Here is a 122,499-nt window from a genome sequence, read left to right as displayed (position 1 = left end):
AAAATTGGGTGTCAACAACTGTCCCTCATTTTACTTGGGTTGATGCAAGCAACTCGAGGAAAATGAAGTTGACCGAACCAATTTTGACCAACTCCATTCGTTTTTAAACAGAAGGATTTGACAAAGAGTTTAGGAATTATGGCCGAACCCTTGCAAACGGGTCTCCTACATATCTCAGGCTATATGGGAATTCAGGCCACTCGTAGTTCGATAAGCTTGATTTACCGCACGATTTCAAAGAATCAAAAGCCACCTCGACACCGAATTATGAAGGTATCGAAATGCTCGAGAATAGAATTCGAGAGCGAATGTTGGAATACAGCCGAGTTTTCAACATTGAATCCGCCTACATACCCTTAAACCTTCGGAATCAGGCTGTGTGTAGTTCGACTAGATCGTTGGAAAAGGAAAACTATTATGCTAGCTAACCTTCGGTTTTGGACGAGTGACACATTAAACGAGTATGAAAAAGAGGCTTGTAACCTCTTAGCCATGAATGTGGAGCTCTTCACATCCATAGGTAAGAACTTACACGGACATAATTTCCAAAGCTCCTGGCGCATTGTCACTCAGATTGGAAACTCGCCCCCGATAAAACAAAACTTCCGGACGCAAGACGGAAACTGACAGAACTAGAGAAAACCCGTATGCCTCGAGAGGGGTGGTTCGATCGTGGTGGAAGTCGCTCCTCTGCTCGCGTCCTAAGAGTTTGACATTCCTCTTTGGACTATGTCCCAGTTCGCAAGACTTATAAAACTAATTAACTTAAATAATTTGAAAACTCATGAAGCTCGATAATTAATTTATACCAACGCAGGTCAAAAATTGGGTGTCAACGTCTATGAAAAATTTTGGTCATTTTGTTTTGAGAATTCTAGATCACAAAAAATCCATAAACTATAGCACATGAAAATGATAAAATCTGTGTTAACTAGCTTTGGAGCTCGTTTGAAATTGAAAATGCGCCTATTTTTTCTGTAGAACGAATTAGGTCCATTGCTAAGGTATTAAAGGACGTCCATGAAATGTTTTGGCTATTTTGTTTTGGAAATTTCAAATCACAAAAAATCCAAGGATTATAGCACACTAAAATTGGCAAAATCTATGTTTACCAGCTATGGAGCTCGTTTGAACTTGAAAATGCATTTGTTTTCCCCGCAGGACGAATTGGGTCCATTGCTAGGGTCTTAACGGACGTCCATGAAAAAATTCAATCATTTTGTTTCAGAAATTCCCAATCACAAAGAAATCCATGTAACTATAGCACACGTAAATCGACAAAATTTGTGTTTACCTGCTTTGGGGCTTGTTTGAACTTGAAAATGCGCACGTTTTCCACGCGGAATGAACTAGGTCCATTTCTAGTGTCTTAACGAACGTCAATGAAAAATTTTGTTCATTTTTTTCGAGAATACCAGATCACAACAAAATCCATTGACTATAGCACATGAAAATTGACAAAATCTTTGTATACGTACTTTGGCGCTTGTTTGAACTTTAAATTATTTCCGTTTTTTCCGTAGGACGAACTGGGTCCATTGCTAAAGTCTTAACAGACATCCTTAAAAAATTTTGGTCACTTTTTTTGGGAATTCCAAATCACAAAAAATCCATGGACTATAGCACATTAAAATCGATAAAATTAGCGTTTACCTGCTTAGTGACTTGTTTGAACTTGAAAATGCCGTCGTTTTTCCTGCGAAATGAACTGAGTCAATTGTTGAGGTCTTAACGGATGTCTATGAAAATTTTTGACCATTTTGTTTTGGAAATTCTACATCACAAAAAATTCATGGCATATAGCACACGAAAATTGGTAAGATATGCGGTTACCTTTTTTGGGGGTTGTTTGAAATTGAAAATGTGTATATTCTCACCGAAGGATGAACTAGGTGCATTTATAATGTCTTAACGAATGTCCATAATTTTTTTTTGATCATTTTGTTTAAGGAATTACATATCACAAAATTTTCATGAACTATAGCACACGAAAATTGATAAAATCGTCATTACCTACTTTGGGCTTGTTTGAACTTGAAAATGCATCCAGTTTCCCTGTGGGACGAATTGATTCATTGCTAAAGTTTAATGGACGTCCATGAAATATTTAAGTCATTTTTGTTTTGAAAATGCCAGATAACAAAAAATTCATGGACTAAAGTGCACGAAAAATCGGCAAAATTTTTTGTTTACCTGATTTGGGCTTGTTTGAACTTGATAATGCACCCGTTTTCCCCGCGGGACGAATAGGGTCCATTGCTAAGGTCTTAAGGGACATCCATGAGAAATTTTGGTCATTTTATTTTGAAAATTTCTGATCACAAAAGTCCATGGACTATAGCATATGAAAATCGATAAAATTTGTGTTTTCCTATTTTAGGGTTTGTTTAAACTTTAAAAAGTGCTCGTTTTCCCTGCGGAACGAACTGGGTCTATTTCTTAGGTCTTAACAGATGTCCTTGAAAAATTTCTGTCATTTTATTTCAGTAGTTCCATATCAAGAAAAATACATGGACTATAGCACACGAAGATCGGCAACATGTGTATTTATCTACTTTAGAGCTCGTTTGAACAGTAAAATTGCTCGTTTTCCGTGCAAGACAAACTGGATCCGTTTGTAAGGTTTTAACGTACGTCTATGAAAAAATTTCAGTTATTTTGTTATGAAAATCAAGATCACAAAAAATCCATAAACTATAACACACAAAAATGGTAAAAATCTGTCTTTACCTACTTTGGGCTTGTTTGAAGTTTAAAACGTACCTGTTTTTTTCATGGGATAAACTGGATCCATTGCAAAGGTCTTAACGGAAGTCTATGAAGAATTTTGACAATTTTTTTCCAGATATTTTAAATCACAAAAATTCATGGACTATAGAACACAAAAATCGATAAAATCTGCATTTACCTTTTTTAAGGCTCGTTTGAACTTGAAAAAACACTCATTTTCCCCATTGGACGAACTGAGTCTATAGCAAAGGTCTTAACAGACGTCTTTGAGAAATTTTGGTCATTTTGTTTTTGCAATTCCTGATTAAAAAAAATCATGGACTATAACACATGAAAATTTGTAAAATTTTTGTTTACCTATTTTGGAGCTCGTTTGAACTTCAAAATGCGTCTATTTTCCATGCGGGATGAATTAGGTCCAGTGCTAAGGTCTTAAAAGACGTTTTGAAAAGTTTCGAAAATCGGCGAAATCTGCGTTTACCTGCTTTAATGCTCGTTTGAACTTGAAAATGCGCTCGTTTTCCATGCAGGATGAACTAGGTCCATTTCTAATGTCTTAACGAACGTCTATGAAAAATTTTCATTATTTTGTTTTGAGAATTCCCATATCACAAAAAATACATGGACTATAGCACAAGAAAATTGACAAAATCTTCGTTTTCCTGCTTTGGGGCTTGTATGAATTTAAAAATGCGTTCGTTTTCCCCGCAGGACGAACTGAGTCCATTGCTAAGGTCTTAACGTACATCCATAAAAAATTTGGCCATTTTATTTCCGAAATTCCATATCACAAAAAATTCATGGACTATCAACAAAATTAGCGTTAACCTGCTTTGGAACTTGTTTGAACTTGAAAATGCCGTTGTTTTTCCTGTGGGATAAAATGAGTCCATTATTGAGGTCCTAACGGATGTTTATGAAAAATTTTGGCCTTTTTGTTTTGAAAATTCTAGATCACAAAAAATCCATGGACTATAGCACATGAAAATCACTAAAATTTGTGGGTACTTGCTTTGGGGCTCGTTTAAACTTGAAAATGCGTCTGTTTTTATGAAGGATGAACTAGGTGTATTTATAATGTCTTAATAAACGTCTATGAATATTTTGATCATTTTGTTTAAGTAACTACAAATCAAAAAAAATTCATGGACTATAGCACATGAAAATTGGTAAAATCGTCATGTATTTACTTAAGGGCTCGTTCGAACTTGAATATGCGCTCTTTTTCCTCGTGGGACAAACTGGATACATTTCAACGTCTTAACGGACGTACATGAAAATTTTTAGCTTTTTCATTTCAGGAATTTCGATTCACATAAATTCCATGGACTATAGCACATGAAAATTTGCAAATCTATGTTTACCTACTTTGGGGTTTGTTTGAACTTGAAATAAGCCTATTTTCCCCGCGGTACGAACTAGGTATATTGACAACGTCTTTTCATGATAAATTTCAGCCATTCCATTTTGAAAATTCCAGATCACAAAAATTCCATGGACTCTAGCATACAAAAATCGATAAAATTTGATTTACCTGCTTTGATGCTCGTTTAAACTTAAAAAATGCGTCTGTTTTCCCCATGGAACGAACTGGATACATTGCCAACGTCTTTACAAATATTCATGAAAATTTTTTACCATTTCGTTTTGAAAATTCCGGGTCACAAAAATACTATGAACTATAGCATAGAAAAATTGATAAAACATGTGTTACCTCCTCGGGGATCATTTTAACTTTAAAACGCGTTTTCCCGCGGAACGAACTGGATACATTGTCAACGTCTTAACAAACATCTATAAAAAAAATTGTCCATTTCATTTCAAAAATTCTGGATCACAAAATTACATAGACTATAGCAGACGAAAATCGATAAAATTTGTGTTTACCTACTTTGGGACTTGTTTGTACTTGAAAAGGCACTCACTTTCTCCGCCAGATGAACTCGATACATTGTGAACGTCTTAATGGACGTCAATGAAAAATTCGGTCATTTCATTTCAGAAATTTTGTATCACAAAAATTTCATGGATTATAGCACAAAAAATTGGCAAATTACGCATTTACCTGCTTTGAGGCTTATTTGAATTTGAAAATGGTTCCATTTTTCATGCAGGACGAATTAGATACATTGCTAATGTTTTAACGGACGTCCTTAAAAAAATTCTTCCATCTCATTTTGAAAATTCTACATCACAAAAATTTCATGGAATATAGCACACGAAAATTGATAAAATCTGTGTTTACCTGCTTTGGGCTCGTTTGAACTAGAAAATGCGCTCATTTTCCCCGCGGGACGAACTAGATACATTGCCAATGTATTAACGGACGTACATGAAAATTTTAATCCATTTCGTTTAAGAAATTCTGGATCACAAAAATTTCATGTAATATAACACACGAAAATAAAAAAAATATGTGTTTACCTACTTTGGGACTCGTTTGAACTTGAAAAAGAAATCATTTTCGCGAGACGAACTGGTTACATTGCTTACGTCTTAAGAGACATCCATAAAAAAATTTGGCCATTTCGTTTCAGAAATTCTGAATTGCGAAAATTCCTTGCACTATAGCATATGAAAATTGGAAAAATTAGCATTTACCTACTTTGGAGCTTGTTTGAGTTTGAAAATGTGCTTGTCTTCCCCGCGAGATGAACTTGATACATTGCCAAAGTGTTAAAAGATGTTCATTAAAATTTCGTCCATTTCGATTCAAAAATTTCATATCACAAAAATTTCATGGACTATAACACACGAAAATCTGAAAAATTTGCATTTACCTACTTAAAGACTCGTTTGAACTTGAAAATGTGTGTTTTCCTCACTGAATGAATTGATACATTGTCAATGTCTTAACGGACGTCCATGAAAAATTCAACCATTTCATTTCGGGAATTTTGAATTTCAAGAATTACATGGACTATACTGTGTTTACTTGCTTTGGGACTTGTTTGAATTTGATTTTGCATCTGTTTTCCCCGTGGGACAAACTAGATACATTGTTAACGTCTTAACGAACATCTAATTTTGGTCATTTCATATCATGAATTCCGAATCACAAAATTTTTTTGGACAATAGCACATGAAAATCGACAAAATCTGCGTTTACCTGCTTTTGGGATCGATTAAACTTAAAAATGCGCTCTTTTTCCCGCGGGACGAACTGGATACATATGCCAACGTCTTCATGGACATCCATGAAAAACTTTAGTCATTTCATTTCGGGAATTTTGGATTACAAAAATTCTATGGAGTATAACACAAAAATTGACATAAATAGTGTTTACCTACTTTGGACTCGTTTAAACTTGAAAATGCACACATTTTTCCCGCGGGACGAACTGGATACATAACCAACGTCTTAACAGACATCCATGAAAAATTTTGATCATTTCGTTTCGAGATTTCAAAGCACAAAAATTTCATGGTTTATAGTAAACAAAAATCAGAAAAATATACGTTACCTTCTTTGAGGCTCGTTTTAACTACATCCGATTTTCCCGCCGAACGACCTGTATATATTGTCAACGACTTAATGGACGTCCATGAAATTTTTTATCTATTTGATTTCAAAAAATTGAATCACAAAAATTTCATGTACTATAGCACATTCAAATCGATAAAATTAGCGTTTACCTACTTTGGGACTCGTTTGAACTTAAAATTGCGCCTGTTTTCTCCACAAGACGATTTAGATACATTGTCAATGTCTTAAAAGACGTTCATTAAGAATTTCAGCTAATTTGTTTCAAAATTTCTAGATCACAAAACTTTCATGAATTATAGCACACGAAAATTGGTGAAATCTGCGTTTACCTTCTTTAGGACTCGTTCAAACTGGAAAAACGTTTGTTTTCCCCGCGGGACGAACTTGATACATTAATAACGACTTAATGAACGTCTATGAAAAGTTTTGACCATTTTGTTTCGTGAATTCTGGATCACAGAAATTTCATGGACTATATTACACGAAAATCAGCAAAATATATGTTTACCTACTTTTGCGCTCATTTAAATTGGAAAATGCATTTTCTTTTCCCGCTGGACGAAATAGATACATTGACAACGTTTTAACGGACGTCTATGAAAAATTTTGGTCATTTCATTTTGTGAATTGCGAATCACATAAAAATCCAAAATCAGCATAATTTTTGTTTACCCTTTTAGGGCCCGTTTGAACTTTAAAATGCGCATGGTTTCTCCTGCGGGATGAAATGAATATATTGTCAATGTCTTAACGAACGTTTGTCTAAAATAAATTTCATTTCGTTTCAAAATTCATATCATAAAAGTTCCAAGGACTATAGCATACGAATATCGGTAAAATCAACATTAACCTGCTTCGAGGCTCGTTTGAATTTGAAAATATGCCTGTTTTCTATGGGGGGGGGACTTATTGGTTAGATTGTCAACGTCTTAACGGACGTCCATGAAGAAGATTGACCACTTCTTTTTGGAAATTTTGAATCACAAAAATTTCATCAAAGTATCTTTTTTGGAGCTTGTTTGAACAAGAAAATGCGCTCGTTTCCCCGCGGGACGAATTAGATACATTGTCAACGTCTTAACAGACGTCCATGAAGAATTTTGGTAATTTTCTTTTTAGAATTCCGGATCACAAAATTTTCATGGACTATATAGCACATGAAAATTGAAAAAAAATTGTGTTTACCTGCTATAAGACTCGTTTGAATTTGAAAACGCGCTCGTTTTCCTTGCGGGAGGGACTGAATATATTGCCAACGTATTAAAGGACATGCATGAAAAATTTTAGTCATTTCCTTCAGGAATCTAGATCACATAATTTTCATGGACTATATCACATAAAAATTAGAAAATTTTATTTTTACCTAGCTTTGGGGCTCGTTTGAACTTGAAAATTCATCTGTTTTCCTGCAGGATGAACTAGATACATTGTCAACGTCATAAAAGATGTCTATGAAAAAAAATGGTCATTTTGTTTTGAGAATTCTGAATCACAAAAATTTCATGGACTTACTTCAGGGATTGTTTGAACTTGAAAATGCGCATGCTTTCCTCCACCGAATGAGATAGATACATTGGCAACATCTTAACGGATGCCCATGATAAATTTTGGTCATTTTATTTCAAAAATATGGATAACAAAAGTTGCATGCATTATAACATACGAAAATCTGCATTTACTTGTTTTGGTGCTCGTTTGAGCTTGAAAACGCACCAGTTTTCTCTGCGGGACGAACTAGATATATTGCCAACGTCTTAACGTATGTCCATGAAAAAATTTGATCATTTCACTTCAGTTATTCATAATCACAAAAATTTCATTGGATATAGCACATGGAAATCGACACAATCTGCGTCTACTAGCTTTTGAGCCCGTTTGATCTTGAAAATGTGTTCGTTTTCTCCGCGGGTTGAACTGGATACATTTTCAACGTATTAATGGACGTCCATGAAAATTTTCAGCCATTTCACTATGGAAATCTAGATTACAAAAATTCTATGGACTATAATACACAAAAATCGATAAAATATGTATTTACTTACTTTGGGCTTGTTTGAACTTGAAAATGCACTTGTTTTCCTTGCGGAAGGAACTAGATACATTACCAACATTTTAACGAACGTCCGTGAAAAAAATTTGACCATTTCATTTTAGGAATTCTAGATTACAAAAATTCCATGAATTATAGCACATGAAAATCAACAAAATTTATGTTTACCTGCTTTCGGGCTTGTTTGAACGTTAAAATGCGTTTGCTTTTCCTGTTGGACGAACTGGATATATTGCCAACGTCTTAACTAATGTTCATGAAAATTTTTTATCTATTTGATTTCGGGATTCCAGATCACAAAAAATTCATGGACTATAGCTCATGAAAATTGACAAAATATGCATTTACGTTGGAACTCGTTTGAACTTGAAATTACATATATTTTTCCCGCAAAATGAACTGGATACATTGCCAATGTCTTAACGGATATCCATGAAAAATTTTAACCATTTCATTTCGGGTATTCCGAATCACAAAATTTCCACGAATTATAACACGCGAAAATTAACAAAATCCGCCTATACCTATTTTGAGCCTCATTTGAACTTAAAAATGCGCTTGTTTTCCCCGAGAGACAAACTGGATATAATGCTAATGTCTTAATGGATGTCCATTAAAAAATTTGGTCATTACGTTTCAGAAATTATGAATCAAAAAAATTTCAGGGACAATAGCAAACGAAAAATTAGAAAAATTTGCATTTACGTGCTTTGAGACTCGTTAGAACTTTAAAATGGGACTGTTTTCCCCATGAGATAAACAGGGTAGATCGTTAAAGTCTTCACGGACGTCAATGAAAAATTTAGGCCATTCCGTTTTGGCAATTTCATATCACAAAAATTCAATGGACTATAGCACACAAAAGTCAATAAAATTTGTGTTTACTTCCTCAGGGATCATTTGAACTTGAAAATGCGTCTGTTTTTCCTGCAGGACGAATTGGATACATCGTCAACGTCTTAACGGGTATTCATAAAAAATTTGACCATTTTATTTCAAAAATTCCGGATCACCAAAAATCTGTAAATTATAGTAAATGAAAATCGATAAAATCTATGTTTACCTACTTTGGGGCTCGTTTTTAACTTGAAAATGCGTCTGTTTTCCTTGTAGAAAAACTGGATACATTGCCAACGTTTTAACAGACGTCCATGAAAAATTTCAGTATTTTCATTTTGAAAATTTTGAATCACAAAATATTTATGGATAATAGCGCATGAAAATTGGCAAAAATTGTGATTGCATATTTTGAGCTTCTTTGAACTTGAAAATGCGCACGTTTTTCCCTCAGAACGAACTAGACACATTGTTAACGTCTTAATGAACGTCTATGAAAAAACTTTGCCATTTCATTTCAGGAATTTCAGATTACAAAATTCTATGGACTGTAGCCCATGAAAATCGGCAAAGTCAGCGTTTACCTACTTTGGGGCTCCTTTAAACTACAAAATGCATTCGTTTTTTTCCCGAGATGAATTGAATACAATTCCAACGTCATAAAGACGTCCATAAATAATTTTGGTCATTTATTTTCAGGAATTCTAGATTACAAAAATTCTATAGATTATAATGCACAAAAATCGATAAAATCTGCGTTTTTGCTTGCTTTGGGGCTCGTTTGAACTTGAAAATACACTCGTTTTTCCTGCGGAACAAACTACATACAATGTTTGTCTTAACGGACATCCATGGAAAAATTTCAGTCATTTCATTTCAGAACTCTGGATAACAAATATTTCATTGATTATAGTACATGAAAATTGAAAAAAAATTGTGTTTACCTACTTTGGGGCTCGTTTAGAATTGAAACCGTGTTCGTTTTCCCTACCAATCAAACTAGATACATTGTCAATAGAATTTTTGTGTGCTATAGCACACCATTTTTTGGGTGATCCGGATTCCGACGTCAAAAATGACAAATTTTTTCGTGGACGTTCGTCAAGACCTTGTCTATGCATACGGTTGGCCATCACGGCTTGTCCGACCGATTTGGAAAGTCAAACGAGCCCCGAAGCGAGCATACCCCTCATTTCGACGATTTTCGTGTGCTATAGCACACCATTTTTTGGATGGTCCGGATTCCGACGTCAAAAATGCTAAATTTTTTCGTGGACGTCTGTCAAGACCTTGCCTATGTATACGGTTGGCCATCACGGCTTGTCCGACCCATTTGGAAGGTCAAACAAGCCCCGAAGCGAGCATACCCCTCATTTCGACGATTTTCGTGTGCTATAGCACACCATTTTTTGGGTGATCCGGATTCCGACGTCAAAAATACAAATTTTTTTTGTGGACCTCCATCAAGACCTTGTCCATGCATACGGTTGGCCATCACGGCTTGTCCGATCCATTTGGAAGGTCAAATGAGCCCCGAAGCGAGCATACCCCTCATTTCGACGATTTTCGTGTGCTATAGCACACCATTTTTTGGGTGATCCGGATTCCGACGTCAAAAATACAAATTTTTTTTGTGGACCTCCATCAAGACCTTGTCCATGCATACGGTTGGCCATCACGGCTTGTCCGATCCATTTGGAAGGTCAAATGAGCCCCGAAGCGAGCATACCCCTCATTTCGACGATTTTCGTGTGCTATAGCACACCATTTTTTGGGTGATCCAGATTCCGACGTCAAAAATGTCAAATTTTTTCGTGGACGTCCGTCAAGACCTTTTCTATGCATACGGTTGGCCATCACGGCTTGTTCGACCCATTTGGAAGGTCAAACGAGCCCCGAAGCGAGCATACCCCTCATTTCGACGATTTTAACGTGCTATAGCACACCATTTTTTGGTGATCCGAATTCCGAAGTAAGAAATGCCAAATTTTTCGTGGACGTCCGTCAAGACCTTGTCTATGCATACGGTTGGTCATCAAGGCTTGTCCGACTTATTTGGAAGGTCAAACGAGCCCTGAAGTGAGCATACCTCTAATTTCAATGATTTTCGTGTGCTATAGCACACGATTTTTTGGGTGATCCGGATTCCGACGTCAAAAATGCCAAATTTTTTCGTGGACGTCCGACAAGACCATGTCTATGCATACGGTTGGCCATCACGGCTTTTCCGACCCATTTGGAAGGTCAAACGAGCCCCGAAGCGAGCATACCCCTTATTTCGACGATTTTCGTTTGCTATAGCACACCATTTTTTGGATGATCCAGATTCCGACGTCAAAAATGCAAAAAAATTTGGTGGACGTGTGTAAAGACCTTTTCTACGCATACAGTTGGCCATCACGGCTTGTCCGACCCATTTGGAAGTTCAAATGAGCCCCGAAGCGAGCATACCCCTTATTTCGACGTTGGGTGATCCGGATTCCGACGTCAAAAATGCTAAATTTTTCGTGGACGTCCATAAAGACCTTGTCTATGCATACGGTTTGCAATCACAGCTTGTTCGACCCATTTGGAAGATCAAACGAGCTCCGAAGCGAGCATACCCCTCATTTCGACGATTTTCGTGTGCTATAGCACACCATTTTTTGGGTGATCCGGATTCCGACGTCAAAAATACCAAATTTTTGCGTGGACGTCCGTCAAGACCTTGTCTATGCATACGGTTGGCCATCACGGCTTGTCCGACCCATTTGGAAGGTCAAACGAGCCCCGAAGCGAGCATACCCCTTATTTCGATGATTTTCGTGCGCTATAGCACATCATTTTTTGGGTGATCCGGATTCCGACGTCAAAAATTTCAAATTTTTTCGTGGACGTCTTTCAAGACCTTGTCTATGCATACGGTTGGCTATCACGGCTTGTCTGACCCATTTGGAAGGTCAAACGAGCCCCGAAGTGAGCATACCCCTCATTTCGACGATTTTCGTGTGCTATAGCACACCATTTTTTGGGTGATCCGGATTCCGACGTCAAAAATTTCAAATTTTTTCGTGGACGTCTGTCAAGACCTTGTCTATGCATACGGTTGGCTATCACGGCTTATCCGACCCATTTGGAAGGTCAAACGATCCCCGAAGCGAGCATACCCCTCATTTCGACGATTTTCGTGTGCTATAACGCACCTTTTTTGGGTGATCAGGATTCCGACGTCAAAAATGTCAAATTTTTTTGTGGACGTCCATCAAGACCTAGTCTATGTATACGGTTGGCCATCACAGCTTGTCCGACCCATTTAGAAGGTCAAACGAGCCCCGAAGCGAGCATACCCCTCATTTCGACGATTTTCGTGTGCTATAGCACACAAATTTTTGGGTGATCCGAATTCTGACGTCAAAAAGCCAAATTTTTTCTTGGACGTCCGTCAAGACCTTGTCTATGCATACGATTGGCCATCACGGCCTCTCCGACCCATTTGGAAGGTCAAACGAGCCCCGAAGTGAGCATACCCCTCTTTTCGATGATTTTCGTGTGCTATAGCACACCATTTTTTGGGTGATCTGGATGCCAAATTTTTTCGTGGACGTCCATCAAGACCTTTTCTATGCATACGGTTGGCCATCACGGCTTGTCCTACCCATTTGGAGGGTCAAACGATCCCCGAAGCGAGCATACCCCTCATTTCAATGATTTTCGTTAGCTATAGAACACCATTTTTGTGTGATCCGGATTTCGACGTCAAAAATGTCAAATTTTTTTGTGAACGTCCGTCAAGACCTTGTTTATACATACGGTTGGCCATCACGGCTTTTCCGACCCATTTTGAAGGTCAAACGAGCCCTGCAGAGAGCATACCCCTCATTTCGATAATTTTCGTGTGCTATAGCACACCATTATTTGGATGATCCGGATTCCGACGTCAAAAATGTCAAATTTTTTCGTGGACGTCCGTCAAGACCTTGTCTATGCATACGGTTGGCCATAACAGCTTGTCCGACCCAGTGGGAAGGTCAAACGAGCCCCGAAGCGAGCATACCCCTCATTTCGACGATTTTCGTGTTCTATAGCACACCATTTTTTGGGTGATCCGGATTTCGACGTCAAAAATGCCAAATTTTTTAGTGGACGTCCTTCAAGACCTTGTCTATGCATAAGGTTGGCCATCACGGCTTGTCCGACCCATTTGGAAGGTAAAACGAGCCCCGAAGCGAGCATACCCCTCATTTCGACGATTTTCGTGTGCTATAGCACACCATTTTTTGGGTGATCCGAATTCCGAAGTCAAAAAAGCCAAATTTTTTTGTGGACGTCCGTCAAGACTTTGTCTACGCATACGGTTGGACATCACGGCTTGTCCGACCCATTTGGAAGGTCAAACGAGCCCCGAAGCGAGCATACCCCTCATTTCGATGATTTTCGTGTGCCACCTCTTTTTGGGTGATCCGAATTCCGACTTCAAAAATGCCAAATTTTTTCGTAGACGTCCGTCAAGACCTTGTCTATGCATACGGTTGGCCATCACGGCTTGTCCGACCCATTTGGAAGGTCAAACGATCCCCGAAGCTAGCATACCCCTCATTTTGACGATTTTCGTGTGCTATAGCACACCATTTTTTGGGTTATCCGGATTCCGACGTCAAAAAAGCTAAATTTTTTCGTAGACGTCCGTCAAGACCTAATCTATGCATACGAGCCCCGAAGTGTGCATACCCCTCAATTCGACGATTTTCGTGTGCTATAGCACACCATTTTTTGGGTGATCCAGATTCCGACGTCAAAATGCCAAATTTTTTCGTGGACGTCCGTCAAGACCTTGTCTATGCATACGGTTGGCCATCACGGCTTGTCCGACCCATTTGGAAGGTAAAACGAGCCCCGATGCGAGCATACCCCTCATTTCGACGATTTTCATGTGCTATAGCACACCATTTTTTGGGTGATCCAGATTCTGACGTCAAAAATGCGAAATTTTTTCGTGGACGTCCGTCAAGTCCTTGTCTATGCATACGATTGACCATCACGGCATGTCCGACCCATTTGGAAGGTCAAACGAGTCTCAAAGCGAGCATACCCCTCATTTTTACGGATTTTCTTGTGCTATAACACACCATTTTTTAGGTAATCCGGATTTCGACATCAAAAATGCCAAATTTTTTTGTGGACGTCCGTCAAGACCTTTTCTATGCATACGGTTGGCCATCACGGCTTTTCCGACCCATTTGGAAGGTCAAACGAGCCCCGAAGCGAGCATGCCCCTCATTTCGACGATTTTCGTGTGCTATAGCACACCATTTTTTATGTGACCCGAATTTCGACGTCAAAAATGCCAAATTTTTTCGTGGACTCCGTCAAGACCTTTTCTATGCATACGGTTGGCCATCACGGCTTTTTTGACCCATTTGGATGATCAAACGAGCCCCGAAGCGAGCATACCCTTCATTTCGACGATTTTCGTGTGCTATAGCACACCATATTTTGGGTGATCCGGATTCCGACGTCAAAAATGCCAAATTTTTTCGTGGACGTCCGTCAAGACCTTTTCTATGCATACGGTTGGCCATCACGGCTTGTTCGACCCATTTGGAAGGTCAAACAAGCCCCAAAGCGAGCATACCCCTCATTTCGACGATTTTCGTGTGCTATAGCACACCATTTTTTGGGTGATCCGGATGCCAAATTTTTTCGTGGACGTCTGTCAAGACCTTGTCTATGCATACGGTTGGCCATCACGGCTTGTCCGACCCATTTGGTAGGTCAAACGAGCCCCGAAGCGAGCATACCCCTCATTTCGACGATTTTCGTGTGCTATAGCAAAACATTTTTGGGTGATCTGGAAATCCGACGTAAAAAATGTCAAATTTTTTCGTGGACGTCCGTCAAGACCTTGTCTATGTATACGGTTGGCCATCACGTCTTGTCTGACCCATTTGGAAGGTCAAACAAGCCCCGAAGCGAGCATAACCCTTATTTCGACGATTTTCGTGTGCTATAGCACACCATTTTTTGAGTGATCCGGATTTCGACGTTAAAAATGCTAATTTTTTTGTGGACGTCCGTCTAGACATTGTCTATGCATACGGTTGGCCATCACGGCTTGTCCGACCCATTTGGAAGGTAAAACGATCCCCGAAGTGAGCATACCCCTCATTTCGACGATTTTCGTGTGTTAAGCACACCATTTTTTGGGAGATCCAGATTTCGACGTCAAAATGCCAAGTTTTTTCGTGGACGTACATCAAGACCTTGTCTATGCATACGGTTGGCCATCACGTCTTTTCCGATCCATTTGGAAGGTCAAACGAGCCTCAAAGCGAGCATGTCCCTCATTTCGACGATTTTCATGTGCTATAGCACACCATTTTTTGGGTGATCCGGATTCCGACGTCAAAAATGCCAAATTTTTTCGTGGACGTCTGTAAAGACCTTGTCTATGCATACGGTTGGCCATCACGGCTTGTCCGACCCATTTCGAAGGTCAAACGAGCTCCGAAGCGAGCATGCCCCTCATTTCGACGATTTTCGTGTGCTATAGCACACCATTTTTTGGGTTACCCGAATTTCGACGTCAAAAATGCCAAATTTTTTCGTGGACTCCGTCAAGACCTTTTATATGCATACGGTTGGCCATCACGGCTTTTTCAACCCATTTGGATGATCAAACGAGCCCCGAAGCGAGCATACCCCTCATTTCGACGATTTTCGTGTGCTATAGCACACCATATTTTGGGTGATCCAGATTCCGACGTCAAAAATGCCAAATTTTTTCGTGGACGTCCGTCAAGACCTTTTCTATGCATACGGTTGGCCATCACGGCTTGTCCGACCCATTTGGAAGGTCAAACAAACCCCAAAGCGAGCATACCCCTCATTTCGACGATTTTCGTGTGCTATAGCACACCATTTTTTGGGTGATTCGGATGCCAAATTTTTTTGTGGACGTCCGTCAAGACCTTGTCTATGCATACGGTTGGCCATCACGGCTTTTCCGACCCATTTGGTAGGTCAAACGAGCCCCGAAGCGAGCATACCCCTCATTTCGACGATTTTCGTGTGTTATAGCACACCATTTTTTGGTGATCCGAATTCCGACGTCAAAAATGCCAAATTTTTTTTGGACGTCCGTCAAGACCTTGTCTACGCATACGGTTGGCCATCACGGCCTATCCGATCCATTTGGAAGGTCAAACGAGCCCCGAAGCGAGCATACCCCTCATTTCGACGATTTTCGTGTGCTATAGCACACCATTTTTTGGGTGATCTGGATTGTGACGTCAAAAATGCCAAATTTTTCATGGACTTCCGTCAACACCTTGTCTATGTATACGGTTGGACATCACAGCTTGTACGACCCATTTGGAAGGTCAAACGAGCCCCAAAGCGAGCATACCCCTCATTTCGACGATTTTCGTGTACTATAGCACACCATTTTTTGGGTGATCCGGATTCCGACGTCAAAAATGCCAAATGTTTTCGTGGACGTCCGTCAAGACCTTGTCTATGCATACGGTTGGCCATCACGACCTATCCGACCCATTTGGAAGGTCAAACGAGCCCCGAAGCGAGCATACCCCTCATTTCGACGATTTCCGTGTGCTATAGCACACCATTTTTGGGTGATCTGGATGCCAAATTTTTTCGTGGACGTCCTTCAAGACCATTTCTATGCATACGGTTGGCCATCACGGCTTCTCTGACCCATTTGGAAGGTCAAACGAGCCTCAAAGCGAGCATACCCCTTATTTCGACGATTTTCGTGTGCTATATCACATCATTTTTTCGTGATCCGGATTCCGACGTCAAAAATGCCAAATTTTTTCGTGGGCGTCCTTCAAGGCCTTGTCTATGCATACGGTTGGCCATCACGGCTTGTCCGACCCATTTGGAAGGTCAAACGAGCCCCGAAGCGAGCATACCCCTCATTTCGACGATTTTCGTGTGCTATAGCACATCATTTTTTGGGTGATCTGGATTCCGACGTCAAAATGCCAAATTTTTTTGTGGACGTCCTTTAACACCTTGTCTATGCATACGGTTGGCCATCACGGCTTGTCCGACCCATTTGGAAGGTCAAACGAGCCCCGAAGCGAGCATACACTTTATTTCAACGATTTTCGTGTGCTATAGCACATCATTTTTTGGGTGATCCAGATTCCGACGTCAAAAATGCCAAAATTTTTCGTGGACATCCGTCAAGACCTTGTCTATGCATACGGTTGGCCATCACGGCTTGTCCGACCCATTTGGAAGGTCAAATGAGCCCCGAAGCGAGCATACCCCTCATTTCGACGATTTTCGTGGACGTCCGTCAAGACCATTCCATGAAATTTTTTGACCATTTCATTCTTGAATTTCGGATCACAAAAATTCTATTGACTATAGCACAGGAAAATCAGCGAATTCTGCATTTACAAGCTTTGGGCTCGTTTAAACAGGAAAATGCGCCCTTTTTTCCTGCGGCATGAACAAAATACATTGTCAATGTCTTAACAAACATCCATGAAAATTCTTGGCCATTTTGTTTTGAAAATTATGTATCACAAAAATAATATAGATTTATAGCACATAAAAATTGATAAAATTTGTGTTTTCCTCTTCTGGGACTCATTTGAACTTGAAATGAGCTTGTTATTCTTGCGGGACGAACTGGATACATTGTCAACGTCTTAATGGACGTCCATGAATTTTTTTGTATATTTTAATTCAGGATATTCTAGATTAAAAAAAATCAATGTACTCAAAATATGGATTTATCTTCTTTAGAGTTTGTTTGAACTTGAAAATGCATTTGTTTCCCAGCGGGATGAACTGGATACATAGCCAACAACTTAACGGAACACCATGAAAACTTTTCGGCCATTGTGTTTTGAGAATTTCAGATCACAAAAAATTCATAGACTATAGCATAGGAAAATTGGTAATTTTTTCGTTTACCTGCTTGGGGCTCGTTTAAACTTGAAAATGTGCTCGTTTTTCTCGCATGATGAACTGAATAAATTGCCAACGTGTTAAAGGACATCCATTAAAAATTTCAGTCATTTCATTTTGTGAATTTCGAATAATAAAAATTTCATCGACAATAACAAACGAAAATTGAAAAAAAATATTTTTACCTACTTTGGGGCTCGTTTAAACTTGAAAACGCGCATTTTACACTGCGGAACAATTGGATACATTGACAACGCCTTAAAGAACATCCATGAAAAATTCTATCCATATCTTTTTTAGAATTCTGAATCACAAAAATTTCATGGACAATAGCACACAAAAATCAGCAAAATCTATGTTGACTTGTTTTAGGGATTGCTTGAAGTTGACAATGCACCTGTTATCTCTGAGAAACGAACTGGATACATTGCAAAAATCTTAACAGACGTCCATAAAAAATTTCAACCATTTCATTTCAAAAATTTTGGATAACAAAAATTTCATGGATTATAACACACAGAAATCTGCATAATCTGCGTTTATCTGTTTTGGGGCTCGTTTGAACTTGAAAATGTGCTCGTTCTTCCCGCATGACGAACTAGATATATTTCCAAAGCCTTAATGAACGTCCATGAAAAATTTCAACCATTTTATTTTGATTATTTCGGATCACAAAAATTCCATGAATTATAGCACATGAAAATCGACAAAACGTGCGTTTACCAGCTTTGGGCCTATTTGAAATTGAAAATGCGTGTGTTTTCCCCGCGGAACGAACTGGAAACATTACCAACGTTTTAACGGGCATGCATGAAAAAATTTGTCCATTTCTTTCGGGAATTCTAAATTACAAAAATTTCATGGACTATAACACACAAAATCGATAAAATCTTGAAAAAATTTCGGGACTCGTTTAAACTTGAAAATGTGCTTGTTATCCTCGCGGGACAAACTGGATACATTGTCAATGTCTTAACAGATTTCCATAAAAAAACTTAGACATTTTATTTCAAAAGTTCTTGAATACAAAAATGTGATGGATTATAACACACAAAAATCTGAAAAATCTGCATTTACCTTCTTTTGGGCTCATTTGAACTTGAAAATGAGCTCGCTTTCCCACAACATAAGCAAAATACATTACCAATCTCTTTACGAACGTCAATGAAAAATTTTGGTCATTTCATTTCAGAAATTCTGAATGACAAAAAATCAATGGACAAGTAAGACACGAAAATCGGATTAATATCCGTTTACCTGCTTTGGAGATTGTTCGAACTCTAAAATGTGTCCATTTTCCCCAAGAGACAAATTGGATACATTGCTAGCGTCTTAACGAACATTTTGAAAAATTTTGATCATTTCATTTCGGAAATTTGGATCACAAAAAAATCATGGACTATAACACATGAAAATTAGAAAAATATGTGTTTACCTCCTTTAGGGCTCGTTGTAACTTGGAAATACGTTAATTTTCTTCGCGGAATGAACTAGATACATTGCCAACGTCTAAAAGTATGTCTATGAAAAATTTTGGTCATTTTATTTTAGAAATTTCAAATTATAAATATTTCATGGACTATAGTAGCACATGAAAATCGATAAAATATGTGTTTACTTGCTTTGGGGCTCGTTTGAACTTGAAATGTGTCTGTTTTTCACTGGGGGACGAACTAGATACATTTTCAACATCTTAATAGACCTCCATGAAAAATTTCGGTCACTTTATTTTGGGAATTTTGGATTACAAAAGTTCCATGGAAAATAACACACAAAAATTGGTAAAATCTGTGTTTACCTACTTTTGGGCTCCTTTCAACATGAAAATGCAGTCATTTTTCCTGCGGGACGAACTGGATACATTACCAACGTCTTAACAAACTTTCATGAAATAATTTTGGCCAATTCGTTTTGGGAATTTTGGATCACAAAAATTTCATATACTATAGCACAAGAAAATAGGCAAAATATGTGTTTACTTGCTTAGGGGCTCGTTTGAACTTTAAAATGCACCTATTTTCCCTGCGGAACGAACAGGTCCATATCTAAGGTCATGACGAATGTCCATGAAAAATCTTGTCCATTTCGTTTCGAAAGTTCTTGATCACAAAAAATTCATGGATTATAGCACAAGAAAATTGACAAAATCAACATTTACCTGCTTCGGAGCTCGTTTGAACTTGAAAATGTTTTCGTTATTTCCATGGGACAAATTGAATCCATTTCTAAGGTCTTAACGGACGTCTATGAAAATATTGGTCATTTCGTTTGGGAATTCCCGATCACAAAAAGTCCATGGAATATAGAACACGAAAGTCGATAAAATTCATATTTACCTACTTTGGGACTCGTTTGAACTTGAAAATGCCCTCTTTTTTCTCGCAGGACGAACTGGGTCCATTGATAAGGTCTTATTGGACGTCCATGAAAATTTTAGTCCTTTTGTTTCGGTAATTTCATATCACAAAAAATCCATGGACTATAATAAATGTAAATCGGTAAAATCCGTGTTTACCACTTTACCTAATTTGGGGCTCGTTTGAACTTGAAAATGTGTCAGTTTTCCCACAGGACGAACTAGTCCATTGCTAAGGTCTTAATGAACGTTCATGAAAAATTTTGGTCATTTTGTTTAGGGACTATAACACACGAAAATCAGAAAAATTTATGTTTTTATGTGCTTTGGGGTTTGTTTGAACCTGAAAATGTGTCTGCTTTCTCCGCGGGACGAATTGGATCCATTGCTAATGTCTTAATGGACGCCCATGAAAAATTTTGATCATTTTATTTTGGGAATTCAAGATCACAAAAATTCATGGAGTGTATAGCACACGAAAATTGACGAAATCTGCGTTATCTGTTTTAGTGCTCGTTTGAACTTGAAAAATCGCATGTTTCCCCCACGAGATGAATTGAGTCCATTGTTAAGGTATTAACGGACGTCCATGAAAATTTTGGCCATTTTATTTTAAAATTTTCATATCACAAAAAATTCACGGATCATAACACACGAAATTAGAGTAATTTAGGTAATTCTTAAAAAATGGTCTGTAAATGTGAGAATGGACGTGAAAAAATGGTGTGAGTATATATGGTGGTTCCCAACTCATTGTGGAGGTTCGTATAAAATTTTTTGAGAAAACAATGTGGGTGCTCTAGAGCTTCAAATATATGGGCTATGACATAAGAGAAATCAAGGAATTTTGGTATATCCTAAAAAGGGGCCTGTAAATGCAAAAATTGGCGTAAAAAATGTGTAAGTATACGTGGTGGTAACCTAACACATTACGTAAGTCCTCATAAAATTTTTTGAGAAAGAATTAAGGTGCTCCGAGGCGCTAGATCCATTGACTAATGCACACAAAAAATAAAAAACTTATGTAATTCTTAAAGATTAGCTTGTAAATGTGAAAATATGACTTATCATACGGTGGTAATATGCATATATTTCCCAATTCATTTATGGAGGTCATCATAAAGATTTTTCCAAAATAAAATTGAATGCTCATAGTTACCAGATCCATGGGCTAATATACACAAAAAAACAAGAAAGCTTCTAAATTCCTAAAAATTGGCTTATAAACGTGAAAATATGCCTAAAACAGTGGGACTGTACATAGTGCTTGCTTCCTTGATTCATTACGGAGGTCCTCATAAAATTTTTTTAAAAAAAAATTAAGGTGCTCCGAAGTTTCATATCCATGAGCTAATACACAAAAAAAACCAATAAAGTCTCGTAATTCCTAAAAGTTAGCTTGTAAATGTTAAAATATGCTTAAAACGGTAAGACTGTATGTAACGTTTCCCCAGCTCATGATGGAGGTTGTAATAAAGTTTTTTCAAAAGAAAAATTGGATGCTCCGAGGCTTCAGATCCATGGGCTAATACACAAAATAAAAACAAGAAAGCCACATAATTCCTAAAAGTTTTTTTGTAAATTCCAAAATATGCCTGAAATTAATGGTGGGACTATACGCAATATTTCTCAACTCATTATGGAGGTCCTAATAAATATCTTTAAGAAATAAATTGTGAGTGCTTAATGCGCTAGATCCATGGGCTAATAATACACACGAAAAACTAAAAATATCGCATAATTTCTAAAAGTGACTTGTAAATGTGAAAATATATCGAAAAAATAGTGGGACTGTACGTACCGCTTCCCCAACTCACTACAGAGGTTATAATAAAGTTTTTCCTAAAAAAAATTGATTCTCCGAAGCGCCAGATTCATGGTTCAAAAAGGAAAACGTCGATATTTTGAAGTTCAAAACGAAGTCTGAAACACTAATAGGGATCTTTGAATTTTTTGTGTGTTATAGTCTACAAATTTTGGGTGACATGTGCGCCAACTATTTTTGTTTAAAATTTTTTGTGGACATCTGTGACTATCTATTTAATGGTGTGCATTGGTTCACAGGGCAAACATCGGCATTTTCAAGTTCAAACAAGGAATGAAATGAGAAATAAAGTTTTTTCCATTCTTCATGTGTAATGGTTTATGAATTTTGGGTGATATGTGAGCCCACCGATTTTTTGGCTGAAATGTTTTGTAGATATCATGATGAGCTTTTTAATGGCGTGCATTGGTTCGAAGGGGCAAACGTCGACATTTTCTAGTTCAAACGAGGCATGGCACTGGAAATAATTTTTTTTCATTTTCATGTGTTATAATCCATGGAGTTTAGGTGACATGTGCGCCTGGTGCTTTTTTTAATCAAAATCCACAAACGAATAAGAAAATCATTTGATTTTTGTTATGTAGTCCCTAAATGCTAAAAATAAGGGGTAGATCATGATGAAGCTATAGGTATAATTCTCCTAGGTAGTTATGAAGGATCATGTAAAAAAAATTCCAAAAATAAGATCTGAAATTTATATCACCAAAAATTTCATATACTAACACAAAAGAAAAATTAGAAAATCGTCTAATTCCTGTTGAGTGCCCTAAATGCTAAGGTAAGGAATACAACAAAATATCATATACATACACTTAAAAGTGCACAAATTTTAACCAACTTACCTCCTCTTTTAACTCAACATATATAAAATGTTTCTCTATAAGTCTTATGCATTGCAAATCTAAATTAAACACAGAGTAAATCATTTCGCACCAATTTACTATTCTCTCTGTTCATTTTTATTTGTCATGTTGTGTTTTTCGAAAGTCAATTTGACTAATTTTTAAAGTTAAATTAAATTACATTAATTCGATATTTTCTACAAGAAATTTCGATATTAAAAAGTTGTATGAAAAGTACCATAAATTGCAACTTTTTCCATATAAATATGATGAAAAAATACATCTTAAAATATTAGCCAAAGTTTTTACAGTTTGACTTTAAGAATAGAAACCATCACAATTAAACATGGATGGAGGTAGTAGAACATTATCACAACTTTACTACTCCCTCCTTTTCAAAAAAGAGTGACATCCTTTCCTTTTTGGTATGTTCCAAAAAAGAATGATCTCTTTCTCTTTTTGGTAAAATTTTAATTTCAGCTTTCCACGTAGCATATTTAAGGCCACAAGATCAAAAGACAATTTTGTACATTTGATCTAACTTTAATTTAGGACCACAAGATTCAAAAGTCTTCTTTATACTCTTAAACTCCGTGCCAAGTCAAACCAGGTAATTCTTTGTGAAACGGAGGGAGTATTTCAAATATCAAATGAATAAACATAAAAGTAAGTTAAAAAGGAATTAATTGCCATGTAAACATACACAAATCATATTAGATACAATTAAAGGAAGTCACAAATTTAACCTCTCTTAACAGGATCAAAGTTGGAGACACCAATAATAACACCAATAATAGCACCAAGCACAACTCCACCAGACACAATGCTAAGCAAGAAGTTCTTAAGTGATGGTGACAAACCCTCAGCAGCTTGTGCTACATCAGGTACAACCATTGATGCTGTGAGTACACCTGTTGTCAACCCTACCATTGCTTTTTCCTTAATTGAAGATGCCTTGATGACTGCAAACTTTTTTGTAGTTGTAATTTGTTTTGAAGGCTTAATTGGCAATGGCTTGAAAAAAGCTTCAACAATTGGTTGTTTGTTTTGAGTTGTGTAAGTTAGTGGCATTGCCATTGAAACTATTGAAGAAGTGGTCATTTCTTTTGCCTTTTTGCTATCAAGAATTATAAAAAACAAAGGTTGAAGAAGTGTGGTATTGTTATTATGATGTGATTTTGTTTTGAGAGGATAAAAAGAGAGTTTTTAATGAGAGGTGGAAAATTGAAATGTGGAGTTGGCATATTTTTTGTTTTGTTCTATGTGGCTGATTTTTATTGGTTATATTGGATATGGTTATCTTATTAGAAGGTTGTCACAACTTTATATGTGTCCACATAGGCTGACAAAAGATGCATGGTGTAGTCCAAGTGTTCATTTGGTCATTAATATTTTTTTAAGTTTAAGTAAATATGACCCCCCCCCCCCCTCCACCTCCTTCCTCCCCTCTTTTTTTTTTAAAAAAAAATTCAATTGTATACGATAAATGATTAATTTTCATTAGAATTTTGCTCGTTTTGATGTACATTAATGATTAGTGATAGTTGTAGTTGGTGAAGATGATTGGCAGTAATGGTTGGTGGAGGTATAGTCGAAGTCTAATAGAATGAAATCTAATAGAATGGTTGTATAGTTATGAGCGACAATAAAAGTTATTAGAACATAAATAGAGTAATTGCACAATTATACTTGCTAATCAACAAGAGTCCTTATAGTAATTATTGTCTTTAACGACTTAAACTTTATATGATTATTTATTATATATTTAAGACTCACGAGAAGAGTGTTATGTGTAAAAAAATTACTTTAAACAAAAGTGATTGGTAATAATGGTTAATAGTTTTAATTATATAATAGAAGTTTGGCGATAAAATTGATTGATAATCTAAGTGGTCAATTATGGTGATGGCCCAATTAAGATTGGTGTTTGGTGATTGGGCAATCTTAGTGAACGAAATTCTAAGAAAGGGTATTTCTTAATTAAGTAAGAACATCTTCACAAATTTGTAATTATATAAAAGTACAAATATTTTAAAAAAAAAAAAAAAACTCATTCTATGTGTCTCGTTTTCTTTGTGAATTTATTTTTAAAATGAATTTAAAATGCATTTTTTATAGTTAATGGGTTTCTAATCCTACTTTTTGCTTTAGCCTTAATGACACTCTTATAGAATTATATGTTTAAGATCACAAATTTCAAAATATTTGATATGCTAAGAGAGATAGAAGTGGTAGTGACCCTTTGTGACAGACAAGATGAGAGAGATAAAGTTGAGATGGTCGAATATATTTCGAGAAGTAGAGGAGGTGTGAAAGGTCGACTATGATAGGTGTGAGGAGAAGTAGAGGTAGGTTGAAGAACTTTTGGGAAGAGGTGATCAAGCATGACATGGCACACTAGCAGCTCACCGAGGAGAGGCTCTAAATAACAGGATATGGAGGTCAAGTACTAGAGTAGAAGGTTAATAGATACGAGTATTAGAGTAGAAGGTTAGTAGATAGTTGACCGATGTCTAATCTCCCTTGCCAGTTTTGGTATTATTATACTTATATCTTATCGTCTGATTTTTATTATCAAACGTTGATTCATTTGCTTCAATTATCAATCATTTTACTTTTTGTTGCTAGTGTTATTCTCTTCTACATGACTTCTCCATTACTATATTTCTTTTTTCAGGCTTGAATTTGATATGCATAATTGAGCTGAGAGTTGATTAGAAATAACGTCTCTACCAGCATGAAGTAGAGTAATTTTTGTGTATATACCACCCTCCTCAATTATCACTGGTAGATATTATTGTTTAAGAGCATCGAATTCAAAAGTATTTTACATTCTTAAACTTTATCCTAAGTTAAACTATACATAAATTCAAGATCTTTTTTTTAATTAAGATTTAACATTACACCACAACTTTCATTAAACCACCATTGAACACACAGGAAAAAAATGTTAAGAATTTCTAGATTTATGGTGAAGTAAGAAGGAAAGAAAAAGAATTTTGCAAAACACTACATATTTACATAATGTATTTTGGCTTATCCAAACTCGAAAGCATTCATGAGTCGCTAGTCCTCAAAGAGAGAGTCGAGAAGTACTATGCATAGTTGACCCGTCCTTTCTTTCTATCAATCTTACCAAGCAAGATGTAACACAACTAAAAAATGATACGATATTTTCACCTTCATTGTAGTTTGACTTGTTTTCTAGATAAGTAACACGCACGTATAATTACATCTTAAATGATTTGATAGCGTAAAATTTTTTTACATTAGTGTACCCAAACTAAAATAAAGGCATTTATATATTTATGGAAAAACTAAAACTAAGATTTAATCACTACCAAGGAGTGTAGTAAGATTGGACTAGATTCTCCACCTTTAACTAATATACAAGTATTATGTTTAAAGTATTATAAGTGGAGAAATATATAATATGGATCACTTCTTTTAACGAGCCATATACATTGCAAATCTAAAACTATTTCACGCGATTTTAAGAGAGCTTAGAGCGTTATTATGAGCATTTTCTATTTCGAATACTAGATGAATAAATCGAAAAATAAGCTAGGGAATTAAATTGGACATGTTAACATAGACAAACAAAACAATACTTGAAACCCAAACAATATATGATATAGATACAATTAATTAAAGAAAAAGGCAAAAAAAATTAACCCCTCTTAACAGGATCAAAGTTGGAGACACCAATTATAGCACCAATAATAGCACCAAGCACAACTCCACCAGACACAATGCTGAGTAAGAAGTTCTTAAGTGATGGTGACAAACCCTCAGCAGCTTGTGCTACATCAGGTACAACCATTGATGCTGTGAGTACACCTGTTGTCAACCCTACAATTGCCTTTTCCTTAATTGAAGATGCCTTGATGACTACAAACTTTTTTGAATTTGCAATTTGTTTTGAAGGCCTAATTGGCAATGGCTTGAAAAAACCTTCAACAATTGTTGGTTGTTTCTTTTGGCTTTTGCAAGTTAGTGGCATTGCCATTGAAACTATTGAAGAAGTAGCCATTTCTTTTGCCTTTTTTGCTCTCAAGAATTACAAAAAACAAAAGTTGAAGAAGTGTGGTATTGTTAATATGATGTGATTTTGTATTGAGATGATAAAGAGAGGATTTTTAGTGAGAGGTGGAAAATTAAAGCATATTTTGCTTAGTCCTATGTGGGTGGTTCTTATTGGCTATTGACTATGTGGTGGATAAGGTTATCTTAATGTAAGGTTGACATAATTTTGATGTTGAGAAAACACCTATGGTACATCAAAATTTTGGGACTCCAAAACTTCCTAGTTGAAGCATATGAGAATGTAATATTTACTTTTTTGTAATTATATTGTGCATTTCTTAGTATTTTAAATGATTTCAAAATTTAAGCTTTTGTATTATAATTTATCTTTATTTAAAATTAAAATAAATAAATATACATTTTAAACATAATTAATTAAATATTATAATCACTTTTCATGTAGTAAAGTGATATTAATGCAGATGGTAGATAGTGATGATTATACAATAATGATTAGTCGGTGATTGACATTGGTGGATCGAGTGCAGTAGTAAGTGGTCATGGTTGGTGGAGATGATTGGTAAACTATAAGGTAATATTATCAGATGATGACTATTAGTAAAGAGTAATTGGTAGTGATGATTCTGTCATTTGATTGTGTGGCGGAAGCTAACAATGGTGGTTGTCAATAGAATTGATTGATCATGTAAGGGTCGATATAGGTATTTGTCCTCTAAATGTTGATAACTATGATATGAGATTAATTTGATCTCTATTCATAAATAAAATTTTTTAACTTAGAGCTTGAAAGTATCGAATTCAGATAATTTTATCTGAAGTTTGACATGACAATCTCGAAAATTTAACTTTGACATAGTGTTTCACTCATAGTACCTTTATTTTACTTCATTCATTATACGGTCAAAAGAAAAATTAAAATTAGGTACAACTTATTCCTTTTCACTCATGCAATATATTATTTTTGTCTTATAATAGACATGTATAATGAATACATTAAATTTTTTAGCAAAAGAGGTATCATATAAACCCCTTGCTTCAATATAGCTCCGCCTAAGTGCATGTGTACTCCCAAATTAAAATATAAACATTCATATATTTCAAGGAAAATTACGAATTACCGCCAAGTTATGTGTTAAGATGGACGAGAATCACGTATCTCTAGTAAAATTGACATACATATGTTAGGTTTGAGCTATATTAATGAAAAAAATCATGACACGAACCGCTTCTTTTAGTGATGAATACTAAACATTCCAAATATAAATTAACCGTATAGTAAACTCTTTCACACTATCTTAGCGTTTACTATTTCGAATACCAAAAAATAATCCAAAATTGAATTAAACATACACAAAATCATACTTGAAAACCAAACAATTATCATTTATATAGAAAGAAAAAACACACAAAATTAACCCCTCTTAACAGGATCAAAATTGGAGACACCAATAATAGCACCAATAATAGCACCAAGCACAACTCCACCAGACACAATGCTAAGCAAGAAGTTCTTGAGTGATGGTGACAAACCCTCAGCAGCTTGTGCTACATCAGGTACAACCATTGATGCTGTGAGTACACCTGTTGTCAACCCTACAATTGCCTTTTCCTTAATTGAAGTGGCCTTGATGACTACAAACTTTTTTGAAGTTGTAAATTGTTTTGAAGGTTTAATTGGCAATGGCTTGAAAAAAGCTTCAACAACTGGTTGTTTGTTTTGAGTTGTGTAAGTTAGTGGCATTGCCATTGAAACTATTGAAGAAGAAGAAGCCATTATTATTATTATTATTATTATTATTATTTTGCCTTAATTCTTCTTCTTTTGAGTTGTTCTATGTCTCTATATTCTTGTGTTTGTTCGTTTGAGAGGTGTATGTTGTGCTTTTGAGAGCCATTAAAGATATGAGAGGTGGAAAATAGGGCAATTGGTTTTGCACATCTCTTCTTTATGTCCTACGTGGGGATTCTTCACTTGTCTATGGTGGATAACCTTATCTCATTGCAATCCCTATCATAAATTTAACCTTGTATACTAGGTGTAGCAGAGGCGGAGTCAGAATTTAAAGTTTATGAATTTAAAATTCTAGTCCATTTGTTACCTTCTCGTAAGAGCTACCTTTTTTGCTCCCTTGATGACTGACCACAATCATGGGGTTGAAGGTAAAAAGTGTTAACCATCTAAGCAAAGCGCTCTTTGCTATACATATTGAATGAGTTTGTTATGTCAAATACAAGATTTCAAACAAAGTTGCTAGGTTTGATTTAAATTGTATATCGAAACTAGTTAGTTATATCCATGTTCATTAGTGTAGTGAAAACCTTCAAAAATGTGAAGTCTTTAATCTTGTATATTTGTCCTTCGATTATTGATAAACTATATTTTGGTTAAATTGAAGTGTATACGTGTAATCCATCTACCCCATGAATCTTCATATTGAACCAAAGATCATATAGCAACAATAATCTAAATACGAAAAAGGGGTCCAAAAAAAAATATCCCTAATGTATTAAAAATGACACCACAAAGTTGAGTCCGAAGCCTAAAGGGTAAAAAATGTTAATAAAAATTCTAAAACGGTATATGAAATTTCTTTTAAATCAAAAGGGCAAAATCGCTCGCGAAGTAGCGATTTTGTCCATTGGAAAAAACAAAATCGCTCCCAAGGGAGCGATTTTCAATTTTCAAATTTTTTTATACCTTTTTAAGTAAGTCGCTGCTTATGCAGCGACATTACCTTAATTTTTTAATTTTTTTTTGCTTTTTTTATTTAAAAAAGTTTAAATGAAAAAAATATTTTTTTTAAATTACATTGCTGCAATTTTTAATTATTTCTTTTTTAATTTTTAAAAATTAAATCACTAAAAAAAATTTGATTTAAAATCGCTGCCTTGGCAGCGATTTATTTATTTATTTATTTAAAAAAATTAATTAAAAATCATTGCCTTGGCAGCTATTTGATTTAAAAAATTGATTTAAACTTTTTTTATAAAAAAAAACAAAAAATATTAATTAAAAAAAATTATACACAAGTCGCTGCCTAAGCAGCGACATATCAAAAAAATATTAAAAAAAAGATTTTTATTTTGAAAATCGCTCCCGAGGGAGCGATTTTGTTATAATTTTTTTTTAAAAAAAAAAAGCAAATTTAACAAATCGCTGCTATAGCAGCGATTTTGCTTTTTTCAGTGGACAAAATCGCTACTTCGCGAGCGATTTTGCCCTTTTGGTTAAAAAGAAATTTCATATACCGTTTTGGAATTTTTGTTAACATTTTTTACCCTTTAGGCTCCGGACTCCCACAAAGTTGCCCTTCTTCCAATTATTAGGCACAAATTGTCCTTAACGTTAGTTAAATCTCGACATATATCATCTTATAATTTCATTAAAAAGATGAAAAGTTTAAGTGAACATCATGAAACTCATACCTTTTTCAAGAAGGGTATGGATTAAAGATGTGAAAGATATATTAGTTGAAGCTTTTTTCAAGAACTTTTCATTTAAGAACTTCGCGAACAATATATTGATCTGAATAAAGAGTCGTAATGAATTGAAAAGTGACTTTTTTCACTTTAGGAGCCACCGTCATCGTCGCAATGGAGAACACTATTAAACATCCACACAAAAAAAAAACTAAAAATGGATAAACTTATTGAAATAGGAAGGGTGAATGCTAATAGTGGAGTTGACTGACTATCTAAACTTTCATGATTCCTCACTCGTAACCTCTTACCCATTCCCCGACTTCCAATTATTTTATTTCATTTAAAAAAAAAGAAAAGTGAAATAAGAAGGGAGTATATTACATCAAGATGGGACAGAGAGAATTATTATAATATATTTACCTAAAATACACAACAACCTACCTACCAAAAGATAAGCTTCACAAAGTCAATTAAAATCAAATTATCCATCAAACTTCCTATTAAAAATGACAAAATAGGAGCTATAAAATCGACTTTGCTTGAAAAGTGACAGCAAATTTTAGATGTCAATTTATTTGTATTCTTCATTTGATTTCATATTTCATCACAGTTTATTTATTTAAATAACCAGCCAATATTCCTTCTTTATAGTCCTTTGATTCCACGGCTTCATAATTAATAGTAATTCACAATTTTTAAAACATCAAACAAATAAAATCAAGAATTTAAGTTATATACATTAACAATGTGTTAAAATATTTACACAATCATATCACTTATAATTATATAGATAAATCCTTTATGCACATTAACTAACAGGTAATCTAGTAAGGATGGTACGTAACCTATTAGTATTCCCTAGACTCTGATCGAAATCTCATAAACACACTTTAACTAAATCAAGGTCCTATTATCGCCTGAACTAATTCATTTTTGTAACTTAATACACCTTTTGTCTTACATGGGTGTCTCCACGAAATTGAGGCATGTGAAAGATATTTAGATGTCACGTAAGCCAAAAAGGTGCAGAAAAGAACAAAAGAAAATGGGTTTGGGAGATAATAGAACCTTAGTTTAGTTGAGGTGTGTTTTTGAAATTTCGGTCACAATCTATGGAGATACTTTTACCTTTTACCTTAATATTATCCATGTAAATAACACTCCCTCTATGCAAATACAAATATCTATGACTTGTTTTAGACGACAAGTACTAAAAATACACGAGGGGTAACAGAATTTAACTTCCTATACTATAAGATCACTTGAAAAAATATCTAAAACTGCCCATAAGAAGTAGAGAACTTCTAAGCTGATAATGACAGGTTAAAATGCACATATAGTACTTTTTTTTTCTACCTCTTGTGTAATATAAGTTAAATTTGTAGTAATATTATACTACTTTACTTGGTTATATATATCACTAAGTGGTGAATCAAATCTATCTCCTCATAATATTTGCTTCTCAAACAAAAAGCTTCAACTAATCAACTATGCCAGAAGCTCCTATGCCTTATATCCCTTCATATTCACCTCCAAAACAGTTGAACTTACCGAGTCTGTATTGCGCTCTTATCATTGTAGGAACAGCAGTTTTCCTGCTTGGAATCTACAATTTCATCATAACTCGATGGTGCAACGAAAATAACAACACGAATCAGTCTCTTGAACAAAACACTGTCCAGGTTCCTAATAACCTTAACGCGAACATAGTGTCCAGTTTCAGGTACACGAAAGGAGAAGTTGGAGGAAATCAACAGGAGAAGAATGGTGATTATGAGTGTGCTGTGTGTTTATCAGTTTTTGAAGAAGGGGAGGAAGTGAAGCAACTTCCAATATGTAGACATTATTTTCATGCTTCTTGCATTGATATGTGGCTTTGTTCTCATTTGGATTGCCCTTTGTGTCGTTCTCCGGTGGAGCCACTAGTGCTTCACCGGAATAGTTTCACAAGGCAAGAGGAAAGTTCTCGAGATGGTTGATAGTTCGTTCAGTTTAGTTCATTCTCTTTCATTTCGTTTTGAATTTTTTTTCATAGAGGTATTGTCTTTCATTTCATTTTTGTGTTATGATAGTTTTTGTTTCTAGAAAATATTTGGTTTTGCATGAAGATGTTCCTTGATGAAGAGATCTCGGTGAGTGTGGTAATAGAGGAAGATATAGTTGCAATCTTGATCTATCCTTAATCAGAGATTTCTCTATGAAAAATATGAATCGAAATTTCCATGAATCATTCATACATTCTAAGGCAATAATTACTGGATCCTATTTTCAAAAAGTTGAATTTAAGTCCAGTGGTTGTGAAAGACAATATTGGCGAGAGGCAAGGCGACCCTTCCTCGCTTATTAGCTTAGTGGCGAGGCAATCTTCAAAGGCAAAAGGCGAAAAAAGTGTCGCATTTTTTGTGTTTGTTAAAAAAAAAAAAAACCAATTTAGGAATTAAAAGTTAAAAGGTAATATTATGAATTTTCTTTTCAAATTTAAACAGTTGGACTATTAGCCAATGACTTCGGCTCCAACCACTCGACTCAACTAGACTTCTTCGACAAATCCAAAGTCCAACCAATACGTATTTCTTCTTCTTTACTTCTTCATCTGTTTCTTTTTCTTTCTTCTGCAGACATGAGAGTAACTTCAACCTCTCTTTTTTCCTCACTTCTTTGACTTCTATTTTGTTTTTTTTTCTCGTTCAAGTTCTTAACTTTTATTTTGTTTTTTCCTCATTCAAGTTCTTTTAATTTTTAGAATGTACTATCTACTTCCAGTATTTGAATTGAATTTGCTAATATTTATTTCAGATTTTAATTTTTATATATGTAATTTAATTTATTAACTTTTTAATTAATTGACACTGCACTTCAAAAAGTGAGTGCCTTGCCACTCACCCCGAACCCATGTTGCCTTTTGTCATCCAAAACACTGCACCCATCGTGACTTGATAGTCAATGAAGTGAGTTAAAAATAATGAGATTTCAAGTTCAAATTCCCAAAGACAAAAACTTAAAGCAATTCCTTTCAATCTATCCAATCATAGGTAGATAAGAGTTATATTAATACCAAGTGGGAGATATCACTTAGCTGATGGAATTAGTCTCTCTTTCTTTTTTTTTTAACACGTGGAATTAGTCAAGATGTGCCTAAATTGATCCAGCCCAAACACCAGGTTATAGAAAAAGATGATAGTTACAGGAAATGCTTGTATTCTATGATGTGAAAAAATGATTACCTGTAACAAATTGTGGCAGGTTTGATTTTTTGGAATATAATACAAGTATGTTACCTTCTCAAAAAAAAAAAGGAATAAAATAGAAAGCATATGCTATGTTTTGCAAATTGCAATGACAGACACAATGTCTGATCATGAACTCCAGAATTTTCACAAATATTACAAGAACATATAAAGTTTCCAATTCATTCTACAAACAAATTTACATTTTCCTCAAATTGTCTAACCTTGCTTGCAGATCACTGTCTATCCCACCATCATCATTGTCAGTTGCCTCAGCTTGTGCAACCTTGCCTTTCGCTGCTGGAGCAGCCACCGCGGAAGAAGGAGCATTGACAAGCTGCCATTAATATTCAAGGATAATAAGTAATTAGAGCATTGCAAACATATCATATACATACAAATAGGCCGTAACGGAAGAGTGGTAAAAATACCTCATTGTTGATATTAATTCCAATCTCATCAAGGACCTGGCTCACCAACTCTTCAGTTTCTTCTTCTTCCTCATCCCCTTCCAAAGCATCATCAATGGCATCTCCCATCACCTCACTCACCATTTCCATCTTTTCATTTTGCATCTCAAATTCTTGCATTATTCTCTGCAATGCCGGCAAATTCATCTGCCTGTTCATCTGTCCCATTGCCTTTGTAACGCCTTTCATTGCTTCACCCATTGCTTGTGTTGATTTCAAAGTCTGATACCAATGATAATATTTGGGTATTTGGAAAGAAAAGAAAAGAGTTAGGAAACAATTGATTTTTCAAGACAACCAAATATATGCAATTAAAAAAAATCAACAATATTAGGAACTCTTAATCAATCATTCACACAGCATAAATATTTTTGTCAACCAGTTTGCATATGCCTAAACAGTTTGAATGTGAAGGGAATGAATCATTATCAGAATATGTTAGTAGTTCCCTTGCAGCACCAAAAACAGAAGTAGATCCAGGACTTAACCCTTATGTGTTCAATCCTTTAAGATTCTTAGGATTGAACACATTGTATTTTTAAATTATGAGTTCATACGTACTATTTATTGCAATTTTAAACTACTTCTGCACAAAAACTTCTGCTCTACGTCGAAAATAATGAGTTCAGATGAACCCAGTGCCGCTATTTGTCTCTGCAACTGATGGAAAAGCTTCCCAATTTTCCATTAGCTGGTGATGGGAACTTACTTTTAAGATTGCAGAGTTTATTCCAGAGGAGGGAAGGAATAAATCAAGGATACTGCTTTGCAAATATTAAGCTTTGTAAACAACAGTCAGATGTACAACAGCAGTTTTATCCTCAATAATGATAACACTTCTCAAAAGCAAAACAGTAGCAATAGCAACAACAGCAAGAAAAAACAACGATAATGATGTCCATAACTACCTGAATTCTGAGGGAGACACCTTGAAGTTGGGACTTAAGCTTGTAAAATTTTTCAATCTGATGCCTTGTTCTAATAAGATCTTTCGCCATCACCTTCACAGCTCCCTAGAATCAAAAAAATTCAAATCACAAACGGGCTTAAGAATTGTTGTTAATACAATATATTTCCTTGCACTATCTACAGAATAATACATTACTGAATTCAAGAAACAAAAGTGCCGAAGCAGACAGTGCTTTTTTCCGAGACTCAATGAAGTTGCACTAACTGCATAATGGATTTTCTGTTCAACTAATTGAACCAAAGTAAAGCTTAACTAGAAAACATAAAAGCTGGTGCTTTTTGGGTTCAACTCTGTGCAATGTGAGATTAACATTAACTACAGTACAGGCCTTCTTCACCACTTTGTTACGAACAGCTAATTTTTAGTAGTAATTCAAGCAACTAAAATACTAATAACTGAAGTGCATGATAGGCTCCACCATCATAGAATAACCTACCTTTTAGAAAATCACAGCATGTGTACCGTTAATTTGAAAAAGTAGAGAGGCAAATAAAAAAGATGAAGAAGAATTACTCTTTACGAAGTGGGGTTTATATCCAGATAGAAGACATACCATCTGTCCTTGCTTTGCACTTTTCTTTATCTCTGCAATTAGTTTCTTCTCTTGTGTTTGTAAGCCCTGTCTCTCCCTTTCTATTTCTCGGATAGATTTATCAAGCATACGCTTGTTTTCACGCAGGAGTTCTGCAAATGAAAATAGAACATGAGAAACCAATGCAAGGAAATCCTTCAGAAAAGACTAACAATGATCACATCCCATTAAATTACAAGGGAACAACATAGAACAGTCGTGCATTGTATATAAGAAACAATAAATGGGGAAATTAGGAAGTAAAATTCATACAACTGAGAATTAGCAAGAAAAGCTGTAATAGCTCGATTTACCAAGCAAAAGCTGTATTCTAGAGATTCCAAAACTAGTTCTCTATAAAAGAGAAGTGTCATATGAATTTAACAAATATATAAAAAAATAAGTTGTAACATTACATGCAGAGACTATCAAAAATTTAGGAAAGGTGCATAGATAAATTTAATTTTCACAAAGAGAATTAAAAGTTCTCAAATCGCTCCTAAACAGATTGAGTTAATGGTAGTTTTTCCAACAATGATGAACTTCTCACTCGCAGTGTACTAAAATTTTGAGAAGTGATGGATAGAGATAAGGCCTAAGAGATACAAATACCCTGGTAATGTTTCAGCATCAAAAGCAATTGGAAATCAAATTCTTCCTTAACCCCAAGTCCCAATAAAATGAGATTTTGTTTAGACTTGCAGAAAACAAGTGAGGCATAATAACAATAGGTTCAGACAAGGATGGGCAAAAGAAGGTATTTGTAATTTGTAAAGATAATTTTGAGATCTAAAATCACTCAAGGTAAGAAAAATGTGGAGCTTGCTCTGATAGGTAAGCAGGTAAACCAGACACAAAAAAATAACGCCGAACTAGGCATTAAGGCAATTTCATTAGTAGGAGGTGACTTCCAAGAGCATGAGCGCGCGCACACACAGACAGAACATGCAATAGAAAAGCACCTGCACTTATCTGTATCAAGTTGGTATTCATTTTCTTTTTCTTTTCTTTTTTTGGGTGTCAACATAGTCTATCATGTGCAGTTGAACAAGACCAAGCCCAACACAAAATTTCCATTTAAGTGTTTGAGGTTTAGCAGTAATAAGTATAAACCAGAGGTTTCAAGCTTTGAGCCTTCTTGGCCTTTCAGCTAAGATCAAGTCTAGTATATGTCGTTGTCAGTTTAGTATGAGATATATGGGACAACACGCATGATGTCCACTCAATCTTTTACAGAAAACTTCCAACATTAAATTTGAGTAAGCACATGCTCACAATCAGAAAAATAAAAGAACTCCGACCATTATACAATCTAGACAATGGAATACGCATAACCAGGAATCATTTGGAGCACAACAATTTCTTCCTCAAATACCATCTGAAGAATGCCAAACTTAAAAAGACAGGACATTAAGGAGACCAGACGGCCAGACCGAACCTCTTGCCATCACTCTGGCAAAATATAAACTTAATACATTCAAAATAAGAAATTTCATCACCCAAAATGCATCATTTGTTTTCATCTAAACTCACTAAACAAAAGCATCAAACCGGATAACTAATACTCACATCAGATAAGAGATTTTACAAAATTATGAGCCAACAGCGTAAAGTCAAAAAACTCATCGATTTTACTATACTTCCCAACAATTCGAGGTGATCATGTGCCAATTCACATACATCAGGAAACAGGAATTTTTCAAAAAGCAATAACTTCATTGAATAAATTAAAACAGGACACTAAAGCAACCACAGCCAAACTTATACCATCACTAGCAAAATTTAAACTTTAAACATTCTAAAGAAAAATTCATTATCCTAAACATCATTTTCTTTCCCTAAGCTCACTAATCAAAAAGCATCCAAACCGGCTATACCTAGTTTCTCATCAAATATAAGATTCTGCAATTAATATCCAGCAGTTCAAAGCCACACTTATCAATTTTACAATACATACAAACAATTCCAGGTGATCACGTCTCAATTCACAAAGGTTGCTACAGCCAAACTTTTGCCATCACTCCAGCAAAATTAAACATTTAAACACTCTAAAGTTTTATTAAAAAATCATTATCCTAAGTCCACTTATGCATCATTTCCTTTCCCCTAAACTCACTAAACAAAATCATCACAACCTTATATACCTAATTAATCATCAAATAAGAGAATTACAAAGTCAAAACTCATCAATTTCACCATACTTTCCAACAATTCGATGTGATCACATCTCAAATTCACATAGATCGCGAAAACATGAATTTTCAAACCGCAATAAATTCATCAAAATAGCAGTAAACAAAACATCAATTCGATCAATATCAAAAACAGAAATCTCCTGATAAAAAACCGAACCTGCCGGAGTTTTTCTCTTGCCGAATAGAAAATTCATCGTAATTAATCGATCGGCGATTGAATTTTCCTCCTCCTACTGAAAAATTGGATTTATCGACGGAAGAAAAAGGGGAAAGTGTGGGGGTTTTGGGTTAACGAATAGTCTTTTATGCACTACGCGGCAATAGTGGTTACCGAATCCTTTCTACAACACGGCGAAGTTAGTGCGCGAATCCCAAAAAGAAGTTTCCGGTCAGAGATGGGCTTTGGCTAATGGGCCGTGTTATTGGACTCTTAACTTTGCAATGAATGGGCTTACGCCCATTATGAACTTCACAATATTCCATTTTGGATGTATCATTCCAATTTTTTATAGGGTAACTTTTACATATAGTAAACATAAAAGTCATACTTATATGTTATAGTTATACTTTGCATAATTATACTTCATAGAAAACATAAATATATATATTTCTCTATACATATATAAAAAAAAACAATTGTATAATTTGTTATACATATACAAAGAAATCAGTTGTATAATTCGTTATTTATATACAAAAGATTAATTGTATAATTTGTGTAGGTATAAAACAAGAAAGAGAAAAATATAAAAGAAAATTGGGCAGAAATTTTTTTTGTATTGTATAATTATAAATGTATGTATAAGAATGAAGATATATGTATTTGCATGTGTATATACAATTTTCTCTCGCTTTATATAAACAGAAACACAATTTATACATTTCGTTTGTGTTGAAATGAGCGAGAGATGTGAGATGGCGAGCGAGATTTGAGAGAGGGGAGAGAGAGGACCGAAAATATATGTATTATATACAATTTTCTCTCACTTTATACCTACAAACACATTTTATACATTTGTGTTTGTATAAAAGCAAGAGAGGCGAGCAAGAATTTGAGAGAGAGAGACGACTGGCAAACAATTTGCTACAGAGCACAATTAAATCAAAGTATGATTTTAGCATTTAATTTGATTTATTAGATTGCCCCTATAGCGTATATATGGATAGGTGAGCATATAAACGAGATAAGATTAGGAATGAAATTATTTGAGATAAGGCAAAGTGACTCTCGTGAATGTTAAGATGTGGGATCCAAGTGAGACTATTTTGGACACGTGTGAATAAGAGATTTACAAAATCCCCATTTTTGGTGTGACAGAATGACCGCATTGGTAGAGTTGAGGAGTATTGGAGTGGGGTGATTAAATAAGAGATGAAGCAACTTTAGGTTACTAAGGTCATTCCTTGACTAGAGATTGTAGAGGTCGAGGATTATATTAGATAATTAGACGTAACTTATTCTCTTACTTAGCGTATCACACTTTGTTTGGATAGTTGTTAGGTACAGTTTATAATTGTTTACTCCATCCGTTTAAAAAAGAATGAAATTATTTTATTTTTAGTCGATTTAAAAGAGAATTACTCTTTTTTTTTTTTGACAACGCTTTAACTTTAACTTTTTACGTGACATGTTTAAAACCATAAAATTAAAAATTATTTTAATACATTTAACATAACTTTAATTTAAATCACAAAATTAAAAACTTTTTTTTTTTTAAAACTCGATTTTAAGTCAAACGGAAAGTATGATGGAGGGAAAAAAAGAACACCCACTACTTCACAAATTTGGGAAACAGACAAAAAAATGAAGCATTTGGATAATAATTTTGTCGTTTTCCTTACCGTCGTTTTGTGTCCAAAAGCCGCCAAAGCCCACCGGGTTAACGTCGCCCCAAATGCGCCACGTGTCTTCCTAAAATGATTCCTCCGCGTGGTGACAACTAACTTACTACACTTTATTATTATTATTAGTATTATTATTCATGCTCGATACTTGATTTAAATTTATATTGTATAAAATTTATTTTATAGAGAAATATTTTTTAATTTTAAAAAGTTCATACATAGTCGAATCTATAATCTCCTTGATGTATCATATTTATATCATAATTTGATCAATTTTAATTTATTATGGTATAAGATTTATTTAAGAAAAAAAGTGTTTTCTAATGTATATCTTATTTAGATGGTTGTTGTCAATTGTATGGTTAGTTTAAATATAATATTTATCTCAATTTTTACTTAATTTCTATGGTATTAAATTATTTAAATTCATCGTTAGATAACAATAAAAAAATTCATTTTATGTAATGATTAATTTTGTGTGATTGCTTAATTATGTATCTTAATATTTTCTTCTTATTTTGTTTTTATTTATTATTTAATAATCATATATCATCTTATTATGTTATAATAGACAATCCATATCTCTTGAAAACCGTATAAATTGAAAGCTCTCTTTGTATTCGACTTTTTATATCATCATTTAAAATATAAATGTATGACATTATATAATGACGAAAAATAATTCCAATCTATCTAAACGCTATATTACAATATATTAATACATATGAAATAATACGCAAAAACAATATAAAAAAATTAAAAGTATTTTATATCCATTTTGAGATTCTTGCTAATTTAAGTTCTAATCGTATAAGATTTATTTTATTTTTTTTTAAAAAAAGAGTTTTTTTTTTCATTAATTGCCTCAGCCATTTGGAACATACTTAATTCTACACTATCGAACCCACTCCATAATGTAGCGCGTCTTCCTCACGTACCAAAATGGAATAAGTAAATTAAGTACTTATTATGTTTAAGAATAATATTTTTGTAAAATAAGTTATTTTAAAACTTTAAAACTAAAGTTTTAAATTGGATAGTCCTCTAGAGAAGATATATTTTATTATTTTATTATTTAATTATATTCTCAGCTTGATTATATAGAAATTATTTTTTACATGAGTCATAATGAGATCTAATTTTAGAAATTCTACTTAATTTGACATTTCATTAAAGCGCATAATTATTTTATTTAAAAATTAAACTATCAAAGAAAAAAAATGCATACTTCATTATTTAAATATTTTTTTATTATTTAAATATATTCTGATGATTATCTCAAGTTCTTCGCTTTCTCTCAAAATTTGGAAGGACATAAATTTTTAAAATATTTTATTTTAATTTAATTATCTCTCGTAGATTTAGAATGTAAATTTATATTAAAAAAATATTTTATTTTTCTTTTAAATCATCTCCCGTAAATTTAGAACAATAAATTTGTAGAAAATTTTTTCTATAGGGATTCAAACTTGAGCACTATATAAATTTTGAACACATATTTACCATTACGTTATAAATCTCCACCTATTTTTAAAGATATTCAAAATACTATATATATCAATATAAACTAAAACTCCAATAATCAACTAAACACACTCACATATAACTCTTCCCCACAAATGGATGTGAAAAGTCATTTTGACTACCTCAATCTCAATGAAGTTCAAGAAATAACTTTTCTCAAACAATTAAATTTTATTCGTTAAATTATCCTGATTATATTACTTTTTCCGTTTCACAAAAAATGACATAGTTTGATTTAACACAGAGTTTAAAAGTATAAAGAAGATTTTTAAATCTTGTGGTCCTAAATTAAAATTATGTCAAATGTACAAAATTATCTTTTGATCTTGTGACCTTAAAATACCACGTGGAAAGTTGTTATCAAAAAAAGAAAGAGATCATTCTTTTTGAAACATACTAATAAGTAAAGGAGGTTATTCTTTTTGAAACAGCGAGAGTATTAATTATTATTATTGTTGTTGGTGAGGTAAAAGTTTAGTAGTGAAACTAAAGTTATTAATAAGGAGTTTAAATTTTTTAAACATTAAATCTATAGACAAATAAAAAAAAATATTTATTATATAAGTAAAAATATAATATAACTAATATTAATATTTTTTATCAAAGGGTTCGAATAGGGAGCTATTTTACTAGAGTTACAGCGGAGTGTACAGAGTTGATGATGACAGCCAAAGTAAATTAATTTTTGTTTTATTCAAGTGGGACCCAATCAAGAAGAAGAAGAACCATTGAATGATGATAAAGTACTAAAGACAAAATTTATAAAAAAAATTTTTACTATATTAAAATAGTTTGAATATTGATGTTGGTGATGCCATTGATGGAGGTTTTAACGAAACTAAGCTATTATATAAAGTCATTTATCAAAATAATATGTTTTTTTAAAATTTTACAAAACTAGTATAAACGTATTTCACAGTAATGTTTTAGGATATATTTCGTTTTTTAAAAGTTGATGGCGTCAGATTGATATACGTTACTCACAATAACGTTTTAGGAGTAAAACGTTATTGAAAATAACGTTTTAAAAGTAAAACGTTACTTACAGTAACGTATATCAACCTAATGCAGTTAGTTTTTAAAAAATAAAATATACCCTAAAACGTTACCATGAAATACATTTATACTAGTTTTGTAAAATTTTAGAAAAATATATTACTTTGGTAAATTGTTTTATATAATGACTTAGTTTGGTTAAAAATTCCCATTAATGTGTTCACTTAATTTTTTTAATATTAATTTTTATTATAATTCAGATTTTTTCTATAATATACTCCCTTAAATTCAATTTCTTTCCTTATTTTTTCAATGACAAGTATTTTTTTAATTGCAATAAAAAAATTATTACAAAACTTCTCATATCCTTTTCGTAGTTTGATTTGTTTTTAGGTTATCGTTGATCTGTTTTGCGAGATCATTTTATCACGAGGCAAAAGCAATCTTAAAGGCTACGGTAATTGTTGATTGATGTAGTTTTATCGTCTATTTTGATACAAATAAGATACAGAACAATAGCACCTAAGCTTCCGATCTAGGGCTCAAAAAATGACCAAAAATTGAATTTAAATTTTAAGAATAAAATCATCTCTAGTAAAAAGGACTTACATTTAATTTTTAATTTTTCAATAACATTAATAATAGTACTATATTTAATATAGTATACAAATGAGGTTCGTGAAGAGAAATCTTTAAAGTATGATAATATTTTACATTATATTTTATCTTTTTAAATATAGAATATGAAGTTATTCTTAATTCTATTTTTTTCAAATATAAAATATTTCACTTAATAAAGATTTAACATTTCAACTTTATATATGTTAATATTATATGTTTGTTAAAAAAATAAGATTCCTGAAGAATAAAAAGGAAGTTGAAAAGCCCCAAAGAAGTTTGTTTTAATTTTTTTTTTTAAAATTCAGTTTGGTTTAAATTAAATGCAGATAGAGAACAAAAGTAAATTGTTGTCAAAAGTTTGAAGTCCCAAAGTAGAAAAAGTAAAATTAAATTAAAGTAGAAAAAAAAATTAATTGTTAATTAATCATCTAACTGTACAGTGTGTACATCATAGCCAGCAAGAAGATGCACAGAGATTCTTATGCCATTTCTTACAAGGCAAAAAAAAAAAAAAGATTTCTTTTTAGAGAGAGAAAAGAGAAGAGAGAGAGAGAGTTTCAAGGAAGGAGACATGCTTGATTTCATACCAACAAGCAACACTTGTGTTTATTTCTTTTCTTAACTTTAGTGGATTCCACAGGTCCTTCTCTAAATCCATTCACTTTTTTTTTTCTTTCATTTTTTTTTTTTATGTTTTTTCATGTTTTAAGTATTGGATTTATTTATGTGTTTTTGCCCAATAGTTTTTTTCTTCTTCTTTTTTTTGTTTGGTTGTTTTATTTTGGTTTTGATTTCTAAATTTCTCTTTTTTGGGTATTGTGTATTGGTTAAGATAAAGAATGTTCTACATAGTGAAAATCTTGAAATGCATGTGGACTTTAAAGTCAAAGATGTGTTTTTAAGATGGTTTTGTATGTGAATAAGAGGAATAATGAGTAAAGTTGCAATCTTTATTGGTTTTCTTCTTGTAATAGTTTCATTTTGCTATTGATCTCTAAATTTCCCTTTTTGATGTGTATGTACTGGTTTGGTTAGATAAAGAATGTTCTACATAGTGAAAATCTTGAAATGCATGTGGAATTTAAAGTCAAAGATGTGTTTTTAAGATAAATTTTGTATGTGAATAAGCGGAATAATGAGTAAAGTTGCAATCTTTATTGGTTTTCTTCTTGTAATAGTTTCATTTTACTATTGATCTCTAAATTTCCCTTTTTGGATGTTGTGTATGTACTGGTTTGGTTAGATAAAGAATGTTCTACATAGTGAAAATCTTGAATGCATGTGGACTTTTAAAGTCAAAGATGTGTTTTTAAGATGGTTTTGTATATTGATAAAGTGGAATAGTGAGTAAAGTTGTAACCTTTATTGGTTTTCTTCTTCTAATAGTTACATTTTGCTATTGATCTCTAAATTTCCTTTTTTGGGTGTTGTGTGTATACTGGTTTGGTTGCATAAAGAATGTTCTACATAGCGAAAATCTTGAATGCATGTGGACTTTAAAGTCAAATATGTGTTTTTTAGATGGTTTTGCATATGAATAAGGGGAATAATGAGTAAAGTTGCAATCTTTATTGGTTTTCTTCTTTTAATAGTTTCGTTTTAGTATTGATCTCTAAATTTCCTTTTTGGGTATATTTACTGTTTTGGTTAGATAAAGAATGTTCTACATACAGTGAAATTCTTGAATGCATGTGGACTTTTAAGTCAAAGATATGTCTATTTAAAATGTTTTTGCATATTGATTTGGGAAAAATGAGTGAAGTTGCAATCTTTATTGCTTTTCTGTATATTTTCTGTTTATGGGTTGTGATAGGAAACTGGGTTTTTTTATTGTTATATCTATGGATATTCTGTTGGTGATAGTAACATTTGCAGAGTGGGGTTCTTGATGTAATAAAGATCAGCATAATTGGTTGATTCTTTCTTGATCTTTTGTTCTATATATTTAGCATTATTGGTAAATTTGTTGCGATGTGACTTGAAGGTCACGGTTTTGAGCTGTGAAAACAACCTCTGTAGAACTGCATGTAAGGCTGTGTCCAATATGCTCTTATGTTCTGGTCCTTCCCGGACCCTACATATAGCAGGAGCTTAGTGCACTGGGTGGATTTTTTATGTGCATGCCCAATAGTTTTCTTCTTAAAGTTTCATTTTGCCTCTAAATTTCCCTTTTGGGGTATAAGAATATTCTACAGAGTGAGTCTTGAGTGCATGTGGGGTTTAAAGTAAAAAAATATGTCTTTTTAAGATGGTTATGCATATTTATAAGGGGAATAATGAGTAAAGTTCATATCTTTATGGGTTTTCTGCATATTTTTTGTTTATGGGTTGTCATAGGAGAATGTGTTTTTTCTTCTAATATCCATGGAAGTTCTTTTGATGATAGTAATATTTGGAGAGTGGTGTTTTTGATGTAATAAACATTTAAATATTTGGTTGAATGTTTCTTGATCTTGTGTTCTAGGTTCTGATCTAGTGTTTTTCGCCTTATCTTTTTGAAGAGTTTGCTGGCTATGTTGCTCGGACTCTTCAAAATATAGACGGGGTGCATGTGGGATACTCCTAAAATAGTGTATTTTTGGAGAATCCGAGCCACATGGTTTTCTCGTGATATATGACTTGGTATGTTGATCAAGTAATCTTTGGGATATAAGATTCTCATGATGTTAGAGCAAGATGCATGTGGTTTTTTGTTTTAATTTTCCCATTGGTAATTTTTTTTTTGTTCATTTCATTTTAGGTGTTCATTTTGCTATGTCTGATCAAATCCTTTCTACTATGGTTTTTTATAGTCATATATATGAGTCGAGTATATCGGGTAGGTTAATGGTCTTGTATTATGTATTGATGAACTGCTAGTTACTAGTTACTGCATGTAAACATCAGTCACAGAATGCTTACCCACAATTCTGCTTCGGAAACTTCTCTTTTGAGGCAAGGTCTATCGAGAACAGCCTCTCTATCCCACAAAGGTAGGGGTAATGTGTGCATACATCGTACTCTTCCCAAATTCCACTAGTGGAACTACATTGGGTATGTTGTTGTTGTTGTTACCGCATAAGCCTGTCTGTCCTTGTGTATTTTATCACCTTATGGGAGTTCGTGTTGCAGGTTTGATGACTAAGATTTTGTTGATGTTGTTTCATTTTTCATATATGCTATGTGATTCTTCCTCTAGTGGTTGTTATATTTCTTTATTTCTGTATGTTCTTTGATATAAATTACCGAGCCGGGGATCTTTCGAAGACAACCTTCCTATCTCCGTTAGGTAGGGGTAAGGTCTGTGTACAACACTCTATCCCTCCCTAGACCCCACCTTGTCGGACTACGTTGGGTATGTTGTTGTTTGCTTTGAATAGCTAATCATGGTGAGTTCCAATGAACAAGAAACTTCACATTATAATCGGAAAATTGGTCTCAGAAGTGGAATTTCCATCTCCTTGCTGCCAGGAGATATGAAGTCTTTGGATCCTGACTTACAAGGCGAGACATTGCGGTTGACACATACAACTCTTAACTCTCAAGACGAAATGACTGCCTCAGGGAAAACAAATTCTCAAGATCAATGTGCTTCCTCAGAATATGGTACAGATACTTTATAGTTTTCTTCTGTCCATTCGGCTAGTTTTTTTTTTCCCGATACATAAATAGATTATCTATCTCAACAAGCTTTAGTTTTTTTACTTGATGAAGTTCTTTTGCTGATAATGATTGATCATCTTACATCTTACTTATGATTTTCCAGCTCATGATGAAAGATATGGAAGAGATATGCAGGTTCAAATAAAGCCTGCTCTTTTTTCTTTGCAAAATGAAGTGGCCAATTCAACTGTATGTTGTCTCCTTTTTAGAGATTTTTGCCTTAGCTTTTGGCGTAATCTTATTTATTGTTTTCTCACGTTGCAGGGTTTATCTGCTTTTGGCTACTCTGATCCCTATATCAGTGGCTTATATACTGCTTATGGACCTCAGCCTTATGTGAGTAATCTGCTTTGGTTTTTGTCTCTTGTATGTACTCCATTCGTCCTAAAATAAGTGTCACTTTAGCTCATTTCATGTCTGTTAAGAAAAATAATGGGTAGTTTGCTAAAGTGACACTTACTTTGGGACGGAGAGAATACTTGATTGCAAACAATGAGCAGAATTCTGTCATTCTAGTTGTAGCTGCTGTAAGTTTGCAAAGGAGATGTATAATGGTATCACATACCGACTCCTAATTATCTCGTAAATGTTCTAAGTTTGATATTTGGTCAATGCAGCCTCAAATGATGGGCATAGCACCTACCCGTGTCCCACTCCCCGTTGATATGGCAGAGGATGGACCAATCTATGTTAATGCAAAACAGTACCATGGGATCCTAAGGCGGAGACAGATACGTGCAAAGCTTGAGGCTCAGAACAAACTTGTCAAAAATAGAAAGGTAATTTGGGTACTTATTGCTCTTCTGCACCTTTATTGTATTTAGGAATAATCGATACATGATCAGGCATTATTCCGTTAAGTGCTCAGTGTTACTGTATAAGTCATGATTCCCTAAGTCTAGTTACTGTGGTTCTTCGTTAATGTTGTACTACATTTGTCATCGTTGTCTTGACTAATGAAACTTGTCGTATTCCTGCTTCATTCTTTAGAGAATAGCATCTACTCTAGTATTCTGGTATGAAAATTTTCATCGTAATGATCAATATGGCAGAAGAAACATGGAAGTAGGTTGGTTATAGAGATCTAGTGGCTTTGCATTTCCGAGTTTTGGGGCTAACATTATGTGCTATTCGAGCTGGTCTGTAACGCCAGTAATAGGACCATGTGCACAGAAGCAAATCAATTAGGAGGACTACTAATAGAAAGTCTAGGGTTGTGTACTTACACTTTTATCATTCTTCAAGATGAATTTTGAGCTTATTCGTCTGGTCAACTTTTTGCGTGCAGCCATATCTTCATGAGTCACGACATCTTCATGCAGTGAACAGAGTTAGAGGGTCGGGTGGACGTTTCCTCAGCTCAAAGAAAGTTCATCAATCTGATCCAAATAGTTATCCTACTAACTCAACTTCTTCTCTAGACTCAGTTGAGCATGAAGGTTCAACTTCTGCTTTCTCAAGTGTCCGTCAAGATGTCGTCCACAATGGCATCAACTTCCAGCAGCAGCAGCCTGATCACATGGCCTTCAGTGTATCCTCTCATATGGTTATTACCATGCAAGGCAATGGGACTCAGCAACACGCTCCAGTTGTCCGGTGATTACAAGTTCTTAACTGTCTTACGACAGTCACCGGCAGGCAATTCATCCTTGGCTTTTACTCTTTTCCCATTATGTCTCTGATTTTTGCAAGTGCCAACTTGTTTCTACTGTTATAATGGTGAATTTGGTCTCCTAGATTTATCAAACCTAGATTGAAGAAAAGAACGTCTTTCGTTCTGTATTAGTTGTTATCTGTTCTGTTGCATGTCTGCACCTAACATGGAATGGTTGTGCAGTGAAGTTGTTAATGATAAACTGAAAAGAAAATGGAACTGGTTTTATGTTGAATGATTCAAGAGGTTCATGTAATGCTAATATGTTTAGTGGTCTTGAATTGAATACATCTGTTGTTGTGTTTTCGAACTAGTTAAAGAGCACATGAACGATTTCCATGGACGCCTTTTGACTTCTTTCGTGTGTTTATATCATCATGTTTTCTAACACCTGTAATGAAAATTTTGACTCCGAGACTGAATGTGACAAGCATATAAGAGAACAGCAATGTGATAAAGGAGACCTTAGCATAGTTGCTTAAAATGTAGTACAACAAGAAAAATAAGATTGTGAGATTTCACTTCACAAGCAAAACTGCTTCTGTCAATCAATACTGAGATGATAATTCAGTTACTGATACAAGTTCATAAGTTCATCCTTGAATTTCGCCTTTAGGGGTTCGCGCTTCAGTTTGAGAGCTGGAGTGACTAATCCGGACTCAGGCGTCCATGGCTCGGGTATCAACTTGATCTTTGCAGGAATCTCAAACTTGTCCAATCTTGCAGCTTTGCCTACCTGCATTTCAGCATAACACTCTTCAATTATGTCTCCTAGGATGTCCTCTCTTACGATAGTTTTGAGTTATCTAGATTGACCTAGCTAGCACCGAGCTGTCATAGGCCAATATAATCTCAGAAGTGGGGTCGGAGAGAGATAGAGGGGAGGATGTACGCAGACCTTACCTATACCTTTGTGGGGATAGAAAGAATGTTTCTGTAGACCCTTGTAACTGATAGGCGGATGTACAAAATAAGTGTAAACAAATACTAATACACATCGGGAAAAAGGGGACTACGTGATACCTAAATCATACTACTAGAAGTACAACAACACTCGACTACCAATAGCTACCAACCTCATATAACGTCCTATCTAAGGTCATTTCCTGCTCAATAGGGGTCGTGATTGATGATAATTCGGATGAAAAGGAGACGAACCTTTGAGAGTGATTGCTGGACCTCATTGACTGCTTCAACTTTGTTGCACAGATCAGAAAAAGCTCTATGCTCGATGCCATTTTCTTGTGCCCATTTCTCAAGCACCTTTTGTGAAGGAACAACTAGTGCAACACAGTAACTGTGGAAGGGGTCTGCATAGGCCATGATGTTATCCACATAATTGCTTGAGGAAAGTGCAGCCTCAACCTGCAACGAGCATCAACTTGTCATTATAATTGCCATAAATCAAAACTCCGAGTAAAGAAAATTCTTGAATCTTGTGATCTTAAAATGAAGATACGTAGAATGCACCTTTCCGAGTGAGATATACTCCCCGTGCTGAAGTTTAACAATATCTTTCTTTCTATCAATGATTTCGAGGCATCCATCAGGATGAAACCTTCCAATATCACCAGTGTAGAACCAGCGCATCCCTCTCTCATCAACCTGCATTTAAGATATAAACAACATGAACAGGCTCGCGATATGACCAAATTCAGTCCATTTACAAGCAGTAGCTCAGAAGTACCTTGTATTCCTCATTAGTTTTATCACCATTGTTGAAGTAACCAGCAGTAACACTGTTCCCACCAACAACTACTTCTCCCCGAGGCATCGGCTTATCAGCAACTGTGTAACCTCCTTCTTCCCAAGAAATAAGCTGTATTGTTCAACACATTACATATTAATAACCAAACACCAGCACTGTCATAAATAAGCAGAAAATTCCTAAACTTATCGAGTTAATAAAGTTTGAAAGGAAGGAACAAAGGGCAACGATTTCTTTAGTTTCTGGACTAACTAGCTTTTTTCTATTTGTCTATACCTTTATATAGCAACAAGGAACAGGTGGACCAACGCGACCAACAGAAGGATCATCTGACTCGGAAAAGGCTGCTCCTGCAGATGTCTCTGTCAAGCCATATCCTTGACCAATAGGCGCTCTGCAGCAACAACAACAACTAAGCCTCAGTTCCAAACAAGTTGATTATAGAACTCGTAACAATAAACAGTCCATCCAGAGTGAAGTGTCGAAAAAAGTGTAGAGCATATTCGGAACAGTTTTCTGATATTTACCCCATACAAATGTTGATAAATCTTTGTGTATCTCCTGATAGAGGAGCACCACCACAAAGCATGAAACGTATATCTCCTCCGAGTACTGATCGTATCTTTTTAAATATCATCACCTCCCATAGTATTTTCTCTAGACCCCATGCTCCAAACCAGCTACCTTCTATAGCAGTCAATCGACGTTTAAAGGCAATATCAAAAAGTTTCTTTGCAGATCCTCCCCTCTCCTCCACCTAGATTAAGAAAAACAGAATCAAGTGATCAGTACTTCATTTGAGGCAGGCCTTATAATCATCCCAACCTAAATATGCACTTAAAGCTCAGAAGGTCCAGTTTAAACCTTCTTTATAACGCCGTCCTTAACACGATCTAGAATGGCTGGAACTGCTGCCATTAAAGTAGGCTTTAAAGCTGAGGCATCTCCTTTAGTCCCTTTCATGATTTTATTAGATGTATCTGTCAATGTCAGAGCCGAGCCATAACCGATTGAAGCACCAGCAGTCAACATAACAGTCTGCAAAACCAGAATCACTCAGAACTACTTCATTGCTAGATGAAGAAGACAAATAGTCTGTTTGGTCGAACTTCTAAAATCAACTTTACTTTGAAAAGTGCTGTTTGAGCAGCAATTAGTGTGTGGACAAGTTTTATAAAAGTGCTTCGAATTCACTAGGAGCACTAATTTTCTCCGAAAAACTTGGCCAAGCAGATTATAACAGAAACAAACGATGTATGAACTCTGAAGATTACCTCAGCCGCTAACTCAAAAACATGAGCCAAAGGTAGATACCCCAAATAGACATCGTTGCTGCCAAGTTTTGGAATGACAGTCGTAACTGCAGCAGCCGTGGCTACAATGTTTCCATGAGTTATCATGACACCCTAAAACATAACAATAGAGCTCAATCGAGAATCATTCAGCTCTAAGGTAAATATCATATCAGAAAGGAAAATTAAAAGCAAGCTGCATTTTACCTTAGGCATGCCTGTGCTACCACTTGTATACATGATCACCGCGATATCTTTCTTTATAGGCAGTATTGGTTGAATAGGATTACTCTTACCAAGTTTTTCAACTTCGGAGAAAGATGTAACCCTCCAGCTATCAATATCCGTAGAAGTGCTTGAATCTATTGAAGTCTCATCATCTTCAAAATATATGACATTCGAGATGGTTTTCAGGTTAGAACCGATTGCAGCCAATTTTTTAAGTTGCTTGGCGTCACAAATCAATGTGGATGCTTGAGTCTGTGAATGAACACAAGTGAATTCAATTCATTGCATATCAACTAGCACCTCGCGTAATCTAGAAGAAAACATATTTAAATCTCCCACCTCGTTTAACGAGTGTATAAGGGCATCATCTCCCAAAGAAGCATAAATAGTAACGACAGTTATATTCTGGCGGAAGCATCCCTGAGAACAATAATTTCAACTATAAAATGTTGTATTCCTGTAGTAATCAGATAACAAACAAATACAGAACTACTCCCTCCGTTTTAATTTGCTGTCTGGTTTTGACTTTACACGGAGTTTAGGAAAGTGAAGAACATGTCACATGGAAAGTTTAGAATTGAAAAGTTGCCAAAAGAGGTTAGAGACTGAAAGTAAAGAAAGCAAATTGAAACGGAGGGAGTAAAGAACTCTCGAATACCTGAAATGCAATGATCCACTCTGCACGAGTTTCAGAGAATATAGCAGCGCGAGTCTCCACATCATGACCTAAATTAACAAGTCCAGATGCAAAGTTGCAAGCCCGATCAAACGTTTGCCCGTAACTCTCCCAGTGATACTCACTCAAGTGAAGTTTCTCAAACTTCCTTCCATCCTTTGCTGTTACAAAGTCCCTACTAACTAGTTTTCTTGTTCCAAGACAACGTTTACTCGAATGTTTCCTACAAGACCTTTCGAATAAAGCTGCCATAGTCGTAGCCCCTTCCCATGGAACTTCAATCAACTTGGCTGACTTAGCATTCCGCATTGTAAGACCTGCCTCACCACCAGCTTTAACCGAAACTCCTCTCTGTTTCGCCTTTTTCTTCCTCATAAGCACAACGGAGAGGAATAAAGGTACTATAATCGCAACTACAACTGCAGCAACAACCCCAAATGATTCCTGGTCTTTGAAGAAGGAGACATAACAACTACTGTCCATTCTCTCAACGACATTCGTATTCGGATCACTTCCTTCAGAACCTTCCATTTTATATGATGTATGGATGGTTCTATGCTCACACAAAACTCTTCAAAAGAACAAAGAGATACCTAAGACATAAAACATAATTCAGTACCATAGACAGGGCGGAGCTACCTTGTACGAAGGAGGGGTTCATCCAAACCCCCTTCAGCGGAAAATTATATTATATGTGCATGGTTAAAATAAGTTTATAGGTATACCTAGTAGATGTTGAACCCCTTTCGGCTATGTATTTCTACAGATTTTGAACCTTCTTATTGAAAATCCTAGCTCCGCCTCTGACCATATATATGCAAGGTCAAATTTTTTCATATGTAAATATAGTAAATGTTGAACCCCGTTAGTGAAAATCTAGCCTCTACCACCGGATGGAACGTAAAAAGAATAAAAGAGAATCAAACTTTAATATGAATATTATGTAATTTAAAACTCAAGCAAAATTTGAAACCGGAGTTCTCCCAAACAATGGCAGATCCAGAGTAGTGTGTGCGGGTTCACGAGAACCGAATAGCTTTTTTCTCGATATATATATTAAAATATTTGACCATAAACCCAATTATTATCGTATACTATTAACTTGAAGATATTGCAAAAACCCATAAAACTTCAAATTTTGGATCCGTCTTTGCTCCCAAACCTCTTCATTAATCATTTTCCTCGAAATTTTTACTATTTCGAAAATCACCTAATTCCCTTAAAACTATAACATATGCTTGATATAAAGAAATCGCTAGGTGATTTCTTACTATCTGTCTAAACCTTATCGAACATAGTAATCGAAACATATCTTAAGTGCCCCGCAAAATAGTCATGACACAAAAACAAATCGAACACTACCAAACAAAACATACTCAATGTAACCCGATAAAGGAAAGTGTAGGGAGAATAATGTATACGCAGACCTTACCCGTTACATAAAAAAAAAAAAAAAACTACACTAAGTTAGCATCCACTTAATTAACTTCACAACTATAAGTTCAAAACTTATGGATCTACTTTGAACATAATAACCATACAAATGATAATAATCAATATAAAATTACAAAATTCACTTAAATATTAAAAAAAAAAATTACCTTGAAAAGTTGAGCAATAAGTTATTTTTGTTGGTTTTTGAAGTTTCATTCATGCAATGATATGCTAAATGAGGAAAGTTGATGAAAAACTTTTTTCAGTTTCCAGAAGAATTTATAGGGGTAGATTTGTCACAAAACTTTGTATATTTGCATTTCAATACCAATAGTTTTGGGGTTTTGCAAATTCACTCCCAAACTTTTTAAGTGTCTTATAATTAGAATGTTTTTTTATTAGGAAGACGTCCTTTAAAAAATGTGATATAGATAATCTATCATGATTTAAATATAAGTGATTATTTTTATGATTTGATGAGAACAATTTTATCGTTATTCCAAGGTGAAGGATAACAATGAAATAAGTGAAATTTATCTATTTTTAATTAAAAATTTTGTGTCAAAATTACGTATATCGAGTATAGGAAAACACTTATTTATCTATAATGTTTTTATTTTTTAAAAAATAAATTTATCTTTTTTCTTTTTTTTTCATAAAAGGTATTAAAGCTAAAATGATAAAAATATTTTTAAAAAATAAAATTACATAGAAAAAATTTCATTATCAAATTAAGAGATAATGCCTTTATTTTTTTGTGTTTATTTTTACTTTTGCTATTTATTGTCCAATACATTTTTCGAAGCATTAAATATGATACTCCCTCGTTCACTTTTACTTGTCATTTGTTTTTAAAATAAATTTTAGTTTTACTTGTCATTTTTACAAATCAAGAAAAAATAATTATTTGTTTTTCATATTTTTACCTTATCATTAGATACTTATTTTCCAAATCATTTCAAGATCTAATACTAAAAAACATTTAATAGGAATAGTTTGATAAAATACATACATCAGTAATTATTTTTTTAATGACTATGTCAAATCACATAATGACAAGTAAAATAAAGGAAGAGAATATACTCAAAAATAATATATTAATATTGCTTTTATACTTATTATTTTTCAAAATATATGTCAAATTCATTCGTGAACAACTATTATTGAACGACTAAAATATTCATACAAGGCCCACCTTCCAAGGTTCAAAATCTTTTAGGTATTGGTAAAACATAGAAAGAACAATTGAAATTTAGCTGGAAATATTAATGGAGCTTCTTTTTTTTTTCGAAATTCAATGAGTATTAAAAGCTACCATTTCCCAATTCAATTGTTTAATAAATGCAGATGAGAATTACTTGTAATAAATTCATAGTGATATAAATTTTATTTTCCCAAAATAATTATTAGATTGTCTTACATTCTACTTCTAGAAGCGTATTAACGTAGTTTATGTTGAATTATGAAGATTGTGAAGTAAATGCGAATAATTTTTTTTTAATATAGATTTGTGGACTTTTAACGTTGATTTTAAATTATTAATATATTATGACATAATTTATCAATAGTCCTCTAAATTTGATATAATATTCACTTAGATATCTTAACTAGACAATGTTCATTTAAAATGTATTTTTTCATCATATTAATATGCAAAATATTGTAATTAATAGTACTTTTCATGTCATTTTAGAATTTCTAATTTTTTGGTTTAAAATATTGAATCAATGTGATTTAATTAGCCTTTATAAATTAGTCAAATTGACTTTCGATAAGCACAACATGAAATAACTTTTTATATCATAACTTTTCAAATTCTTCTATTAGTAGATTTATAATTTACGATTAAAAACAATATGAATGTACTCATTTATCAAGAAAATGATAATTTAATTATTAAAGGGCTTAAGAACTTCAAATTCTATCATGAAAATATTTATATTAAATCAAATTCGAAAATAAGTCAAATATTTTCTTGAGACATCATACCAACATACAAAGCATGCAATGGCTGCAACTGTTAAGAGTACTGATAGAATGATAAACTCTTGTCATCAGACACACTTGCAAGCATACAGGACCTAACATCAGTCCTTGATGTTGGTCCAAAAGCCACAGCCCAAACCTGATCTGTATGGTTGGTTAAAGTTTGCGTAGCCGCTCTCATCTTAAGATCCCATAGCCTAACCGTCTTGTCACTTGACCCCGTTGCAATTGCTGCCCCGTCTGGAGAGATATCAACACTCAGAACCCAACTTGCATGACCCGATAAAGACGTGAGCAATGTTTTCCCCTCAGCATCATACATATGCACATGACCGTCATCTGATGCTGAGAAGAGTATTCTTGAGTCGTGAAGTGAAGGTGAAAACACGAGAGAACGAACAGGCATGGTATGGCCATCTAAGAAGTGAAGGAACTTGGCGCGAGCTACATCAAAAACAGAGATAGTCCCATCAACTGATCCACAAGCAAGAAGACTACCATCAGGACTCCATGCAACTGAAAGGACAAATTTCTTGTTGGTGCTTTTATCAGATGGTTGTGGGGCTCCTTGACGAGGAATGGACATCGTGGTAACAAGTTCCCACCGATTAGTATCCCACACCTTGACTGATGAACTACCACCTCCAGCTGCTGCCAGATTGCTACCCTGGAAAATGTTTGAGAATCATAAGACGACTGCCTAAAGCATCCTATAAAGATGTGCATCGAAAAGTTAAATCATAAAAAGGAGACATTGCTCTTCCGCAAACATTGAATACCAGAAGACAATAGATCAAGTAACATACATACTGGTATGATGAGAGAGATTTCAAAGTAAACCATCAAGATGTATGTGGAAGTGACAAGTATACATACCAACACCCTTTTAACTTGTCATAAAGGAAATGAATCCCAATGTTTAAAGACTATAGAAAATAACAATTTTCTTGTTATTTTTCTTCTTTTTGATAGGTAAATTGAGTCCAAATAACTTGGGAGACTGAGATGTAGATGATTGATTTGACAGTTTAGTCAAACAAAAGTTCTCATCTCTGTCACAATCCATAATATAAGCAGATCATAGCTATTTTAAGATAAAGTAGATTACCCACTTATCTATTGCCAATTTGCCACTGCAGTTCCAACAACATTTCTTATCCAATAACATGAACGTTTATAAAGATGAACAGCAAGAAATAATGGCTAATACAGAGTCCACTAAAAATCCTAGCGCTTTATCAAATTCGTGTTTGTTTTCATCCAGATCTAAGAACTAGATCAGCATTACTCTTCACAGTCAGTACCAGTCAGAAAGTTTTTTTTTTTTTTTATGGCTGAGAAATCAGTGTGGCGCAAATCCTTAGAACCAACAACTGGTCTTTGAAACTCGGGGATGATGGGTTAGTACCTCTACCCTTCTCTAATTAAATACCAGGCTTAGTTCACATGGCACACCTAGAACCTGCGACCTAAGTCATTGGTCTCTCAACCTTTGCACTTGAACAAAGTTCTGGGGGCAAACAATTTGGGTCACCAATGCTTCTACTTAGGAAGGGCCTTCTAACAAGACATTTTAAAGAGACATTTTTCAGAAAACTGTTTTGAGTTCCAGCCTGTAATTTGTTGTTCATAAGGTATTTGCATTAAAAAAATATCTAGAGGAATCTTGGCACCACCACAACTACTAAACAAGTAAAGCCACCTATTCACTCGATCCCTTTCGGAAACATTAAAGTAAGGGCAACCCATATTGTTACACCGACTTTAAGTAATTTTTGAAGGAACAGGGCAAAAAGATAGAGGTACCAAGGAGGATATTTCCGTTGAGCTCGTACCAAGGAGGATATTTCCATTGAGCTCGTAATCAGGATTTTGTATAGGAATGGAAGAGATATGAATATTCCCTTAGGCCTTAACCTCAAGATCAACTTCTAGTACAACCATTAACAGTTTGACTAGCACTAGAAGAACAACTAATATTTACCAACAGCCAATAAAAAAGGATAGGGAAAAAGAGAAACCACTAGACGATAGACTAACAGAGACAACCAAGTTAACCAATCATATTTGAAGCCTCAATTCCAAACTAGCTGGGATCATTGATATCCATTTTGCTCGGTACATGACCAGACCATATCATTTAAAAGCTGGTGAATAATCTGTCTCTTAAAAAAAACATTATATCTCTCATGAAACTAAAGCTTCTCACAGCACTAGCATACAAGCCTCTCAAGTCTTAAACAAACCAATTCTAACCAAACAGAGACTGTAACTTTATGCATAAAGAATCATACAAAATGAAAAACAATACAAATTTCCAAACCTATATATTTCACCACATTATCAATCATAAAAAAGGATGAAGCAATTCCAATGCAACTTCATACTAAAGCTAAATTTTAACAGAACTAACAAGCAATCCAAACAAAAACGCATGCCGGTACACTAAGCTCCCACTAGCATACAAGCCTCTCAAGTCTCAACCAAACCAATTCTAACCAAACAAAGACTGTAACTTTATGCATAAAAAATCATACAAAATGAAAAACAATACAAATTTCCAACCTATATATTTCACCACATTATCAATCATAAAAAAGGTTGAAGCAATTCCAATGCAACTTCGCATGCTGGTGCACTAAGCTCTCACTAAGCACAGGTCTGGGGAAGGCCTGACCACAAGTATCTATTGTACGCAGCCTTGCCCTGCATTTCTGCAAGAGGCTGTTTCCAATGCATCTTCAAACTAAAGCTAAATGTTAACATCAATAACAGGCAATCCAAAAAGGGCAATTTGGCGCACTAAGCTCCCGCTACGCTTGTGACCCGGGAAACAGCCAAGTCACAAGGATTTAATGCATGCAGCCTTAGCGACTATTTCAAATCTCGAAATTGTCACTTCCTAATCTATTGTAAGCAACCTTATCCTACATTTCAGCATGACAACAACTTTACAGTGCAATCAAAATTTCATTTTCCTTTACTTACACTTGGACTAAATTGCAATTGCCAGACTTCAGAAGGAGGAGCTTCGAGAGTAGCAATAGTGTTATTAGTATCAACCTCAAAAACTCTAATAAAGCTATCTATAGAAGCAGATGCAGCAATTCTACGAGTAGGATGTGTAGCAACAGATACAACGCCGAGACAATGACCGGTGAAAGTTTGAACACAAGCGAAGTTACTCGGGTCCCATAACCTCACAGTTTCGTCAAGACCTCCGGTGAGAAGCAACGCTGGATATTCCTCCGTCGACCGGACCCACGCCGCCGACCAAATGGAATCGTCGTGAGCATTTGTCACACTGTCAAGTGAAGCTAGTTTCATGGCGATTTTTGGATTGGGTAGAGAATTGAACCCTAATGAAAATTGAAGGACTGAGAAGGAGACGGTAGAAGTTTAGTTATATATTTTGCAGTTAAGTCCTTCATGTTTTGATATTGTCATTATACACCCTTAAAAAATTTAAATTAACTTATTTATTATGTAAAGAATTTAAAAACATGTGATGAATGTTATGAAATAATAAATAAAAATACAAAATATTTTATTTTCTCTTCAAATTGGTGAACAATATAAATTAATTTCAATTTCTCTAGCACTCTTTTATTTAGATAATAAAGAAAGAAAAAACTCAAGATATTTAATAAATTACAAGATAAAGTTACGTATAATAAATTTGAACAGTTTAGTTCTTACTTGACTTCACGCATGGAAACAATTTAACGTATCAAAATATTATCTTTATTAAAAATATACTACTTGCGAATTGCGTAAATTACTTGCTTATTGCAAGTTTTCTTGGTGAAAATATTATATAAACCTTTTCCAAAGGAGTTGTTTAGAGGTTGTAATCATCACTAGTTGCTTGAGCAAATTGCAATTAGTACTTATTTGATTGAAAGTTTTTTTAAAAAAATAGAAATAACAAAAGAATATCTATAGCTTAAATTATTCATAATAATCCCCAATATAATGTTAAATCACATATTATTGATTAACAGATAGAATTATAAATTATTTGAATTGAAGGTCTATCAGAAATATTTTCTTTATTTTTGACCTATAAATAAAATTTGTGTACACTTTACTTTTTTGCAATCCTACTTTATAAAACTATACTGATTGTTATTGTAACAATAAATCAATGATATAAATTACATTCGTCTAACAATAATGAAAAAGTGAAATATTATGACCAAAATAATTAACTCTCTCAAATTTCAAGAACCATAAATAACTTTATTTTAGCTATTTAAAACTCTCAAATCTCATTAAATTAGAAGTTAAGGAGACATTCACCATTACATTATTTGATCCCTTGCTTGTATATGTAACAATAATTGACAAATGATATGGAAATGTGAATTAGTTTCTTAAAACAAGTTAACTCAAATAATAAATTATTGATCTTTATTTTTATAATTTGAAATGTTGCGTATGATATATCATATATTTTAAAAAATAATGTAAACTACAAATTTTTGTGTTCAGACATACAAATAGACTTTTAAGAAAAAAGAAAATCTTAGAAAATTCAACTTTATCAAATTGGTTATAATTATGCCAAATTGTCAATTTTTCTTTATATTTTGTTGTCAATGGAGAAATCAATTTACCTAAAAAAAAAGACCTTTGAAGTCAATTGATTTAGTTGGTATGAAGAGTCAATTTGTGATACTTTTACCGCAATAGCCGGCATGTGGTGTCTTGATTTGAATTTTTTTTAAAAAGAAATTTTGATCCTATAATCTATTTTAAGTTCGTTGTTTTAATTTATTTTTTTTTATAATTTTTCTTTTTTTATGTATATTCACTTTAAGTTTCATGTGATTGATATAGAATCATTTTAGTTTGATTTCAATTATCGAATTGAAGTTCATACATATACGACTCAATTTTAAATAATTGAATTTTGATAAAAATTATTGAACTTCTGTTATATATGACTAAAATTTAAATAAAAATAACCTAAGCAACACAAAAATAACGAAACTGTAATAACATATAAATGAGATTCAGCTATATAGATGTATGAAGTTAGAAGAAACACATGCAAATTAAAAAAAATAGTATGAATTAAATAACAAAGCAAATAGAACATCTATTTAATTATTGGCAAGCTGCTTCATAGTATAAATTTAATTATGAATAGATCAAATGTTTACACTAAACTATGCAGTTAGTAAATGAAAGTGATATTTATGCATTAGTTAACTATAGTTAATTGACAATAATATATTTTAAAAGATTATGTTATATATTTATTAACTTAGATATAAATATCAATTCATAAGCTTTTTCCTTTTTTTAGCTAACATGACATGACCCTTTTTGACAAGCAACTAAAGAAGATGCAAGTGTTCTATTTTAGTGAAAATAGTATCACTCCTTAATCAAAAGTGTTTGAAGTCCATTATTTCAACATACATTTTACCTCTCAAATATAAAATTTCTTCGGTAATTTTCACGTATAACAAATATAAAAATCATATTTATATACTATAATTATAGTTTGTATAATTATGTTTCATAACAAACATAAATATATTTCGCGATATATTTATAATTTGCTATACATATACAAAGAAAATAATTGTATAATTCGCAAAAAAAAGCAGTTGTATACAAAAGATCAATTGTATAATCCATGTATGTATAGAACGAGAAAGAGAGAAAGACAAAAAAAAAATTGGGCAGAGGAATATTTGTATTGCATAATTATAAGTGTATAGGACGAGTTTTATGTATTTGTAGCTGTATATACATTTTTCTCTCGTTTTAAACAATTTTAAACACAATCTATTTCGTTTCTATTTGTATAAGCGAGAGAAACGAGGGTCGGAAGTGAGATCTGGGAGAGGGAAGAGAGAGGAACGAAAATATGTGTATATATGCAATTTCCTCTCGCTTTATACAAACACAAACACATTTTATACATTTTTGTGTTTGTATAAGAACGAGAGAGGCGAGCGAGACTACCATCAAAACAAGAGTGGCGGGCGAGATTTCACCAGGGATAGAGGCAAAAATAGCAATAGTTTACTATAGGATACAATTTAATCAGACTATAATTATAACATTTAATTTGAATTAATAATTTTCTAGTATATACAATTTTACTTTTTCTTTTAATACAAATTTAAATTAAATCAAATTTTAATATAAATATCAAATACGAGACATAAAAAGAAAACAACTATCACAACATTTATAAACTAATTATCTAAAAGGTTTTATGGTTTGTTTTTCTAGAAAATGCTCTTAGGAGCAAATTTCTAAAGAATATTTCACTTAAAAAAGAAAGTTCAAACTTCAAAAAGAATACCTATAAATAAAGTAAAAAGAAAAAAAAACAAAGGAAAAAGGAAAGAAAGAACTATAAATAAATAAATAAAACATGAAAAAAGAAAAAAGAAAGGTCCACATAAAACAACAGAAGAAAAGTCAGCAAGTGTAATCCTTTTGATTCACAAAGTGTTTTTATCATCTTTCCCACTTATTTCCCCACTCATAACACAAAAATGATGGAGGAAAATGATAATAAATAAAAAATACTTAATATTTTTTTTTATAAGTTGAAAAATAGTCAAATATTGCCTCATTTACTTATGGAAAAGACATCATAATAATTTTGAACACCCCTATTTGTTCCTTCTTATATATGTGAAAAATTGAACAAAAATGAATTAAACTATTTACAATAAAAATATTTTTGGATCAAATTATTAATTTGAAATATTTTTATTCAATTTTATATAATCTAAAAGGGCATTTATTTCTTTTTCTATTATTATTATTATTATTAATCTCATATAATTTTATTATTTGATATTACTGTAATTATTGTTTATCATTTTTCATCAATTATTTTTAGTATAATCCGTTTAAAATTATATTTCCTTTTTAAATATGGATCAAAATGCTTTATTTGAACTAAAAATCTATCGAAAATAATTTCTCTATCTTCGTAAAAATCAAGATAGAAATAAAATTAATGTATACTCTTCGCATCACACTCAACCCCATTTATGGAATTACATATGTTATTGTTGTACTTTTTAAAATTTTCAAGCTTTTCTTAATTTGCATCAAGCCTACTTTTTCCTTCTATTCAATTCACCATTACCATTTGTCTTCTCTATATATGTATAATTTTTTGATTCATAGTCTAGCTTAATAGTTGCAACAACCACATAATTTCTGCTATTATTTGCAAGACTTCTACATAGAGTCTTTCAGTTGACCCAGCTAAGCAGAAATGCCCCTAAGCTCCCCAATTTTTTCCAACATATATTTTTTTTTTCAAAAAAAATAATCATATAGGAGTGAACTTTTAACTAGAATACAAAAAACTCAGTTGCCTGGAAGCAATTTCATCTTTGATCTTTCAAGATTTCTATAAAAGAGTGAACTTTAAGCAGAATTAGCAAAACCCCATTTGCCTGAAAGCAACTTTCATTTTGGGTGTTCAAGATTTCAATAAAAAAAAAGTGATTTTTAAGAAGAATTCAAGATTTCAATAAAAAAGTGATTTTTAAGAAGAATTCAAGAACCCAAGTTTCCCAAGAAGCAATTTTTACTGTGATTTTACAAGATTTAGCTATGAAGAAAGGATCTTTTGCACCTAATCTTAAACTCTCTCTTCCTCCTCCTGATGAAGTTGCTCTCTCCAAATTCCTGTACTTACTTTATCCCTCTCTCTTATGTCACATTTATGCTAAATTCATCTGTACTTTGTGTCAACTGACTTGAACTGTTGGATCCACTTCTTGTATCTCTTATTTCTGTGTTTCTCTAGCTATGGTTATGTATTTTGATGAGATGTTTTTGGTATTTTGTTGTATAGGACTGAATCAGGAACATTTAAGGATGGAGATCTTCTGGTGAATAGAGATGGAGTTCGAATTGTTTCGCAGAGTGAAGTTGCAGCTGTACACTTTCTCTTTTGAATTACTTATGTTGTATTTGATTAAAGGAAATGTTGGTTTGATTTGTTTGAATTGCTTTTATAGTTCTGTAGTCTTGCTTGGATTGGGTAGTAGGATGATCCTTTGCTTAGTTTACATGGGATTAAGAGTAGACTATTCTCTAATTTGCCTTTGGAAGTTTGAAGTTTGAATTGGAATGTTTAGCTGACCTGAGATAGGAGGGTATGGATGTTGCGGATTAGGGTAGAAGGTAAGTAGGTAATTGAGCTTTGACTCATTTTTCGACGGGTTTAAGATTGGTGGGTGTCGGGGAACACTGTGTCTGTTGTAGTATTAGTCTCATACATGTATTTTCTTGCCTTTGATATCTGGTGTTCATTGTGTTTCAGTTACCACATTCTTTTCTTTGAATGCTTTGTACTGCTTTCCTTAGTAATTGACATGTTTTCAACACTGGTCTATTCCCTTTTCCGTAAATACTTTGATTTGCTGCATTGAGCCGAGGGTTTTTCGAAAACAAGTTCTCTACATCCATTAGGTAAGGGTAAGGTCGGGGTACACTCAACCTTCCCCATACTCCACTTGTAAAATTACACAGGATATGGCTAGAAAATCTAAATGCATAAAGAATTGAAATTTTTGAATGCTTACTCCCAGCCAGCTTATAAAGAATTTGAAATGGAAGAAAAATTGAAGATCTAGATCTAAAAGCTGATTTTCTGAATCAGGATATTAAAGCTGTGATTAGGGACTCATCTTATATGAAGGGTCCAAATAACAATTTACGTATTTGAATCTAGAGATAGACATATTTTTATATAACTGATACTAATTAGCGGGAATGACTCTTTGTTATATTAGTACGTTTACTTTAGGTCCAGAATTTGGTAGGAGCCTCTTAGTCTTGTTAGAAATTTATATACGGAAATGTAGAGAACCTCTGGTTCTAGAGGAACTACTGTTTTAAATTTATCGGACTAAGACGGACTTTAATGGAGCGATAAGAGCAGTGGGGATTCACTTACCTGATGCCAACTTGCTAGGAGTTGAGGTGCAGTCGTCGTTTTAGTCCATACCTGGACATTTTGTGTTCTTCATCTTCCTTTATATCCATTTTCGCAATCCGTTGCAACTATAATGGCGTATTTATTCTGGCATTTGCAATTTTTTTTCAGCCTTCAGTTATACAGCCATCAGACAACCAGTTATGCTTAGCTGATTTTGAAGCAGTAAAAGTTATTGGAAAGGGAAATGGTGGTATAGTGCGGCTGGTTCAGCATAAATGGACAGGGCAATTTTTCGCTCTCAAGGTATATTTCAGCTTCCATCTCTATTCTGCTTATCCTGGTTGTTTGCTATTCCCCTGAGTAGCAGCAGACTGTTTACATATCCGTTTGATATATTTCATTAATTTGGTGCGATATTCCTTCTTAAAAAATGATAGAAGACAAATTGACGATTGGGACGCGAATTCTTTCATAGAGATGTTTCCTCCCTATTGTTCCATTTCTTGTCTTATAACTTGTACTATTTTTGGTAGCAATATGTTAACTATGTTGCGTGGACTCTTCAAAAATGTCATCGGGTGCGTGTCGAATCTTTCATAAGTAGTGCATTTTTTGGAGGATCCGACACGGGTGCATCGACATTTTTGGAGAGTCCCTCACCAAAGCCTGAAGAGTTGACAGTATGACTATCTCAATCAGTTTCTGAATATTGAGATTGCTATTTTACCCAATACTAGGGTGCTTTCAAGTCTCACCATTTTATTACACAAAGATCATATTGACTTGTTCTTTGCAAATTCAGTGGAAGCCATAATTTTCAATAGGGGGTTCTAAATATGAATGATAATACACAAAGAAGCCAAATGGGGTTCACGATCTACTATATCTACATAAAAAATAATTTTAACCTGTGTAGTGTAATTTTCCGCCCAAGGGGGTTAAGATGAATCCCCTTGGTCCTACCTGGCTCCAAACCTGTTCGCAATGCTGATGGAGGGGTTTGTTTATTGGACAATCTGTTAGCTTATGTTGACGTATGCTTTAATTTGTTCCTTTACTGACGAACAGTTTTATATCATTCAGGTTATTCAGATGAATATTGATGAGTCTATGCGCAAACATATTGCTCAAGAACTGAGAATTAATCAGTCATCCCAGTGTCCATATGTTGTCATATGCTATCAGTCGTTCTTCGACAATGGTGCTATATCCTTGATTTTGGAGTATATGGATGGTGGTTCCTTAGCAGATTTTCTGAAAAAGGTCAAAACAATACCTGAACGATTTCTTGCTGTTATCTGCAAACAGGTAGCCAGTGAACAATTTAAATACCACAGGAGAAGAATTTGTTCAAGTACTAATGTTTCAACCGTATTCCTTCACCAATTAGGTTCTCAAAGGCTTGTGGTATCTTCATCATGAGAAGCATATTATTCACAGGGATTTGAAACCTTCGAATTTGCTAATCAATCACAGAGGTGATGTCAAAATCACAGACTTTGGTGTGAGTGCAGTACTAGCAAGCACATCTGGACTGGCCAATACCTTTGTCGGCACATACAACTATATGTCTGTGAGTATCTGTGACCTGATTTTTGTAGAAGCGAATATAGAACTGCGCTGCTAGGTAATTTTCACTCATAAATATCACAGAGAAATATTTTCCTAGCATATTTTTCTGGAACTTAATCACTTCCTCCGTTTCAATTTGTTTGTTTAGTCCGTTGAAAAAAGAATGCCTCTTTCCTTTTTTGGCAATTTCTTAATTCCAACTTTTCATGCAACATATCTAAGACCACAAAATTAAACGACATTTTGGTACATTTGACATATCTTTAATTTAAGACCATGAGGTTCAAAAGTTTTCTTTACTTAATTTCCGTGCCAAGTCAAAACTAGACAAACAAATTGAAATAGAGGGAGCATTACAATCTGCCTATGCTAAAAACCTCCAAGTTGCTGCTGATGTTCTGTTGTTTGCTATAGCCAGAGAGAATTTCAGGAGGTGCCTATGATTACAAAAGCGACATTTGGAGCTTGGGTTTAGTCTTGCTCGAGTGTGCAACAGGTCATTTCCCATATAAACCACCCGAGGGAGATGAAGGATGGGTCAATGTCTATGAACTTATGGAAACCATAGTTGACCAACCAGAACCTTGTGCACCTCCTGACCAATTTTCTCCACAATTCTGCTCATTCATATCTGCATGGTAAGCGCTATAGTTATGTACCATCTGAAACTTCTAATCTAATTGTCCTATGAGTGTCTGGTAGATGTGTTTTCTAGTTCGGAAGCTCACTACACAATAACTTGTTTCAGTGTCCAGAAGCACCAGAAGGACAGACTGTCGGCAAATGATCTCATGGTAGTGATAATCACTTTTTTTTGCCTTTCTCGAAGTTGCTTATAGATCAATTACTAATGTAGTGGCTATTTGGGATTCATGTAATACAGAGTCACCCTTTCATCACCATGTACGATGACCAGGATATCGATCTTGGATCTTACTTCACTTCCGCAGGACCTCCATTGGCAACACTTACTGAGCTATAATAGGTATGCTTGCTTAAGTCTTTGTTAAATGTACTCCTTTTGTAGCTTTTAGAAAGAACTAATTTTAGATCTTGTGTGTCTATTTTTATTAAGTATATATTGGAGTGTGTTTGCACAAATTATCTTCTTCATCATCTTGGATCGGATCCAGTAGCATTATGTAATTGTCTGCGGCTCTTTTCTTTTGCCTCAGATATCCAAGGGTTATATGGTCACATAGACCTTGCCTCTCGTTGGGACTCAACCCTCTAGCTAGTTCCATTGACCAGTTAAGGTCTCGTAAGATAGAGTGACCCGCGCACAGCGGTCTTGTATGAGCAAAGCTTGTATTCACTTCTATTTGCGTACACATTTGCTTATAGCGAAGGTTGAAGAATATTTATCTTACTGATATCACTTTACTAATATCTGTGTTCTGGGTAGTTTCAAATTGTTAATAGCTGATACAGTTATCTCTGGCAGTAAATGAATATGTATACCAGCAAAATGGCTAAACATATGAATTAGAAATGAATTCGTAAACTCCCTATTTCAAAAACTCCTTTGTTGCTTCTGGAATATTAAATGTGAAGCAGTTTCATAGTTCACAAGTTTGGTTTAGCCTCTCAGCGTTCTCTCATAAACCATATATCGTTGATTGGACAAACTCCTTGCCTGTATCTGTCTTTTGACAACTTATCATAAAACGAAGTGGTCAATTATCTTTTAGTAAAAACATTTGTCTGTGGAGGACACATATTAGGGTAGTAGGTTAGCAGGTAGAAGAGTGTGGTGTTGCAAAATATTACTTTTCTTGTTCGTCGATTTCATTATGATCTGTTGCTTCCTATACTTTGATAATAGTAGTTTTTGTTGTAGTTATTGATGCTTTGTCATGCTTTCTGTAATATTTTGCCATGGCTTCTTCATTTCTGCTATTTCCTTTTCTGAACTGCTTAGATCTCTTTTTCATCGAGCCAAGGGTCTATCAGAAACAACCTCTCTACCTCTAGGGTAGTTGTTGTTGTTTGTTAATCCCCCTTCTACTGGATTTTTTGTTACTACTCAGATCTTAGTTTAGTCATGATTAATCGTCCTAGACTGTTTATTGTACTTGTGCTCAATTTTTTTTTATCATTTCACTTCACTTAAATATGTGACTAAAAGAGCTTCAGAATCTTTTCAACTGGTGTGATTTCAGCGATTATATTATGACTAGCCTTGTTATGTATGTGCAGTCCTTTTGCCAACCAGATTATTTTCCCGACATAAAACTTATCCTATTCCCCAAAAGCATGATTCTGTCTCGACTTCTCATTCTCACAGGTTTTCTACAATGTCTTGCAACTGATGGAATTTCGGTCAATAGCTTTTCCAGTCGCAACGTTGCAAAAATTAGAAGCCTTTTAAAAGGCATTGAGAATCAAAATGAAGCAGATGAAGCCATTATTGTACTTTTCAAGTCTCCGGTAGGTAGCGTTGGGAGTGTAACTGTGACATTTTCTACTATGTATGTGATTCAAATGGGAACAACTCCAGATATCCTTTTGATATGACTTACTTTTGACATTAATCCTTGGTGGTGCAAGTGTTTTTGGTTTACAATTTGACTTCTACCTTTTAGCACATGAAGTTGTTTATTGTCAGTGTTGAACTGAATGTAAAACTTTTAAGATCCCATTTCTCCTTATGAGATCATTTTAGAGACCTATCAACTCATCAAGGATCTATCAGAAACAACCTCTCTTACCCACAAAGCTAAGGGTAAGGTCTATGTAAATCCTACCCTCCTTAGATTCGACATGTGGGATTACACCACTTGGTATGCCGTTGTTCCTGTAATGGTTATCGTTATACTATACCCCATCAATATAAATGTAAGTCACATAGATATAGCTAATCCTGTATGGAACCAGCCTTCATAAGCTGGAAGCCTCCATTATAATTCAGCTCGCTCATTTGACACCTCTGGCTGTTGGAAAAAGATACAGAAACTGATTTAGAAGAAAGCATACTATTTGATTTCCCCATTTTCTTGGTACAGCTGTGTGAATGTACAAAATCTGGGAGTAAGAACTCAAAAGGGTTCTAGACAGATATGATTTAAGTCATTCTTAGCTCTTCCTAAAAGGGTAGTCAAGTTAAATGCTTAATGTTTGTATACACAATTTTCAAGTTTGAAAAAGAAAAAAGAAAAAAACTCCTAGTGATAGCTGCATGAAACCTACCCAGAGATCCTGTATTTGTCACTTTTTACATTTTAAAGTGTTGTAAATGGCAATCTGCTTTTGTGGACAAAGGAGCAATGGTCGGAACTCGAATTGAACACTCAATGTTATTACCTCCAGGAAAAACCATAAAAATGGCATGTTGATTGTCTAGTTTTGTTGTAGAACTTGGATGCTCATCAGAGAGTTACAGTATCTGCTGATGCAGCAGCGAGGACAAGCATTTCATTGTCATCGATTGAACACTTGCCTGAGATATCCACTGCAGAATCACCTACAAGGATATAATGGCCCTTTTTATTATACATGCTACGAGAGGAGAGAAATCAAAGTAGGGTCTTGAAACAGTTTAAGGGAGTCTTGGAGCAACGGTAAAGTTGTCAGTAATGCTTGCATTAGGTTAGGCTGTTTACACCCTTCCTGACCTTGCGAACATGGGATGATTTGTGCATCGAGATGTCCTATAGACAACCATTCGGAAAACCAGCACATACAGAACATCATAATGAAAGATAACACAATCAGCAAGATACCAAAGTTTTCTGTTTCCAGCAAGTACATACAATGTCAAGGTTTGAGTGCAAGACCAATCATCCACAAGAAATTCATGCTGGTACACAGAAATCTAATAATGCTGCAAGTGATTAAACGTTTATTCATGTCATATATGGCATACGTTTATGTCTTAAGTTCGATCAAGGCATTAAAATGTACATTAACACATGCACAACAATACACCCAATATAATCGCACAAGTGGGGTCTTAAAGCGTGGAGTGTACACGGAAAAGACCTTTGGGAGGTAAAGAGCTTGTTTTTGACAATCCATCGATTCAAGAAATTCATTGACACATGTGAGCATTATTATTCATCACCAGCAAAATTAGAGGTACTTCTGTTTTATTAATTATACAGAAGCTCAGAATTAGGTAAAGAGCTTGTTTTTGACAATCCATCGATTCAAGAAATTCATTGACACATGTGAGCATTATTATTCATCACCAGCAAAATTAGAGGTACTTCTGTTTTATTAATTATACAGAAGCTCAGAATTCATTCAAGTGCTTATCATATCGTCATATATTATTATAAGTGAGAAACTTCAAATTGAAAAGTTGGATTGTCATTTTATTGCTACACTAAATATAAATTTAATTAAATAATAATATTTTAATTAATTATATAAAGATAACATTAAAAGCCCTAACAACTATAATTTTAAAATATAAAATTTATTAATAATCTTATGCATTGAACCGGATAAGTACTAGATGGTTCATCTGCCAGTAATTATTATAGATTAAATTTCCTCAATATTAATTAGAATACAATCTTTTCACATTTATTAGTTTGATTGAAGCTTCTAGCTGTTATATTTGTTCATTTATCGATACTTACTATAGCATATTATCTTATATGTAGTAATTAATTAGAATATAATGTTTACTCAACAAAATATTTTCTTGTGTAATTTGTTCATTCTTTTTCTTAGTTTTTTTGTACTTGCAATGTATACATCTCATAACAATGGTTATACGTAGTTGTTGTTTGGAAAAGTCTTTTCGTCTCCAATAATTGAACTTTTGATTTTCTTTAGTTACCTAATTTAATTGATAATGAATGATCTTATCTATTCCTTGAAATTATGCTCAATGATCTATTTATAAATGAATTCATAAATCAAGAATATGTACAACCCTCTCCATTAGGGGAAGCAGCTTTGTTATTTTTTACGAACGCGTTCGTAAAATATATATTATTCTCGTTTATATAATATTTTATGAGTTTTAAGTTTTATAAATTATCAATGTTTCTTATATTCATATTTATGAGTTAAAATCAATTGGATGTATTGATATAGAAGTGTTAGAGATACCATTAGCTTTAACTCTTTGCTTAGCTTGAAGTTGTTTGAAACTTTAATTTTTTGAGAATTTGTGAAGTTGGTAAAAAAAAGAAGTGGATAAATGAAAAAGAATAGGTATTCATATATATTATTTTAGTGATATATGTTTATTAATGTTTTTTAAATTATATAATTGTAAACGGATGAATGAAATTACTCTAATCGTTGAAATCGGTAATCAAAACAACGAATGGAATACACATCAAAAACATTACTTCTGAAAAAGTATCATGTAAATATATCAATACATTAAATGTTGCTGAAAATATATATAATTCATTATACATTTTACCTATCTAGATAAATTTAATTGTTGAATTTTGTAGTTTCAAATAATATTTAATCATCTAATATTGTTCAACAAAAAAAATCATTTGAATATAAACCAACTATTCATCTATTTTAGCTTGTACTTTTTCACTTTATTCTATTATTTATTACAATATATTTTTAATATGATTTAGTTTGTATGAACTACTTGTATTGGACATACGTGCGAACGTGTCCAGAAACTAGTATACATTATACATGTCACAGAATGCATAAGAATTACTCCATCCGTTTAAAAAAGAATGACCTAGTTTGACTTAGAACGGAGTTTAAGAAAAGTTTTTTTTTTTAATCTTGTGGTTCTAAATTAAAGTTACGTCAAATGCATCAAAATGCCCTTTAATTTTGTGGTCTTAAACATGCCGCGTGGAAAGTTAAAGTTAAAGTGTTGTCAAAAAAGGAAAGAGGTCATTCTTTTTTAATCAAACTAAAAAGAAAATAGGGAAATTCTTTTTTGAAACGGAGGAAGTAACGTAGATGACAGAGCATTCAACACGAGCTCCCTTTCAAAAGAAGATGACACAACTATTAGTCTGAGAGTATATGGAAGTCACCATACCTGAAGAATGTCTTAATCCCTTCACAGCCTCAAAATTCTTGTAGGTATAGCCAACAAAACTTAAATCTTCGGGAATCAGACGCTTCTGCCAAAATATTACAACAGAAAACAGCTACTTAAGCATGGCGTTATTGCTCTGATAGGACTCTTTACTCATTGTAGCAAACGAAAACTCACCTTTCGATTGGGTCCTGAACTATTTTTTGCTGGTGCTTGATTTGCCTGCAGCAAGTTCCAATCGAACATCAGTCCGAAAGAATCCTCAACTAAGTTTTGTTGGTAACAACAGTTAAACATGAATATCAAAATGATCATCCAAAACAAAGCTTAAGTATTAAATGAAAAATACAAAATATAAAGATAAAGAAACTAAAATCAAGTCATCGCAGTCGTTGTTCATTGGTACCATAGGCTCATCTTTAGTAAAACGGCAGCCTGGTGCACAAAATATCCCGTCTAGGGAAGAGCAGCACCCTGAGGGGTGTGATGTAGCCTCATCTTTAGTGATAACTCTTGATCACACATACCACTAAGGTAGCTTATGTAGTAGCGAAACATAGTGTCACGATTAAATTGTGAAGATGAATAATCACTTCTCATAAACATCCTCTAAAATTTGGAAAAGAAGACAGAAACGGGATAGGATATAAATTGTAATTTACCTCATCAAACTTCATGAAATTTTGAGTGTCAAGAGCATCATTGACTTCTGGCTTATATGCTGCCTCCATGTTATAAAGTTTATCCCACTTTATGTCTTTGAACCAGGGGTGAGCCTGATTATATTGATGAATAAAGCATAAGAATCTGTAATTGATCCAAAAATAAGACTATTATGGTAACACAAACCTTTATTTGCTCTGCTCCTCGACAACCAAGACGATTTTCAGCATCACAAAGCAACTTACAGATCAGGTCTTTGGCTTCAGGAGTTAATCTTGCTTCCTCTGGAAATTTTATGTGATTTCTCCAATGAACTATCTATAGAACCAGAACAAGTGTCAAAACATAGCATTTGAATCATGCCACATAAGTATCGTGAATGGACTGTCATAAGACGGAACAGTAGCACAAGCATAGATACGTTGATTGTTAACTAAACAAAAAGGATAAATAATATCAATGTTGAACAGGAGAAAGTAGATTTGCTTCCTAAAGTTTTAAATTTCGTCGTGCCTCTCTATCTCTACGAGGTAGAGGTAATGTATGCGTACACTCTATCCTCCCCAAACCCCACCTATATGTTGATGTTGCTGTTGTTGTTAATGCTGCTTAATGAATTTTCACACACTTGTGTAGACCACTATACCTTTCTACATGTTGTTATTGGGTCTTCGGAGTAGAAAGGGGGATAACCAACGAGCATCTCATACATGATGGCGCCAAGTGACCACCTGAATGAAGCAAAGAAAAGAGGATAATGGATTAAGTCTATTAACTTTACTTTCTCTATTCAAGGTGATCATACCTAAAAGAAAGAACCATAAGTGAAAGTCATGTTTAATCTTTGGAAGTAAGGCAATCAAAACTTTAAAACATCAGTCAATTAAAATCCATGTTCATCACGAATAAGAAAGCTAACCAATCACATTCCACTCCATAGCCTTTCTTCAGTAAAACCTCAGGAGCAATATAGTCAGGAGTGCCCACTGTTGAAAATGCCTGCCATAGCAACAGGTTATATTACAGGTTCCAATAACTAATCAACAAAATATCATTTCTTGGAATAGTAAATGATATTTCTAGTTCGTTTCCATTACTCATGTGAAGCTAGGTACATACTGGTTGGCAGTCACATTTTGATAAAGTTCCAATGTGTCATTCAAAAAGCATAAGAGGTATCTGAAAACGAAGTTGTTGACTTGCTCACTAAGCCTTTGCATGATAAATGAGTGAAGTAGACTCGTAACAAACTTGGCATGCATGACATTGACATTATAAACCAGCTTTGGGCAGGGGGAGCTATTGGGTGAAAAGGTAGTCTAGTCTTTACAGGACCAACAATTGTTACTTCAGAATATAAAGAGTATTACACAACACTAGTTATTCCACCCTACAATTTATCTCCCATTCTTAATAAAGTTCATCTAAGTACTTCAGTTTTTTCAAATGTCTATGCTGTGTGAAGATTTTCGTTTTAACAAAACTTCATACTTTTGGAAAGCAATGACTCAGTGCTAAATTCAACATAATCATGTACTTGCTTTGCTAAAATTTCTGCGGTAAAGTATCAGCTAGAGCTACGTATCAAAAAAGCAATATTATTTATGCATTTTTTTAGATCCATATGAATAAGCTTATCTAAAGCAGACAATTCAATACGCCAGGTCCCAACACTAAGGAGATAAGTATGTTACTCTCCCGAAACAAATTGTTCTGGTACTAGATATTACTCCCTCCATTTCAATTTGTTTTTCTTGCTTTCCTTTTTAGTCCGTTTCAGAAAAGAATGCATTTTTCCTTTTCTTTTTGGCAACTCTGTAGTTTCAACTTTATATGTGACATGTTTAAGACTAAGATTAAATGATATTTTGGTTCATGCAATATATATTTAATTTAATGTTACAAGATTCAAAAGTCTTTTTTGCTTTCTTAAGTTTCGCGTCAAATCAAAACCAGACAAACAAATTGAAATGAAGGGAGTAGTTCTCTTCCAATTTTTAGTTTTTCTTTTCCATATCTATGATCCTTGAAAAATCAACCAAAATAAGGATTCTGGATTAAGTTTATAAGTAATGAGATAAGCTGTGTTTCTGTTAATATTTAATAATGTTCTACTTACTAATTTTCTCCTGTTTATTTGCCAATGCTGCATTTGTTCAAGGGAGCTATTCCACTTGTTAGCAGATCCCTTTTCCTCACCATCAATCACTTCATTTTCATTTATAGGAGATAAATTCGAACAGTCAAGGGGCTTGCATAGACCAAAATCAGACAGCCTCATGTGACCATTTTTGTCCAAAAGAAGATTGTCAGGTTTTATATCCCTGCACAAAACGTTACGTAAAAGACATAAATCATTAAGATCATTTCAAATCATACATAGAAGTCTCCAGGGTATACCATTACTCTTTACCAAATACTGATTAATACCTACCGGTGAATGTAGTTATGCTTATGAATAGACTCTATGGCCAAAACACTTTGAGCAATGTAAAATCTTGCGACTGTCTCAGTTAATGTCTCCTCCCTGATCAGCAATGTCATCATATCACCACCAGGCAGATATTCCATTACCAGATACAAGTAGTCAGCATCTTGGAAAGAATAAAAAAGTTTTACAATAAAGTGGCTCGCTACTTCAGCAAGCAAATTCCTTTCGGCCCTAACATGTTCAACCTGTAATGTAAAGTGATGGTACGAAAGACAATCAGATCACTTCTTAATCAGTAGAGCATAGTAGTAGGAATAAATCTTATTTAGCAAAGAAGATGGATAACAATTGGCCCCTTAAGCATGTTAGGAAGGATTTGGTCTCACCTGCCCTCTACTTAGCATTTCAGCCTTCTTCAATTTTTTCATTGCATATATATTTTTAGATACTTTGTCCCGGCACAATCTGACCTGCAAAGTAGATATACATAAAAATCAACAACTTATTATCAGGAGTAAGTGCTGGTAAACAGGAAACACATTCCTTGTGACCATGAGGTCATCGGTTTGAGCTGAGGAAACAACCTCTTGCAGAAATATAAAATGAGGTTATGTACAATAGATGCAATAGCCAATATGGCATATTTCTCCCCAGACCCGTGCATAGCTACAGTTTAATGCATCAGGCTGCCCTTAATGTCCAATAAAAGGAACAAAGAAATTTATCTGCTAGAACACTAAAGAGGCCTTTGAAAGCAATTAAGATTTTCAAACTTAGAGCACTCCAATGACAGAAATTATCATTACACGGAGCTCATAAGAATATTGAGAGATATAAAAGCAAAAGCATCATGAGTGACTCCAATTATATAATGTCTAAATAAATTTAAAAATCTTATGTAGAATATGATTATGGATTTTGCATGAGGATGGACGAAATTCATTAGACATGCTCCTTCTGGTTAAGCATATGATCAATGAAGCGGATGACACAGAACCCAACTCTATAAAAGTTCTATTTATTTCCTAGTACATAATTCAGTCCTAAAGGTTGAACAGTTCAACTAACAAAAAACATAGGGTCGTGGGGGTGGGGTGGGGGGGACATAATACCAGAAGAATGAAATATTTTTCAATCTTAAGAGAAAGAATCTCAAACCTCTCCAAAAGCTCCTCTCCCAATGATTGTCAAAAGCTCAAAATCATCGACAGAAATCTTGTGACGCTTTAGTCGGATATACTCTGTCTCTTTTCTCTCCAATTCCTTTAGAAGGTTCATTTGTTCCTCTTTTGGTACACCAGAGCCTTCCAATTTCCTTTCTAGCAGTGAACGCCTACAGTTTATATACGATAATACATGAGGAAATACAGAAAAGAATTGTCAAAATTCCATCTAATATCACTCTCCTTTAGTGTGATTGGCTCAACTTATATGTATATGAGCCTAAAAAGTGCATTTGACATAACTCGTCTACAACAGTATTTTTTATTTCAAGATATAGAGTAGTACAATTTGGACGACAAGAGATGCTCCATTACAATAACAACCAAGTAAACAAGATAAGACACTAGCTACATGCATCTCTCCGAGACCTTTGTTGATCAAAGGCAACCCCTAAGCATATGTTAGCCACTTAGCCTAGTCCTTATAAAGAAAAATCATGACTTTATCCAACACTGGAGGAGATCGAAACTTGTAGCTCTAAAAGATTGATGCCTCTTCAGTGATAGAAACCATAAAAGATCCTTTCATTTCAGAAGTGGTGAAGTACAAAATCTTAACAACTTGGCCTCAATACCAAGCTAGTACGAGTTAATATTGAATCCTCACTATCCAATTCCTCCATTAGAACCTGTTTCATTCTAATATTCATTAGTTCGGAGTTCTCTAAAGGTTCTATTGACCTGCAAATACTAACAGATCAAAAAAAACTGCTAGCTACACTGGACCTAATATAAGCACAATCTCATAAGCGAGCCTTAATCCAAACTACCTGTTGTCTCCTACATGGACTTGTTTCTTCCACGATGTCCTATGTTTTACTAAACCGACAAGAATTTTGAGAGATTGTAGGTCCTTTCAAGACAAAGTAGGTCCATGTGATTTTAGATATATCTTGTCCGTGTTCACTACCTTCAATCATCAAGGTTGCTTTCTTTTATTTCTTGATAGAAAAAAAGGAAATTTCAAGGGAGAAGCTTTCTAAAGACAAAAGGGGAGAGTGACTCTCTTTCTAGTCAGCTTAGAAGTAGATTTTGTCTTGAAAATAAAGAAGAATTAGGAGTTACATTGTCTTTTAAACCAATCGCATAAGTTTGCATATCCAAACGAATGTGTGTGTATATAAACATGAAAATCCAAATACATTGATATCAACTACACATTCCACATAAAAACTTTTCTAAAATATAATGTTTCATTCCGAAAAATCATAGACACAAAAATTCCAATAAATATTCGACATATGAATTCATGAATTGATAATTTTTATATTGGCTATCAACCTACTACATTGGTACTAGCTACTCACATGTTGCATCCCAAATAAACCTTGCATATATGCATATACATATAACACGAAATCCGAATTAAACACCTAAATGAAGATTCAAAATCCTATCTTTTTAACCTAGCTGTCAACCTCTCTGTGCCACATTGAGATGATCAAGATACAGACTGCACACATTTCCAATTCAAAATCTAAAGTTACCTAACAATCACTTGTTGCATCCCAGGTAACTCCGATATAAACGCCTAAACGAAAATTCAAAATCCAATCATATTTACCAAGCTGTGTCAACCTCCCCATACCACATTGAGATAATCAAGCAAGCTACATATCACATACATTTCCATTTCAGAATCTAAAGTTACCTAAATATCACTTGTTACATCCCAAATACATCCGAAATAAACGCATAACCAAAATATTCAATATCCCATCATTTTTACCAAAATGTCAACCTCTATACCACATTGAGAAGATCGAGCTACACTTTGCAGACATTCCCAATTCAAATCGAAAATGTGCATTTTACATAACGATGAAAATTCATTATCCCATCATTTTTACCACGTTGAAACGATCGAGCTACACTTTGCACACATTTCCAGTTCAAATCCAAAATTTGCATTAACAGAATGATGAAAATTCATTATCCTATCATTTTTACCACATTGAAACGATCGAGCTACACTATGAAAAATTTTTATCCGATCATTTTTACCACATTGAAACGATCGAGCTACACTTTGCACACATTTCCAATTCAAATCCAAAATACACCAGAAAAAAACCAAAATCGCATTCACCTAATCCAAAAAATTTCAAAAAAAATCATATAATTAGAAGAGAAAAATAAAATACCTTTGTTTACGATCCTGGATTAGTTTCATATGCGATTTATAATGATCTTCGATCAATTTCTTCGCAGCAGCGACTCGTTCTAGAGTCAAACTAGAACCTAATTGCTCCTCCAATTCTTCCTCTTCCTCCTCCGTTAACGCTACCATTATATGTTGTTGTTGCTCTTCCTCCTCTCTGTTCTTCGCCATAATTTTTTTAAAAAAATCTTCGATCAATCGTCTTCCTTTTTATCAGGGCGACGATTGAGCGAATCGGCGAAGACAATGAAGAAGAAGAAGGATGAGAAATTCGATTATTATTTTTCTTTTCAATACGAAAATCCGTTAAAAAGGAGAAATGAAGATAGAATTGGACGGAGGGAACTTTCAGAACAAAAAAATTGAAACAGAAAATGGGAGTGTTAATAAAACAGAAAGGCTGTTGGTTTTTTTTTTGTTTTTTTTTTAAAATGGACTATAATATTTTGTTAATTAATGACGTGGCACTATATTTTCGGGTGGGTCCCTTTTGTTTATCGATGACGTGGCAATGTATTTTCGGCTGGGTCCCAATTTTGTTAATGTGGGTCCCGTTTTGTGGAGATGCCACGTCAGACTAATGGAAACATTTTTGGCGGTAACCTTGAGGGGGGTTCAAAGCTTTGTTTTTTTTAAAAGGGCGGAACAACTTGTAAAATGATTTGAGATTAGGATTGGTTTCGGAATTTTTAGAGGCGTTAACTGAGCGGGTTAGGATGACGTTACAGAGATATTGAACAAGAATTGAAAAATGTGTTGGATTAGGTTTTGATCTATTCAAATTTACTTTTAATTTCTAAAAAAAGTCATGTTTAATTATGAACTGTCCAATTTTGTGAGCGGGTTAGGATGACGCTAAAGTGATATTAGACGTGTGTTGAAATACGTGTTGGATTAGGTTTTGATCTGTTCAAATTTACTTTTAACGCTTAAAAAGTCATGTTTAATTATGATCTGTCCAATTTTGTGAGCGGGTTAGGATGACGCTAAAGTGATATTAGACGTGTGTTGAAATACGTGTTGGATTAGGTTTTGATCTGTTCAAATTTACTTTTAACGCTTAAAAAGTCATGTTTAATTATGATCTGTCCAATTTTGTGAGCGGGTTAGGATGACGCTATAGAGATATTAGAGGTGAGTTGAAATACGTGTTGCGTTAGATTTTGATCTATTCAAATTTACTTTAAACTCCTAAAAAATCATGTTTAATTATGATCTGTCCAATTTTGTGAGCGGGTTAGGATGACGCTATAGAGATGTTAGACGTGAGTTGAAATACGTGTTGGGTTAGGTTTTGATCTGTTCAAATTTACTTTTAACGCTTAAAAAGTCATGTTTAATTATGATCTGTCCAATTTTGTGAGCAGATTAGGATGACGCTATAGAGATATTAAACGTGAGTTGAAATACATGTTGGGTTGGGTTTTGATCTGGTTAAATTTATTTTTAACTCCTAAAAAGTCATGTTTAATTATGATCTGTCCAATTTTATGAGAATGAATATCATTTAAACATCTTTATAAAAACTGTTAGATCAATACGTTTTGTATTCGACCTCTATTGATTTCCATGTGTTTGTTTTATGTCTTCAAAATTATTAATTTTTTTATTATTTGCTATTTGAAATTAATTGTTATATATGTGTGAATTGAAATAATATTTTGACTTATAGCATTAATAAAAAGTTTTTTTCGATAGATAAATTTATCAAAATATTTCAAACTCTAATCCTATAAGAGGTATTGTTCATCGCGAATTCCAAACCCCAACTAATGTAACTACCAAATTGACTTTTAAAAATACCCATAAACTTCCCCCTACTAATGTTGAACCTTTACAACTTTGGTGAAGTCATCTTTTAATTACCCTTTAGAATAATTTGGCGAAAAAAATTAAAAATTTCAAAAATTTTCAACTTACATATGATAAAACTTCAATTTTGAGTTATGTGAAATGAAGAATTATATGCAACATGAATGAGAATGTTATAAATGGATGTTAATTGTTATGATTGAGAAAGCCGGTTAAAAAAAAAAGGATATTTTTTCAATCAAAAATTATTAAGTTTACGTGAAAAAAGTATTTATATAGTTTATGGTTTAGAAGTTGACAAAATATCTTAATTTTCTTAAGGATAATTCTGACCATATATATTTTGCTTTTGTAATAATAAATTGGAAAAATACACCAAATCCCCCTTAAACTTGACACGAAAATTCGCTTTAGTACTTAAATTACACGGGCGTTTAAATATCATCTCTATCATCTTTGAAGTGATTTTTTTACACACTGAGACTGTAACACCACTCTCACCCGCCACATCATATCCACGTAAGCGCCACATCATAACCATGTAGGTATCACATCATTAATTTTTAGTTCTTTTTTACTTATTCATTATTTTCTATTAAACACTTTTAATATTAATTATATCAAATAATTAATTTATAAATGCATACCCCCACCCCCTATCTTTCATCTTCCTTGTTCTTCACCATTTCAACCTACAACACTTACTTTTCTTCTATACTATTCAACAATTTATTTAAATAACTAGAATGAAATTATTCACTATAATATTCACATTATCTTCTTCGAATCCACCCCACACATTTACCCTTTTGGAGGAAGATTTTTTTTTTAAAAGCCAAGGTTTTATTGTCAATTCAAATAGGTAATGAAGATTACATAAGTAAGTTGATAAAAAAATATAAATTCTATGAGAAATATTTGAATAGGTCTAGAAATCAAAAAGGGTCACTCAAAATTAAGAGAGTTTACATTTACAAAATCGACACCAATAATATAGAGCGAAATCAACGTGAATAAAATAACTTTGATATTGAATTTTACGAATTAGTAAAGGATTAATAAAATAAAAATAGTTTTTTTTAAGTGGGAGGAATATGGAGGAGAAAAAAAGTGTATTGGGGAAGACAACAAAATGAAAAGAAAAAAAATAAAGAAATTAAAAAGGGATCCACTAATTCTATATTTTTAGAGAGTTAATATATCAAGAAAAAGCATTTAAAATATTAATTATATATTGACCAATAAAAAAAGGCTAAGTGTAGAATTTCAAAAAATTCTAAATTCTTTTTTCTTCTTTCATGCGCTTTAAGGAGAGTACACCCACTCTTCCTGCCTCGTCATCCCTAAGGGGGTGTTTAAATCACTTCAAAGATGATAAGGGGATGATTTAAACGTGCGTATAATTTAAGTACTAAAGCGAATTTTCATGCCAAGTTCAAAGAAAATTTGATATATTTTCCCTAATAAATTTGACCCTAACTAGTAATATAGAGCATAGCAGAATCATTTTGCACATAATTTGAGATCAACTATGCATAAGTTGGATTATTAGGTTTGGTTTTTTTCTTTCCTTTTTTCTAGGGTACAAAAGGTTAAATTAGCTTTGAACTATGTGAAATATGACGAAAGCTTCGCACATTATGATATCACGTATCTCACAATTAAGGATTTTTTTTAAAATGAAGTATAAATTTGAAATCACATCATTATTTTCGCCGTTAATCACTCTTTCTTCCTCTTTAACCTTGTATAATTGAACTAATATTTTATGTTCATATATATTCAAGTTGTTTAGAGTGTTTCTATTGATGATAAAGATGGTGGTGGAGCAATAAAGAGAGAAAAGTGAAAGGTTCAGGAAAGAGATGATAATATATAGTAAATGCGATATTGACAATGATAATAATAGCAAGGAGAGTGAAAGGTGGAACTAATTTTTTTTTTATAAAAGAACTCAAAATTAGAAAAAGAAGAGCTAAATTTGTCTTTGAACTAAGTGAATGTTCAAATTTGCCTCTAGCTAGATTATAAGAAAGGTTCAAATTTTTTTCTTTGTTTTTTTTTAAAGAAAAAAAGATAAGTATCAAAAACATATTTAGATTTAACGTGAATTATTAGGTTTATTTTTGAACGATTGACAGCCTTTAAACTTCTCATTTACTTGACCAACTCAACATAAATATACACTGATCATGCAACATGACTGAAATATACTCTTAAATTCTCGTGAAGTTTAGAAGTGTTTCAACATTTCTCCTGACTTTTTATCAAGCGTCACATGCTCCAATTAGGGGCAGCTCAACAGATTTGGATGCCTAAAGCGAAATTTTAATTAGAAGTCTAAATTTTTTTAAATGAGGCAATTATTATATTAATTGTTAACATTATTCTATAAGTAAATATCAAGGAACACCCCACCCCTCATATTCCACGAGAGGTGGAGACCTGGAGGGTCGAAAATATTTCACCGCACCACACGATTCTTTCGCGAAACGCTCTTCCCACTCTTGTCCTCGTAAGCAAAGAGGTTTCAAGATAGTAGGGGACCGAAAGCTCTGAGCAAATATTCTAGAGAGCGTGCCCTTAGTTTCGAGTCTTTTTCTATTCTAAAACGAAAAATTAAAAAAGAAAAAGAAGCCAATTTTTTTCTATGGACCCCTTTTAGCAGATTACTTTACTGACCGTAACTCATTCAAAAAGAGTAAATGAACTTAAGTTTGATAAAATTGCTTATAAACCTTTTTGATTTAGAAACACCGAGAAAGGTCAATCTAGACAGACAATTCATTTTATTTAACACATTTTACTATTAATTTATATTTTTGACAGAGTATTATCGTAACTTAACATAGAGTAGTATAAAGGAGGTTTAAAATATAATAATGTGAATTTTAGCAAAAAAAAAATAAAATGTAAAAAGACAAACAACGCTTTCTTGACTTCTTCAATTTGATTGAGGTTAAGGAGACTAAATAATTTTTTAATATATAAAATAATACATTTATCATAAATAATTATTTTTTCTATAAAAAATTAACACTTAATTTATTTTTGATAAAAAATTGAGGCCCCCTAAAATTGGGGGCCCAAGGCATGTGCCTTACATTTATAAGCATTGAGCCAGCACTGGCTTTATAAAAGCTTGAGATCATATATTATGTCATGTGGCGAAATCAAAGTATATCGGAGGATACTTAAGTTTAATTAGTTAAATAGAATGAGTATTTTTAAAATTGTCAATAATTTATAAATGAAATTAATAATTCAAATCAAATTTATGAGTGTTTTCGATACGTTTTTTTTAGAAAATTAATCTTTAACTATGAACACATGACATCACTGAATGCTAAACTAATATCATATAAAAATAAAATCAAACTTAGCTTGTTTTAATAATGGCAAAGAGTTATCTGACTCAAACTATTAATCGAGGATAAATCTATTCCATTTCACACGATCCAATAGTAAATTTAAGTTTTTTTTACCTTTTCACTAGAAGGAATATTTTTGGTTTATGTTGCTTGAAATAAAGACCATCTACAAGGTATTAGGACGACGTTTGAACTGACTTAAAAGTTAATCAAATTTATTTATAAATTAATTTTTAATTTTAAAAAATGTATGACAAATATAGAAAGTAACTTAAAACAAATTAGGAAATATTTGGCGAAATAACTTAAAATAAGTTCAAAACTAAAAATTACTTCCTCCGTTTCAAAAAGATTGGTCTAGTTTGGCTTAGAACGGAGTTTAAGAAAAGAAAAAAGACTTTTTAATCTTGTGATTCTAATTTAAAATTATGTTAAGTGTATCAAAGTATCATTTAATCTTGCGATCTTAAACATGTCACGTGGAAAGTTAAAATTAAAATATTGTCAAAAAAATAAAAGAGTCATTATTTTTGAAACAAACTAAAAAGAAAATAAAGTTATTTTTTATACGAAAAGAGTGAATCTCTTTTTACTTTTTTATTTTTAATTTAAAAATTATTTTAATTTTAATTTTTTATTTTTAATTTAAAAATTACTTTTTTAAATCTATCCAAACGATATTTAACAAGCAAGGCACTCAAATGACAATTGGAATCCTACAAAATTTTCTTTTGACTGTCAAAAAAACAGTTGGTATATTTTTTGGATTATTATCAATTCTAGTCAACTTCAACCAAAAAATACATCTGTCAGTCTATTCAAAGGTCAACAAATTGTTGAGGATAAAGACAATACTATTTTTTATATCATCATGATGTAAGCATTACGTGTGAAAAAAAAATAGACTACCAATTGTTTCACCGAATAAAAACAACTTTTAGCGGCATTAAATATTGATAATAATAAAGAGTACTAAATTTTTTACCGATATTAGTTAAGTGTCATTAACACCAGTGTCGCTAAAAGCTTAGGAACATATACAAAAAGTATCAATTACTACTAAAAATACATGTTTAGCGGTAATAATGAATTAATTACAGCTAATAATTATTTTTGTTGTAGTGAAACGAAGTTGACCATTGTTCTTAAAATTAAAAAAAATAAATTACATTAATCAATGTAATTTGTTAGTTAAATTATTTACTTATATTAGTTTATTTATTGTAAGTCAAAATGCCTACTGAATAATCAATGTTGATGTGTAATATAAAAAGTTGTTGGATAACCAGTGTTGATGTGTTAAATTAAAATGCATATTTGTGTATTATGTCTAAGTTAAATTTATATATCTCGAGGTCAAGTTCAGGTATACATGAAAACTCAGACATGTTGACCAATCATTAGTTGATCATATTTTTATTCATGGGAGTTGATTGAGATCTTTTAGTTAGGATTGTAAATTGAATCTCTTTAATTTCTTCGTATTTATTTATTTATCACCACTTATAAGTAATAAAATCTTATAATTGTATAAAGTCAGAGATAGTATTTTTTTCCACAAGCCATGCAAGTCAACATATTGTTGATTGCAGGTCTCATTTTCTAAAAATCCAATTAAAAGTAAACTTAAACTAGAAGCAAGTCAACCTCATTTGCTCCCCTAGTTCTTTATGGACCCTTTTAGGCTATTAATGAGGTCAATGAAAATGCCAAAGTAATAACTAACAAGATCAATTTAAAAAGTTAGTAGATTTCAATAAATAGTTACATAAATGCTAACATTGTGCAAATGATAGTGTCACAATTCTACTAGGTAGTTTCATTTAAGACATGTGTCAGATTCTTCAAAAAAAGTCTCTCCGAAGACATTTGATAAAATTGGAACGATACAGAGAAGATTATCATGGACCCCGGTGCAAAGATGACAAGCACAAATTGAGAAATGGTCCAGATTTTTCAAAAATATTACATTTTCGAAAGATTCAATATAGATGTGGCTACATTTTAAGAAATTTCGAGCTGTATATAATAACATACTCGATGTAATTGAAGAGAGTGATATACGCAACCTTACCCCTGTCTTTGAGAAAGAAGAAAGGTTGTTTAAGATAGTAAATCGTCTAAAAAGACAAGTATTGGTAGAGAACACAACAATGAAGAAATCAAAAGGAGAAAAAGAACAATGGCAACAAAGAGAAACTTCCAATTTTTTTGGCTAAATTTCTTTGATAAAGAATTGAGTCCAATTCATAATGTCCTAAACAATATGAAATACTTGAAATGGAAAAGCAAATCTTCTATGAAGATCAATAATAACTTATTCTATAACATGACTCAAATAAACCATGTAAAAGAATTACCCCTAATATTCAAGCTCTAAAACATGTAAACTAAATCTTGAATTTCCATATTTCATCATAGAAAACTAGTCCCTGAGTGATTATGATGTAATAGTTTGTGAGCAATCTGATCTCTTACTTTCATCGCGTTCATTGATCTCACAACAACTTCCGGGATCATTTCATCATCAACCAAATCGAACCTTAATTCTTGACGTAATTCTTCACCTCTAATCTCACAGATATTGTGAAGTGTACAACAAGCTCCAAGAACAACAGGCAAATCTTGAAGTTTCACTTCTGTTCTTTTCTTTAAACAACTCCATCTTGCTTTCAATCTCATAAACGCTTCTTTGGCAACTCTTTGAACATCATTCACTTTCTCATTAAAAGCATGTTGTGTCCATGTAACATTCTGATGAGTAAACGGAACTAAAATCCAATCCGTTAATGGAAATCCTGAACTCCCAACAATGTAAGTACCATTCAAGTTTCCTCTGTTTGCTCTTTCATAAAGTATCGATTTTTCCAAGACTTGATCATCTGTCATCGAACCAGGCCATCCTATACAAACATCTGTGAAAATCCCCTTTGGATCAACAACCCCTTGTACTGTAACGGAGTAAGATGTCTTCTGATTCCTCTCAGTATGCCTTTTGTTGAAGTAACTCGCGACACTTTCCTTAGGCGCGATAATTGGTACATGTGTCGTGTACATTGATCCACCTACATTTTCTATCCCGGAAAGGATTTCAAACTCGTGTTTAATTTCCTCCATCTTAAGTTCATCAGGCCATTGTATGAATTTCGCCATTAACACCCCTCTTATAGCTGTGCATACCTCGAGCACGAGCTTATGACAAGTAGATATACCTAACCCAAATCGCCTAGACACTTCTCGGAGTGGCTCTCCTGTAGCCAATCTCCAAATGCATACAGCTACACGTTGACGAACAGGTATCGCCATACGTAACATCGTGTCCTTTTTTGTCACTACTGATTCTAATTCAGAACATATAAAATCAAACGTAGCTTTGCCCATATGAAATGCTTTCTTAAATTCCTCTTCAGGGAAATCAGGACGGTTACATTGCTCCCACCACGCATTTGATCTGTTTTTCACCCATAACCTCCTCTGCTGTAATGGCTGCTGAGAATAACCAGAACCAGAGCCAGAACCAGAGATAACCTCAACTAGACCATCTTCATTCTCATTGGCATTTTCACGAACACGTTTAGTGCCAGAGACAACACCATGATCAAAATCAAATTTTTGGTTCTTGTAATCAAAAAGGGTGTGATTTTCAACTGATTTTGATTCTGGGTGCGTTTCGTTTTCGACACCCAGAAATTTATTTAGGATTTCCTCAACTGGGTTGTGATCAAAATCGTTAATTTTTATCTTTTTCGACATGGATTGATGATGATGATGATCAGAAGATGGAGAAAGAAAGTCGAGTTCTTGAAAAAAGTTTAGAGAATTGAAATCTTCTTGTGATGGAAATGAAGAAGAAAAAGAAGTGATTTCCATTCAAATAATGAAGCTTTTTTTTCTTAATTCTTTTAATCTTTTTCCAGGTGTGAAAGTATTTGAAGATTTTGTCAAATATGAAACAAAGAAAAGTGTGTGAACACACAAGAAGTAATGAATTGAAGAAAATTAAAAATGGAGTTTTTGAATATATAGAGAATTTTAATGCACGCGGTGAAAGGTGGGGGTGGGTGGGGTGGGGTGGGGGGTGGGGGTAAGGGACCTACGCGGTGAAGGAAGATTCTTGTTGGGTGGGGGGTGGGGGTGGGGGTGGGGTGGTGGGGGGTGGACGGTGGGTTAAATGAGTTTTTGAGATTTTTAGTATACTATGAGTTTTATCTTATGGTTTTAAAATATTATAATTTACTTGACATAATTAGGAAGGATAGAAAGGGTAGAATGTATACGGATTAATTTTCGATAAACATTCAGTTTAAAAGCGAAGTACACGTGAAAAAAAAGATTATAGGAAAAGAGACAATAAAATAACATGAGACTAGCAGCATGTAGTAACACGTGATAATTGGATACTACTACTAAGAAGAGAAGTCGTTTTCAAATTAAGATGAAAGGTTAGTAGGTAGTTGAGCATTGTCGATTTATCGTTTTTAATGAGTTTCAAGTTTGAAAATTGGATTATTATGATTAATTTTTCAGGTTCTTTCACTCACAAATATTTTTAAAAAAAAATAAAAATTAGCTAAATATATGTCTAAATACACTTCAACTAATCAAATATCATTTTACAAATATTACATTTTATGTTTAAACAACCACCTAATTTTCAATTAACTAAGATGTACACTTTGGATACACTCATAAAGTAAATATATGATATTAAGATTATTTTTTAAAAAAATTACATTTATTTAACACTTAATAAATCGTTAAATTTATGAGGTTTCACGGTATCTAACTTGAGATTCTATCAGAAACAATTTTTAAAGCTTTTTACGGTAAAAAATAAGGCCAGTATACGCTTTACTCTTTCATATACCTCCACCAATAGGAATACAATGAGTTTATTGTTATCACAAGTGTGCATATTAATTAATTAATTAAAAAAAATTAATATATAATTAATTAAAGAGTATGAAGACCAAAATCATATTATACACATATCTTTGAGGGACTAAAATGCTAATTTTAAGTGAAGGCTTTAATATTAAAAGCTTAATACGCGGTTGGGAAGAATAAAAAGCGATAGAAGACCACGTTTCGAAAATAGGAAAATGGATTAAGTTAAGCAAACTTGATAATACATATGGAAAATTATTAACACTATGAAATTTTTTGTAAAATAAATAGAAAATTTAATTTAAAAAATACTCTATATTTTATGTATTTGGATAAATATTTTGATTAAAATTAAAAAAGGAAAATTGAAATCAAAGTTAAAATAATGTTTAATACGAAGGAAACTATTTTCTTGAGGAACAAGTGAGTTTTTGATTTATTTTTTTAATTTATTAGTAAAAGGTAAAAAGATAATATTATATTTTTCTATGGGTCATTTATTTTGAATTCAAGTTATGACGGGATTAATCATGATGAGATTAGTTATGATGAGAATATTTTTTATTGAGTGTCTTGTTGTATTCAAAATAATTACTTTTACGAACAATTTATTTGTTTACAAAAATGCCCTCGTAAGTGTAAAAAGTGATGTAACAAAAGGGCTGAAAGTTATATTTTTGTCATTTTACTTATTTTATCCCGATATTACTATACCATCCAATGGGAGGGATAACTTCTGGTCCGCCCTCTCTTTCACAGCCTAGGAGTACACATCGATGATCCCGGTACTAATTATTAATCCCAGGATAACTACCAAACAACAAATAATGTGGTACTATAATTTACCCATGACTATTTAATATTATCCTTCACACCAAACGACCCCTTAATGTATAGTAAATAATATTTGTACATTTTTCCAAACTATTTGTGTTAGATTTGTAAGAGGTGTGAATAGGAAATGAATAGATATTTTCCTGAAAAGACAGCCGGAGAAAGGATGTAATTTGAATAAAACCTTTTCACCGTGAATAAGTTTTGACTTTTCTAATAAAGGATGTAATTTGAATAACACATTTTCACCGTGAATAAGTTATGACTTTTCTGATAAGACATAATCACAACATTCACACTACAAATACTTGTCCATTTCCTCATATTGAGAGAGTGTAATTTTAACCCCTTTTCACTTCGGATAGATCGTGACTTTTCTGATAAAGCACAATAACACATGTTCACGCTAAGTTTTATTGGCTATATAAATACACGTTCATTTCCTCATATTTTTAACTACGAAACATCTAAAATACTCTCTTCTACGTACTACTTACTGCATTAAGCAATAAGTTTTAAGTGCGATTTGACTGGTCTTTTGAGTTTATTGAACATTGGCATTTGAATTACCGCTATATATTTGATGGTAATCTGCCTTACGAGTGAATGTTTTCGATAGACCTTTGGCTTAAGGAAAAACAATTCAAAGCTGTTCGGAAGAAGAAATGAAAGAAGTGAAAGAAGTCATGGCAAAATATTATAAAGAGCATGACAAAGCAATCTAAAAAAAAGGAGCACAAACTACAACGAAATACTAGAATCATCGAAGTGCAATAAACAACAAATAGTAACAGAAATCGAAAGACATAAACTCCAACTAACTAGTAACGAGAAACGAGTCAATTCTCTACTATCTACTAACCTTCTATCATAATCTATTTCCTCCTATCTAAGGTCATGTCCACAGTAAACTGAAATTGTGTCATGTCATATCAAATCATCTCTAGGCAATACTTCAAACTCCTACCAGAAGAATCATGAATCAGAATGTATGGTCTCACTCTCAGAATTATGTTAAATTTTGCACATATTTTCTACTGGTTTCCTACAATCAGGAGCTTTACAATACTTCAAAAGATTTACAGTTGCTAATGCACACTCGGTAATAATGTATATATGCAAACATAATACTTGACGACTTTGTTCTGAAGTCACTTGTGTATACAACAGTCCTATTACTTTTCCTTCTTTTCTTGGTTTCTCTAGTTATTGTTTTGGCTTGATATCATCATGAACGTTTTGACCCTTTGCACCGGAAGTACAGTGGAGGTATGGTTGAAGATGATGTTATGCAGCATTCAAACCAGTCCACAAGTGAATGAATTAGAAATAAGTAAATGAGAGACTCTACCTTGAACTATCCACAGCAATCACTAGTTTTTCTCTATCTGAATGTTGTTGAATGTTGATCTCCACTCTTGTATAGCAAGTCGCAATGTGTGGTTTGGCGTGACTAGCTTGTGCTGTAGTCTCTGTTTTGTCATGGGTGATACACTGTATCTGTCAAACCATAACTTTATTGCTCTATGCTCATACGTATAGCCATCAGCTGCTATCTGTGGATCTTCCATTACTTCCTGTAATGATGTTGCATGATAACAAGAGCAGAAAGCAGAATGAGATGCATGCACAAAAATAACACTAGTAATGACTAGGTCATCCTCTGGAATTTCCAGTTCTCACCTGAAGGATCGGGCATAAGTACTGAATAGGTGCGTGTATAAGGTTCTTCTCTTCATTGCTATGCATGTCAGCATATCCAGCAAGTCTTTTCAGAAGTGGAAGAACTTCAGTATCGAGGTCAGGTCTCTCTCGGCATCTAAGCATGCAGCATTTTAGCGCCATCCTACCTAGCTCCTCTACTTCAATCAACGGCCAATCAGGAACTGACTTATCAAGTATATCCACTAATGAATTACAATTTATAGCATTCTCAAATTTCATTATAAGGCCATTAGGACGACGAGCAGTTAGTAATTGAAGTATTATTATTCCAAAAGCATACAGATCAGATTTTGGTCTGAGTGTGCCAGTTCTTTGATACTCTGGATCCATGTAACCAAGGGTGCCAGCAAGAACAGAGTTCCTGTATTCTGTAACATTTTCTGGTACAACATCTGATATAATCTTTGCTAGACCTACATCTCCTATTTTGCTCACAAAATTTTTGTCCAACAATATATTTCCTGGTTTCAGATCTCGATGAATAACAGGCTCAGGCTTTGAGTTGTGTAGGAATGCAAGAGCACATGCCACTTCAAAAAGTATCCTGAATCGAGAAAACCAAGGTAATGGTTTGCTGTTCCGTTCCAATATGTAATCTTCCAGGTTTCCATTCTCCATATACTCATAAGCAAGGCAACCATTTTCAGGACAGGCTCCAAGCAGTAAAACAATGTGTGGGTGATGTAACTGGCTAAGAACCTCCACCTACAAATGATTACTACTATATCAACAGAAATTGAGGATATCTGCTATAAAAGACTACAATTAGATCTGGGACAAACTATATCTGGTAAACGATCCATGAATTCCTGACACAAATAATTGTGCATAAGAGCTAATGCATGATGTATGAGGAGCGCTTTTGAGGAAAAAAGGACAAGGCATGTAAGGTGTGAAGTTGGAAGTCTTGTTATGTGTTAACAATGATACTGCAAAACTGTTTGAAATTATAAACTACTGCATAAGTGTTTGAAACTATAAACTACAGCACCTAGGAATACAATAGGGGATGGTTCTTCTCTTATTAATTGATATGGTGAACTCCATCCCCCTACCAAAGAGTCAATAGTGGCCCTTTTGTCACTTTGCTCCCTGGTGACTCGAACCTCAAAACTCTTGCTTGAGAAGGTCGAGGGGTCTTTCCACTACACTATGCGTAACATTTCTTTTTTTTTTTTTGATAAGATAAGTGGTATTAATAACAGCATCAAGAAGATGGACTATGCGTAACTTTTCTGTAAAAGGAGGCATGTCTAAAATTGCATATCTTGAAATGAAAGAGAAAACATCAAATCTTGAAGAAACACCTCTTTTAGAAATTCCTCTTTCTTTTCTGATGCATCAGAATGAAGAACTTTGATGGCAACAGGGGTGTGATCAAGATCGCCTTTGTAAACTTTCCCGTATGCTCCTTCACCAATCATCTTAGACTCGGAAAAGTAGTCAGTTGCAACCTCAATCTCTCGTCTAGTAAACCTTCTATATCTGCCATCAGATGATAATAGTGCATCAACTATTCTCTTTTTCTCCAAGGACTGCTGAAGAGCCTTCAACTCTGCTATCTGCCTCTCATAGACCTCTTTGGAAAGCAATTTTCTTGCTATCTCAACCTCCTTCTCAGCTTCCATGTGCTTCCCCTTCTCTTCAGCAGCAATTTTCCTTAGATTTTCTTCTCTTTTCTTGGCAGCATTCACTTTTCCAGACTCTTCAAGGTATTGCGAAGAAAATAACTGGACCTGAAAGACAGTGTGCAAGGTAATGTCAGATCTTGCTTGTAGAAGTGGACAGACTCATGATGGGGGGCATCAGTGTCTTGCCTACTGGAGCTACCATATCTCACCAACATTGTAAAGCTATTAACACTGACATGGAACTAAGATAGATTATTGAGATCCTGATTCTAATCAGTAGCATATATTTGTTGTTTCCAGTATGTAAGACGGGAACTTCATGATTACCATATGATTTGAGGTAAAGTCACAAGAGCTTTACCTTGTTCCGGGCATGGGTCAGGTCCTCACATGCTTGATTGTATATTGCTAAAGTATCCTGTAATTCTAGGCGCAACCTCTCCACTTCATCCTGAATGTCTAACTGCGGATAAACAGAAAAAGTACCACATCAACATCAACATATATATAGATTTAATTTTACTAACATATTATACTTTCAAATGACATTTTTTAAATATAAGCAAATAGAAGTTTTACGAAGAACTTGAAGAAATACATAAGAGAATAGTTATCAGGTTACCTGCTCTGAGTAAGTGGAAGAATGACATCCCTTGACTGCCTCCAGACCTGTGGTCACATCTTCCAGATTTCGGTTACTTCTGTGTTGAGGACTGACATAACTAGAAGAGTTCCCATGGATAAATTCTAGAGAATTTAGATGTCTAGTTGCAACAGACGATGATCTGTTATGGTAAACACTTCCTGCGGAGACGGAAGATGCACTGGATTGTTGTTTATTGATTGTACGAAGGTCACGCTCTGTATAACAGTATACAAACACTTATTAGAAGTCAGAAACTGCTATTCCTGATCGGCAGAAGAAAGAGAACTTCAGAAAGTAAGATAAACTATTGTGATACCAAAAGATTTTCAATTTACCAGCAGCCAACAAGGGATTTAACGAATTTGTCATAAGCTTATTTGAGGACACCACATAAACATCACAACAATCTGGAGCATGCTTGAGGATAATTGATGGCACGCTTGATCCCTTCAGCTTCCTAGTAAAAGTTGATCTAAGGTTTAGCACAACTAGCGACTGGAAATCAGAAAACCCCCACCAAATCATGGAAAAATTACTTTTTTCTAACAAAAATTTCATCAAAAAAGTTCAAGTTGCAGCCAGAGATTATAGAACCTGGTATCCTCAAAAGAAAACATGATTCCTAAATGGACATTAAGAACAAATATACAACTTTCTTTCAACCCAGTGCACTAAAGCTCCAGCTATGTGCGGGGTCCAGGGAGGGCCGGACCACAAGGGTCTATTGCACCCAACCTTACCCTGCACTTTTGCAAGAGGCTGTTACCACAGATTGAACCCCTGACCTCCTGGTCAGATGGCAGCAACTTCACCGATTACGCCAAGGCTCCCCTTCTAAATCAACAAATATAATGAGATAATACTGACAAACCAAAATCCGAGTCATCTTGACCCACATACCTGGCAAAGTAACTGGGGGAGAAAGAGCCCAAGACTAAACTTTTAATCCCAGAATCATTTACATATTTGAGGAGCACTGTTGCAGGATTATTCCCTTCCAGCACCAAAGTCTCAACCTACAGGAAGTTCAGACATAAATACACTTGAAACTTTAACTTACTTCAACAAACCAAAACACAAAGAAGGAGAAATTTTTTATTTGAGGAAGATCTTACATTTTTCCTTTTGCATAAAATCTTAAATGGGATAAAGATTTCTTCACATTTAGCCCTCTTATCACCCGTATATAGTTTCACCACATTAGCCTCAAGCCCATCAATAGGAATATACTCTCCTGCTACAATATTGATCAGACATAGACATCATTAACGAACAGACGAAACAAAAAAAAATAGGAACTAACATTCAAACTAAAAACTAGTATTGGGAAAGAGGAGTTCAGCCTCAACTACCTCACACAAATCCAATCAACCAGCTCACTTTCATGAAAAAGCAAAGCAATTCAAAGGTAATATATTTCTCCATGAACAATTAAGAGGCACAATATTTTTTCTAATTTCCTTCCCATAACCTCAATCCACAATTAGTTGGATCTGCAATATGAATCTTATATCCATTCCGCTCTTTTCAGAGCGATGGTGATAAATAATTTGGTTTGATTTTAAGGAAATTAGGAGTTCTATTTACCCGTTTAGACTTTCTTTTTTTAGGGTTGCTTTTTTCAAGAACCTCTGTTGTTAAAAATTGTGTTAATTTTTCACTCCAAACTTTTTTCGATAACCATGATGTATGGGTGAGCTTATGCGCACCTCGACTACCATCCCCTACCACACCGGCAACAGGTATTAGATAACTTTCTCTGAAATCACCTAGGAATATATCTGAACCTACTTCATTGACCACTTGGCCACATGCAGTCACTACTTCTACTAGCATTAGTATGTGTTCGTTAACGAATTCCAGGATAACAAGAAATCAAAATTAAGCATTTTCCTCTTCATTTCTCAATGAATAACATGATTTTGACCCATCATTGTACAATTTTGGAGCTGATTTTTCACTCAAAACTTAGGAAAAAAAGCTTTTTAAAAATTTCTCTTCATGAATATTTTAAAACATTTTATCAAAGTGAAATGCATGTACATGTTTCTCAGAATACACTATAACACTTAACATATAATTTTCAAAATAAAAGCATTATGCAAGAGATTTTACATGGAGTTGGAATCGTAGTGATTGTAGGCATAACATGAACTAAAACAAATCGATTCGCTTTAGGCAACAGTTTCTCTACAGCCCACTTCACCGCACGTTGACTCCCGTTCCCTTCAACACTCTTAACAGCTACCGCCACCGTAACATTCACCGGCGCCGGCGCCGGAGAAGCACCAGCATCTCCGTCAACCTTCACTTTCATTTTTTTTCCGAAACAGAGAAGAGTGAGAAGAAAAATAATTTTTGAAGACTTTAGGGGTCAATTTTCAGTTATTTAAAAGTTTGAAATTTGGGCCATAGAAGACCGGGTCGGCCCAAAAGACGTGCAATGGTCGGTTAGATGATTCTGGGCCCACTTGGACTATTTGGATTATTTGGAATTTTTCCTCTATCTTTTAATTATTTTTATAAAATCATTTCATTGTCAACCAATTAAAAAAAGGATATTTTTAGTACATCAACTAAAAAAAGAAAAAAAAAACTCCTGGCTACTAATCGAGTTAAAGGTCTTTTGAAAACAGTTTCTCTATCTTTTTGAGGTAAGAGTAAGGTCCACGTATACTCTTGTTCATACCAGATCCTTATTATGAAATCTCACTGAATATGTTGTTGTTATTGTATTAGACACTTCATGTATATATACTGAGTGAGAACAAGCTACAGAGTAATTATATTGATCGTGAAAATTTTGTAAAAATAATAATAAAAATTGATTTTTATTTTTATTTTCTACTAGTTTAATTAGAGTTGATCTTAAAAATAATTTTTTAATTTTCAACTGTCCAAATATAAAATATGAACTCACAAATTAAGCATATAAAAGTGAAATATCGTCTTTCCCTTTATATTTCTCATCATTAACTTTGAAACCAATCTCATGGTTTAGGAAATGAATAATCCTCAAAGGAAAATGAAGGAAAAGATTATCATATATATTGTATATATACAAAATAACATTGCTAAATTAATATAATTTGTGAGAAGACATGATAAATGCTTCTTTTAAATTGTTTAAATAAACTACTTTTTTCTAAAATAAACAAAAGAATGTTTCAAACTTGAACAGCTCAGAGTCATGCACTACTAATAAACTTCTATATACACTAGCAAATTATCTAAAAGAAAATTACAGATATAAACAATTCATAATTAGTGAAAACAAAAAATTAAAGTAGGTAATTCATGACAAATTAAAAAAAAAAAAAAAACTAGCAATATTGTAAAATTTATATATATTGGCAATGTATATAGATTGGATCAATACATGATCTAGGACAAAAAAAGAAGCAGATACAAAAACTGAAACTATGCAACTTATTCAAGCATATTAAGCTAGTGAAAATGTTATATACAATGCCTCGAGAGACCGCGATTTCTGTTATGAATCTGAAGTAATGAGGCCTCTGATTCAACAATTATTGTAGGAGGAGTTTACTCTAAAATGTAAGATAAGTTCTTATCAATGTTGCACCAGTAGGATCAGATAAAAGATGTCTGATCAAGCCTTTTCTCATGTCATTTGGTGCAATAATAAACATGTAGAAGGCAAATAACATGAGGTCTGCTGAAGAAAGACTTGAACCAAGAAATCCCTGCCACATCCTGAACGAAAAACACTTTCTCGTTACTGAAAGATGTAACTTATATACACTGACAGTATACGCTATCAACGTACTTTTACATGTTGTAGGATGTGAATTACCTTCCTTATTTTCTATGTTACTAATCTTAACTTATTATGAACGATTACATGTTAGTACTGAAATTCTCATTGTTCAAAACGAAAGTGTCTTGTGTATTCAAAAAGGATTTAGCTTATATACACTGACAGTATTGTAACATGTTATAGGAGGTTACCTTCCTTATTTTCTATGTTACCGATCCAACTTATTATGAATGGTTACATGTAATTATCTTTCAAGTGACGTGATTTCTCATTAGAACTGAAAGTACAATATTGTCACTATTCAAAACAAAAGTGTCTTATGTATTCAAAAAGGATTTAACTTATATATACTGTCTGTCTAACGAACTTTTACACTATCAAAGTACTTCAACATGTTGTAAGATGTTGCCTGCCTCAGTTTCAATGTTACTGATTCCACTTTATGAACGGTTACATGTAGTTATCTTTCATCTGATCTAATTTGTGTAGAAGTTATTAGTGTATAGAATTTAAACTCGTTAACAAAAATAATGAGATGAAGGAGAAAGATCAAGCCATACCATTTTGGCACACGGAAGAATGCGCGGAAAAATGACCTTATCCCCTCAATATCCAGCTGCAATATCAGAGCCAGTCCAAATAGGAAAAACGATCTTTGTCGTTTTCGTTCTTGTGGCCAAAGAGTGTTCCAAGCTGATAAAAGATGAACACTTGCTTAGTTCAGAAGGGTCAGAATCTATGTTGCTTGGATTCTCCACAAATGTCGTCAAATGTGTTGGATTCACCAAAAATGCACTACTTTTGGAGGATCCAACACGCGTCCAGTGGCATTTTTGAAGAGTCTGAGCAACATAGGTTGAAATGACATCAATGAAATCCAGAACAGCAGAAATGTATCTCATGTACCTTGAGTTGATATACTCGGGATACTTGAACTGGTAAGCATGTTCTTGCTATAATGTTGTCGTAATATATTTGCAAGTACAGAGGCGCATTTTGGAGCTTCAGAAAGTGATCTGACGACTGAATAACCTGTTTATGCAGTACAAGTTTCAGAAATCAGCATATAAAGAACACCATATTAGGGTCATGGGTTCAAGCTGTGAAATTAGCCTCTTGCAAAAATGCAGGGTAAGGTTGCGTACAGTAGACCCCTGTGGTCCAATCCTTCCCCAGACCCCGCACATAGCAAGAGCTTAATGTACCGGGCTGCGCTTTTTTTACATTAAGAGTAATGTATTTTCTTCTCGTATTACCTGTGGCTGGATGAACCATGCTAGCAGCAGCACCAAATGCAAGTGTTTTTTGTTCTGTATTTGGCAAAGATCCACCAACCGGTATGTAAGACCATTCCTGCATAAAAATTTCACTAACGTCATGGTTGTCGTTCTCTAGACTAAAAACAAAAATTGCACATAACGAAAGGTGGATTGGATTACCTCCTCGTAAATTTCTTTAATTCTTACACCAAGGGTGTTCAATCGTAGCATCAGTTTTTTCTTTAACAGATCGAATGGCATTGCATCTTTTGAAGCCAAACAAGTTTCCTGCAGACAGATACAGATATAAGTCCCACATAGCCAATTGTAGTAATGTGTGGAGCATAATAACAAAAACTAGTTGGCATAATATCAGAAACTAGCCTCGAAAAAGACTCGTGTTGGAGACATGGGCATGGCATAAAGAAATGTTGGATATTTAGCTTCTAAAGATTGAGCGTCGTGTCTGACATAATCTCTATAATCCATGAAAACCATCAGGCTCGGGTCAAATGGATTGTTATCAACCTGAAATTCGGAAAACAACAAACAACCATACGATTACAAAACCAACGGAGCTTATATGTCACAATATGGCAGTTGGCTTTTTATCAGATGAATAGGAAGTCCGATTCTAAGTTAACAATAGAAACACAATAGCCAAATTGAATGCATATACCCTAGACGAGCACCAACCTATTAAATAAAGTAACGATAGACCAAGAAAAGGAAAAATGAGACAATTTGCTCACATAAACTTATCAAGTTTAAAGTCTTTCAGGTGCACAACATGCAAAAACTTTCAGAATTACTCTTATGTCTATGTTAGATGATTTTTCTCTACCTCAACTTCCACTCCATAAGCTGTTTGAACAGAAACTCTAGGACCTCCCAACTCATACTGCAAGAATTTCCCCGAGGCTGCCCCCGATGCAACAGTCACAAACCTGTTATCGTAAGTTAGAAGTTTCAAAATGAGAAGAAGTCAAATTTCAAGTCTAAAAAGTGACAAAACAAAAGCTATACCTGCAGGGAATCACAACATCACCCTCGCACTCTACAAGACTCTGGCCATTTGTGGCCTCAACAATCCTATCCACTTTCGAGTTTAGATACAAAACACCTGCCTCCACACACCTAGGAAGATTAATGTGAATTACACCTTTAAGGAAACTAAAATGATGAAACATATTGTAAAGAATAAATTAACGATTCGTATGACCTAAGGAACAAGTTAAGTAAATTTTACCTTTTGAGTAACTCCTCGTGCAGAAAATGGCGACTAACTCTTCCATAGGCACGGCCAATAAGAATAGGTTCATCATCATCAAGATATACAATGGTATCCCGCCAAACATGTTCAATGCAGGCTTGAAGACCAAGATCTGAAAAAAGAAGATATAAACATCATTTGAAAGACTAATCGAGCATCAGAAACCTCAAAACAAATAATGACAGACCCTGTGTTCATGCATGTAACTAAAATAAAGTGAATCTTCTGCTATCATCATCTTAATTTTATCAATTTTCACTAAGCCAAGGTAAGTTATTTCCCGATATCACCAAGTCTCCTATCGTTGGACCATTGATATCCCGTGACTTGTTTTTGAGACACTTTTGTAACTTTCTGTTATTCCTTATGGTCACCTTTGTTCAGATTATTTTGCATTCTTGATCCGTTTAATCATTTGGTTCTTGAAGAGAAATATGATAAGGTTTTGGACTCTTTGAACTACTAAAATAAACCACATATTCGAATGTCCCCTTGCATACGCACTTCTAGTGATTACCATCATACTTTGTATTCTAAGACCCTTCTTAATATTTACTCTTAATGAAAGTTAAACGCGAGGATCTAATCATTTTAAATTAGATTAAGATAAAGGATCATAGTATGTCTGAGAAATTAACAATTACTAGGAATCTCAAGTAGACGTATTGCTAAAAGGAGAATGTAAGTCCAATGTGCTTCAAGAAATCTTTTAGTAATAAGCCTACATGCAGAAGTCTGACTAAAGTCCGGAAAATAAGATGTCCTGTTTCATGAAAGGATATGTAGACACGAAAAGACTCTTCATGAAAATAAAATAAAGATTACAACCTTTGAACTCGTCCTCCCATACACCATAGTTGTTTGTGAAAGGAAGATCAGGCCCAACGAGCCCCACGTTCAACCCCAATTTAGCTGACTCCGCGGCAAGAGCAAGACCAGCAGGACCACAGCCGATTACCACTAAATCCAGTACGGTTTGTCCAGCAGATATTTGTCGTAACTGCAAGCTGAGATAGTATGATGAACAAAGCAATATAGTATGCTACAGTACAACAACATACTCAGTGTAATCCCACAAGTGTGGTCCGAGGAGGGTGGTATGTACGCAAACCTTACCCCTATCTTTGTAAGGTATAGAGGTTTTCTGCGAAAGATCCTTATAGAAAACCGAAGTTTTATATTGGAGAAAAGAGATAGAAAATACAAAAAGAGACACAAGTATCTCCTATCTCCAGAGTAATCTTTTTGCATATAAAAGATTAATTTTCAACATAGCTACATTACTAGATCTATTATTTATATAATAACTAAATATACCTACTTCATAACCAGTTAGGATAAAGACACATAACTTCTAGTAACCATAAGGAACTTCCAAATAACTCCTAAAAATGGAAAGAAACTGATTTATCTTCTCCTATATTTCTCCGCTTCTTCCTCCTTGAATAACTATGGAACACACATGGCTTATCAAACCCTTGGCTCAAAAGGGAAGAATCCGACACGACAACAAAGTAGAAAGATAAAAAACAAATGCAGCAACATATAGCAATACATACTACAACAAAAATAGTTTTTAGCAGCAATAAATATATACATTAACAAAGAGTGCTAAGTTTTTACCGTCATTAGTTAATTAGATCCAGTGTCACTATAGCTTTTAGAGACATTCACAAAGAGTGTTATTTGCCACTAAAAATACATATTTAGCAGCAACTAAGTTATTGCCCGTTAATTAACTAGAGCTAAAGATCATTTTTGGTCTAGTTACACATCAAAGAATAAGAAACTACACAATAACTAAATAATACTACTAAAAGGATAAGAATTCTACTACGTTTAAGGTCATGTCCTCGGTGAACTGAGTCAAACGACTACTATATAACTTCAAATTATTTACAATCACCTCATCAGAAAGCTTAGACTGCTGATCCATATCTTTTTTCTGCTGCATTTGAACAAATACAAGTTGCGAACCACCGGCTTTTATATAATCTTCTTCATCAGCAAAATCTTCTTTATCAACTACACAACTGTCACTACCACTACTGCTATTACATTTTACTTTCATACTGCTCATACGCCAAAAAGATTGCTTTTTTCTTGGCATAACTCTCCTCCCGACCAACGGTTTCAATCTCGGACGCGTAAAAACTGCCATTGCTCCAACATTTTGAGCTCCAACACACTCCATTTTCAAGTATATCCCCTTTTATCTTAGCTTCTTTGCTTCTTTTTTCTTCAAAAATGTTCAAAATCTGAGATCTTTTTCCATTATTTTAGTCAATTGGGTGTTCGAAAACTGAAAAATCTTGAAGAAATTTGCAAGAATTGAAGATTAATTTGATATAGATTTTGGGAATTTTGCTGTTTTTTTTTGGATGGAGGAAAACAGAGAGAATAAGTTATACGGATAGGGAGGAGGGAAGTTTTTTTGCTGATGTGTACAATTTTTATTTCATGAACAGACACGTGGAGGGATCTGATTTGCTGGAGTTATTTCATCTTGACAATAATTCAAGACTTTTTTTTAAAAAAAAATTGTTTTTTTTTCTACACACTATCTTTTTGTATTTGATTCTTTGAAGTTTCACTAGAAAAATAAAAATAAAAAAAGTTGTCAATATTGGCTTGTTTTCAAACATGTGATTAAATATCTTTTACATGTTATCGTATTATTTATTGTTGTTATTATTCTTTTTTTCTTTTATTTGTAGTAAGTTTTTTTATATATTTGATTTGGATATGTTTTTATTCGAATTAAGGGTCTATCAAAAATAGTCAATATTACATTGAAATTGTTATCGTTGTCAGTAACGTAGTCATAGCTATTCCAGGGTGTCCAATTGGACACCTTTCACCAAAAAATTACATTTTATATGTATATATCAAATTCTACATCAAAAAGATTTGTATTTAAAATTGAAAGTGTTGATAAAAGTTCTGTCTTTGGCCTTGTGATAATTAAGTGTTCATCTGAATGAATGAGTTTTGGGTTTGAACCCTAAATAACACAATATTTTTTAAATTTTATTTTACGAGCCACACACCATTATTTTTGGATATTTTTAGTAAAGTTTCTGATTTCGCCATTGATTATTGTTGGTATTGATGTTTCAAGTTCTTCAGTATAATTAAGGAAAAATACACGAGTACCCTCTAGACTATAATCGAAATTTCAAAGATGCATCTTAACTACTAAGGTCATATTACCTTCCTGAACTTATTTTTTTGTAATTTTATGCACCTTTTATCTCACGCGGCACACTCATGACTTTACGCAATTAAGACACGTGAGAAATATTTGAATCTTCGTAAACCAAAAAGATGCACAAAATTATTAAAAAAAAAAAAAACTTCAAAGGGTAATAATATCTTAGTTTAATTAAAATGTATTTCTGAAATTTTATAGTCCAAAAGTTATCAGTGCATTTTTCATATAATTAATTGCAAGCTTTAATTAGAAATTGGAAGAGTTTGGACATGATGAAATTAACAAAAAATAGTAATTGCAGTTAAGTTTGAAATAAAAAATATTTGAAAGTTCAAAATGTGTTTGGACATTGAAAATGTTCAAATTTTGAAGGAAAATTAAAGGATGTTTTCCAACATTTAAATTTTTTATATATAAAAAATATTTTTTAAAATATAAATTACTTTCAAATTTATCAGAATTTTATGTACCGATTCTTAAATGTCTGTTTTGGTAGAATCAATATTCAAATTTATTTGGGTTCCTACTCATTTTAAATTTAATTAATTTTAATTCGACTCGCTTAAAATTGGTTGATTATATAAGGAATGCTTTTTTGTAACATTAAAGGGTCAAAAATATAATTAAAATATCTTAATTTATTATGTGTCATATTTGAGTTCTCACATAAACTATCATCAAATGTTTATCAAAAGTCAAAACATATTTTACATATTCGTTTATTTTTTTCTATATAAAATACCACCATTATTTAAGTAGAAAAAATAAATTGTGCACTATGTGTATATGTTTAAACTCACTAGACGATGATAGAAGCGTACATGATCGGATAGTGATATAGATAAAAAATTTATAAAAGGTATCCAAAATAACGGACAGTGGTGTAGGCAAAAAATTTGTGAAGGAAAATGTAACCATGGGGGATTTGCATTAGTATTAATTTGATTTTTGATTTAAACTTTATTATAATTACCAATATGTATGATTATAATCTTTATTGGATCATTAAGAATTCTAACTTTCAAACATAAAATAAATATATTAAAAGATAAAAACTATAAAAAAGTGTAAGAAATATTTAAAAATTATACCCAAATAAATATTTTTACGTATTAAATAAAATCTTAAAAATTATATATATAATATCGGGTTGATTCTTTTTAGTTGAAACCAAACTTATCCAACTATAGTGGGATGTTTTTTCAAAATCACTAGTCGAATTTTTTTTTTGTTCGACTTGATTTGCCGTTTGGTTCGATTTTTCGATTTGATTTTGTACCCTTATATGATGACTTGAATTTGTAATTTTATGGTTGGAGGTAAAAGGGCAATTACTATCTAAGACCACATTTGTTTTTATTAAAGGGAAAATTAACAAATTAGTCACAATCCCTAACTTAATTAATAAAAACATCTACATTTTAAAATAATTATTTAAAATGTCGAAATGTCAATATTTTATAAAGTGATTTGTATTCAAATTTTATTTCTCAAAAAGTTCAACTCCGAATCAAATTCTATATCCATTATCCATTTACACTTCTTCATATTCATATGTTTTAGTACCATTAAATTTATTTTTCATCTTTCATCAACTTTTCAATTTTCACTATCCCCGTCATTCAGTTTTCTCTTCTTTCTTTTCTTTTATCAAAATTTCATTATTATTCTCTCTCATTGTTGAAGAAGAACTAATTATTAAAGTTTGTAACAATTAGTTCAGATCTATATATTAATCAAAAAATCTCTCAATTGATAAAGACATTTTTAAATTCATCATTTATTTTGTGAGATTTTGTTTTCAAAATCACATTATGTTGAATTTTTGGATTGTATGTATTGAGGATTTTCCGTCATTCTTTTAAAATTCTTATGTGACTTGTTAACGTACTCATAAAATATTTATGTATTTCAGATTTTTAGTATTTAAAATAATTTTTGTCGATCTTTTTTTATTATTTGTTTTTATATTTCAAATTTAGTAGAATCTACATTAACATTTAGGTATTGAGTTGTTTAACAAAAGTATTTGAAAGTTTTGTAATTTGTAGTCAAATTTATTTTTACAAAGTGATAATCTAAATACAAATCTGTGTTTTAATTATTTAAAATTGTGAATGAATACTAAATCAAAGATAAACTAGTTGGTATAAACATATAATGAGCAAAATAAAATACAAAACTATTTGACTGATGCAATTAGGATGAATACATATATAATGAATACATAAATAAATTGTATTTTGTCTATTTATAGTTGAGAATGAATACGAAATCAAAATATAAATACAAAACTTTATGGTATACATTAGGACGAATACGAAATCAAATATAAATACAAACTTTATGGTATTCATTAGGACGAATACAAAATCAAATCTAAATACAAACTATTTCGTATACAAAGTGATATTGGAAATAAGCAAAATAAAATACATATGTAAGATGGATTAATATCTATACCATGAATACATGAGTATTGTATTTTGAATATTGAAATTTTTTTTAAAAGGAGATACATAAATTTAATAACCTTAACATGATAGCCAAATAACTTCATAAATTTTGAGACATTTTTAAAGATAAATTATAATTTCATAACGCCAAAATGATGCCTTAGTTGAATAAATTGCTTCAAATATGATAATGTATGGTAAATACACATGTTTAGAAACAAAAAAAAATTAAGAAAATTGAATATTGAATTTTTAGATTAATGGTGATAGGCGTGTTTTTCTAGAACATCGTAAAAGAAGAAGAAAGAGATGGAAGTTATTGTATTTTGATAAATTGCCAATTAATTCTTTATTTTTGAATTTTTGTAACTGATAAGACTTTTAAACAACTGTTTCTTTTTAATATTTTTCTCTCCCGTTAATTTCCTCCTTTCTGTTTTTAACAAAAAAGAAATTGATATTTTTACTAAATATTGAAAGTATTGACAATGAATCCTATAAAATATCAAAATATTTATATTTTTTGAAAAATTTTTCATTATTAAATTCAAGATATCTAAATCCGAATAATTAAGATATTATTTCTAAATTCAAACACTAAAAGGAAAGTCTCGTAAATATACAATAAAATAGTTTCATTTGTACCAAAGAAAATCAACTTTTCATAAACATAAAAATAGCCCAGCGACATATGTATACGCAACAAAATAAAATTCCAACAAAATGGTTATAGGTATTATTATATAATGTATCAATTTGTATAAACAGTGAATACTCGTGTATATATGATGTTTAACTATATATCAATGATCTATATACACTGTTGATACAATAGAAATATACATTCAGTATACATTGCAGATCAGATTTTTTTTCAAGTTTAACCAACTCGAATCTCCTCTAAACAATTTCAAAATTTAGATATGAGTTTTTTTTAATATTTCGAGTCTTTCAATATATTATTCACTTGAAACGAATCATATTTATTGCATGACGATTTTTGAAGTCGAGGTTTGAACATGAAAGAAGAAAAAGAAGAAGAAGGGGAGGAAAACAACGACGAAATAAGTACGAAGAAGAATTCTGCTTTGTTTGGATGGTTGTTACGTATTGTTTTATTTTATAATGTATTACATTGTGTTATATTACATCACATTTTATTGTTTTAATGAATACAATGTTTTGATAATGTACCGTTCTCCGTCATTATATAATATCACATATCCATAATTTGAATGATAAACCTATAAGAAATATAGGGTATGATGTATAGATATTATGAAAACATAGAATAAAAGATGAAATATGATGATTAAGAAAATAACACGATAACCCCAAATAAGTCATTACATAAAATGAGTCTTTTTGTTATTACTAAACTGCAATATAACAAAATTTACATAACAATCAAAATAAAAACATTATATTCAAATCAATAATACAATATATTACAACGGTCAACCAAGTAACTACCATCCAAACAAGGTGTGAAGGAAGAAGGAAGTTTCGAAAGAATTTTACACCGAAAACAATACAATTTATTCAAATATTATAGTTTTTAAAAATATATGATACTTGTTTTTATAAGAAAGTGACACATTATATTATTAATATATTAAAATATGTGATAAATATATTGAAAATGATTAAATGGAAAAAAAATATTATCGCTATATATATATATATGGTAAATATATTTTATATTTATGTAAGTTTTCATATATGTAAAAAAAAAATATATGGTGAACATAAGAGGATATTCACGAGATACTTGTTCTGGATTTTCGTTGATAAAGAAACTTCTAAACGGCTATGGTGTGAATTCAACAAACAAATAAACAAATCCTTCTGCAAATCTCAATTTTCATGGCGGCGGGAAGCTCTACACGTATTTTCCTTTGTATACTTCAACAATTGCTTTTATAGAGTCAAATTCGGTATGTTCACGTTCTACTCCATTTTTTTTTTTTGCTTCAAATTTCAACTTGATCATTACTTTCTAGTGATTTCTAGACTTGATACGATGACGATCAATCCGGAGAGTATTACATCGTCAAGCGACGGCAATAACAACCTCCGAAGGCGGCGTAGCGGCGGCGGCGGCGGTGATAGATCTGTGAATGATGTGACGGAGTTGGATTCGAGCTCTGTGGATGCTTCGAGTAGCTCGGATGATGTAACGAGTGACGTCATGGATGGAAGTGGAAACGGAGGATTGGATAGGGTGAGTGAGGCTGTGAGTACGACGATTGGGAAGATTAGTGATGGAGATGGAATTCAGGAGGAGCAGAGGAAAGCGAATGAAACGACGCCGTTGAAGTATGTTTATAGAGCGTCGGCACCGGCTCACCGGCGGAACAAGGAAAGTCCTCTTAGTTCGGCCGCTATTTTCAAACAGGTAAGTTCTGAATTTGAGGTACTTAATTAATTGTTTCGTTCATTACACTACTCGCTAAGCAAGGAATCAGGACTTTTTAGCTAATGTGATTGGTTGCTGAGGCATGATTTAAATTTTATGAATTCAAACTTAGACATGCTATTTGTTGTGATTTTAATCATTTTTACGTGTAAATTTATGTGTTTGCATCGATAGTAGTGCTTGGACACTCCATCTGCCACTGATTGGTCGTTGATTAGCTTTTTGAGCTACAGTAAAAAGTTGTTCTTCTGTTCAGCAGACTTTATTTTTAAACCTCACCACTATAATTATTTAAGAATTTGTTTCTAATTCTAATAAATAAAATACGTGTTAGGTTCCAGTAAGTATTGAGTACAATTCTGTCCAACAGAATCCATTAATCCAACTAGAAAACATTGCAAAGATGAAACTTTTGCCCAAGGGGCAAAAAATAAAAAATACTAGGTGATTCTTTCTGTTTGTTCTAGCCTCCTGATTCATGTTGTTGGTGGGAGGTGGCAGGTATCATGTGGACTTAATCGAGGTGCGCGAAAGTTGGCTCGGTCACCACGGTATAAAAAGGGACCTTTTGCACAAATGGCAATAATTTTGTTTCTACTTACACATGTACTTCAAGCAATAACTACCTCCATATTAGTTGGAAACATAGGCTGGTATTAGTAGGTTTGCTATGCTGAAAGCTGCAAACTACCTCGAGTATACTCAATTTTATCTCATAAGAAAGGACTTTAAATAAAAATCTCAGGAACCTATATTTTGTTCTCGGTTCTTTGGTTAAGTTCTTTTGGGTGCAAAAAGGATTACTCCAGGAGCACCAAAAAGGTATGCCAGTTGCCGACTTTCAACCAGTGAGCATCTTACGAGCAGCTATTGTTACCCTCAGCAGAGAGCATAGTAATTTTGTTAAGAGGGTCACGATCCTTGCAGGATTGAGGAAGATGCCATTTATAATGGAGCCTGGTCGCTATGATTTTAAGAACAAGATATGTGGAATAGACGATGAGCCAATGCGCCGTTTGGTTTGATTAAAAATAGAAGCTTTTGCTGTCAGTTGAATTTATTAAATTTTATTCCTATTGTATTGTGCTTAGTTTATGGGTGGAAAAGCAGTAGGTGACTTGACAATGATAGAATTGGCATATACTGTTTTAATTGCATTATCATCATTCACTAATGTTTCATAAGCTAACCAAGACAGTGGAAGTTAACAATTTCTGGTGTAAAGAATCTCAAATTCACAGTATTTGGAGTTGCATTCAGGTGTCTTATGGTGATATATAGCATAATTAGTCTGAATTCCCCGTAAATAAGTGGCTGTAGAGCGCTTCTCTAATTTAGTTGGTGCATCTTGTTGCAGAGTCATGCTGGCTTACTCAATCTCTGTATAGTGGTGCTTATTGCCGTAAACAGCAGGCTGATTATTGAGAATTTGATGAAGGTATGTATCTCTCTAATGTGAGTTCTCTGTTCCAGTTGGCTAGACAGTTGAAATCTTCCCCATATATGATTAATCTTTATTGACATCAAAGAATCACTCTTAGGGGTGGTAATGTGGCTGGCCGAACAAGTGAATAGCTTAGAATTGTAGTGTTTTATTAAAAACAATTGAAGGAAATCATAGGGTTATGTACTCTGAGAGCCCTAAGTGTTTAGTTTGTCATTGCAGTAGATGAATATGTATTTAATTAAGCACTTAGTGAGGAACCCACATCCCATATTGGGAGTATTTCCACCCTGAAATCTACTGGGAAATATGAAACTTTATAAATTGCTTTCCAAAGTGCTATGCTGTTGCCGGAAGATTATGGTCTCAAAATTCAAATAGTTATCATGAAAATCTGGAAAGGGGATGGGGATAATGGGTTTTGGAAGAATCTGATAGAGTGAGAACATGTGAATTGCAATTAGAATCATGAATTTTAGGGATTTTTTGTAAATAATTGAAAAATGACAGAAAAGTTGGAGGGTGAGGGGGAGAGGAACAAGGTGAGATGGCACATTATCATGGGAAAAAGCACAGTAGAAAGTGGCGGGCCGTGACGGTTGAAATCTCTCCTGTCTGAACTTGCCAACTTGCCCCGTTGCTCTCTCTAATCCCTGTAACGTCTTAGCAACTATCGGGTTATAAGATATGAATATATTTCAGAGGGTTCTTGGTGTTCATGTTGCACTGACAATATTCTGACTACTATTGCAGTATGGCTTGTTAATTGGGTCAGGCTTCTGGAGTAGTTCAACATCAGTAAGAGATTGGCCACTTCTGATGTGCTGGTAGTGTTCTTAAGACCTTTCTTAATCTGTGTATTATGCTCACATGCGAAATAAAACATTGAAGTTTTTTACTTACTTGCAGTCTTAGTCTTCCGATTTTCCCTCTTGCTGCTTTTCTTGTCGAGAAAATGGCACAGAAGAAGTATATGACTGAACATGTAAGTCAGAATAACCTCTTCGTTCTTCACTTCCTCTTTTTGATAATTCTTCCATATCAATTAAATGTGACTGCTCAGACATGGACCAGTCACAGTGTTCAAGAAGGTATACACCAGAATAATTCTGGCTCTCATGACTTGTCTGAACTCGTGTTACCTTTTATTGTTTGACTTTATGTCCAGCCAGTAACTTTTCTAACTGATCCTGCAGGTAGTTGTCACTCTTCACATAATTATAACGACAGCTTCCATTTTGTATCCAGTTCTGGTCATCCTCAGGTTTGTTCTCATACGAGGTCATGGAACTTTGATATATACATCCTCCTAAGAAGTTGCTAAGTGAGCCTTCACTGGCGGGATGTCTCTCAGTGTGTGTTGTAAAATTGAGGCGATGTTATGGTAGAACTGGTGAATTTAAATGTCAACGGTGCACTATTATCTGGGTTGTAGTAGTCGTGCTTATGAACTAATTTTAATTTCTAATTTGGATTTTCGTCAACAGATCATCTTTGAACATTAACCTGTTGCATTTTGGATTGTAACGGAACTTTATGGTTGAATTAGATTAAGAAATTAGAGAAGTAGTAAAAGAAAATTAGTCGTTTATCTGAATTAGAAATTTGTTGCATGCCACTATGTCCATATGGACAAGGGAACAAGTGAAACATTGCTAATTCAGAGTTTAAAGCCATATTTGAACTTAAATTCACATGGTTTATACTTCATCTATTTCAACGAATTGCAGTTTTTATTCTTTCGTCCATATAAGGATAGTTTATGTGGAATTATTATTTGTGCACTACGTGTATATGTTTTTATTTTTTCTTCGTTGCTCTTTTCTTCTCTATAGACAGTGGTTGCCTAAGGTCTAACGGATGCTTCTTTTCAATGCCTTTTGCCTTTGATTACACTGGGTCGGATAGCTGCTTGTTCAAACTGTGTTGAAATTTAAGTTGAGAGGAGAGGATCTTCAATTATGTTTGCCAACTCTATTTTTTTGCTTATGTACATTGAAATATCTAGTGAGTCAGAGGTATTTTCAATTTCACAGGTGTGATTCTGCTTTTCTATCGGGTGTCACACTGATGATGTTTGCTTGCATTGTGTGGATGAAACTAGTTTCTTATGCACATACAAATTATGATATGAGACAGCTTGCAAAGTCTGTGAATGAGGTATGACTAGTTTATTTCTTTGTCATGGATCCACATCTGATCTTGATTAAGGCTTCTCCTGAAAATTTTCTAGACAAACCAACTTCTCTATTTAAGCTTCGGTACTCGTTCTGGTATTTTGGTCATCTGAGATAATGTTCTGAATATGGAGTCTCTCAGTTAAGTTTTTAAATGTTTTCAGGGTGAGAATTCCGAAATCAACTACTCTTACAATGTTAGTTTCGAGAGTTTGGCTTACTTCATGGTTGCTCCAACTTTATGCTATCAGGTAGGATCAGTTGACCTTTCTGAAGTTGTCAGTGACTTTCTTCCTTGGTAGAGTACTTACTACAAGTGCATTACAGCATCTGATGTTTCTCTAGATTCACCAAGATTTAATTAAATAACTCTGTTGAGCAATTTAGTTTGATTTTTGAAAAATTCCATTATCTTTTGTTTCCTGCCAAGTCTGCACAAATTTAAAGAGATTGTAGGTCTTTGATACTACTACCTTTTATGTGATTTTATTGCCAAGCATGTCCTTGCCTGAAGTATTCATATGCATGTTAAATGATGAAGCAATTGGACGTATGCGAAAAAGATTAAATTGGAGCACCAAATATTGATATGGTCGTTGGACAATTTTTTTCAGTCACGTGCTGATATTATTTTGGAGTAGTACTTTTATTATTGCGAACATGTGCAGATCCTGCTTACGTTTGGAAGTACTTGTATTTCATACTGTATAATACTTGAATGTGGTGTGGGCAGATTCAGTGGGGCTACAGTTGGTGAATACTACAACTGAGGCCCCTACGGTCCTTTTTCCCATGGATTGAAGTCAAATTCCTTTCATAGTAATAGGAAATCAAGTATCATCAGTCATCTAAAAATGAAAATTTCATGAAATTTTTTACCAACTCTCTTACTATTTGTTCCACCAACTCATTAGTTTTGGATATGTTTATTCTGTTATCTGAAGCTTAGCTATCCTCGCTCTGCATCCATTCGGAAGGGTTGGCTGGCCCGCCAACTCATCAAGCTGGTAATTTTTACAGGATTAATGGGATTTATCATTGAGCAGGTAAGTTCTCTTGAGCTTGACAGTTCAACGTGCCTTCACTCCTGTCAAAGTAAACTATATTAACTTTGAGCATCTTAATACAGTATATTAACCCGATTGTGCGAAGCTCACGACATCCATTTGAAGGAAACCTTTTATACGCCATCGAGAGGGTATTGAAGCTTTCAGTTCCAATTTTATATGTCTGGCTCTGCATGTTCTACAGCCTCTTTCATCTTTGGTATGTCCTCTATATATGATTTATAAATTTAGTATGCTTATGCATTTTATTTGTAGTTCATTGTCTTTCTTCCCATATTTTTGGATGTTCCAATCTTATTTGCGAGGTTTTTATACTTGATACTAAAACGAGTGTTAGGACATTCTTACTGTGTGTATTTTGTCATCATGCTTACCATTTTTTCATTTCAAATATGTTTAACTAAACAGTTTTGTGTCACTTATTAACCTTTAAAGTGCAAATCACATTATACTTGAAACTAGATTATCAAACTGCCATGAGTACTGAATTGAGGGGGCGAAAATTTGTAGAACCAGAAGGTGCAAAACTGGAGGTGCTTAATGAATCTGAGTGGTTTTAATTCAGTAAAATTATATTCCTCCTCGATATATCTATCCAAAGACCAACACATAGCTGGCAACTGTTAAATGCCGGAGCTGGAATTTGAATGGGTATACTGCAAGACTCTTGTGTTAGATTATGAAAAGGTTCACATTTCAGGATGAAACGCCAGGGACTTATTTTGTTTTAACTGAAAAACTACTAATATATCGATTATTTTCATATATGGATTATGTGTTCTAGCATTGCAACAGAATGAATTCTATTTACATAGTACATCTCTTTGTAGACTGAATATACTTGTGGATCTTACCGCAACAGAATAGCTCTATTTACATAATAATCACTCTGTAGGTTAAATATACTTGCGGAAGTTCTGCGATTTGGGGATCGTGAGTTCTATAAAGATTGGTGGAACGCAAAAACAATTGATGAGGTATATTAAAACATCATACTGTCTTGTTCTTTTTGTTTCTTCATCCCAACAATTTCAGAGCTTGCTAGAGTTTCTCATTTATTTCTTTTTTGTTGTTGCACCATTGTGGCTGCTGTTATCAGTATTGGAGACTTTGGAATATGGTATGTACTTCTTCCTTCTTTTTATGTCATTGCCGATTCTTATGCATGCAAATCATGTGTTTGTCTTCATTACCTAGAAGTGAAACTTTAATTAATATCGGCCTGGTTTAGTCTTTGTTGAACATTTTTTTGGACATTAAGTAACCCAAGTGTTGGTGACAACTGCAGCCTGTACATAAGTGGATGGTTCGTCACATCTATTTCCCATGCTTAAGAAATGGCATACCTAAGGTACTTTTGGAGTTCTCTCGTCCTAGTTTCTAATTTGTTTTTGAGCTATTTTTTGTCTGCTTACTTTCTAATCTTTTGTGCACTATTACAACAACTTACCAAGTATAATTCCAAAAGTGGGGTTTGGGTAGGGGGAGGTGTACACAACCCTTTGCCCCAACCCTTGAGGGGTAGAAAAAATGTTTCCGATAGACCCTCGATCGAGAACATGTCTGAAAGAATTGCAAAAGTAAAAAGCAATGATCAAAATAATGAAGAAAGAAAAGCAGCGACAATAAAATAGTGTAGATACCCAAAGTAAATGAATTAACTGTTACAATAATTGAAGGTTAAGATATTTATCCTTGTATGCTGAGGTTAAAATTTTATCTCACACAAACATACTGCTTTTCCTTTTCTTTTTTTTTCTTATATAACATAAGCACAATCATACTGCTCTTAACCATTAGCATACTTGTTGAAATTTGAAGAGAGAGAAAATAAAGAAGAAAGACAGCAAGGGACATACACACTTGCATATTGAAGAAACAAGCTTCGATGTGATTTTCAACACTTTAACTCGAGTGATCTTGCTAGATAATGAAATGCACTTCAAAGTAGAGCACATAAGCTATTCGTGCAGATAAGCTTTTGTGCGATTAATATCTTAATATACACGAGACATGGATGAAAAAGTTTTTTTCCTGATGAAGGTTAAAGTGCTATTAGTATTTATGTTTTGTGACAGAGAAGTGAGAACAGTATAATATACGATCAAATAAGTGTTTTTTGGGTCCACATTATACTTCATATCTTTCATGTCATTTATTTTTCAGTTTGAGTTTTAAGTGTATGCCTGGTATCAAGCACTAGTCGCTGCTTTGTATAGTTTTATCCGCTTTCTACTTTACAAAAGTTTTGGCCTTACTATTGTATACTAGATCTTATTTTGTGATCTGTTGAATTAGTTTTAATTGCCACTTGATTCTTGGTGCAGGGAGTTGCAATGGTGATCTCTTTCTTTATATCTGCTGTTTTCCATGAGGTATGTGGTTTTTGTTCCCTTCCATCATCCATTTTTAAACCAGGTGGCGTATATAAGCTTATAAAAACAAAAAACAATTACGTGTCAACAAAATGATTGGCTTTCGATGACATGTGGTATCGTTATCTTCAGCTGTGTATTGCTGTTCCTTGTCGGCTATTCAAGTTTTGGGCATTCCTTGGAATCATGTTTCAGGTAATGGATCATTCACGTGTGTGTAGTATATACAAGTATATGTATGATGGATATATATTCGGGGATAAGAAACGAGATGTAGTCATAAAATAGTGACACTGGAGCAAAGTTTATGTATCATCATTTGACAGTGTGAATATTGACATTTAGTGATGTTTCTCTCTGAGCAGATTCCCTTGGTCATACTAACGAACTTCCTGCAAAACAAGTTCAAAAACTCGAATGTATGTCTTTCCGCCTTGTTTTCATAAGCTTTCGATGATTTATTCTCTTTTTCGTGGGCATATCCATTGACAGTACGTCTCAACTTTTTTCAGGTGGGCAACATGACATTCTGGTGCTTTTTCTGCATTGTTGGTCAACCAATGTGTGTGCTTCTGTATTACCATGATGTGATGAATAGAAATGGTAGCTCAAGTTAAAGCTTCATCGTCGATCATTTTGTTGGACCGCGACTCACTAGTGAGTATCGCAGTTTTGAACTATCTGATGCTTTACTTATATGCTTGAAATGGAGAAAATTCTTTTCTAAAATTTGACACCAAGGAATTGAACAGAATTGTTGCTTTGTATTATATCTTTCTTTTGATATTTAAGAAATGTATATCATTTTTTGTTGAGGTAAAATGTAATAAGCTCAAATTAGTGATAGTGTTCTAATTTCGAATTTTCCCTATTTACTATTTGACATGCATTATCGTTATATACATTACAACCTTTGTTTGAACAAATGTTTTATAAAATTAGATATTACTTACATGCAAAGGTATCGAATTTTTTTAAAAAAAAGCAATGAAATTGCCTTCTCCAAGTCCAAATTATGTCAAATTTACGAAGAAATTTTTATTTTTACACGTAAAAAAATCTATAATTATTTTCGTGAATGTTTTTCTTTTATTTAAATCGTAAGTCTCTAACAGAAGTAGAGATATATAATATCATTTCAAAACAATTGAATAATAACCTCATAGATAACTCAAAATTAATTCCACATTAGAAAATAAACACAATTGTTGGAAGAAATAAAAATAGAATAAAATTATATATGTTAGTGAAAATGGAAGACTTAAGATCCAATTCATATAAAGAGTCAAGAATACCAATATACCATTAGAAAATTTCACTTATATTGCTAGTTGAACTAATTAATGTCAAACTCAACTACTTCATATTTATGTAACAACATTAACAAAATGGAGATTTTCAAAGATGTAAAATTCAAGAAATCAAAATCAACTTCAAAGTAGTGGAGCTCCATTGTTGACCTAGACTATGAGATTTTAATTATTCTAGGTTCGAACTCGAGATCTCTAATTAATAAGGATAGAGGGATTTCAACTATCTCATCACTACTCCAGGTGATGATAAGGATTGATACTGAAGAAAATGATTTTTCTTGCTTGGATCAGTGGCGTAGCCACGTAGTGTCAATGGCATATATATAAGTAAAATGATATACGAAATGTTTAAATAACCTATTTTGGACACCCTTAACACAACAAGTTGCTATTTCTGAACACTCTTTAAGAAATTTCTGACACCGCCACTAGCTTGGATGAATATTGCCACCCCACGGCCACTAATTTTTTCAAAATAATGGAAAATTTGTTACTCGTACGATGTTTGTTTTGATTGTTATATTATAAAATAAATATTAGGTAAAAACCATTCAACAAGGTAACGAAAATTAAGAACCATTAATTATTGATATTGTTCAAAAGTTAAACCATTATATTAAAATAAATAATATATATATTTGAGTTGTGACTTGCTATTTATTCAAAATTGTAAAATAAATAAAATTAAAAAATAAAAGAGGATATGTTATTGACTTAGATTGGTCCACTTTTGACTTGGAATGGTCCTAAGTGAAACAAGAAAATTTAAAGTGTTATTCAGGGTAGGTAGGAATCATGGTTAGGACTGAGGAATTTTAAATGCGATGTATAGAGTTTGACACATTTCTGATATTAATAGGTCGGAAAATAAAGTTCTACGAGTTTTTAATACAGTCGACCTTAACTAGTTTGAAATTCAACGCCGATTGATTGACTTGACTTTTTAGGTTAGTTGATTGGCATTATTTATGGTGTTTAGGTAGAATAGGAAGAATGATAATACAACACTTGACTTTGGTTCTTTATATTTTTAGATTCAAAGAATATTAACAAAGTGATCGAAAATAAATGAATAACGAAAAAAAGGTTAGCGATACCCGTGAACTATTGAAAATATGACAAAAATGTCCACAGTTTGGTTTTTGATGCAAATTCACCCTTCTTGTTGTTTTGTAAAGATAGATAACAACGACAAATTCAATGTATAGTGTAGAGTATAAAGGGCTTGTTTTTGATTGATCGTCAATAACCTTCCTCCTCTATTCGATTTTGAGACCAGCAATGTGAACGAGCTTAAACAGATTTAAATTACAAGATTGGACATAGAAACTTTGGTATATATATGTAAAGAGCTATCATTTCAACTTCAATTCATTGATGCTAAAAAATATGAAAAAAATTGTACAAAAATGTTAATCAAAGCCATCATTGAAAACTTTGATAAAAGATGATTAATTAGGCTAAATGAAGCCATCTTGTACAAATAAATCAAACATGAATGAACGAATAAATAACGATTTTAGTTAGTTTGTTGCATCTACTTCTCCATCTTTAGTCAGAGGTCAGGATACTATAAACGAACAAGTGAACATGACTCGTGGTCCTGATCAAGCAAAAGAAATGGGTCGGATACTAAAACCTGTTTTCGAGACATCCATCATCAGCTGGTGCAAATGTAAAATGTTGCTTTAGTTAGCTGCTGAAATAGGTGTCCTTGGACTAGGTAGTCCCATATATGCAATCCTAGGAGAAAGACGAATCTTCGGGCTAGGTCTTGGTGAGGGGATAGGGCCATACATGTTGAAACCTCCGTTAGCAACTCGTGGTGACAAGTTAACTTGTTCAAGTGCTCGGAACTGTAACTCCGTTGGATATTCCCTAACACAACCAATACGAGGCCCGTTTCCTGTTGACCATTTTCGAGACAAACGTTTAGCAAAGCTAAACGATGTGTCTTCTTGTTTCTTGTCTTCGCGTTCATCATCTGTTGTATTAACCTCTCTCTTTTCCTCTGTTTTTTCCTCTGTACTTCTCTTAGGTGATTCTTTAGTAATGAGTGATTGATGATTCGATCCCTCGTTGTTAACTCTAAACGAATGATCATCATCGTCAACAGAACATCTCTGTAAAAGAAAAGAAAAAAAAGGTATCATCTTTGTTAGCAAATGTATTTCTTTTTACACATTTCATAACGTGTAACGCCACGAGGATGCATTTACCTTGACGTTTGTAAGATCTACGCTATGCTCCTCGAGGAAACTAATGAATTCCCGGAAGTTCTCTTCCGTGGGGTGATAGTGTCCGCTGTATGGCCAAATAGCCTTCAAAACGCCACCATGAGCAACGAGTCTACCAGCAGCAGTAGTTGCACCACCCGATAGGAAACTCGAGTGTTGAAACACACCTTTCTTCTTTTTTCCTACGTACAATGTTCTTGTTGTGCTAAGAACAAAGATCCATTTTGAACCCTCTACTGTCTCCACAAAGACACCGTTTTGTTTATAGACAAGTTTCCCGTCCTGAATAACTACTTCATACGATTCACGTTCTTTCTGAAACAGTAAAAGAACCATTCTAAGATTCAACAATGCCGTAAAATGGATCATTTCGTTGTTCTTATCATTTTTTAGGACAAAAATCGCAGAGTTTGGACTTACAGGTCCTAGATACTTGATGCATTGATGCTGCAGATTGAACCTAGGACACTTCTCGAGATTTATCTCTTTCCCGTCTCCAACATCCAACCTACAACGAGAAATAGACAACGTAAGATGTCAGGTAGGTTGCATTTCAACTTCCGGAACTACACATTCAAAATCTTGGAACAAAACACTCACCAGTAGAAGAAAGGTTGAGAGCTTTCACTTTCGAACCATATATCGTAGTAGAAGTGTAAGTTGTGACCATACCGGTGTCGTGGATCAATCTAGACCAACATCAGAAGATATAAACAATCAGTTTCGTGATCATCGGAACTCCTTTGACTGAAATAATTCAAGATTTCGAAAAAATTTCAAGAACTTACAGCTTCTAGCCAATGCTGCAGAGCAAGTTTCTGAGCTTTTTCATCTTTTGACAATCCTTTACCAACTTTGGCAGCTCGTGTACGTGCTCTAGCCCACCGCGATACAGCAGTTTCCGGTTTCTCCACGTTGAAGAACGAAACAGAACTCCGTTTGAGAGCTGCGAAATCCAAAGCCTTCCACCTATACATACATATATAACACAACCACTTCAATACACCGACAATACAACAACAACAACATATCCAGTGTAATCCCACAAGTGGGATCTGGTAAAACGAGACAATACAACAACAACATATTCAGTGTAATCCCATACGTGGGGTCTGAAAAATCGGACAATACAATAGGCACATTATATCAAGATTCGATTTTTCAAAAATGTCAAGACCCCATAAACCAGATACAACAGAGACATTACAAATCAAGATTCAGTTTTTCAAAAAAGTTTAAGACCCCATAAACCGAACATTACAACAACAACATATCCAGTGTAATCCCACAAATTGGGTCAGGAAAAAACGAACAATACAATAGAAGACACATTAAATCAAGATTCGATTTTGTGAAATAAGTTAAGACCCCATAAACCAGACAATACAACAGAGACATTACAAATCAAGACTCAATTTTTTTTCAAAAAAGTTAAAGACCATATATACCAGACAACACAACGACAACATATTCCGTGTAATCCCACAATTAGGTCTATAAAAAAACCGAACAACACAATACAATAGAGACATTAAATCAAGATTCGATTTTAAGTCGACATACCATAGTTCTTCAACCACAACAGCACAATCTGCAAGATTTCTTCTTGTCCTATAACTCTTATACACTTTCTGAAGCTTAACAGCAGCAGCATCAAGCTCACTAACAGGTCGTGGAGAAAACAGAATCGAAGGCTCGGGTAATGAAACTGTTGCTCTCGTCTTTTTTTCGTTCCATTCTGATATATCTAAGTCTTGAACCAGATTCTTGAATGATAATGTGGTCTCTAACATCAGTTTCTTTGGATCACAGTTCCTTAAATTTATCGAATTCTTCCTTGTCATCTTATCGACTTCATTATTCGATTGTATAATAGTTTCCAAATGTGTTCCTTTAAAGCTATTCGATCGAACAGTCATCTCCCAAGTTCTTTTTAGCAAGATACTAAAAAAGCCTTATAACCTGCAAATTTGTTGGATAATTCCATTAAGCCAAACAAACAAACAACAACAACAACAAACACATCTCGAGAGTGTACACAGATCTTACCCCTACCTCATGGAGATAGAGAGACTGTTTCCAAAAGATCCTCGATTCAAGATCAAAGAAAGAACTACAACTACAACAACAACATACATCTCGAGAGGGTAGAGTGTACGCAAGTTTTACCTCTACCTCGTGGAAATAGAGAGACTGTTTTCAAAAAACCATCGATTCAAGGTCAAAGAAAGAACTACAACAACAACATACATCTCGAGAGGGTAGAGTGTACGCAAACCTTACCCTATCTCCTCGAGATAGAGAAACTGTTTCCAAAAAACCTCGATTCAAGATCAAAGAATAAACTAAAAAGAAAAAATATTACTAGCAAATATAACTAAATCATCAATTCATCCATCTACATATTTTTCTCTTCCTAACACCACTTTAGAATTAAAAAAAAACTTCAATTATTTCAAGTTCTTGAGCTAAATTATCAAACTTTTGATTTTAAAAAAAAGGTAACCTTGATTACAAAATTGAACTAAACCTTATTATCAGAGACATGTTCAGGATTTAAACTAAATATATTCGAATCTTTTAAGATTCATAGTACAATTAAAACTATGTTCCCATATCCAACATCTTTTTGAAATTTTAGTAGATTTTTTTACTTATATATTTATACTCTCGTATCGAAAACTTACATCGGCCTCTAAAGCTCAGTAGATACTGAGGCGGATGCATAACTAGTATTTTCGATACGAAACATAGATATATATGTGAAAAACATTAAAATTTCACTTAAGCTAAATTATCAAACTTTTGGTCAAAAACTTACAAAAGATTAAACTAAAGCCCATCGAAACGTAGCAAAAACTCAAATCTTTTTAACACGAAACATACGTATACCATATATTCAATGCTAAGAACCTTAAAACTCGAACAACAAAAAACAAAAAGAAACAAAACACCACGTCTTAAAACAACATCAAAGATTGGAAAAAAATTAAATTACCTCAAATATCACAAAAAGTTGTAAAGATGAGAAAATAAAATCCCAACCCTTTTTTTTCTTCAAATGAACTACAAATATGTCTATGAATATGACTAACTATCTCATTTGATGTTACTTTATATATGGAAAAAAAATATAAAAAAAAATTAAAAGCGTGGATTTGTAGAAAAAAGAATATTTTAAAAAAAAATGAGTCAAATAGTTCGTCTATATATGGAATAGCACGTGGAATGAAAAATTGTACAGTGAATTGCAGACAGCTAATATAAGTTTACTGATAATTTACTTTGAATTACGAAAACGCGTCAATAATAACATATTCAGTATAATTAAACAAATAAGGTGTAACAAAAATAAAATATATATAGATCTTATTGTCTATTAGTGATTATTTTTAATAAATTCTCGATGCAAAAGAAAAATATGAGATGGTATGTAAAATAACACGATATTCTTTTATTTCAGTTTATGTGACATACATTTTTTTTACTAAAAAATTCGAGACAACATTATATTTATGGAGTTTGGAGAGGAAAAAGTGTACACAAATCTTATTTGTATTTTGTATAGTACTTTTTCGATAGATCTTCACTCACAAGAATTTTTTTTAAAATTAGATCATTGTAAGAAAAATATGACCACGAGATATTCAATTTATTTGTCGCATTTTTCTTTTTAGTTTAATAAAAAAAAATGTCATATTTTTACAATTGTAAAAATACTTTAATTTTAATTTTTTTTTTTAAATTTACTTTTACTGAAATGAATCGTAGTCTTACAATATCGAATATTTATTTTAGGTTACAAATTTTTAAAGGATATCTTTTTTCTTAATTTTATGTGAAGTAAAATATTTATCACATAAATTAAACGAACAGAATATAAAGCAAATAAAGCAAAAATAAATAATCTTGAATGTGAATGGAAAATATTTGACACATAGAAAATTAGAATTTGTGAGTTGAATTTTATAACTTTCGTAATGTTCAAGTTTGAACCCCACGAACTAAATATTTTGATCAATTCAAACATTTGGAAAATTTGAAAAACT

General features: G+C 33.5%; 15 protein-coding genes and 1 non-coding gene across 28 annotated transcripts; 5 read left to right on the top strand and 11 right to left on the bottom strand.

Annotated features, from left to right (window-relative positions):
- Positions 1–23,716: 23,716 nt before the first annotated feature.
- LOC101248456 (uncharacterized) lies at positions 23,717–24,255 on the bottom strand. Its single transcript, XM_004251637.5, has one exon. The coding sequence runs from the start codon at positions 24,148–24,150 to the stop codon at positions 23,791–23,793; it is 360 nt and encodes a 119-aa protein (XP_004251685.1). The 5' UTR covers positions 24,151–24,255; the 3' UTR covers positions 23,717–23,790.
- A 2,386-nt stretch (positions 24,256–26,641) lies between these two features.
- On the bottom strand, positions 26,642–28,403 carry LOC101248173 (uncharacterized). The gene has a single exon (XM_069292824.1). The coding sequence runs from the start codon at positions 27,080–27,082 to the stop codon at positions 26,720–26,722; it is 363 nt and encodes a 120-aa protein (XP_069148925.1). The 5' UTR covers positions 27,083–28,403; the 3' UTR covers positions 26,642–26,719.
- A 52-nt stretch (positions 28,404–28,455) lies between these two features.
- On the bottom strand, positions 28,456–30,728 carry LOC101247889 (uncharacterized). The gene has a single exon (XM_069292825.1). The coding sequence runs from the start codon at positions 28,868–28,870 to the stop codon at positions 28,508–28,510; it is 363 nt and encodes a 120-aa protein (XP_069148926.1). The 5' UTR covers positions 28,871–30,728; the 3' UTR covers positions 28,456–28,507.
- A 1,281-nt stretch (positions 30,729–32,009) lies between these two features.
- On the top strand, positions 32,010–32,498 carry LOC101267097 (RING-H2 finger protein ATL57-like). The gene has a single exon (XM_004252020.1). It carries the CDS (start codon positions 32,010–32,012, stop codon positions 32,496–32,498), a length of 489 nt encoding a protein of 162 aa, XP_004252068.1.
- A 1,320-nt stretch (positions 32,499–33,818) lies between these two features.
- On the bottom strand, positions 33,819–38,309 carry LOC101247586 (SNF7 family protein). The gene is made up of 5 exons (NM_001347320.1): positions 38,110–38,309; positions 35,740–35,870; positions 35,125–35,229; positions 34,178–34,438; positions 33,819–34,083 (listed from the first exon to the last, which is right to left on the bottom strand). Exons 1-5 carry the CDS (start codon positions 38,144–38,146, stop codon positions 33,946–33,948), a joined length of 672 nt encoding a protein of 223 aa, NP_001334249.1. The 5' UTR covers positions 38,147–38,309; the 3' UTR covers positions 33,819–33,945.
- Positions 38,310–42,629: 4,320 nt separating this feature from the next.
- On the top strand, positions 42,630–48,469 carry LOC101247294 (nuclear transcription factor Y subunit A-7-like). 8 transcript variants are annotated; one of them, XM_010315462.4, is made up of 6 exons: positions 42,630–46,306; positions 46,389–46,523; positions 46,684–46,769; positions 46,845–46,916; positions 47,198–47,359; positions 47,869–48,469. In XM_010315462.4, the coding sequence occupies exons 2-6, from the start codon at positions 46,394–46,396 to the stop codon at positions 48,178–48,180; spliced, it is 762 nt and encodes a 253-aa protein (XP_010313764.1). In that variant the 5' UTR covers positions 42,630–46,306; positions 46,389–46,393; the 3' UTR covers positions 48,181–48,469. The 8 variants fall into 8 exon arrangements, with proteins under 8 accessions (XP_010313764.1, XP_010313763.1, XP_010313762.1 ...); XM_010315461.4 differs by having other exon boundaries at positions 43,285–43,578; positions 46,360–46,523; XM_010315460.4 differs by having other exon boundaries at positions 43,384–43,578.
- A 200-nt stretch (positions 48,470–48,669) lies between these two features.
- Positions 48,670–53,822, bottom strand: LOC101246995 (long chain acyl-CoA synthetase 8-like). Of its 3 annotated transcripts, XM_010315458.4 has the most exons (13): positions 53,740–53,822; positions 52,864–52,941; positions 52,121–52,731; positions 51,802–51,882; positions 51,442–51,714; positions 51,217–51,348; positions 50,807–50,980; positions 50,470–50,699; positions 50,219–50,336; positions 49,922–50,053; positions 49,705–49,839; positions 49,393–49,599; positions 48,670–48,970 (listed from the first exon to the last, which is right to left on the bottom strand). In XM_010315458.4, exons 3-13 carry the CDS (start codon positions 52,667–52,669, stop codon positions 48,806–48,808), a joined length of 2,196 nt encoding a protein of 731 aa, XP_010313760.2. In that variant the 5' UTR covers positions 52,670–52,731; positions 52,864–52,941; positions 53,740–53,822; the 3' UTR covers positions 48,670–48,805. The 3 variants fall into 3 exon arrangements, with proteins under 3 accessions (XP_010313760.2, XP_069148921.1, XP_069148920.1); XM_069292820.1 differs by lacking the exon at positions 52,864–52,941; XM_069292819.1 differs by lacking the exon at positions 53,740–53,822 and having other exon boundaries at positions 52,864–52,975.
- Positions 53,823–55,491: 1,669 nt separating this feature from the next.
- On the bottom strand, positions 55,492–58,987 carry LOC101246693 (WD repeat-containing protein). Its single transcript, NM_001347322.1, has 2 exons — positions 58,547–58,987; positions 55,492–56,225 (listed from the first exon to the last, which is right to left on the bottom strand). Exons 1-2 carry the CDS (start codon positions 58,883–58,885, stop codon positions 55,593–55,595), a joined length of 972 nt encoding a protein of 323 aa, NP_001334251.1. The 5' UTR covers positions 58,886–58,987; the 3' UTR covers positions 55,492–55,592.
- Positions 58,988–62,736: 3,749 nt separating this feature from the next.
- Positions 62,737–68,743, top strand: MEK1 (MAP kinase kinase). The gene is made up of 9 exons (NM_001317229.1): positions 62,737–63,240; positions 63,408–63,492; positions 64,665–64,799; positions 65,580–65,804; positions 65,887–66,069; positions 66,483–66,706; positions 66,817–66,862; positions 66,952–67,053; positions 68,356–68,743. Exons 1-8 carry the CDS (start codon positions 63,164–63,166, stop codon positions 67,048–67,050), a joined length of 1,074 nt encoding a protein of 357 aa, NP_001304158.1. The 5' UTR covers positions 62,737–63,163; the 3' UTR covers positions 67,051–67,053; positions 68,356–68,743.
- Positions 68,744–68,922: 179 nt separating this feature from the next.
- On the bottom strand, positions 68,923–78,884 carry LOC101246404 (uncharacterized). 2 transcript variants are annotated; one of them, XR_002026431.3, is made up of 13 exons: positions 78,513–78,884; positions 76,304–76,478; positions 75,532–75,615; positions 75,149–75,390; positions 74,834–75,038; positions 73,634–73,713; positions 73,361–73,445; positions 72,901–73,032; positions 72,714–72,827; positions 72,229–72,273; positions 72,052–72,136; positions 69,372–69,531; positions 68,923–69,001 (listed from the first exon to the last, which is right to left on the bottom strand). XR_002026431.3 is itself a non-coding variant. In XM_004251631.5 (12 exons), the coding sequence occupies exons 1-12, from the start codon at positions 78,698–78,700 to the stop codon at positions 69,437–69,439; spliced, it is 1,530 nt and encodes a 509-aa protein (XP_004251679.1). In that variant the 5' UTR covers positions 78,701–78,884; the 3' UTR covers positions 69,151–69,436. The 2 variants fall into 2 exon arrangements, 1 of the variants encoding a protein (XP_004251679.1); XM_004251631.5 differs by lacking the exon at positions 68,923–69,001 and having other exon boundaries at positions 69,151–69,531.
- A 6,562-nt stretch (positions 78,885–85,446) lies between these two features.
- Positions 85,447–87,713, bottom strand: LOC101246112 (protein ALP1-like). The gene has a single exon (XM_004251630.5). The coding sequence runs from the start codon at positions 87,580–87,582 to the stop codon at positions 86,128–86,130; it is 1,455 nt and encodes a 484-aa protein (XP_004251678.2). The 5' UTR covers positions 87,583–87,713; the 3' UTR covers positions 85,447–86,127.
- On the top strand, positions 85,566–85,669 carry LOC112939952 (U6 spliceosomal RNA). Its single transcript, XR_003244882.1, has one exon. It is a non-coding gene; the product is annotated as a U6 spliceosomal RNA (small nuclear RNA).
- Positions 87,714–90,101: 2,388 nt separating the features above from the next.
- Positions 90,102–95,793, bottom strand: LOC101266801 (U-box domain-containing protein 34). Its single transcript, XM_004252019.5, has 9 exons — positions 95,551–95,793; positions 94,551–94,672; positions 94,336–94,451; positions 93,771–93,892; positions 93,412–93,650; positions 93,151–93,252; positions 92,466–92,894; positions 91,117–91,863; positions 90,102–91,010 (listed from the first exon to the last, which is right to left on the bottom strand). Exons 1-9 carry the CDS (start codon positions 95,750–95,752, stop codon positions 90,807–90,809), a joined length of 2,283 nt encoding a protein of 760 aa, XP_004252067.1. The 5' UTR covers positions 95,753–95,793; the 3' UTR covers positions 90,102–90,806.
- Positions 95,794–96,767: 974 nt separating this feature from the next.
- Positions 96,768–102,163, bottom strand: CRTL-E-1 (lycopene epsilon-cyclase). Its single transcript, NM_001247408.2, has 11 exons — positions 101,655–102,163; positions 100,577–100,748; positions 99,725–99,860; positions 99,502–99,612; positions 99,320–99,422; positions 98,860–99,003; positions 98,656–98,763; positions 98,473–98,569; positions 98,123–98,248; positions 97,777–97,909; positions 96,768–97,152 (listed from the first exon to the last, which is right to left on the bottom strand). The coding sequence occupies exons 1-11, from the start codon at positions 101,940–101,942 to the stop codon at positions 96,987–96,989; spliced, it is 1,584 nt and encodes a 527-aa protein (NP_001234337.2). The 5' UTR covers positions 101,943–102,163; the 3' UTR covers positions 96,768–96,986.
- A 4,957-nt stretch (positions 102,164–107,120) lies between these two features.
- On the top strand, positions 107,121–115,722 carry LOC101245821 (diacylglycerol O-acyltransferase 1). Of its 2 annotated transcripts, XM_004251629.5 has the most exons (17): positions 107,121–107,355; positions 107,432–107,816; positions 109,195–109,275; positions 110,035–110,108; positions 110,191–110,266; positions 110,478–110,545; positions 111,318–111,441; positions 111,623–111,709; positions 112,403–112,504; positions 112,588–112,724; positions 113,421–113,502; positions 113,625–113,645; positions 113,814–113,876; positions 114,853–114,900; positions 115,033–115,095; positions 115,266–115,319; positions 115,413–115,722. In XM_004251629.5, the coding sequence occupies exons 2-17, from the start codon at positions 107,442–107,444 to the stop codon at positions 115,515–115,517; spliced, it is 1,560 nt and encodes a 519-aa protein (XP_004251677.1). In that variant the 5' UTR covers positions 107,121–107,355; positions 107,432–107,441; the 3' UTR covers positions 115,518–115,722. The 2 variants fall into 2 exon arrangements, with proteins under 2 accessions (XP_004251677.1, XP_010313759.1); XM_010315457.3 differs by lacking the exons at positions 107,121–107,355; positions 107,432–107,816 and adding an exon at positions 108,890–109,097.
- A 1,846-nt stretch (positions 115,723–117,568) lies between these two features.
- Positions 117,569–121,629, bottom strand: LOC101245524 (IQ domain-containing protein IQM1). 2 transcript variants are annotated; one of them, XM_004251628.5, is made up of 7 exons: positions 121,449–121,629; positions 120,014–120,412; positions 119,239–119,419; positions 119,051–119,139; positions 118,871–118,958; positions 118,433–118,765; positions 117,569–118,336 (listed from the first exon to the last, which is right to left on the bottom strand). In XM_004251628.5, exons 2-7 carry the CDS (start codon positions 120,367–120,369, stop codon positions 117,902–117,904), a joined length of 1,482 nt encoding a protein of 493 aa, XP_004251676.1. In that variant the 5' UTR covers positions 120,370–120,412; positions 121,449–121,629; the 3' UTR covers positions 117,569–117,901. The 2 variants fall into 2 exon arrangements, with proteins under 2 accessions (XP_004251676.1, XP_069148919.1); XM_069292818.1 differs by having other exon boundaries at positions 120,620–121,542.
- Positions 121,630–122,499: the final 870 nt, after the last annotated feature.

Source organism: Solanum lycopersicum, chromosome 12 (assembly GCF_036512215.1).
Source record: "Solanum lycopersicum chromosome 12, SLM_r2.1".
Classification (NCBI taxonomy): domain Eukaryota; kingdom Viridiplantae; phylum Streptophyta; class Magnoliopsida; order Solanales; family Solanaceae; genus Solanum; species Solanum lycopersicum.
This window is presented reverse-complemented; position numbering and strand designations above follow the sequence as displayed.

Excerpts from the sequence above, each read along its gene's own strand:
- LOC101246995 (XM_010315458.4), bottom strand. The coding sequence starts at position 52,669 with ATGGAAGGTTCTGAAGGAAGTGATCCGAATACGAATGTCGTTGAGAGA. Across the intron at positions 51,715-51,801 it reads TTATACACTCGTTAAACGAG|ACTCAAGCATCCACATTGAT; the intron begins GTGGGAGATTTA and ends GTTCATTCACAG. Across the intron at positions 48,971-49,392 it reads TCCAGCAATCACTCTCAAAG|GTAGGCAAAGCTGCAAGATT; the intron begins GTTCGTCTCCTT and ends GCTGAAATGCAG.
- LOC101267097 (XM_004252020.1), top strand. The coding sequence starts at position 32,010 with ATGCCAGAAGCTCCTATGCCTTATATCCCTTCATATTCACCTCCAAAA.
- LOC101266801 (XM_004252019.5), bottom strand. The coding sequence starts at position 95,752 with ATGAAAGTGAAGGTTGACGGAGATGCTGGTGCTTCTCCGGCGCCGGCG. Across the intron at positions 94,452-94,550 it reads TTTTATGCAAAAGGAAAAAT|GTTGAGACTTTGGTGCTGGA; the intron begins GTAAGATCTTCC and ends AACTTCCTGTAG. Across the intron at positions 93,253-93,411 it reads CTTCCACTTACTCAGAGCAG|TTAGACATTCAGGATGAAGT; the intron begins GTAACCTGATAA and ends GTTTATCCGCAG.
- LOC101245524 (XM_004251628.5), bottom strand. The coding sequence starts at position 120,369 with ATGACTGTTCGATCGAATAGCTTTAAAGGAACACATTTGGAAACTATT. Across the intron at positions 119,420-120,013 it reads GTTGTGGTTGAAGAACTATG|GTGGAAGGCTTTGGATTTCG; the intron begins GTATGTCGACTT and ends ATGTATGTATAG. Across the intron at positions 118,959-119,050 it reads TCTCAACCTTTCTTCTACTG|GTTGGATGTTGGAGACGGGA; the intron begins GTGAGTGTTTTG and ends TTCTCGTTGTAG.
- LOC101247586 (NM_001347320.1), bottom strand. The coding sequence starts at position 38,146 with ATGAATTTTCTATTCGGCAAGAGAAAAACTCCGGCAG. Across the intron at positions 35,871-38,109 it reads CAAGAGAAAAACTCCGGCAG|AACTCCTGCGTGAAAACAAG; the intron begins GTTCGGTTTTTT and ends TTTCATTTGCAG. Across the intron at positions 34,439-35,124 it reads GTGTCTCCCTCAGAATTCAG|ACTTTGAAATCAACACAAGC; the intron begins GTAGTTATGGAC and ends CATTGGTATCAG.
- LOC101245821 (XM_004251629.5), top strand. The coding sequence starts at position 107,442 with ATGACGATCAATCCGGAGAGTATTACATCGTCAAGCGACGGCAATAAC. Across the intron at positions 112,725-113,420 it reads TACAGCCTCTTTCATCTTTG|GTTAAATATACTTGCGGAAG; the intron begins GTATGTCCTCTA and ends ATCACTCTGTAG. Across the intron at positions 115,096-115,265 it reads TCCTTGGAATCATGTTTCAG|ATTCCCTTGGTCATACTAAC; the intron begins GTAATGGATCAT and ends CTCTCTGAGCAG.
- MEK1 (NM_001317229.1), top strand. The coding sequence starts at position 63,164 with ATGAAGAAAGGATCTTTTGCACCTAATCTTAAACTCTCTCTTCCTCCT. Across the intron at positions 64,800-65,579 it reads GGCAATTTTTCGCTCTCAAG|GTTATTCAGATGAATATTGA; the intron begins GTATATTTCAGC and ends TATATCATTCAG. Across the intron at positions 66,070-66,482 it reads GCACATACAACTATATGTCT|CCAGAGAGAATTTCAGGAGG; the intron begins GTGAGTATCTGT and ends TGTTTGCTATAG.
- LOC101247294 (XM_004251633.5), top strand. The coding sequence starts at position 46,304 with ATGGTGAGTTCCAATGAACAAGAAACTTCACATTATAATCGGAAAATT. Across the intron at positions 46,770-46,844 it reads ATGAAGTGGCCAATTCAACT|GGTTTATCTGCTTTTGGCTA; the intron begins GTATGTTGTCTC and ends CTCACGTTGCAG. Across the intron at positions 46,917-47,197 it reads CTTATGGACCTCAGCCTTAT|CCTCAAATGATGGGCATAGC; the intron begins GTGAGTAATCTG and ends TGGTCAATGCAG.
- LOC101248173 (XM_069292824.1), bottom strand. The coding sequence starts at position 27,082 with ATGGCTACTTCTTCAATAGTTTCAATGGCAATGCCACTAACTTGCAAA.
- LOC101248456 (XM_004251637.5), bottom strand. The coding sequence starts at position 24,150 with ATGACCACTTCTTCAATAGTTTCAATGGCAATGCCACTAACTTACACA.
- LOC101247889 (XM_069292825.1), bottom strand. The coding sequence starts at position 28,870 with ATGGCTTCTTCTTCTTCAATAGTTTCAATGGCAATGCCACTAACTTAC.
- CRTL-E-1 (NM_001247408.2), bottom strand. The coding sequence starts at position 101,942 with ATGGAGTGTGTTGGAGCTCAAAATGTTGGAGCAATGGCAGTTTTTACG. Across the intron at positions 99,613-99,724 it reads CACGAGGAGTTACTCAAAAG|GTGTGTGGAGGCAGGTGTTT; the intron begins GTAAAATTTACT and ends TAATCTTCCTAG. Across the intron at positions 98,764-98,859 it reads CAACACGAGTCTTTTTCGAG|GAAACTTGTTTGGCTTCAAA; the intron begins GCTAGTTTCTGA and ends ATCTGTCTGCAG.
- LOC101246404 (XM_004251631.5), bottom strand. The coding sequence starts at position 78,700 with ATGGCGAAGAACAGAGAGGAGGAAGAGCAACAACAACATATAATGGTA. Across the intron at positions 72,828-72,900 it reads GAGGAGCAGAGCAAATAAAG|GCTCACCCCTGGTTCAAAGA; the intron begins GTTTGTGTTACC and ends CAATATAATCAG. Across the intron at positions 72,274-72,713 it reads ATTTCATGAAGTTTGATGAG|GCAAATCAAGCACCAGCAAA; the intron begins GTAAATTACAAT and ends AACTTGCTGCAG.
- LOC101246693 (NM_001347322.1), bottom strand. The coding sequence starts at position 58,885 with ATGAAACTAGCTTCACTTGACAGTGTGACAAATGCTCACGACGATTCC. Across the intron at positions 56,226-58,546 it reads AATTGCAATTTAGTCCAAGT|GGTAGCAATCTGGCAGCAGC; the intron begins GTAAGTAAAGGA and ends AACATTTTCCAG.
- LOC101246112 (XM_004251630.5), bottom strand. The coding sequence starts at position 87,582 with ATGGAAATCACTTCTTTTTCTTCTTCATTTCCATCACAAGAAGATTTC.